Source organism: Dermochelys coriacea, chromosome 12, assembly GCF_009764565.3.
Source record: "Dermochelys coriacea isolate rDerCor1 chromosome 12, rDerCor1.pri.v4, whole genome shotgun sequence".
Classification (NCBI taxonomy): Eukaryota; Metazoa; Chordata; order Testudines; family Dermochelyidae; genus Dermochelys; species Dermochelys coriacea.
In genome coordinates, this window is record NC_050079.1 from 26479298 (window position 1) to 26623476 (window position 144179).

General features: G+C 40.3%; 1 protein-coding gene across 6 annotated transcripts; it reads right to left on the reverse strand.

The window, feature by feature from the left end:
• Positions 1-391: 391 nt before the first annotated feature.
• CDH5 (cadherin 5) lies at positions 392-68828 on the reverse strand. 6 transcript variants are annotated; one of them, XM_043495314.1, is made up of 14 exons: positions 68587-68812; positions 53093-53173; positions 51787-51915; positions 34962-35163; positions 29401-29689; positions 29194-29310; positions 25177-25344; positions 24489-24676; positions 21319-21572; positions 20435-20577; positions 18432-18556; positions 17037-17145; positions 16504-16749; positions 12647-15376 (listed from the first exon to the last, which is right to left on the reverse strand). In XM_043495314.1, exons 4-14 carry the CDS (start codon positions 35148-35150, stop codon positions 14883-14885), a joined length of 2322 nt encoding a protein of 773 aa, XP_043351249.1. In that variant the 5' UTR covers positions 35151-35163; positions 51787-51915; positions 53093-53173; positions 68587-68812; the 3' UTR covers positions 12647-14882. The 6 variants fall into 6 exon arrangements, with proteins under 6 accessions (XP_043351247.1, XP_043351249.1, XP_038224350.1 ...); XM_043495312.1 differs by lacking the exons at positions 51787-51915; positions 53093-53173 and adding an exon at positions 392-403 and having other exon boundaries at positions 14863-15376; positions 68587-68813; XM_038368422.2 differs by lacking the exons at positions 51787-51915; positions 53093-53173 and adding an exon at positions 37143-37277.
• Positions 68829-144179: the final 75351 nt, after the last annotated feature.

Genomic DNA, 144179 nt, shown 5'->3' on the forward strand with positions numbered 1-144179 from the left:
ATTCTATGCAATGTCTTGGGACAAATTTACAAAGAGAAAGTAATTAAGGACATAGAGGTACATAGTAATTGGGATAAAATACAACATGGTTTTACAAGAGGTAGTTCTGGTCCCTGGTCTTTTAAGAAAGATGAATTCAAACGAACAGGTGCAGAGAAGGGCTACTAGGATAATCAGAGGAACAGAAACCTACCTTATGAGAAAAGGAGGACTTGTAACATTTATTTGAGCATAAGCTTTTATGAGCTACAGCTCACTTCATTGGATGCATGCAGTGGAAAATACAGTGGGGAGATTTTATATACACGGAGAACATGAAACAATGGGTGTTGCTCTACACACTGTAACAAGAGTGATCAAGTAAGGTGAGCTATTACCAGCAGGAGAGCAAGGGGGAAAAAACCTTTTGTAGTGATGATCAAGATGGGCCATTTCCAGCAGTTGATAAGAACATGTGAGGAACGGTAGGGGGGGAAATAAACAAGGGGAAATAGTTTTACTTTGTGTAATGACACATCCACTCCCAGTCTTATTCAAGCCTAAGTTAATTGCATCCAGTCTGCAAATTAATTCCAATTCAGCAGTCTCTTGTTGGAGTCTATTTCTCTCCCCCCCCCCCCCCGACTTTTCCTCACTTGTTCTTGTCAACTGCTGGAAATAGCCCACCTTGATTATCACTATAAAAGGTTCCCCCCGCTCTCCTGCTGGTAATAGCTCATCTTACCTGATCACTCTTGTTACAGTGTGTATGGAAACACCCATTGTTTCATGTTCTCTGTGTATATAAAATCTCCCCACTGTATTTTCCACTGCATGCATCTGATGAAATGAGCTGTAGTCCGTAGGACTTTCTGGGAGGGAAAGGAGCGGAGATGTGGTGTGTTCAGGGGGAGGAAGCGGAGAAGAGACAGAGCAGGGGTGGGGACTTGGAGGAAGGGAGTAGAATGGGGCTGGGGCTGGGGTGGGAAAAGGCAGGGTGAGGCAGGGACTTTGGGGAAGGGGTGGAATGGGGGTGGGGCAAGGGCAGTGCAGGGGTGGGGGTCAAGCACCCACCTGGCAGAGGGGAAGTCGGTGCCTATGCTGCCTACAATGGCATATAGCTGATCTGTGACTGCTAGTAGCAAATATCCCCAATGGCCAGTGATGGGATGCTAGATGGGGAGGGCTCTGAGTTACTACACAGAATTCTTTCCCAGGTGTCTGGCTGGTGGATCTTGCCCACATACTCCATGTCTAACTGACCATATTTGAGTTCAGGCAGGAATTTTCCCCTGGGTTAGATTGGCAGAAATCCTGTATCTTTAAATCTTCCTATGGGGCATGGGTTACTTGCAAACTAGTGTACATGGTGGATTCTCTGTAACTTGAATATTTTAAATCAGTGGTTCCCAAACTAGGGGCACTGCTTGTTCTGGGAAAGCCCCTGGTGGGCCAGGCAGGTTTGTTTACCTGCTGTGTCCGCAGGTTTGGCCGATTGTGGCTCCCACTGGCTGCAGTTTGCCGCTCCAGGCCAATGGGGGCTGCGGAAAGGGCAGCCAGTATGTCCCTCGGCGCGCGCTGCTTCCCACAGCCCCCTTTGGCTGAGTATGGTAAACCCCGACCAGTGGGAGCTGTGATCAGCTGAACCTGTGGAAGCAGCAGGTAAACAAACCGGGCTTTACCTGAACAAGTGACGCCCCTAGTTTGGGAACCATTGTTTTAAATCCATGATTTGTGGAATTCAGTAATGTAGCTAAAGGTTGAGTCTATTACAGGAGTGTGTGGGTGAGGTTCTGTGGCCTAAAATGTGCAGGAGGTCAGACTAGATGATCACGATGGTCCCTTTTGGCCTTAAAGCCTGAGATGGGCACAGGTAAAACTCCTGCGTAAGAGCTCTTGGGTACCTCATGGCTCTTTCAGTAGAGGAGGAAATGGAGGCTAGTTATGCTGTTACACTGGTGTATTGTGCTTCAATTAGCGTTTAATTCTCCTCACTGGTGCAAAGCCTATATAAATAGTAGGTGAGCACTCACTCAGGCTCTCAGCAGCTGCTGCCACTGCCCTCAGTACAGGTTGGGCCTGCTGCCCTTCATTATAATTTACAGTCCTATTGGCTGGAACTTGCATATTGTGCTTCTGCAGAATGAGTGGCCAGGGAGCCCTGCTCTGTGACACATGGAAGGGGCAGAGACCCCCTGTGAGCTATTGATGTCTTCTAGGCCCACCCTCTTCTCTCCCCCCCCCCCGGTCCCCCTCAGCTATCAGCACAGTTATAATGTTCTAGCTGCAGGGGAGCCTGTTGGAGGCAGTGCCATAATTTAAAGCGATTTTTTTGCAAGTGGTGAATTTAGCCTTCTGCTCTGTTTGCGGATTATGCACAGAGGCTTTGATTTTTTGTTTGTTTTGTTTTTTTTGTTAAGTAATCTGTTGTTTGTAATTGGGTGGGGAAAAAACAGATTAGGCAAACAAACTCAGCCTGTGGGTTGTGAGGGAAGGGTTCACTGGGAGTAGTTGCTCTTCATTTTTCATAGTGTTTATGTACATCACATGCGGTTGTTTCTGATCTATGTTTGGATGACTTGGCGCTTTGAAAATGAGTTACAAATGATGGCCAGTGTGTAGTGCATGCTATTCATGTACAAATACCCTTGTTCCTGTTCAAAGGACAGCCATTCCACAGAATGCACTGGAGCAAAAACTGATTGGTGGTTGAGGAAAATAACTAGAAGGCGCATTTCGGATGCACTGGAGAAGAGCACTGTAGGTAGCTGGGAGGCCAGAGACAAGAATTGTGCAGGACTCTTGGAAGGGGATAAGCAGGACATGGACAATTACAGTGGATGAAAAAGGAAAGGGTCAGGTTTGCAAGATTTTGTGGCGTCAAACTGGCAAGACTTAGTATTATAATGACTGTGTGTGGTGGGGAGTGAAAGATGACTTAAAAAATTGTGATCCTGAATGACAGGGAAGAATGATTGGTTTTTTTTTTGGGGGGGGGGGAGGGAGAGGGAAAAATAAGCAGTTCATTTTTTACCATGTAAATCTGCAATGACTTTTGGGGGGTGGTGGCTTTTTTTTTTTTTTGGTTAAGGTTTCAATTTTAAAAGGGCTCCTGTGGCATATTCAAACTTTCCCTCAGACAGTTTTCAATGAATGCAGATGAGAAATAAGAATCAAAATACCTTGATCACAGGAGTTTCCCCACTGCCAGTATCTGGGAAGCTATCGCTAAGAAAAATCCCCATTGGGATCAAATACTGGTTCAGTTTAAAAAGAATAAAAATGTAATGTATTGATTTTTCAGTGGGATAAAAATTTGATTCTTAATGGTGGGTAGTATTTGATTCATATTCCCCTTTTCTCCTCCCACTAACCTTGTCTGGAGTTCACCTCTCTCCACAGGTATTTTAAAATCTGTTTGGTCTGAGATCATGATTCAGGGTTCCCTTTCTGAATGTAACACTTCATTTCATCATTTCAGCTGGCTCCACAGCCTCAGGTAATACACTTGAGCATGACATAAAAAGTGAGCCTAGCAGGCTATAACAGCATGATGCTTGCTAGCTTGGAAGAGTGTGTTCTTCTGAGTTCACTGTCAGGGTATGAAACAGACTGCAGTGTTAACCATTATCTAAATAAAATACCATATGAGCTATAATAACAAAACTGCAAAGAGCAGGTGCCTTACGCTGGTGTAGCATGGTCTAATAGCTAGGAGAGAGAGCAGATTTCTGATTGTATTGTTCTGCACAACGTATTTTACAACGTCATTTATGTTTTTCTCCCATGGTATTGCTGGAATTGAGTGCCACCAGGTGTTCATTGATGAGTATGACACAAAAATGCTGATTACATTTAGAATCTTTCTTAATTTAATAAAGAGACAGTGGCCTGTACTGTAACTCCACCAGCTTCACTGGCATTAGATCAAGATGAATTTGGCTCAGTGCCTCACCTTGCTTAACAGCTGTAGCATGGAACATATTGCTAATATTGTGGAGGAGCAGTGGTAGCCACACCATAGTTAAAAATAATTATATACCAATTAGCTTACCAATATAGCCCCGTTTACAATCCCACAGCCCACCCAACTTCCTTTAAAAAGAAATCAGTCCTGAAATTTGGCATGCTATATCTCATCTTAGAGGTGACTCCCTTGCTGGGAAGTTTTCAGGGAAAAAACAGAATAGGAGATTTAAAGTGTTGGGGTCAGACTCATGGCATGGTCCCACTCTGGCTTCTTTGTGCCACTCCAGTCGTATAAAGGGAACACAAACTAGTCAGATTTCACTCCAGTTATACCCTCAGTGTAAGGAGGGTATCATAAGAGCAGCTGGAATGGTTACATGCTGCCCCCACTTGAAACCTTTAGTGCAGAGGGCGTCAGTGATGTAGGGGACATTGTAGGTGATGGCCAAACCCTTCTGGCAGCCAAGAATAGCCAAAAGGGTGAGCCAATTAGTTTAATTTTATCATTTAATTGTGTTGTAGTAGTTTAACTCACGTTATTTCATATGTAATCAATGTGTGATGAATAGCTAAATTGGATAGGATTATAGCAGTAGAAGACTGACAAGTATTTAGGAGTGACAGGTGTGTATTAAGGACATAAGTAAACTAAAGCTGTAATGCAAGGCCTACAGGCAGAGGACTGTAAGATATATATATATTTTTTTTTGCTTAGCTACACTAGGCCACAGGCTTAAGGAGACTTGATATGGGTGGGTAACCTAAGACTGACCCTATGCCAATAAGATCACAAGATTACTGTAAAAGATGTGCCAAAAGGTGACACTTCAGAAAAATAGACTGCAGGATACCTGATTTGTAACATCATGGGAAGGTCTATTCTGACCCCGAGTTTCTCTGAAAACAGGTTGATGTAGATATTAATAAGATGCTAATAAGGAAAAAGGGGAATGAAGAGAACAACCTATGGCAAGTGGGGCACCCCAACATTTATGGGGTGTGGATAAGGAAAAAGAGATTGGAACCCTCATGCATATGAATGTTTAGGCATGGTCAGAACAACAATATAATAGAGGTTCCCTGGTTGGGTAAAAATGGGAAGACCCCAGCAGGAACCACCTGACTATTGATGACCATATTTTGAGAGATCCACCAGACTAGCTAATATCTTCGGGGATGTGATTATGAATACAGCATTGGCTGTGGCTTGGGCTCTGTCCAGTTGGGTAGATATGTATGTGAGTGTAACATATAACTTATAATACAAAGACTGTTTACTTGTAACTGTGTTTTGTGGTCACTGTATTCATTCTTCATGTGCTCCTAAGAGTCTCCAAGTCTAAGAGTAAAGGGTAACTTTTTTGATTTGGAAACTGTAGCAACAGGAGCTGAGCCCACTATAGGTTAACACGGAATCATTAATTCAGTTCAAATAAAGAGAAGGCTACAAGGGTCCCCTGGGGAGCTGCTGTAGCCCATCTCTCGTTGCTTTTTGAAACCTGTCCCACTTATCTGGCTTATTTGCTTCCCCCCTCCCTCTTTCGGACAGAAACCAAAGCTATTCCTTTGTTTGCTCATTATTTGGACCAGATTGAAGAAAGTCCCAGTCTTTGCTCTCTGTATGTTGGACATAAACTGGTCATTGAATAAAGAAAACGTAATGGAGCTGAGGATGAAGCCCTATTTATAACGTCACCAAATTCTGTTCACATTTACTCTGGTGTAAATCCAGAGTAATTCCCTTGACGTTAGCATAGTTGCTCTGGATTTATGCATGCGTAACTGAGAACAGTATTTAAAATGTAATCTGTAAAGCACCTTGAGGTACTTCCAGATAAAAGGTACTGTATAAATTGTTATCATAGCAGGTGCTTTCCTTGAGAAGGGAGGTTTTCTTAGGCTTTTCTTCTTGGCAAGGCAGGATCATAACAAAAGCTTTAGATCTCTGAAATTTGACAGTGAATTCGCCTGTCCATGCGCCTATGATTCAACACAAGATCAAGTGATACAGTGAGCTGTATCTACTTTCTGACTTGAAGCTGTAACTCTATACATCATGAACACACAAGAAGAGACATTAACGCAAGGTATTGTTAGCACCTGTTCCTGACAAAGTGACCCATAATTTTTTTTGTTTTGCTTTGTGCATGGCAGATATTAGATGGAGCAGTTTTATCTGTCCCTCTAAAAGGTGTGGGTTTTTTTTTTTTTAAGTTCAATGAAGGCATTAAAAAGTCAGAAGGAACCAGTTAGCCCTTCTCACTCAGACTTCAGATCTCCTATACGCTGGGTTTAGATTGCTGTTTGGGCTATTTTTAGAGCTAAATTTAAATAGGATGATGCAAGTTGGTCATACATTCTACTTGTTGAACTACAACATGCATTGTTTGAGGCTTGGTTTATAAATAGTACATAGTTGCAAAGGTAACCCACATCCAGTCTTCCCCTCTCACGATGGCTGGGCCATGTACAGAGATCAAGAGGCCTGCTACAGCGTTGGATGACAGAGTTGGGTCTTCTAGCCTCAGGCAGTAGAGGATTGTGCTTTAAGACCCTGAAGTCCTGGTTTGATCCCTGTTGCCAATGATCTACCCAGAGACTTGTACTACAGCGTTAAAATGATGAAAGCTGGAGTTTATTTTTGTCAACATCCTGTTTCATTTACAGAGCACTCTTGTTGAGCATGATGCTTTGCAGGGGAAGGAGAAGGCAAAGTCCTTGGTCCAAGGAGCTTACAGTCTAAATAGGACAGGCATGAACAGCACAAAAGATGACAACAGGCAGGTGAAATGCAGGGTAGGCATCAGGAAACGGGTTGGAGGAACCTGTTCTTAGAAAAGTCTTATTTATACAGAATAAATAGAATGACCCCATGGTCTAAAGAATAAGATGCAGATCTAGTGGGCAGGATAGATGGATTAGGAATAATATTAGGAATAATAAATTCCTTTTTTGACCTGTCTAATCTGAAGTGGTGCAACATTCAGGAAGAGGTTCCTGATTGGCAGGTGGAAATGTGGAATTTTGGGGAAGGGAAAAGATTCAGAACAGATGCAGATTTGATTGTTATAATTTCATCAGTATCCGGTATTAAGTGCCTGACCCTGAAAAGAAAAGGAGTACTTGTGGCACCTTAGAGACTAACAAATTTATTAGAGCATAAGCTTTCGTGAGCTACAGCTCACTTCATCGGATGCATTTGGTGGAAAAAACAGAGGAGAGATTTATACACACACACACACACACACACACACACACACACAGAGAACATGAAACAATGGGTTTATCATACACACTGTAAGGAGAGTGATCACTTAAGATAAGCCATCACCAGCAGCGGGGGGGGGGGGGAACGAGGAAAACCTTTCATGGTGACAAGCAAGGTAGGCTAATTCCAGCAGTTAACAAGAATATCAGAGGAACAGTGGGGGGTGGGGGGGGAGGGAGAAATACCATGGGGAAATAGTTTTACTTTGTGTAATGACTCATCCATTCCCAGTCTCTATTCAAGCCTAAGTTAACTGTATCCAGTTTGCAAATTAATTCCAATTCAGCAGTCTCTCGTTGGAGTCTGTTTTTGAAGCTTTTTTGTTGAAGGATAGCCACTCTTAGGTCTGTGATCGAGTGACCAGAGAGATTGAAGTGTTCTCCAACTGGTTTTTGAATGTTATAATTCTTGACGTCTGATTTGTGTCCATTCATTCTTTTACGTAGAGACTGTCCAGTTTGGCCAATGTACATGGCAGAGGGGCATTGCTGGCACATGATGGCATATATCACATTGGTAGATGCGCAGGTGAACGAGCCTCTGATAGTGTGGCTGATGTGATTAGGCCCTATGATGGTATCCCCTGAATAGATATGTGGACAGAGTTGGCAACGGGCTTTGTTGTAAGGATAGGTTCCTGGGTTAGTGGTTCTGTTGTGTGGTGTGTGGTTGCTGGTGAGTATTTGCTTCAAACACCTACAAGATCTCTATCATGCATTCCTACAACTACAATACCCACCTGCTGAAGTGAAGAAACAGATTGACAGAGCCAGAAGAGTACCCAGAAGTCACCTACTACAGGACAGGCCCAACAAAGAAAACAACAGAACGCCACTAGCCATCACCTTCAGCCCCCAACTAAAACCTCTCCAACGCATCATCAAGGATCTACAACCTATCCTGAAGGACGACCCATCACTCTCACAAATCTTGGGAGACAGGCCAGTCCTTGCTTACAGACAGCCCCCCAATCTGAAGCAAATACTCACCAGCAACCACACACCACACAACAGAACCACTAACCCAGGAACCTATCCTTGCAACAAAGCCCGTTGCCAACTCTGTCCACATATCTATTCAGGGGATACCATCATAGGGCCTAATCACATCAGCCACACTATCAGAGGCTCGTTCACCTGCGCATCTACCAATGTGATATATGCCATCATGTGCCAGCAATGCCCCTCTGCCATGTACATTGGCCAAACTGGACAGTCTCTACGTAAAAGAACGAATGGACACAAATCAGACGTCAAGAATTATAACATTCAAAAACCAGTTGGAGAACACTTCAATCTCTCTGGTCACTCGATCACAGACCTAAGAGTGGCTATCGTTCAACAAAAAAGCTTCAAAAACAGACTCCAACGAGAGACTGCTGAATCGGAATTAATTTGCAAACTGGATACAATTAATTTAGGCTTGAATAGAGACTGGGAATGGATGAGTCATTACACAAAGTAAAACTATTTCCCCATGGTATTTCTCCCTCCCACCCCACCTCCCACTGTTCCTCTGATATTCTTGTTAACTGCTGGAATTAGCCTACCTGCTTGTCACCATGGAAGGTTTTCCTCCTTCCCCCCCCTGCTGTTGGTGATGGCTTATCTTAAGTGATCACTCTCCTTACAGTGTGTATGATAAACCCATTGTTTCATGTTCTCTGTGTGTGTGTGTATATAAATCTCTCCTCTGTTTTTTCCACCAAATGCATCCGATGAAGTGAGCTGTAGCTCACGAAAGCTTATGCTCTAATAAATTTGTTAGTCTCTAAGGTGCCACAAGTACTCCTTTTCTTTTTGCGAATACAGACTAACACGGCTGCTACTCTGGACCCTGAAAGAGATCTGATCGCTTCAGAATGCAGTGACTTGCCTGCTCCGCAGCACAAGCTGCAAGTGTCCATTTCCCTAGTCCTTTGCTTGCTGCACTGGCTCCCCACGCAGAGATCAAAGCTTCCACTTTTTACATTCAAAGCATTCTGTGGGATTGGCCTGAGCCATTTCAGAGGCTATCTTGATCTCCCACAACAGCTATAATCCACTGGAACAACACCACACCTTGTGAGCATGGCAGACAAGCTTCCTTGGCACCTGGCCCATCACTGTTGAATTCTGAGATTAGAATGAGCCTTGGTGCATTCGGAACAAACTTTAAAACTCGTATCTTTGGCCTAAACCAAAGAGGACAATTCTATTTAGGCTGACCAGATGGCAAGTGTGGAAAATCGGACACAGGGTGGGGGTAATAGGAGCCTATATAAGAGAGAGAGCCCCAAATATTGGGACTGTCCTTATAAAATTGGAACATTTGGTCACCCCAATTCTATTCAATAGGGATGAGGTGGAAAGGAACATAAGGGACCTGACTTCCCAATGCCTTGCACAGTTATCTACTTCTGCACACTGGGTGTAAAATGTTACAAATCAAAATAGCAGCTTTTTATACTCTTTGCACAGATGTAAATAACTGCACTAAGGGAGGCAGATTTGGGTCTAAAATCTTTTAGGAATGGAATCTTGTAAGTCACTCAAATACCTTGATGAGCATAACATACATGTGTCGATAGACTTGTGAGCCATGATGCATCTGTATGAGTACTGCTAGTCATTCACCAACAGACAGCATTACATAGCATGTGCAAAATGTAAGTATCAGAAGGGGAAAAATATGAGTTGGATTTAGGGAGGATTCTTGGACCAAAGCACTAAACTCCAAAGGAGACCCTATTGCTCTTCATGACTTGGGCATCACAACTAGGCCTGACCAGAAAACAACAATCCGTTTAATATAAAATTTCAAGGTGATTTTGTTTTGGTTGCAATGTGTGGGTGCTCTCCCTCTCTCTAGGTATGCCGCTATGAATCCACAAAACCTTCCAAATGCATTTTTCATTGAAATTGATAAATTTCCATGGAAATTTTTTGGTTTTGATGAAATGACATTTCAGCTCTAATAATGTTGACTGGACCCCTTCTAGAATTAATTTGTATTGCTGCCGGGGAGGTAAGAAGAGAATCCATTAACAAGAAAAAAAACAAACTCCAAGAACAGTTAAATGCTTTTTTTTTTCTTCTCATTTCTTGTTTTATGTCCTCTTTCCTGGCTTTTATGTGTTTTTATATTTCTCCCTCAGGTTACAATAGCTGTGCTGAATGCTAATAATATAATACTTGATGCAACTACAGGGTTCATTTTTGAATTATTCTTTTCCTTGAATATTGAAAACTTATCTGAACTATTTGGAGTAGTTCAATTTGGTAGTAGTTCTATTTGGAGTAGTTTGGAGTAGCTGGGTCAATTCACCAGATTATTTTGGCATAGAGAGGAGTTCAATAAATATTATTTTAACAGGTATTCCTTGCTAATTTGTTTAGCAAGGATTTCAAGCATAAATGACTCTTTCATAAAGGATCCCTAATGGGGGGGCCATATAAAAATCTTTATTAAATGCATTAGTCCCCTGGCATGACCTTGTATTACATAAAAATACAATAAAAATTCATGATAGACTAAGAATAAAAGTCAAATGTATATTTTAATTAAATGAATAACACTTAAAATATTTGGTGAAAGCAAAATTATCGCAGATGTTTAACTGATCTTTCTTTGGAAAAATGCATTTCATTGTAACTTAATTGATGTATGTATTACACTTTTAATGCAATCTGTGCTAAATTTGTGTAATCTGAAACTTTTAAATTATTCTGCTTCTGACAATTAGCTCTAAAGAACTGACAGTTTTCATTTGATTTATATTTGTGTAAATGCCGACAGTCCGGGCAAGTCTCTTTAAAAAAGTTTTGGCATGATCTTTCTTTGAGAGTGAACATGAAAAAAGATGATAAAGGACTGTCTAAAACACTGAATTTAAAGGTCTTAGAGTGAGAGACTTAAGTATTCACAGATGGTTGGTTGCAATTTATAGTGCAATTTAAAAGTTACTACTAACTTCTGCAAACACAGCTTTCTCTGCTGAGTCAGTCCTTCCCTTTCTGCCATGACTGTCTACTCATCTGTTGTGTGCTAGCCCTTAAATCCAGGGTTATGGGCAATATGGGGAAATGACTATCTGTGTTTTGTACAGTACGAGGCACCCCTGCTCAGTCCCTTGTTTCTGGTGTGGCAAGACTAGAAATATTAGGGAGACACCGGGCCATGCCATTGCTGAGGGGTGATGGGGCACAGTGCTTTGCATTGCTTAAAGGGATGAAATATTACTAGGGAGTACCATTGTTGAGTGCGGAGGAAGTTGGGATATGTACATTCTAACTGGCAGCTAAGTCTCACACACACCCCCCCCCCCCCATGAGGGACAGGAGTTGGGATTTTCATCTCCAAAACCAAAGCCCCTGTCAACTGAAATAAGAATTTCTCCTCTAACTGTTGGTAATGCCTCAAACAATTATGCAAAATTCCCTGTAATCTCAATCAAATTCGTATCCCCAGCAGTCTGTTAATTACGCTGAAAATGTCCTCCATTTGGTCATCTAAAATTGTTCAGTGCGTCCCGTGATACATTTGATAACTGAGGATGGAACTGTTCTAGTGGTAGCTAATGAGGTAGTTCAAACAATAGATTGTATTTTTGGGTGGGAAGGTCCTGATCCCTGTGCTCCATCCTGCAGGTGTGGGATTTAGCTGATACTATAAGTGTTCTCTGTATATTTGTATTGCCTTCTAGAACCACATAGATTCTGTAGCCAAACTTTCAAAAGATCTCCACACCCTCAATTGGCCCAGATTTTCAAAACAACTCAACACCTTGAGCTCTCTTGAAAATCTGGCCCCACATGACAAGAAAACTGGTATGTTGCACAGCTCTGATTTGCCTGGAAAAGGGTCTCCATGAAATAAGATGTCTGAGAAGGGAAGATTCTGTGGGAGAAGGTCTTAGGGCAGGGGTTCCCAAGTTTCGTTGCACTGCGACCCCCTTCTGACAACAAAAGTTACTACATGACCCCAGGACGGGGGACTGAAGCCTGAGCCCACCCCATCCCTGCCTCCCTGCATGGAGGGGCCACAGCTCCACTGCCCTGGGGTGGGGGCAAAGCTGAAGCCCAAGGGCTTCAGCCCCAGGCACGGGACCTGTAATCTCAGCCCCACTGCCCAAGGCAGAAGCCTGCAGGATTTGGCCCAAGCCAGTAAGGCTTAGGCTTAGGCTTTGGCTTCGGCCTCTGGCCCCAGCAAGTCTAGCCAGCCCTGGCGACCCCATTAAAACGGAGTCATGATCCACAGTTTGAGAACCACTGTCTTAGAGTATAGCTTCCCAAGTGCATGAAAAAAATAATTTTTACAGAGCTCCTCCATGAACCCATGTCTGTCGTTCTCTGGGTTTGATGACTTCCTTTCCCCTTCGCTAACAGATTCCAGCATTTTGTTGACTGAATTCACTGCAGCAAGTTCACCCAAAAGCCTATTATTGTCTAATGCTTGCAGCTTATTAATTCACAGAGAAATAACACTACATTTGAATTTGGCTTTTATGTAAGTTAAAAACAACAAGTACAGCAATATTAAAAGAAAATATCCAGTGCAAACACCTTTGATGTATAGTAGAGATCAGTACAGTGTTCCTTAGAATAATGTTATAATGCAGACTGCAAAAAACCCCACAGTGATTATAGGAAATGTTATCTGGATGTTGTTTACAGAAGACTCTTTAGCTATGGCACTGAATAATTTTATAGCTAACATTTCCTGTTGAATAGCAACACCTTATTATACATGAAAATCTTAAAACATAAGTATTAGTAAGAACTCTTTATAACACAATCGTGCATCAAGGACTGGATTTGCAAACTAATGATTAAGTGAACAAACACAAATTTAAAAAAAAGTACATTATTTATAAAAGGCCTGATCCAACCACCAATGGGAAGATTCTCAATGGGTTTGGTCAGGCCCGTATATGGAAAGTGTACTACAATTTGAATAATTGATGATAGTGTCCTACTAAATGTTGTATAGTGTATTTTGAAAAAGTAGTGAAGTACTAATAATGAGACCACGCTGCAGATTTAATACCTTGCTATTAAATCTTTTTGCTGAAAAAGGATGCTGGGTTTTGTGTATCAGCTATGGGTGGCTTAGCGAAATGCAAATCTGTGAAATTCCGCTACACTGGTTTAAAAGAGAAGACTTTTTAGTATTTGGATTAGCGACTATAATATAAAATCCAATCTTAAATCAAGAGATCAGATAAACTAATTCCTATTGATCCTGCAAAACTGGGTATCTTATTGGCAGGACCCTGCTCCCATTAAAATCAATGGGAGTCTTACATCAGTGGGAGCAGGAGCCAGCCCATTGTCATCACTTGCCTAGATCCTGAAAAACATACATGTTTGTTTGACTTGATGCACTGTGTGCACTGGCTTTCAGCTGAACAGGATGACTCCCTGCTGTGTATGAAGTTAAGTATGTGCATGTGTCTTTGCATGATCAGGGATGCAGTGGTGGTGGCACCCAAAACCTTGCTTATGTTCATGCCTTGGTATTTCAGACACAATAGAATACACAGATACAATAGTCTGGTCTGGATGTCCCCAGTACTTTCCTAGGTGGAAAATACCCATTTTACAGTACCTGTTTAAAAACAAAATTCACAGTAATGAGACCCTTGAATTTTTTCCCCTGAAATAGTTAAATTCCTTCAACTATATTAAAAAGAAAACTCCTAGAAAAACCAACACCTGCTTAGCCTGTAATATGTGTGATTTGATTGTTGCAATCCAGTGAGACCTACAGTTCTGGAGCCTTAACGTTCCACCTGATCTGCAGGTTTCCTGCTCAGCAGGGTATAGTCATTGAATAGCACCGAGATCCTAGTTAAGAAAGGAAAAGCTTTTTTTCCTGAGGATAAAGAGAGATTTTAATACTCCAGGACTGTGCCAGAAATCCCCACAGGCAAGCTTTTCAAAAATGACCAATTAAAACCACTCTGGTGGTCTTTTAAAAATCCCAAAGAGTTCTACTATCTTCATGCAGTAGCCATTTTTAGAGTGGAAAGGTAACTAGTGAATTGGGAAGAAGGGAGATATCATGAATCTCTTGGAACATAATGGAATTATCTTTAATATTAAATGATGATCCTCCCCTTTATTGTATAAGCAAAGGCATAGATTATCCATGCAAGATGGTACAGGAGGCAAGGCAGACTTGAGGGGGAAGTGGCTACAGGTGCCTCCATTATATGTTCCTTCCCAGAGCTGCTAGACTCCTCCGTTCTTAATTTTGCATTGATAAAAGGGGGTGTGACCACATGGAATGGGGAAGAAATCGGGGTCATGCTGCTGTAGGCATCAGCATATATATGGAAAACTTTCACAGGTGCTGGGCAGTAATGAGGCAAAAGACATGCTTTGTGGAGCCTACCTGTGGGTCATAGAGAACTAGTGTCAGTGGAGGAGCCGCTGCGCTAGCTGAGCTGTCCATGCTGCGGGAATGGGACAAGAACAATGTCACTAATTTTTAAAAAAAAATGGATTTCGTTGTAATTTTTTAACCCAAAATGCGTTGAGGTTTTTGGTGTCTAGAATCATAGTTACATCCTGCACTGCTTGTGTAAAGATCTGTTGATCCTCCTTTTGCATACTAGTTGCATCTTGGCTTTCCTATCTGTCTCGGGGGGGGAGGGGGGAAACTAAATACAGTTGATTTGAACTTAATACACAAAGTATTCATTTGGCTCCAATCCATAAAGCTCAGCTAACATTTTAAATCTTGGACCCCAGTCATTTAGAAAGTCATAGTCAATATCTGAATCTGAGGATCCTGACTCCAAAGAGCTAAGAGATTCTGCAATGGACTCGGCACCTTCATAGCCATAAATGTGAAGAGTGTCATATGGCAGCAAATCCCCATCATTGTCAGCTTCATCCTTCTTCACCTCAATCATAATTGCCATTTCCCCAGTGCCAGAATTTCCATTTCCTGTTGGCTTCTGGACCTGTGCATACAGGCAGGGCCCAGTATCCAGGTTCATGCCATTCTTGCGGACAGAGTTGAGCACAGACACATCGTAGCTGGTAGTGTCCATTTCACCACCACCTTCTTCATCATAGGTGACAAGCTGCTCGTGAATCTCTGCCACATTCTTCCTTAGTACAGTCAGCTCTTTCTTGTGCCTCTTTCTCAGAATGATTAACAATGTGATTACTGTAGAGAAAACATATCCCAGCAGTTGTAAATAAAGGCAAATATAGAGAATTAGAGTAAACCAAACTCAGTGTAGTTAAAATTGAACATAATCTGAAGTTCTTTTTCAGGAAAAATGCCATTACATTCTTTTTTGAATGTTATCTAAAACGTTCCTAATGTAAGTCTGATGTGCTCACAAAAGAGGCCCGTTTTTGCATTTGGTCAATCTGCTTTAGTGTTGATCTCTTCATCTATTTAGAACTTTTATTTTTACAGCACCAGACTGTTAGTCCTGGAGCCTGAAGTCCTGTATTCATGAACACAGAACAGACAACAGCAGTGCAAGCTTTCCCTATGCTGCCCTGCCAATATGCCTGAGCCCTGCCCTGGAGGGTATATCTCTAGCAGAGAGACCATAGTTGATCCTCCATAATCAGTTGGCATTTGACCTCTTTTGCTGAGGCTGACTTATGGGTGTGGCATTGTGATGTGGACACTTGTTCACTAGGAATTGAGTTTGGACCATCCAATCATTTAACATCTAGGCTATCAAACAATACCCACTTTCAAACTTACCAGTCCATGTTAAACTCAAACTGATGATCTAAAGGTGAACAGCTCCATCACCCAACCTATCCCCACATGTCAGCCAGTTCATGTTAAGTGCTATATTATTTTTTTAACATTATGCGTTCTTATGCCACCCAAGTTACAATCCTGGATACCAGCTTTCCATTTACAGAAGCTGCAATATCCATACATCAAGTACAGCAGCCTATTGTTGCACCATTAATGTGTTATGCAATATCATTTCTATTGGTGTCTTATTGCATTGTTACATGTTGTGCCCATATGAATTCAGCCTTTTGAGACAGAGGCCCTGTTATTTCTCTGGCTCAGATCTCATGTACAGTTACATTATGCCTAATAGTGCTAAATAATATTAATGGTGAAATTACAACTGCTCCTTAGTTACAATGAGACAACTATTCTAATAGGCCAAAAAGAAAGTAAATGCAAGAATTTTCTGAATGTGACTGACTCTCTTTAAAATGTTGTTCTTGATTCTGGAAAAGCACAAAACTTCAGATACTTCAATTAGAACATGTCAAGAGCAGAGTATGCTTGAAATATCAGATATTTACCAAGGATTGTGAGGATGCAGATAAAAATTGCCACCAGCGCCTGAATGCTAACTCCAACTTGCTTAGCTGCTTCTTCGCAAAAAGTGAATTCTCCTTTCTCATCACACTTGCAGACACTGATGGAAAGTGTGTTTGTGCTGCTTAGTTCAGGTGTGCCATTGTCTGAGATGATGACAGGTAGGTAGTGGATTTTTGCCAGCTCACGGTTAAACTGTCCATATTTGACAGTGACATTAGCTGTGTTATCTGGAAAAGGTAATGACATCTAATTAAGTGATGATCTCAACCTCCTGACTTTCTTTATAGATTACCAATCATCTGGCACAATCCCCTGAGGCTAACTGAGCCTTTAAGGAGCCCCACAAATAGTTGGGTGGGCATGATCAACACTTTATCTGCTGAAAAAACCTTAACTTGTTTATAAATAACAGTAGCCCACTTGGACCCATCACAGATTATCTCTGTAGTTTTCACCTCATGTTTCCTGGTGCCTCTTTTGCTATATGCTGAAATCTACTGAAGGGATACACTACCGTGATTGTCAACCAATGTGAAGTTGCTATCTTCTGTGGTCAGGGAATATTTGAAGATAATGCCAGGCAACATTTCATCCTTATCAGTAGCTGAAATCCTGATTATTACCTATAAAGATTCCAAAGTTCATAAATTACAGGCATGCAGTGAACACAGTGGTAAAAACACTCATTATGTAATGCAATAGTTTGTGCTTTCATAGACCATCTGCAGTAAGAGATCATGTGAAGCTGCATTGCTCCAGAGGGGGCCCCCAGAGAGGCTCAGTGCCTCCTGGGGCCTCCTATCCTTTGAAGTTCAATAGGAGTAATTTGATTATAGCCCTCTTCAAAGGGCTGCTTCCTTCCCCCATTGCATGACTAGTCAGATCCACTGGCTGGTGTGGAGGGAGAGTCAGAAGGATGGGTTTGCCTATTCCCTGATTACGTACTTTCTATGGAGAGAAACTGATGCAGAGCCTCTATACTCCCCCACAGTAGCAGGTGCTAAAAGCCAAGTAGTGTCAATCCTGCCACAACTAAAGGAAAGGGCTTCTCTCTCCTACTCGGCTGTGTTATGGCTTGTAATTAACCATAAACAGAATAAACTAATGCTCATTTAAATATCTTAGGTGGATTTTTTCTAAAGTGCCTAATGGATTTATGAGCACTAACAGTGAATGTCTAAGACATCTGCTCCTAAATTCCTTGCTTGCTTTTGAAAATCTTCCCCCAATACCGAAAATACACAATATAGCTACTGCATGTATGGCAGATGAATAATCTATATGACATCAATAAATGATATACCAAAAGTATTTCAAAATCAAGTTAAAGATCAAATACTACCCCTGGGTCAGTATGCACAGCTCCCATCAAATGGTAGAATCTGGCTCAAAGACTGTAAATTAGTTATTATAAATAAAAAAAACTTGCATGTAAAGGCTGCAGCTGAGGAACCCATGACACCTAAAAATACCAACTCTATTTGTTGGGACACAAATTGGGCGCTGATGAAATTTGCAATCTTAATATTTACTCATGTTTTCACCTGCCTATGTTACATAACTCAGGTTTTGTATGTATGAATATTAGGTAGATGAAAATGAATTGCTGGTAATAACTGCCACCTTGTAGGGTTAACTGAACTGTAATGGAATGGCTAATGTGCATGCATACTGCCGACCTTCTGCTCGATGGGAGTATGTGTGTAGCGATAGGTCTGTATTACAGCAGCAAAAAGACCGAAGTAGAAAAGTCCCGACAGCTCGGAATAGTAGCCACTGGAAGCACATGCAGATCAGTATTTAGGATTAGCAAACAGGATAACTCTTATCAAAAGAGTTGAGGTTTAACTTGTGGTTGAAGGTATATGGTTAAGTATAAATGGAAACAACCCTCTCGTGTATTACCTACCTTTCCCGGTGCAGCATTTTCACACACTTTGGGCTCATAAGGATAAGCAAATTCTGGAGCATTGTCATTTTGATCAAGAACCTGGATATAAACTTGTGTATGTGATTCTATGTCAGACAGTCTATCTGAAATGTTAAACATAAAATAATAGATGATTTGTTGTTCAGTTGTCTACAGACTGAGCCCCATACAGAACTCTTGTCCTGTGCTTTGCATCATTCATGGAACTTCTTCATAATGAGCAAGAATAGTACAGTATATCACACTTTGATGAATTTATGCTCATCCTACTAATTAGATGTGAATTTAGGCCCAGATTTGTTCCTACACAGAGATCTGCTAGACAGGGGGTGTAATGGGATAAGGGGGAGGTTATGGCTGGTTATGGCTCCCTGATTTACTGTGCTGGACTCTGTGTAGGTTATAACAACCTAGGGGCTGCTCTAAACGATGCCAGCTGTCTATAACCCAAAAGGAATGTGTGCGAATTGAAGATTGCCAAAGTGTAACAAGGAGGCTATCCCTCCTTCCACTTGCTCCTTGGCTCTTATGGCAGGACTTAAACGTTGAAGGGTCTGGCCTGGGAAGTGGTTACAATGGCCCTACATATAGATGTGAGGGGAATTTTGCTCTCTTTGTACTGTGGGAGTATAATCAGACCAGATGCTTTTTCTATCTCTTGTTAGAGATCCAGGCATAAAAGTTAGTGATTTCAAGGGATTCGTTGCATTTGTACTGAAGGCTAAATATTAAATCTGGATTCTAGCTGGAGAAGACTTGCTGAGCAACCTTGAATCTAAAACATACATTGTATTTTACAGAATCTATACTTCACCTTTTAATGCTGACCAACCAGTGTTCTTGAGTATCATTAAAGTGCCATATTGAAAGTTACATTCATTAAATCTAGTAGAATGTAGGTAATGTGGATTTTTTTCTTCCCCGTACCCTTCAATTTTACTAGTACTTTGAACTAAGAGGAAATTATTAGAGGTGAAATTGCCTCTGATGGAGGAGTGGGACAAGGCAACTTTAGAGTGATGCTATGCAGGATTGCTGCTGTCCCAGCAGCTGTGTAGTGGGATTCTGCCATCTTGCATGCTTTGGAGGTGGAGCTCTGTGCCCTTCCTGCAATAAGTAGGTATGAATGACAATGTGGATGACTCTGGACAAATCCATTTACCTGAACATCCTGGGGAATAGTTGCTATTCCAGACTGCTTGTTGAGTGTCAGCCGTGCACTAGCTCAAAAGTATATCTAGCTCAGCAGTTCTCAAACTGGGGTTGGGACCCCAAAATGGTCGTAAACCTGTTTTAATGGGGTCACCAGTACTGGTGTTGCACTTGCTGGGGCCCGGGACTGAAGCCAAAGCCTAAGTCCCACTGCCCAGGGCTGAAGCTGAAGCTCCAGGGCTTCAACACTGGACAGCGGGGCTCAAACTTCAGCCATGGATGGCAGGGCTCAGGTCACAGGACCCCTGCCTGGGCTGAAGCTCTTGGGCTTTGACTTTGCACCCCGCACCCGGGGCAGCGGGGCTGGGGCTTTAGCATTGGTCCCTCCAGCTGGGGTGGAGGGGCTTGGGTAGACTTGGGCTTTGGTCCTCTCTCCTGGGGTCATGTAGTAATTCTTATTGTCAGAAGGGGGTCGCAGTGCAATGACGTTTGAGAACCCTTGACTAGCTTAAAGAAACAAGGTATATTCTGGTTAATGCGATGAGTGAATTTGCATACTAATAATAGGCCAAATTCTGGAAAAAGCATACTCTGCTTACTTGCTGAAGTAGACATTTGTCGGATTTGAACATTTGCAATGCAAAAGCATTCTAAAGCAAACATAGGCACTTTGATCAAAGGGGTGCATTAGCTTGTGTCAAATGTTGACAGGTTTTTTAAATTTTTGTTTGGCTTTTTTTTCCTCTCTCTCTCAAACTATGATCATTCAGAAGAAATGTATTGACTTCCCCCCCCTCCTCCAATGAAACAGGTTTCTAGTTGACACTTACTGTCTGCCATGATTTCTTGAGCTGCCACGGTTAGATTATGCCAGGCACTGGCTTCTCTGTCCAGAGGCTTTGAGATGAAGATATTTCCACTATTGGATACTTTGACATAGTCCCCACTAGGGCTGGATCTTCGGAGGGTATATCTGTGTTTTATTTAAAAAGGATAATCCTCAACAAAACAAGAATAGTAACACCATGTGTAGAATTTCAGTGATTCATAGCAGAAGGTCTGGAAGTTGTTCAAAATTGTTTGATAAACTGCAGATCTGATGATTTGCATTTACCAAGTGCTTTGCTAACCATTCTCCTCTAGGACTAACATTTTAAACAGCTTCAAACACGTGGCAGAGAAATATTTTCTTCTCTTCCAGCCCTCCTCACCAGATAGAAATTCCCCCCAAAATTACCTAGGCCCAAATAGAGTAATTAGCCCAATATATCTTGTCAGCTAGAAAATTTTACCAAATTTGTTGTTGTTTAGATTTATTTATTACTCCTTTGCTGATTTTAAATTAGTTCACTTTGTTTTAATTTTGGAGACTATACATGCCAAGGCAGTAGTTGCAATATAAAAAATTGCAACAATAATTGTACAAAAACATAAAGTAAAACCTACAGAATTGTGCATTTTCACTTGTCTGCTAATCTGCATAGGCATAATGCACATGTGCTATCATAGTGACCATATGTGGTAATTGCATGTGCAAGTGCCCAGATGCTTAACTTTTGTGCAGTTATTGTGTGCGTGCGTGTGTGTATGCGTGCAGATTATGCATTTTTGCATACACAGTTCTGAAAATTTGGCCAACTTCCTTATCTTTAAAACGTTGAGAATTTAACAATGTCGTTTGCTGGGAACTGATGTAGTATTCAGCATCATTTACCTAATTTTCCGTTTTGCTGCATCAGGATCTACTGCCAAAACTGTACCAAGTGGGTTTTTTGGGAGGTAGTTTTCTTTTACTTTATAAACATAGGATGGTTGAGAGAAGATGGGAGGCTCGTCAACATCAAGAACTTCAATGGTAACGGCTGCAATGCTCTTTGGCCCACCAGGCTTGAAGAAACGCATATTAACCGTTGGATCAGTTGCTTCAATGTCAAACTTGTACTCTTTTATTTTTTCATAGTCCAATGGCTAAATGAAAAGAGAAACATTCTCAGTCAGTAATAAAAATGCTATATATGCAAACTAAAGCACTGTACTGGAATGTGTGATTTGGAAATGCTAGTATGTTGTAACGGAACTAGATTATCAGGGAATCATTTATTCAGTGAATTTCTCCCATTTTATGTGCATTTATTACTTGAGCAGCTTATGACTTTTTCACAAATCTAGTCTTTATTCAAAATTCAGCACATAATTGAGTCTGTTTTATGTTTACAGTTCTGTGGCTACAAGCTTCAGTCAGAGCCAGCTATCTCTGACCGTAGGCAGGATAGCTAGTCTAGGGTGATCTGAGCTATCTCCTTTCTTGAAAGGTGAGGCTGAAATCCACATCTCTGCCCTTCCCAATTACATTTCTCCACGTTCATTGAAGGCAGGAGATGGGGCTTTCTTGCCTGAGAGCCGAGACCCTGAACTGTAAACTACAGCCAGCAATCCAGCTAATAGTAGGATGCCCAAGGTCTGTTGGTGCTCTACCTACCAAAGAGAGGCCGGCCATGATAGGCCTCTCAGCCAAACTTGCTCACTGTGTGCAGTGTAGATTGCAGCGTTTGTGCTACATGTGTGAGAGCAATTAAACTCAGGAGAGATTTGGACATTTTGCCATAAGTTTGGAGTGGTGCAATATTATCAGTGCTTTAATGTAGCCAGAAATTCTGTATCCTATTAGCACCATTTTCTGTATCCTATTAGCACCATGCCTTCAAGTGTGGTCTTGTTGTTGTTTGGTGTTTTTTTTTTTTTTTTTTTTAAAAGCTGCAAATTTAGGAATGCTGCAAATTTCATCTCATCTTGCTGTAACTTGAACTCACTAACACTATAAAGTGTGTATATTCAGGATTCCTACTGAAAAGCTGCTTCAGTCTGGAAGGAACGGTTGAGAACCATACTGATAGTTGGAGTGATTACACATGGGCCTGAATCAAAAAAGCTTGGATCTGACCTGAACGTTGGAGAGAGACTTCACAGCCTGCACAGGATTCAAGAAAATAAAACATCTCCAAACAGCTGTGAATGTTGAGATGCTCATAATCTCTGAGTTGGTATTCTGTCTGATCATTCAAAAACCATGTAACAAGTCGTCAGAATCATGAGATTTTGATAAGTAAAAAAAATGTGGGTATATTTCTTTGTCTTCTCATTTTGTTTTTAGGGTTCACATTTTTCTTCCTTCTTCAACCATAAATGCTAGAAACCTATTTTTTAATGAAATCTGAGATTCTCCTGCAATCACATTACTGTAAGAGCTGGGGCTTTAAGAAAAACACCAACCATCTCTAATTTTGAAGGTTGAGTCCATCTCCACCTTGTAGATAGTGTAGGTGTAGACAGCAGTGTTTGAGATACCCAGTATTCCTCATATAATACACTAATCTGAAACATGCTAATTAAATATTGATAAAGGTGTTAAACTTATGACTGGACATAGTGGCAGGGACAATGGCCTTGAAACTGTTACATAAGCATTGACGTTTTGCCTTGGAGGACAGGGCAAACTTATCTCTGAGACATAAACATGGGGACAAGTTCATTCTTCTGGAAACTCCACCAATTCCAGTGAAATCACACCATGGATGATTCTTGTCCGTTATGTACTTCAAACAATGAACTGAGCCTTTAAGTAGTTCAAGTCCCGACTCCCCTTTTCCCCCCACCTCCACCTTCTTCCAGATCATGTGCTAGAGCAGGTGAGGAAGAGTCATACCTGCTTTGTAATCTAAGCAGCAGCATTTTCCCCACACTGGGAGAGGTCTGCAGGGAGTAGGAGATGCTTAGAGACCTGGGAAGAGCAGCAGTTTGGTGGAGGTGTGCTGGGAATTGCAGTACTAGCAGCTGTGCCTTTAAGGGCTGAGCTTCCCAGATAGCATTTGGGTGGGGCATCATGAAGCTCTTGTTATGCTCAGCCAATTAGAAACCAACTCGGAATAAATCACAATAAATCTTGCAAGCACTCGCCACTTTCAGCACTGTGGGATCCCCGAACACCACAGGAAGAGGCCATGGAGGAGGCCTAGTGACAAGGCCAATTTTACCAGCTCTTATGATTTTTACAAAGTCTTTGTTTAAGACCCTGATGCTGGAATAGAGGGATCTGAGAATCTCAGCTTCATTTAAAAAACAAAAACAAACTTGAAAACATGGTGTGTGTGTATCTATCTATAAAAAAAACAGCTCAGGAACTAGGAAGCAAATAAAAACAGAACTGAATTTATAATGTAAAGTAGTATCATGATTTTTGGGGGGGGGCTGAGTCATGATTTTTGAATTCTTGGGGTTGGTAGTGCTGAAGCTAATGATGAAATGTCCCTAATACTAGTGATGCAGGTTTGGGAGCTTGAAGGCAGGGTTTTGGGGAAGGCCCTGCCTTGTGGAGCCCGTACCACAGTGCCGGGAGGTAGTGCGGAAACCCTCCTGTTTGCAGGGGAAAGGGTGGGAAAGGCAGTGAAGACTCAGGGAGGACAAAGTGCTGAAAAACCTTAGAGAAGGAAGAAGTAAAGAGATTAACTGGAAGAGTTTGAATTTTTCACTTCATTTGGACTTTGACTCCAGAAGGGGGTCCGGAAAGTCAAAGCATTAAAATCACTGGCCCACCAAGCTATCCAAATACCTAAGGACAGGGGAAACTAAGACACCAAGCTGAGGGGAATCTGAGGTGTGCAATCTGGCATCTGATCAGGTAAGTCTCAGTTATACACTGTGTGGGGGAAAATGAGTGTTTTATCCTACTAATAATACCGAATCAATGCACTTAATATGTATGTTACCTTGAAACTAAAAAAAAAAAATTTGGATTTTTCTGTTCATATTGGCTTTTAGAGTATAGCTAGCCTAGATATCAATTGTCAACACAACAAACACATTTTTCTTTGTCACTAGGAATTGTACCTTCTTTGGCTTAATTATTCCTTCGTTGGTGAATGCATTTGGTATAATTTCAAAGGTATCTCTATAGTGTCCTCTGACAAAATTATACTTCGTGTTTCTGTTTTGTGGCTCATCAATGTCTTCTACTTTTAATCTGCCAACTTCACTTCCTACTCGAACGTTTTCAGGGACTTTAAAGTGGAACGATTCTGTTTTAAAACAATAAATAAATAAATAAATTAAATTAAAAACCACAGCCCCCTAAACATCACACCTTCAAGTGAGAATTCTGTTAATCAATTGTTCATCTCAATTTATGTTTAGTAACAAGAAAATAATTTCACAGAGAATACTGAGATTTGTCCCTGCAGACAAAGTAAGTTTTTAATTTTAAAAACTGCATTGATGCTCAAAAATGTCAAGTGCAGTACAGAATGAACAAGATACCACTGAATGGATTTATTCTGCCCAGGATGTGCATCATAGCTTAATTGCAAAATTCAGGGACTTTAATCAAACTTAAGCATACAGTGCTGGGTGGGGGGAATGAGGAATCAGGAATGGAGGAAGTTCTGATCAATTCAAGAGAGATTTTAGCAATTTTTATAAAGCAATAAATCTTGATTGGATAAACTCTGATGAAACCATTTGTTTTAATCATGCCTGTTCATGCCTTTCAAACAAACAAAAAATTACTCTCACAACTTACGCTGTTTAAATGTTGGGAAGTTGTCATTGATGTCAGACAAAGTAATGATTACTGTAGCAGTGCTTGAATCCCCACCGTGAAGCCCTGGAGAATCTTTTGCTTTAACAACAATTTCGTATGTAGACTGAGTCTCTCTGTCTAAATCAGCTGTGGCTGTAGAAATCACTCCTTTAAGAAACACATTAAAAAGGATCAGTTTGTGATGTTATGCCCCATATTCCTCATAGAAATATTGTTATGAGATGAATATGACCAGGGCCATCCCTAGCAATTCTGGGGCCCTACGCAGCCCAGCCCCTGGGGAGAGGTGTGTGTGGGCCCCAGGCCTCTGTGGGAGGAGCAGGGGGCAGGCCCCAGGCCTCTGCGGAGGGTGGGGCTGTCTTGGGAGGTAGGGGGGAACCACCCCCCAGCACTCACCAGCGGTGTGGCTGGGGCTTGGTCGTTGCACTTCCTGCTGCTGGTGAGTGCAGGCCCAGCCCTGCTGCAGTCCTTGGGGGAGTGGGGCCGGGGCTGGGACAGAACAGGGGCAGGAAGAGGCAGGGCTGGGGCGGGGAAGGAGCGGGGCAGGAAAAGCTGGAGCAGCACGCAGCTGCGCAGGGCACCAGGCAATTGCCCAATTTCCTGGTGCCCTACACAGCTGCATACTTTGCATATGGGTAAGGACAGCCCTGAATGTGGCACAACTAAGATATGTTTTATGCAAGATGGGTCATGTGAGGTTTATTGGAAAGGTTATGATTTACTGAATGTGATTATCCAGTTTGTATCAATGTATCATTTCTGTATCTGAAGTTAGTCAATATCTCTATGTAATAAATACAGCTGTGTTTTCACCTGGGGAATGCCCACCAGACAGTATACAAACAGCCTGGATGGGCCTTTAGGAAGGACACTAAAACTTTGAAGATGCTAATCTAGCCTCCTTTCTGAGAAGTTTCCTTGGATGCTGCTTTAATGCTGCAGGGTCAGGTGATCATGTCACCTGGTACTGGACATCATTTTGGACTTCTGGTATTTTTCCACTAGAAGAGGTGGGGGTCAAACTAGGAAACAAATGATTCCTGCAATGTATAAGGCTATTTAAGGCTGGGGAATGAGTTAATCTTAGCTCTTCTCCACTGCCTGCCTCTCCCAAGAAGGAAAACTGCTGAAAACATCTGAAGAAACAAAGGAACTAAGCTGGAAGGGTGGGTTGGACAGCAGCTGAGCCCAGGTGAGAGAGGTCAGCCTGTGAAGGGTATACAAGGAGATTTATGCTGAAAGCAGTGCAGTTTACCTTCAAGAAACTCTACAACCTGCATAAAACAACACTTAGGGTGAGAAATTACTATTTGTAGTTTAATTTCTTTAATGCATTAAGCCTAGTTGGCATGTTTGTTTTGTTTGCTCAGTAATCTGCTTTAATGTTTTCTATCCCTGATAATCACTTAAAATCTAGCTTTTTTTTTTTTTGAAGTTGTTAAACTTACCTTTTGTTGATTCTAAAACCTGGCTTGTGCGATTCATAACTGGGGGATAGGGGAGAACGAATTTCATGAGTTTACGCTGTATAGATCTCCATACAGTGCAAGACAATATAATTTTGGGTTTACACTCCAGAAGGGGTGTGCACCAGAATGTTGGGCAATTCCCCGAGCTGAGTCTTTCCACAAACTGCTGATTGCAGACTCTGTGTGATTCTACAGCTGGGTGTGTCCCTACCGGGGTGGGTGGGGGTGTGTGTGTGCGCACGTGCGCACGCGCAGTGGGACAGGGTGAGGGAGCCTCGGCTGGTGGGCTCACTGGGATCCTAATATATCAGGTGGCACCCCAAAGTGGGGGGTCCAACCTGTCACATTTATTCTAGCATATTTCACTTCTTGGCAATCTTCAGTTAGATTCCCCCTGTGTACTTCTGGTATTGGCTTTAAGTAGCATTTTGGCTATTGCTTCTAATGCTGTGGTTAGAAATCTGATTTCTAGATGATGGAATTTTTTGGATGTTTTGTATATCTCCATCCACTATTTTGAATTTTTGAATATTTTGATTACAAAGCCACAAACACTGGCTAAATGGTATTCTCCTATTATAGATATCCTTTGTAGAGGTACTGCAGCTGGAAAAAGTAATGGATCCTTGCATAGTGTACTGCTGGGAATAATGTTACTGGTTTAAACACATACATCTAATAGCCATGTTTATTGTATGATGAATGAATTAGGAAACAAATGTAGAGGCCAAATGGTCAGGTATTTGGGAATAAGGGTAAAGCCCCTTAAAGTGTGTACATGTACTCTGTAGAAGCAGTATTTTATGTGCATCTGGATATAATCAGGCTCATGCGCTGCCTCCTATTTCTATTTAGCATGGGAATAATCTGAGGTGTGGCTGGACACGGAGAACATTGGCAGATCAAGCACATTAACGTGTAGCAATAGCTCCACAAAGGTCCTAGAGGGCTTGCAGAGCAAGGTCTCCATGAACTTATTGGAGAAGTCAAGTTCAGCGTTATGTTGCATGCGTGTACATCCAGCCAAACTGCCACGGCTTTGTACGTGAATGTATCTACTGTAACAATGGAAGTCATATGGCATTCAACAAATGATGTATCCTTTTTTCTTTAGTGGAAATCAGTTGATTGTGGGTGGTGAAAAAATTGCGTGCTGTACACTATCTCAAAGGGTGTCTGGAAAAGCTGTCAGACTTCCTTTTAGTTAATCTATAGACACAACCTCAGCTTGAAGCTATTATTTATATGCATAAACATTCTGGGAAATGGTAAAGTTCATTTACATAATTCAAATAATGTATTTCAATAGTTTTGAATATTTATAGGAACCCTCCTGCTGTACTATATCATCAAAAAGGTGACAATTGCACTTATTGGGAAAAATTAGTGAATCCATGCCTTGTTGTTAGTATGAAGATGGTGGGAGAACTCTTTGCCCCATATAGCAGACAACATGATGGTAGACATAAAATAGAGGTAAACACAATATTTTTATATATAACTACAATCCTGAGTGGTTTTACAAATCTCCAGTAAGGCAGACAAGACTAACTCAATTGTCAGTGCTTAAGGGCCAAATCAACTGCTGGAAGTCTACCTCTTATCCCCCCAGTGAGATCCATAAACTGGATTAGTTAGGTTCAGGGGTCCCAGGACAAAGACACTTTGACACAGATAAAAGGATTGCCTCTCTATGAGCTCTGTAGAGGGAAGACAATGAAAGTCCGACTGAGATGGGGGCAGAGGCTGGAGAGGTGCAGACTGTCTTGTCCTGGGACAAACTTGCACATTTAGGCAAGTAAAGATTTACGGGAGATAACAAAAGCCTATATGCATACTGTGTTAACCTTTTCGCTCTCTCTTATGTTCCTATGGATTCATTATTAATACTTTTTGTTTTGAAGAGGCTGTTCCCTTTGGCAGCTGTGACCAGCTGGCAAATGCAGTGACAGAGAAGTCTGTAGCAGAGGACTCCTGGGTGGCGAATAGGGATACTGTGACATGAGGACCCGGTCTAAAAGTGGGCTTATTTGTGGGATTCCACTCTGAGAGAAATACAGGCATGGGCCTGTCGCTTAGTGGTGCCCATGGAGAGATTGAGTGAAGGGTCTAGGATACAGCCACCCCTTGCCCTATAACAGGTTTAAGAATTTCAGTGATGTGCAGTGTTTCTGTACTATCTTGTTCTTACTGCTGGTCAGTGGCATGAATTATATCCCGCTCGAAACGGAAGTTGTTGGCTAAATTCAGCTCAATTCAGCCTTGAGCTATTGTGCCTTTACCTTCCCCCTCCAGCAGTTGGAACACAAATGTCCTTTTGGTTTTTCAGTTTGCTTTTACATTCCTAAATAATACAGACAGTGGCACTTTGTCACTGTACCAGAACAAAACCTCTCTAGGAATACATACATTCTTGCTGATGACTAAACTTCCAACTCCTTTTCCAGCTTGGCTAGAATGATGAAGGCTTAAACGTGTGACATTTTGTAATGTACATGGTAAAAGTCGAAAAGTGTGTCATGCCTACCAGATTCATCAACCGTGAAATAGCGCTCTCCTTGAATAACTTGGTATATGACTGTGGCATGACCTGCAACTGTTGGGTCATCAGCATCCACTGCTGTCACTTTGGTGACTGAAGTTCCTAGAGAAGGAATTATCAAAGGACACATTTACTAAAAATCCCCTCTGTTAAACAGAAACATAAGGAGAAATGAGTAGTCAAAGAACTTACCTACTGGTGACATTTCTGGGACAGAACCATTGAATGCTTTTTGTACAAACACAGGAACATTATCATTAACATCATAGACTTTGATGATAAATCTGGATGGTGGCTCCAGTGATTTGTTGGTGGTTCTGTCAATAAAGAGAGCTGTCAGCTCATACTCTGATTTCTTTTCTCGGTCCAGCCTCTCAAATGCATACACATCTCCAGTGTCTTCACGGACTTTAAAGATGCTGTTGGCATATTCCCCCTCAAGAACATACATAGCATTCTTATTTCTTGCACTTGATGTGATCTAGAAAGCATAATTGAAGTTAAGTGAGTTTTAAAATCTGAAAACGGAACACTTTCAGCCTGGAGGTGTACATAATATTCACACAGATAAATTCAGCAACTAGCTAAAGCCATTACTTTAGTTCATCTATAAATAATTTGCAATTGCTGGTTTGCACAAATCAAGTATAAATTAGGGAATTCCTGCCTCATTTCCCCTTTGAAGCATGGGCAGTTATCCAAATTGCAATCAGAAAGGTGTGATTTATATACACCCAGAAGTGCACCACCAAACTTTACAGTTAGGTTTTTGAGGCCATTTGATGCCTATATCGCTTTTCCACTATCACCTCTTCCTAGCAACTCTTTTTTCATAAGTTCGATCCAGCTATTAGCAAGATACATTGTCCCACTAAAAATGGCCTGAATTTTCAGACCTAAATGCGGAGACTGGAAACGCTCATCAGTTTTGTTTTTCCAATAATGTTGTCTTATCCCAAGTCTTTCAAAAGTGACTAATGACTTTCTCATTTCCAGAAAGTGCCCAGCTCTCACCCTCTGATCGTTTGGCCCCCTTAACTTAGGAAACCTTATTAATCATCCGAAATCACTAGTTAGTTTTTTGAAGATCTGGGCTTAAGTTTCTTGGTTTTAATGCCACTTTTGTAAACCTTACTCAAATGTTGAACCAGAGCAAGTATGTGACATTTCAACTGAATAAATGGACTTGATGAACAGTTGAGGATTTTTATAATTTCTGTAATGGAAATATTATGCAGTCAACTTCAGATTGCTATGATCATTAGGCAAGCGTTCCACTTATCACAGGTTTTGGATCATGGGGTGAAGTCAATAGCAAAATGCCCAATAGGGTCAGGATTTCACCCATGGAATCCAGGGCCTCTTGGAGTGGTGGATCATCTGTCACACCCTGGTATTAATATATTTTTATTATTTCTTACTACTACAACCCAAATAGCAGTAGAACCTCAATATGCTAACAAATTTATTACAGCATAAGCTTTCGTGAGCTACAGCTCACTTCATCGGATGCATTTGGTGGAAAAAACAGAGGGGAGATTGGTGTGTGTGCGCGCACACACACGAGAGAGAGAGACGCACACAATGGGTTTATCATACACACTGTAAGGAGAGTGATCACTTAAGATAAGCCATCACCAACAGCAGGGGGGGGAAGGAGGAAAACCTTTCATGGTGACAAGCAAGGTAGGCTAATTCCAGCAGTTAACAAGAATATCAGAGGAACAGTGGGGGGTGGGGTGGGGGGGAGAAATACCATGGGGAAATAGTTTTACTTTGTGTAATGACTCATCCATTCCCAGTCTCTATTCAAGCCTAAGTTAATTGTATCCAGTTTGCAAATTAATTCCAATTCAGCAGTCTCTCGTTGGAGTCTGTTTTTGAAGCTTTTTTGTTGAAGGATAGCCACTCTTAGGTCTGTAATCAAGTGACCAGAGAGATTGAAGTGTTCTCCAACTGGTTTTTGAATGTTATAATTCTTGATGTCTGATTTGTGTCCATTCATTCTTTTACGTAGAGACTGTCCAGTTTGGCCAATGTACATGGCAGAGGGGCATTGCTGGCACATGATGGCATATATCACATTGGTAGATGCGCAGGTGAACGAGCCTCTGGTTGTGTGGCTGATGTGATTAGGCCCTATGATGGTGTCCCCTGAATAGATATGTGGACAGAGTTGGCAACGGGCTTTGTTGCAAGGATAGGTTCCTGGGTTGGTAGTTCTGTTGTGTGGTGTGTGGTTGCTGGTGAGTATTTGCTTCAGATTGGGGGGCTGTCTGTAGGCACATCCCTGCATCCGATGAAGTGAGCTGTAGCTCACAAAAGCTTATGCTCAAATAAACTTTAGTCTCTAAGGTGCCACAAGTACTCCTTTTCTTTTTGCGAATACAGACTAACATGGCTGCTACTCTGAAACCTTTCTTCTTATACTTGGTGATGTAAATTTCCCATTCCACTGTTGTCCTATTAGCACATGGAAGAATACTCCCACCACATATTAAAGGTAGGGGCATACTCTTTGCCTTCTCTCTCAATTTCTATTTTACTGATTCAATGTAAAGCACAGGGACTTCCAAAATTGCCTTTGCTAAAATCGTGGGGATGAACCTACAGGGAAAGCATTCCATGTGATAAAAAATAAAATCAAACTGTATGAGCATATTCCTACTGCTGTCACTCAATTTTACATGCCTGCTGCTGTGGCCTTTATTTAAAGACTTAAGTGTTCAGTTCAATGCACTGAATGCAGACTTGGCAAAAGTAATCAAAAGTATTCCACTGCTGGAAGACCACAGAGCACCATACAAAGTGAATTATTCTCTTATTTAGGACAGCACCAGGAATAGAGGGGTTCTCCTCAATCTCCTAATGAATTGGTCTGAAATGAAACAGAAATGCCTGTGTTAGCTGAGAATACCCTATGGCCTCTTTCTCTCTCTCTCTCTCCGCCAGTAAACAGCGCTGATCCAGAAAAGTCTGTTTCATTTTGCCAAGGCAAGCTGACAGTTGCTGATTGTCGTACATGGGAAGAAAACGTACAGCTGCATTTATCAGAAAAGTGTCAAACTTGTTCAAATTGAAGGACTACATTTGAAGAACTTTGCCAGGGTGATGTGCAGTTAATCATAGGATTTTATGAGCAATGCCCTATAGAAAGAAAATGAATTTGCAAGTAGGTCAAGGCTCTTTTTTAAAACCAATTAATTTTTTTACTAAATTGTGATGAAACCTGAGGACTACAACATTTCCAAACACAGCCCCCTCCACCCCCCCGTTTTGGTCTAATCTGAGAACTGTAGGCTTTCTTTTAAAAGAAGCAGAATCAAACAAATCAATATCATAACTGCATCTAAGGCGGTATAATCAAACCACTGAGTGCTGGTATAACTCTTCTGCCTTTTAAAGTCCATTGTCAACTTTTACATTAAGTCTAACAAGAGTAAATTTCAAGAGTGGTTGGCAATGGCCTAAAATTCCACCCTTTGCGTGGAACCTTTCAAATGATGTTCACTCTTGAAATATATAGCATGCATGTCAGGTTTAGCTGCCAAATTTTCATGATTCTAGTTTGATAGCTTGATGAATAAAACAAAACACAAAAATTGACAACCTGTTTGAGATTAGCCATGAATGCAGCATGCCTGGAGAATGGCTGACAGGTTAGAATTGTATCCTTTTAGTATATTTAATTCATCTAGTGTTCATGAGACATTTTATATGTCATGGTGACTGATTTTTCTTATTACAGAGACTTGCAGTCAACACAGTTGTTTAATTAGAATATGCAAATTTGCCATGCACAGAGAAATAAGTTGATTGAGTGATAATGACACTAGTCTAAATACAGTATAATTTAGGGAGCCTGCAGATATAAGTGGTAGGACTTAAACTCTTCTGAGACTGTTAGAAGCTGAAGATCTGGTAATATATTTTTGGAAAGGTAGTTTCCCCTGGATTTGCAGTAAAGTTGTAGATCTGACCTATGACTCTTGAAATTAAGACGTGTTAAAGAAATCCATAAAGTAATAAGCAGAAAGAACTTTCTTGAGATTTGCTACATTTGTATTTTGGGCCCAATACAACACAGACTGAAATCAATGGAAAGACTCCTATTGATTTCACTGAGCTTTGAATCAGGTGCTTGGTGAGGGTAAAATCTATTAATAAACGCATTAACTTCTGAATTCTGATTTATTTACACTGACTACATCCATTCCTTAGCTATGTTGCTCTATTAGCTGTTTATAATTCATGTGTGCAGAAATAACAAATCATCAAATTAAATGAGCACCCAACACAAGTTTTTGTTTTTTGCATCAAATATACTCTGCACATCTTGACTTCTGGCATAATTAAAAAAAAGATGTGCACAAATAAAGCATCTCATTCAAATTACTCTTCATTTTTTTAATCTTCACAGATTGGTATCTACAGTTGTTAATGAAATGCAGACGCATGAATCTACAATTATACATTAAGCATATCGGAGCTTTATTGTCATTTTAAAAATGATGCACAAGTTCAGTAATGTCATATGTGGTTTTTAGGGGGCAACCCTGGAGTAATTAGAATATGCAATTTCTGCTGCACAATGAACAGATTAAATCTATTTTCAGTAAAACTGGATTCTCAAAATAGACCATGTTGCTTGTTGGTGGATCAACTGTTGTCTCAAAATGCTCTGTAGGATAATTTGTTTCATGACTGCCACATAAATCTATCAAAGTTGCAGATTATAGGTTGTTTTAGCAGAATTGACTTTGGAGAGTCAGAGTAGAGGGTAAATAAGATACTTAAATTTAAATGAGTGATCGTGTGTGTGTGTGTGTGTGTGTGTGTGTGTGTGTGTGAGAGAGAGAGAGAGAGAGAGAGAATTTATTAAATAATCTTGTAAAACTATCCCCGCTTACTGCAGGCATTTATCACTAACTCCACAATTCCCAAAGCAGGCTGTAAATTGGGTTCCTAACTCTCCTTAAATAACCAGATATTAATGTACAGTCACTGGGGGATGAGAAGTAGTAATGTGTATTTAGGGAGAGAGACTGGCATGCTAAACTACCTAATCATTTCTCTATTGTCTATAGAATTATACAGTTTCTCTGGTAATCAAGTTTTGTCTCTGATACTGAACCACCCACAACCACTTCACTTCATCATACTCACTTTCCCTGTAAAAGGAGAATAGCGGTCAGAATTTATGAATATTGTAACAAAAGCACAAGTTCACTTAATACATTTATTTAGAACTTAGAAGCATGAGCCAGATCCTTAGGTGGAGTAAACTGGTGTAGCTGCACTGAAGTTAACAGAGCTGGGCCAATTTACACCAGCAGAAAATATGGCCCTTAAAAGACGGAATTCTGGCCTGTGCCTCAGGAAGAAGATGCACTACCATTTTACTGCATCTCAGTTTAATATTTAGTGCAACTAATTTACAATTCATCCCATTACATCTGTATGCCACCAACATACTCCCCAGTTGCACAGATGCCCAACCAATCTATAAAACTGATTTTGTATTTTACAAATAAAGTAATTTTATTTTTGTAACATTCTTCTGGGTTTATTATAAATCTTCAATTTACCATTACCCCTATCCTGTTAGTTTGGGATTAAAACTACATTACAATTCTTCTTTCTTCTATCACATCTACAGTGTCAAAAAGTAACACTGTTCATCATGCTTTTGGATGGTATTAATTCACCCTAGTTAGTAACTGCTGACTGATTGCTAATACATTGTTGTTTACCTTTCCAACGTGATGTGGTAATGGTGAATTAATCTCTTCCATGATGTGCATTTGATTCCAGATCCATTCTCTCTTAAATCGTTTATGACTGTTATTGTTTGGTGAAAGATTTAGTTTTGTCTTGAAATCTTCTGTGTAAGTGGAGGCTGGAGCCAAGATCAGGGAGAAAAGGAGAATAAGCGTTTTCATCTTCTTTTGCAACCTAGAAAACATTGTAAAATATGAACAGTAGGGAATATAGAACAGAGATTTCTTAAGCAATGGTAAATTGTTGCTAGAGATGGCCAAATTCATGAAGGTTCAGCATTGGTTCTGGCTGAGCTCAACATCCAAACCTATAACCCTGCAGAGCCTACCTTTGTTCACACACTAATATAGGTCACAATTAACTCCACTGAAGTTACTGGATTTACCCTAGAGTATCAGGCCAATTCATTACAGTACAACTAAAGCTGATCAAAAAACGGAATTTCCATCAGTAGTATATAGCATTCATCACCATGTATATTTTTGAAAGGTTTCTGCGCCCCATGTAGGGTTTATATCCTGCCCTCCGTCCCTGTTTCTGTTGGCACCATCAGCCATTTTGAAAAAAAGATTAGTTTTTGTTTTGAATAGGGGGTATGTTGCGTGCTTGTGCTTGGATACACTTGATTGTTTAGAGAAAAAGGTTGAAAGAATAGTGTGAGAGCATGAAGACTTTTTAAAAAAAAAAAAAAAAAAAAAAGCTTTGGTAAGGTTTAGAGCAGTGGTTCCCAAACTTGTTCCGCTGCGTGTGCAGGGAAAGCTCCTGACGAGCCAGGCAGGTTTGTTTACCTGCCACATCCGCAGGTTCTGCCAATCATGGCTCCTAGTGGTCGCGGTTCGCTGCTCCAAGCCAATGGGAGCCGCTGGAAGCAGCGGCCAGTACGTCCCTTGGCCCGCGCCGCTTCCAGCAGCTCCCATTGGCCTGGAGCAGCGAATTGCGGCCACTGGGAATCGCGATTCCTGAACCAATGCTATAGTCCCAAGGTTTTTAAACAAAGATGGGTGGAGGAGGGAGATGGCTCTTAACTGCCTTATTCTTATCTTAAAAAAAAACTAGACCCCAAGCATTTTTCCCACCATGTAGCCCTTTTACATAGGGGCTTTAATAAAAGTTAAAACCATAAGCCCTGAATAGCAAACTATTTTTAAAAGTTTCCCCCTATGTTTTAGACTAACATTGGTCATTTTTAGTAAGAACAATTTGAAGCTGCAGCAGAACCCCTGTTAGCAAAAGATTTAATGACTGCCACATAAAAACAGCATCTTTGAGTCAGTGGATCAGAGATAAGAAGGCTGCTTTTTCCCCAAACTTTTTAACAAGTGCAAGTAAAGGTTATATTCTTGTCTTGTAAAGGAATGACCACTTGGAAAGACAAGCCTATATGAAGACACATCCCTTCATTTAGCACTTTTGCATATGTTTCAATAAAAAGTGAGCATGCAGAAACATCCCAGGGTTAAAAACACAGAGACCCTGTTTATAAAACTAAATTATAGTGAGAAAATAGTTTGCCCCTATGTTTTAGGGAGGGAAAGCAATGGCAGCCCTAAACTATTGGTAAGAGTATCGGGCGGCCTCCCTCCCTAAGTAAGGAGAAGCTTCTATTTAAATAGGTCTGATGATTAAAGATGGCTGCACCTAGAAGTCCCTGGCCAACATCAGCAGTCAGGCCTCTCATGAAGAGACATTAAAAAGTTGCTGCTATGGGACCTGAAGAAACAAACACACCATTGTGGCAAACAGTATTTGAGACTGGTGATGGGAGCGGGGAAACAGGGATAGCTAACAATGCATGGACCTGCAAGAACGACGCGGTGGAGAAACACGAGGCCAGACTGCTGGGCCAAGATTTGTTTGAGACTCCGAACCCTGGCCAGGAGAACCCAAACGAATCAAAGGGCTGTATGGAGACGAGGCACAGGTACCTTGTATGTAAGAAAGTTCAAGGGATAGTTTGGCAGGGACCCATTCACCAATGCTTGGTTGGCTAGAGCCTTTTTGATCAAGCCTGCACAGAGACATATTTCATTTGTTGTTTTGTTGTTTTTAAAAGCTGCATGCGGCATGCGGAAGGGGTCTCTTGACACACGGTGTAAAAGGTTTTTAAATCAGGTTATGAAAAAGTACAAAGATGCCTGCACTTTATTTCTTACTGTGAATTTTTCAGCAGCTGACTGATGGTCCTTCAGAGGATTTGGAGGTTCTGGACGCTGACTACTCCAAAGGGCTGAGTAGATTGGGCCCGAGCTGTTTTTGCCCAGAACCAAAACCAGATGCTCAACGGAATGCTGAAACAGAAAGGGATGCTTATTTTATAGGCCTGTACTATCTAAAGTTGAGGAAGAAATTTGGTATTAAGCATGTGTGAGTTCGTAACCATAAAATTGATGTGTGCAATTGTGCAAGTGGTTTTGCATGGAATCATCAAGCATTGCCTGAGAAACAAAATGAGGATTGTCCTGGGTGCACCATAGATGCCCCCGGTCAGAGACATCACGACTGCATGTACTGGTCTTTAGATGATGTGAACTGTAAAATTTAAAGAAATTAGTGATAGTTTGTGTATGGAGAGTGTGTTTAAATATCACCACGCTGGGATAGGCACTGCAATGCCTCTGTTTAACCGGGGAACATTTAGCTCTAGGGGCAAATTTGGTGGACAAAGTGACAGAGGCCGAGGACCCAAATAGCATTTTAGATTAAATTATCAAACCGGCAGAAAAATGTTTAATGCGAAATGTTGAACGTCGTCTTTGTTCAGCAAATTACAAAATCTTACTAAGGAAAAACACTAACAGTTAGAGTGTCTTTTGGGAACAGCACAGCATGTATTGTAAAATAAAATGTCAGTTGAAAATAACTGTGTGAAGCATGTTTTTATGGAGTTTAAGGGGTGTGGGGTTTGTCAAAAGAGAAGCATGTTGTCCCCGTAGTATACATGCAGTTAGGTTACAGTTTAACAACAAGAGGTATACGAGCATCCTGTTGCTCTAACAAAGGCCCACCCAACACACACAGCCCTGGTGCATGTGGATTAGTGATGTAGGCTGTTGGGACATCTGGACCATTGCAAATCCGCCTCAGAACTCCTCTTAAATCATACCATCTTCTGCTTCGGCTGTACCTTTCCATTTCCCCTCCAGGCCTTCTGCATCAAGACTTAATCATGACCCTTCAGACTTCAACCATGTCTTGGGTCTCTTGTCTACTGTTTCATATTATTTAATGCTGTACATCATCAAGGATTACAGTTTGCATAAAAGGATTTTATAAAAACAAAAATATATTCTCTAGGAGTTTAGACAAGATAATGAACAACAAAATTATAATTGTTGCTTTGCAGGCATTGCTACAAAGTGTCTTTTAAGTTTGTTTTTGTTAATATTTCTGATAGGATGTAGGAGGTAATACCTCATAAAGTGGGAAAGCGTTTCCAACTGACAAACGCTTGCCCGTGCTAAAGCATAACAACTAACACAGAATGGCTGCCTATGAAATGGTTTCACTAAGAGTTATCAACATTCCCCCCCCTAAAACTATGGTCAGCTTCCTTACTCCAATGGGCTGATCTCAGTGGCTGTGGCTTTTTTAAAAATTTGTTTGTCCTCAGTTTAGATTTTTAAAAAACATTAGAAAAGAGGAGAGAGGTGGTGGTGGTGGTTGGGGGTGGGGTTAGAAAAGTGTGTGTGGCAGGGTGGGGAGGAAGACTCCTTATCTCTGTGTTTTTTTTTTTTTTTTTTTAAAGCTAACTTTTTTTACATAAGCTAATTTTTTCTTGTTTTTGTATAAATCCAAACTTTAAAAAGCAATCTTGTTTATTTTGTTTTTGTTTTTCTCCCCTCAGTTGTCAGTTCTCATATTCTTACCCAGTTGCTGTTTTGGTACTTTAAAAAAACCTATTTTTAAAAGGATAGGCTAGTATCTTAAGCCTTTTTAATTCACTAAACTTCTACAAAATATCCCTAATAAGGGCCTTGTTTTGTTACAGCTCAGTCAATACTGCTTTTTCATGTTAAACTTTTAAAAAAACAAACATAATGCTTCAAATAGGCCTCACTGCATACAGAATATCCTTAACAAAGGTCATGTTATGTTACATCTCAGTCAATGCTGTATTTTCATGTTAAATGTTAAAAAAAAAAAAAAAAAAAAAACAAAAAACAAAAACTTAATATAAGAAAATGCTGCATGTTTAGCAAGTGTTTAAAAGTATGGGGGGAAAGTCAAGGATGGGGGTGTTCTTCAGATAGGCTATCTCTGAGCTTCATGCAGTCACAAAGTGATGGTTTTTGTCTTTTTACAATCCATAAATGGAATAAAATATTTGTTATAATTTTCACAAAGTATCTTTCAATGCAATCTCACCATTTGTTAAAACTTTAACTGTGTTTTAAAAAGTTAGGAAAGAAGTTTGTGTTTAAAAAAAAAAAAAAAAAAAAAAACCAAGCAAACTGAAGGGGTAACCCTTGGAGCCTTGCTAAGGCAGACTATAGTGCAAGGATCAGCAACCTTTGGCATGCGGCCTGCTAGGGTAAACCTCCTGGTGGGCTGGGCCAGTTTGCTTACCTGCTGCGTCCGCAGGTTCGGGTGATCGCGGCTCCCACTTGCCGCAGTTCGCTGCTCCAGGCCAGTCAGTGCTATGGGAAGCGGCGTGGGCTTGGCCGCCACTTAGATTCAGAGATTCATAGATACTAAGGTCAGAAGGGACCATTCTGATCATCTAGTCTGACCTCCTGCACAACGCAGGCCACAGAATCTCACCCTCACTCCTACAATAAACCTCACCTATGTCTGAGCTATTGAAGTCCTCAAATCATGGTTTAAAGACTTCAAGGAGCAGAGAAGCCTCCCTCAAGCGACCCGTGCACTATGCTACAGAGGAAGGTGAAAAACCTCCAGCGCCTCTCCAATCTGCCCTGGAGGAAAATTCCTTCCTGACCGCAATTATGGTGATCAGCTAAACCTTGAGCATATGGGCAAGATTCACCAGCCAGATACTACAGAAAATTCTTTCCTGGGTAACTCAGATCCCATCCATCTAATATCCCATCTCAGGGGATTAGGCCTATTTATCCTGAATATTTAAAGATCAATTAATTACCAAAATCACATTATCCCATCATACCATCTCCATAAATTTATCGAGTAGAATCTTAAAGGCAGATAGATCTTTTGCCCCCACTGCTTCCCTTGGAAGGCTATTCCAAAACTTCACTCCTCTGATGGTTAAAAACCTTCGTCTGATTTCAAGTCTAGACTTCCTGGTGGCCAGTTTATACCCATTTGTTCTTGTGTCCACAGTGGTGCTGAGCTTAAATAATTCCTCTCCCTTTCCTGTATTTATCCCCTGATATATTTATAGAGAGCAATCATATCTCCCCTCAACCTTCTTTTAGTTAGGCTAAACAAGCCAAGCTCCTTGAGTCTCCTTTCATAAGACAAGTTTTCCATTCCTCGGATCATCCTTCTCTGTACCTGCTCCAGTTTGAATTCATCCTTTTTAAACATGGGAGACCAGAACTGCACACAGTATTCTAGGTGAGGTCTCACCAGTGCCTTGTATAATGGTACTAAAACCTCCTTATCCCTACTGGAAATGCCTCTCCTAATGCATCCCAAAACCGCATTAGCTTTTTTCACAGCCATATCACATTGGCAGCTCATAGTCATCCTATGATCAACCAATAGTCCAAGGTCCTTCTCTTCCGTTACTTCTAATTGATGCGTTCCCAACTTATAACTAAAATTCTTGTTATTAATCCCTAAATGCATAACCTTACACTTCTCACTATTAAATTTCATCCTATTACTATTACTCCAGTTTACAAGGTCATCCAGATCCTCCTGTATAATATCCTGATCCTTCTCCGAATTGGCAATACCTCCCAGCTTTGTATCATCTGCAAACTTTATTAGCACACTCCCACTTTTTGTGCCAAGGTCAGTAATAAAAGGATTAAATAAGATTGGTCCCAAAACCGATCCCTGAGGAACTCCACTGGTAATCTCCCTCCAGCCTGACAGTTCGCCTTTCGATAGGACCCGTTGCAGTCTCCCCTTCAACCAATTCCTTATCCACCTTTCCATTTTCATATTGATCCCCATCTTCTCCAGTTTAACTAATAATTCCCCATGTGGCACGCTATCAAATGCCTTACTGAAATCTAGGTAAATTAGATCCACTGTGTTTCCTTTGTCTAAAAAATCTGTTACTTTTTCAAAAAAGGAGATCGGGTAGGTTTGGCACGATCTACCTTTTGTAAAATCATGTTGTATTTTGTCCCATTTATCATTGACTTCAATGTCCTTAACTAATTTCTCCTTCAAAATTTTTTCCAGGACCTTGCATAGTACAGATGTCAAACTCACTGGCCTGTAGTTACCCGGATCACTTTTTTTTCCTTTCTTAAAAATTGGAACTATATTAGCAATTCTCCAATCATTTGGTACAACTCCTGAGTTTACAGATTCATTAAAAATTCTTGCTAATGGGCTTGCAATTACAGGTGCCAATTCATTTAATATTCTTGGATGAATTTTATCTGGGCCCCCCAATTTAGTCCCATTAAGCTGTTTCAGTTTCGCTTCTACCTCAGATATGGTAATATCTACCTCCATATCCTCATTCCCATTTGTCATGTTACCATTATCCCTAAGATCCTCTTTAGCCTTATTAAAGACTGAGGCAAAGTATTTGTTTAGATATTGGGCCATGCCTAGATTATCTTTAACCTCCACTCCATCCTCAGTGTTTAGCGGCCCCACTTCTTCTTTGTTAGTTTTCTTCTTATTTATATGTCTATAGAACCTTTTGCTATTGGTCTTAATTCCCTTTGCAAGGTCCAACTCTACTCGACTTTTAGCCTGTCTCACTTTATCCCTACATGTTCTGACCTCAATTAGGTAGCTTTCCTTGCTGATCCCTCCCATCTTCCACTCCCTGTATGCTTTCTGCTTCTTCTTAATCACCTCTCTAAGATGCTTGCTCATCCAGCTTGGTCTACAACTCCTGCCTATGAATTTTTTCCCCTTTCTTGGGATACAGGCTTCCGATAGCTTCTGCAGCTTTGATTTAAAGTAATCCCAGGCCTCCTCTACCTTTAGATGCATAAATTCTTCAGTCCAATCCACTTCCCTAACTAATTTCCTTAATTTTTGAAAGTTAGCCCTTTTGAAATCAAAAACTCTAGTTGCAGATTTATTTTTGTTAATCCTTCTTCTGTTCAGTTTGAACTGAATTAGCTCATGATCACTTGAGCCAAGATTATCCCCTACAACCATTTCTTCTATGAGGTCCTCGCTACTCACCAAAATTAAATCTAAAATGGCCACTCGCCCTCGCTCCTTATATACATTCTCCTACCGACGGCTGTATCCTTTTTTACTTCATCTTCTTCCCTCTCAATGCTAAAATCTGGCTTGGAGTTTACCTGGACATCTCCCAACCATCTCCCCCAAATTCCTAGTTTAAAGCTCTCTTTATCAGTTGTGCCAGCCTCCATCCTAGAAGTCTCTTTCCTTCCCTACTCAGATGAAGTCCATCCTGAGAGAACTGCCCTCTGTCTGTGAATGCCTCCCAGTGGCCAGACATCCCAAAGCCCTCCTTATAGCACCACTGCCTAAGCCATCTGTTGACAGTCATAATCTTGTCACACCTTTGTTGCCCTTCTCTAGGAACAGGCAGGATCCCACTAAAGATCACCTGAGCCTCAATTTCCTTAAGCGTCTTCCCCAGCCTAGCATAGTCTCCCTTAATACTTTCCAGCGAGAATCTAGCCGTATCATTTGTTCCTACATGAAGAATAATTAGGGGATTCTTTCCTGCTCCCTTTAGGATCCTTTTCAACCTCAGGTCTACATCCCGTATCTTAGCATGCAGAAGACAGCACACCCTTCTATTCTCTGGATCTGCTCTGGTTACAGGCCTGTCTATTCTTCTATGTGATAGGGGACTCTTTATTGAGACCTGCCTTTTTCTGGTGACAGTGCTATTCTCTAGTCTCTCCCCTGTTCCCTCTGAATGCAAGTTCTTTCCATTCCTGTTTTCCCTTTATAATCCTCTTCAACCCATCCTGTATCCCCCAGGGGCTCATATTTGGTGTAGTCTCCCTTGACTCTTCCCCTTTTCCTATAGGACTAGCCTCTCTTCTCTTCTTCCTTACCCTTCCACCTTCAGCAACTACCTGCTGAGCCCCTTCTTCATTTTCCAACTCTGCAAACCTGGTCCTAAGCTCTATTTCTCCTTCACTAGCCCGTCTTTTCTTCTGCCTGGTTCTTTTAGTCACATGCTTCCACTGACCACTTTCCTCACCCAGTCTCCCCTCAAAATTCCCCAGCCCTGCTTCCCACTTCCCGCAGCCCCCATTGGCCTGTAGTGGCAAACTGCAGCCAAAGGGAGCCGTGATCGTCTGAACCTGTGGATGCAACAGGTAAACAAACTGGCCCAGACCGCTAGGGGGCTTACCCTGGCGGGCCGTGTGCCAAAGGTTACCGATCCCTGCTATAGTGCATGGATCACTGGCTAGCCTAATTTAGTCTTATCTGTTTTTAAAATGTAGAGAAAGCCACAGCTCCCACCTGTGCTGTATTATTTTAATAAAATGTATGGACCCAAAACAAACACAGGAGTTTGTACTTGTGTCTCAGCACACGGGTTGCACACATATAAAAACAAAGACATTCTGATAATGCAACAGAAAAATTCATACTAAAATCCAAAAGTCCTAAGAAAATGAAAGCTTAATATAGCTTTTGCATGGATTTGTTAAAAAGTGAGGAGGAAAATAAACTTCTCTTTGATTCACTGGATTACAGAATAAGGGGAATATAAACTAGCTAAAAGAAAAGGAGTACTTGTGGCACCTTAGAGACTATCAAATTTATTAGAGCATAAGCTTTCGTGAGCTACAGCTCACTTCATCGGATGCATTTGGTGGCTTACCTTTTCTTTTTGCGAATACAGACTAACACGGCTGCTACTCTGAAACCTATAAACTAGCTGTTACTAAGGTTCTGTGGTTTCACTCTGGGGTGTTTTCTGCTCTCTCTCTCTCTCTCTCTCTCTCTCTCTCTCTCTCTTTCTTTTTTTTTTTTTTTTTAAATTGAAACGTAAAAATGTTAAAGGGCTCTGTCTTCATATAGGCTTGTCTTTTAAAGTATTTATGCCTTTACAAAACTTAATATAACTTTCACTTGTGTGTGTTTCTTTCCCCACTTTTTAACAAACTTCTTCTTTCTGATCCACTGGTTTACAGAATAAGGGGAATATAAACTGGCTGTTACTAAGGACCTGTGGTTTTAAACCTGGGGTGTTTTTGCATGTTCTATTTTATTGAAACACACCTGTAAAAATGTTAAATGAAGGGATGTGTCTTCATATAGGCTTGTCTTTTCAAATGTTCATTCCTTTACAAGACATAATATATCTTTTACTTGCACTTGTTAAAAAGTTTGGGGAAGAAGCAGCCTTCTTATCTCTGATCCACTGACTCACAGATGCTGTTTTTGGTAACAGGGATTTTGCTGCAGCTTCAAATTGTTATTACTAAAAATGACCATGTTAGTCTAAAACAGGGGGAAACTTTTAAAAATTGTTTGTTACTAAGGACTTATGGTTTTAACTTTTATTAAAGCCCCTATGTAAAAGGGCTACATGGTGGGGAAAAATGCTTGGGGTCTTTTTTTTTTTTTTTTAAAGATGAGAATAAGGCAGTTAAGGTGTGGGGTGGGAAAGAGATGGCTCTTGTTTAAAAACCTTGGGACTATAGGATTGGTGCAGGAAAATGAATTCCATGACACTGCTGTAGAACAACATCTGATTGGGCCAATCCAAAGGCAGTGATTAGAAGCCTGAGGGGCTGTGAACCTGGGAAGTTGTCTCTTTCCCTAGAAACACTTGGAAGATCTCTCTGACTCAAAGATATGCTGTCTGCCTTTGCAAAAGGGCTTTCTTTTCCCTTTTCTTGTACTGTTCTCTCTCTGCCTATGTTTGTGTTTTCTCTTTTATGTAACTCCTTTCAAATGCTCTTTTCTTATCCTTGTATCTATCCTTGTATTTAATAGTTTAAATGTTTCTTTTTTAACCAACCTTTATATTTTTACCATGTGGTTACTAAATAGTTTCTGCTTTAGTAAATGCCCTTTTTGCCATATTTGTTTATCTATTTTTCAATATTATTTAATATTTTTAAATGCTCTTTTCTTAACCTACCCTTATTTTAAATGTTTCCTAACCAACCTTTATATTTTTATCATGAACTTACTAAACAGTTTTCTTTATTTCTTTTTAAATGCTCTTTTCTTAATCTACTCTTATATTTACATTTTACACCTTTTACATTTATCTCAAAAATTGTTGTTCTTTAATAATCCAAACTAGTCCTTTAAAAACACCTCTCCTTACTAAACCTCACCAAAAAATCTCTCTTCTCTTCAATAACTTGCCTTTATTCTTTCAGACTATCCCTTTAAAAAAATATTTTTTTCTTTAAACTCTTTCTATTTCTTTAATAACATGCCAAAGTAGGTCTTTAAAATAACCTCTCCTTACCCAACCTCACCAAATAACCTTTTTCCTTTTTTCCTCTAAAACTTACCAAAGCTTTCTTTTTTAAATCTTTGTACTCTCTCCCTATTCTTTCAACCTTTTTCTCGAAACAATCAAATGTATCAAAGCACAAGCATGCAACATACCCGCTATTCAAACACAAAATATAATCAATTTTTTTTTCAAAATGGCTGATCTTGCCAAACTTTGATGCCTATGGAAACAGGGACAGAGGGCGGGATATAAGCCCTAAATGGGGCATGGAAACCGGTCAAAAATACATGGTGATGAATGGTATCAAGGTATATACTACTTCAGTCCCATAGGAAAATTCTGATATTTTAACATTAATTTTCATCCAAATCAGAAAAACATGAAATATCAAAACTTTTCATGGAAGGAAAAAAATTACATTAGTACATTGTTTTGATACTGTTCATAAGAACGTTTCAACATTCATGAATCAAAACTTCCTATTTTGTTTTGTTCAGCTGATATTACTCTGCGTCCACCTGAGCTGCCTCAGTTCATCATGGGAGCAACTACTTAGACACAAGGGGAAGCTCTGTGCATCACAGGAGATGTAGTCGGGCAAGGAAGCACAGCCCACAGGGATGAATGGGGGTAGAAGGCAATATGACAGTTCAGGCAGATGGAAAGATTAATGTCAACCCAACCTGAAACAAAATGTTCTGGCTCAATTAAATGAAATGTTTTGATTTTCGTGACAGTAACTTCTGCTGAAATCAGTATTTTCACATGGAAAACATTGACGTAGACAAAGCCCCATCTTTTGAATGAAAAAATGTTTCACTTGAAATGTTTCAATCAGCTCTGAGTACAACACAGGGACAAATGAGCCAGCTCAGAGAAATCTTTAGGTACTACTTCAGTTCCCTGTATTTGGAAAAGTTTCAAACCAAACATGCAGTCCCCTCTGCCTTTGTATTCTTAAATTGTACAAGGTGTAGAGTTAATGTTTCTGAGGCTGTTCTCTAGAACAATTTTAAAATCACGTTATTACTAGCTAACTTTGGAACTGACTTTCATATCAGATGGAGAAGTTTATATCATGTAGCAAAGCTGCCAAATTTTCCTTCTGAATCTTCCTTTCTACAGTACAAAGGACTGTCAGGGAAAGTTAACATTCAAATTGTTGGAGAACTTGAAATTACATATAAATTGTTTCCCATTACTTCTTACCAACTGTCAGTAGGTACATCAAAAGAGAAGCAATTGTTAGTGATAGAAAAGTAGACACCACATGATTAGCTGAATGTTCTATTAAGCCAATATTTTGGGAGGTAATGTAGTCGGATGTATTCCAAAGTTACTTTTCAGTATTAAGCAGTTACTTTTGTTCTGTAGTGCTGTAACATGGTTGGAAAGTGGTGTGTTAGGACCTTCATGTCATAGTGATATGTGTTTTGTTTTTTTTCCTGTCCCTTTATTCTGCATCGTTGTATGAGCTACACACACTGCATTCCTCATTCTACGCGAATGTGTAGGAAACTGCTGAGCAAAATGATTGTAGCTTTTTTAACATCAAATGCTCATTGTTAAACTATATTTAGGATGTACATCTAGGAAGTAATTGATTTTGTTTGCAATTGAGAAACCTTACGCTGCAAAATGTAAAGGATCCTGGGGGTATTTTCATTCTGAAAGTCATGGTGACCACTTAAACATATCTGTCAACCCTTAATCTGAACTATGGATGATCAATTTGAAAACACCTTGTTAATGTGGGTTAGGATTGACTGTAGCTTTGGGAAATACTTGTGAAAAAGACCCCTCCACTCCCATCCTCAGGAAAGAGAACAACAGTTGGAAATCTGTCCTTGTACCAGCCTAGGACTGAAGGGAATGGTGCTTTTCATCATTCTGTTCTAGCCCTAGTACAGTAATTATCTTGTTGTGCATTGCTGTATTGTAATGGCTAGTTGAGAAGACTGAAACACTACACTGCAAGCTTAAATTGTTACTAACTTCACTAGCACTGACATATTTACAAAGATGCTCTCAGAAAGTGTTATCAACTTAAGTGGCCAGCATTTTCATTAGAGCATGAGGACGGGAGTTTAGCTTGTCTTTCACATTATTCCTATCTTACCTAAAGGAGAATAATTCATGTCTGTTAGTTTGTTTTGCTTTTTACAGGAGACTATCCATAGGCAAGAGAGACGCCTTTGAACCAAAACCACTTGTCCAATGCCAGCCACTAGGAAATTCAGATATGGATCCAAACTTTGAGGCTCTGACTGTATCTACCAAAGAACACCTTGCTAAGGATACCTTTCCTTTCAATTAACCTTAGAAATATGCTGTCCAGAAAGGCATAGGTGCTGGAACTAAGGGTGCTGGGGGTGCTACCGCACCCCCTGGCTTGAAGTGGTTTCCATTATATACATGGTTTTATAACTCGTTTCCATGGATTTCAGAACCCTCACTATACCAATTGTCCCAGCACCCCTGTAAAATGGTGTTCTCTTTTCTGAACATCCTAGTCTTTAAAGAGCAGTTGCTAGAGAGCAAAGAACTTAATCTGAACAGATAATCCGTACCTTGGCTATCTCAATGTTGTGGTGATCTGTGGGCATGGAAATTGAAGACCTGCATCCAGAGAAGTCTGAGTGGATGGGTTTATCTATTGTATGAGCTCTGGGCTGCTGCACTGTCCTGATCCTTCTAAAGATTTATCAAGCTGGAACAGAGCTCCCTGCAAGGGAATATGGGGCCTTCACCATTTGGGCCTCATACAAATATGTCAGTCATTAACACAGAACACAAAACAAGAAGAATAAGCCAGGGACATCCCTGGGGCAGAGGCAGAGGGGAATATTGCTGTAGTTTATGGTAATAACCTCAAACATAGTGCAGAGCACAGTAATAAGTGGTGAATATCCCAAAGCATTGCATTTTATTTAGGGGCCTTTGTCACCTATGTATCAGACTGAACCTCTTAAACAGATGTACAGTTTGGTTACAATACAAAATGTTTCACTTCACTCAGCAGATCCCTCTTTCCATATTCTCCCAAGTTTGAAATGATTTCACTTTTGCTGGCTAACACTGTATGTCCCCAAATGAAATAGTTTTGCTGTCTCTTGACTTGCTTCAGAACTGCAGATTTGGCTCCTTCCTCTGTAAAAACAATTTCTTCAGTTAAGCTAGTACCCATCCTTTGTATCTTTCAAGTCAAACATATAGTGAAAACAAAACTCCAGGATTCCTTGCAAAAATACTTCCTCTTTTCTCCTTGGCAGCTTTCATCATTTCAATCAGAAGTGTCATTGTCTATTCTGCAGTTCCTTTGTATGGTATCGTTATGAGTGATGCTTGGCTCCATAGCACAGCTGGAGTCTGCAAGGAGATACTCACTCCTTTCTGGCTAGTCTGTGAACATCTCCTTCAGCAAAAAATCCTCCCCTTCTGGTGAGCCAGTCCCGGGGAGCTCCTTTCCCTGAAGTTGGGGATGTAACCACTCATGTTCAAGTATAACATATCCCTTGCCACCATTCCAGCTTTAGAGGTCCTTCAGAAGTAACTGGGTAAGGGCACCCCCAACACCCTTAGTTCAAGCACCTATGCCTTTCTGGACAGCATATTTCTAAGGTTAATTGAAAGGAAAGGTATTCTTAGCAAGGTGTTCTTTGGTAGATACAGGCCAGAGCCTCAAAGTTTGGATCCATATCTGAATTTCCTAGTGGCTGGCATTGGACAAGTGGATTTGGTTCAAAGGTGTCTCTCTTGCCTATGGATAGGATCAAGTTCTGCAGATGTTAGACTCCTGAAGAAAGGCTAGGTAGTGCACTATTTCAGTCAACAAACTCCAGAGATAGTAGCAGGAGTTGTTGAAGCTGAGCAAGGGAAAGTATGCCCTATGCAACATGGTGCAGCATGTTGGAGTGACCAGAAGCAAGCAGCTAAAAATGCAGGGCTAGGTTATACCATGTAAGTAGGGAAGTAAACCTCCAACCAGATGTTCCCTTGCTAAACCTACCTGTATCTTGGGTGTGGCTCAGGGGTGGAGCACCCTCTGCTCTCCAGATACTCGCTGTGTCAGCAAGCATTTGGCAGTGCATAGGGCAGAGTAGTCCATCCTATCCATCCCCATCCACTGCCCAGGAGTAGTTGGCCTGGCTTGGGGCCAGGAGAGGCAAGAGTAAGCTGCATCCATTGAAATGCTGCAGTAACTTACTCCCTCCTCCTATCATCCTTCCAAAACAAGAGGATAATAAAGGATGAGCTATGACTGAGAGAGTTCCTTCCCAAGCTGTTCCTTTCATCAGATCTGAGACTATAGGCTCAGTCTAGCTTTTGTCTGACTACTTGTACCAATAGCTTAAACCCCATTTATTTTAAGCAAGGACCTTAAATATGTCCTGAAGAGAGCAGGGGGAAAAATTCACAATTGGATTATTCAATTAACTGAGCTCTCTATGCTCATAAATCTTCTTTTGAGCAGATCATGATTTTCTCAGATGTATTCATTATTTGAAATTGTGCTGGATAACTTCAGCAAATAATTCTCAGCCTGCAAAGTATAAGTGGAGCGTTCACTGAAAGATTTTGGTATTCAAGCTGCTTTGCGATACACACGTGACGTGGTATGGTTTCTTTTCCTAATTGGAAGAGTATAATTCTTTAGAATCAAGTTTTGGTGCAAATGCATGTAAATAGTGTACTAATTAGAAATGTGCTTTGGACAAGTAGTTCTGCAATATTGGCTTTAAAATGTCCTGTTTCATTGATGGTTGCTCCAGATAATTTTTGCAGTTCCTGTCCAGCTCTGATCTGTGTTCCTCCCATTCTTTAAAGTTAATGTAATGCTTAAGTGAAACTAGTTTTAATCAAAAATAAAAGATGCATATCTAGGCTCTCAAGTGCACTGTCCTATAGCTCTATCCTGTGTAAACTAGTAATCCAAATCTAATGTATAGTTGATTTAAATAAATGACTAAACAGTCGCAGTTGATACAATTTTTATTGCCCTGGCTGGGGAGGCTGAAATATCTCACAATAATCTCATGTAAAGAATCATTTGATTTTTTTGCAATGAAGAGTTCTTTAAAAGAATATCTCTAGCCCAACTGGAAAATTAATGATAAATATCCCATAAAAGAAATTTGACTAAAAACAGCCATGAATCAGACTTGCAACAGAAATTTTCTGACCAGCTCTAGCAGCTCTTCAAATAGATCTTTTTACAAAATTTAAGTTGAAGACAACTCCCCCCGCCCCCATGGTTTTTGTGGAATTTTCTGAGTTATAGCTGACAAACCAGAAATCAATTTTTTTGGTTGTTGACAACCTAAAATGGTAGGTTCCCCCTTCCCCACCAGTTTTTTTTAATGAGAACCTGAAAGATATTTATGAAAATGGCTGTTCTTTTAAAAAAAATTTGAATTTTAGGTATAAAAAACAAAATAAAATGTATACCGAAGAATATTTCAACCAGTTTGAGCTCTTGTATGATGAACTGCAGAAAAATTAAACCTTCCCATCACACAAAATATTACTATAAGTTATTGAAGGTAATATAAACGTTTTCAAGTGTTGTAATAAGAATGCTTAAACTGCATTGGAACTACCAGATGGGTATAGTGCAGGCATTTCATTGATGTAGTGCCCAAGCCTCCACTCACTGATATCAATGGAAGGACTCCCATTGACCTGGCATTGGACCTGTAATTATATAGTGGAAATGTTGTTCAAAAACACTGGGGCCCAATTTTGCTCTGTCCTACCAACGTAAATCCTGAGTACCGAACTCAGTTAAATTACGCTGGATTTATACCCATGTAACAGAGAGACGATTCTGACCCGATATCTATCTGTATAGTAATAGTATGTATTTCCATGTAGAATCTGCACTGAAAAGTTCTCACTTTGTCATCTATCTATGAACTTTGAAGGGTAAAGGCTCATGCATAGAATAACTGGCAATAAAAAATACAGCAAGGTAACCACTAAACGACATAAGATAAATAAATTATTTTTCTTTCTAAGGTGAGTGCACACCCTATTTATGTAATGGAGAGACCTTCACTGCAGCACTCAAAGGAATAAAACCTTAGTAAATGAAAACAATCCTAGTAATACTTTGTGCTTTGAAAACACCTTTCATTCAGGGACCCTAAAGCACTTTGCAGAAATGAACTAAGAAAGCCTCCTCAAGCTCCTGAGCAGTATAGTAGATACAGCATGCATTATGTACATCTTACAGATTGGTGAATTAAAGCACTTACAGGTTCAATGACTTGGCAGCGTTCCCACAATGGATCAGTATCAGAACTAGCCATAGAACCACAGGTTCTGGTCTCCTAGTCCCTTGATCTAATCATTAGACAACATTTCCTGGTGAAAGTCTAACAAACCTAACTACAAAGAGAGGCAGCACAGAACAATAATAAAATAGAGAATTGTTACCTTTACTGTAGCTTCTGTTGGAGAACTATATCTAAAACCGTCAAAATGAGCTACTTCATTTCCTTGGGCTTAAAATGTAGCAATAGCTGAGGCAGTACATTTAGTTCAGTGCAAAATGCTAACTGGGTAGATTTTTAAACTCAAATAACACTTTTTTTGGTAGGATCCATGATATCTTATGTGACATGAGTCTTGGGACATTCGTAACTTTACAAAACTGTCATTTTCTGAGATTCCAAATGGGATAAACATTGGTTTTTTGTTATCAAAAATTATTATTAAAACATTCAACAAATGTTCCAAGCAATATATAGAAGTTAGAGCACTTTTTGGAAGTGACCTATTTTGACCTTTCTTTTATGACAATGGTCTGTCACTTTGTGCGTATTAGATTAAGGAGCTGATCTCAACGGTGACATGGTGCTTTTCTTCATTGTATCATTTTATTTTAGAATGTCATTTTCATCTCCTGGTTTACAGATCACAGAAGTAATCTCTTTAGGTAACCAAGCATTCTGGAGTGTTTGTGACTATCTAAAAACTATTGTAGCATCATGGATTCTGAGACATCCTAAACAAGGATGTCTCTTTACTTGGATATTTATAAGAAAGATAGCACTACATGGAATACATAGGTACCTCAATATCCTAACCATAATTCCTCTGAAAATGTGGTCACACAACGTTGCTGCCTTTGCATCATATTCACTCAATTCTGGGTCCCAGCAAGCAAGGGCCATGTATAATTACGGTTGAGGAGGCAATACGCTGTTTTGTTGTAGGCTCCTGTTTGCAGGTACTTATATAATTTTTCAGAAGAAGTTCATGGGCTGAAATTTCCCAGGCCTGTTTCATCCCTTAGATGATTCCTGGGAACTTCAGAAAAATTCTTATTTCTAAATTAACTGAATATAACACTGTTTTTGTACATTCAAATATTATTTAGAGATGTCTTTCTATTTAGAACTCAAACAATTGCATTTTAATCTTCAGGCTTTCCATGGACTGAGTCTTCAGTCAGGACTGGTGCTTTTTACATCTGAAGAAATTTGGTTAGGAAGCTGTAAGCGTTTGCAATCATGCACTGTGCATGGTGAAGATTTATTGCTTATCAGACGTAGTCACAGGCTTTATGGTCACAAAGTCTGACAGCAAGAAGGATATTTGCTTTCTTATCCCAGGACAGGCAAAACACACACAGACCTGCTGGAAAGTAACAAACAGAACAGAAATAGGACATCTGGTCTTTCTACAACTATTGTCTAAAATATAGAGCTGATAGGGGAATAGGGGAGGGGAAGTGTTGACTATTGGGTTTTTCATCAAAGTTTCAATTTTTGTCACTTTTCCAGCTGGCTCTAATGAAATGTCAAAAAAAAAAAAAAAAGCACCAAGCAAATGGACAGATAACAAATACTAAAGATAGCTTGGTAGCAGCAGCCAGAACTACAGCAAAATCCCAGTGACGGTACAGAACGGGAGTCCTCTGTGTGCATTTTGGATCTATTTGCTGAGTCTTGGACTAAAGAACTGGAGAAAACTCTGAGGGGGTAAAACAAAACAAGGTAGAATGAGCCATCCACACCAATGTGGAATGAATTTAGCAAAGCCCACTGAAAGTGTTCTCAAGATCTGTATGTAAATGAGTAATTTCAGGGTAAGGGAGATAAGCCAGGAAGAAAAATAAAAGCTCTTACCAGGGGCTCATAAAGGTCCCTTTTTCTTCCTCTCTCCTGGGAATTTTTTAAATGAAATTAGATTGCTATTTTGTGTGATCCTTTTCACAGAGGAAAAAAATATTCTTCAGAAGTAGCCCCGATACTGTAGGTATAAACCGTTATGTTGTCTTCCCCCCCCCCCGCCCAATAGATCTAAAATGGGAAGACAAATCCTGAGGCCATATTTAGTCTAAGGGTCTAATCCTCCTGCATTCCTGATCCAAAGAACTCTCATTGAATTGATTAGGAGTTTAACCTACCTCAAGAGTGGGCCCAAAGTATTTTAGCCAAAGATAGGCAAAGAATAGGATAAAATAACAGTGAATGGAGAGGAATAGTAATCACGGCCCTTTGCCTTTTGGTTTGATTTTGAATGAGACTCTCAAAGTCAAATGAGAGCAGTTGCTCTGAGTAGCACAGCACCAAGCAGCGTAACCATCTCACCAGGCCCAAATGAGGACATTTTGTGTCATTCTGTCATAGTCCACCTCAGACTGACTGACTTTTGCTCATCTCTGTCTTCCCAGAGAGTCCAGTCCCCTTTCTTTCCCAGCCAGTCACTGCGTAGCTGCCATGCTGAGGAGCACGGACATACCATAAACTGATCTTAAGCAAACATCCCATTTTGCTGACAGTCCCTAACTCGGATGAAAAGATTTGGCAATGGGAATGAATGCTCAGCAAAAGCACCACCAAGATTGTCCTCCCTCCCCCTGTTCTTACCCCCATGCCCCCTCCCCAACTGCAACCTACAAAAGTTATCTCAATTCTTAGAGTAAGTTAATGTATGGCAGCCAAATAAGCACATGTCTATGTTTAAATTGCAACCTCTCTTGTTTGGATTGCTGGGGAATGTTTGAGACTATGGAAGGGGAAGAGAGGAATTGAAGTTCCTGAACCAGGAATGAGGACACATGGGGCATAAACCTTTGAAACCAATGGGAGTTTTTTCATTGGTTTCAATGGGTTTTGGATCAGGGCCTTAGATACCATGGTGACAGGCACTTCTGTTCTATTTTAGATGGATGAGAAGTCTGTAAGGGGTAGTTTTGCAGTATCATATGAGCATGAACTCCATGAGAGACAAGGTTATTTTATTCCTTCAACTCAAATGCTGCTCTTTCCTGAGCAAACTATTAAAAGAAGACCAAGAGCCACATTGGAGACAACTGGTGCTAAAGAACAGCAGGGATTTTGTATGGTATACAGGAGTTTAATTCTGAACTGATTTATACCCTGTGCAATCCACCTTGATCTCAGTTCTCATTTGGCCTGCAAAAACTTCTCAGGGCTAGGTATTTACTTCGTTGTTGAGAGAGTTCAGACTAGAGTTTCGTCTATGGGGACTGCTATATGCTAACTGCTTCTTCATTAAAAGAAAAGGAGTACTTGTGGCACCTTAGAGACTAACAAATTTATTAGAGCATAAGCTTTCGTGAGCTACAGCTCACTTCATCGGATGCATTTTCTTTTTGCGAATACAGACTAACACGGCTGCTACTCTGAAACCTGCTTCTTCATTGTCTCTGAACTTATAATGAATAGTACATGTGGTCTTGCCTCTTTTTACCTCTAATATCTGAAGGCATGTTTGGAGTTGAGTACTATTTGTAGAACTGTGGTGTTTTGGATGTAATGGAGAAGACCTATTGTTAGAAAACCATGTTAGAAAATATGTTTTTGCTGGCATACACTCTTAGGTTAAGCTTCATGCTCACAAAAATGTGTTTGGTTGGCTTATGTTTTGATTAATTTATCCACCTCACACTTGCATGCATGCCTATGGCTATGGGACAAGCTTTTTCCAAACTGTGAACCCTAGGAGGAATATGATAGTTCAAGTCTAACACATCCATGAAATTCTTTGTGGAAGCAAAAACCAAAGCATGTGAGTTCAGTGAACTCTTCAGACTAGCAGACTGCATCGATTTCCTCCTCTCTAGATATAGAGGGCCAAATTCACCTCTGCCTTAACTCCATTAATTTCAGTGCAGTTGCACCGGCTCTGAGTGTGGCCTCTGTTAGAATAAAATGCAGTCACCACTTGCTAGTTTATTTTAAAGTTATTCTTGGAAAGCTTGAAAGAGACAAAGAGACACATAGTCTCTTGGGAGTGTGTCAGAACTTTTCAGGGGAGATTTGTGTTTAATCATGGGATTTGTTTTGTGCATACTGGGTCTGCCAGAAGCAGAATTTCTTTTAAATGCTTCTATTTGCCTGTACTTATGAACATGGGCAGTTACCAAATGGGATTAGGATGTTTGTATAGGGCTATCAAATGGCCTTGCAAACAAACAAAGCTGTGTAGATTTATTCAGAAATCTACATGCACAAACAACATCTAATTAAACAATTATTCCACTTACAGAGAATCAGGTTATTATTATTTTTTTTTTAAAACAGTACCTCCTTATCTGAAAAAGTTGCTATAGAGTAATAGAGTTTAAGGCCAGAAGGCACCTTAAAAACTAATCTGATCTGCTATATATCACTGTCCACCAGAACCCACACGCTATGCCCATGCCCATGAACATGAAGGAAATGGAATGGTGTGTGTTTTATTCATCGAACTAGACTCTTTTTCTAGACTTTGCAGGGGCACGCATCCCAGAGACTAGGTAAACTAACATTTTTGGGAATCATTTGAGTGGTCCAAAGGGGATTAATGCTGTCACAGAGAAGTGAGGCATTGTTTACTATGGTAAGAGTGACACATGTATCATGCAGGGAATGAAAGCATTTCAAATCACAAAAATGGACAGTAGTGGCATTAACCAGTCTCACCCACTTCTCCCCACATCATTTATGCAATGTAGCTGTCATTAAAATGGATGACTATTTTCATTTTATATGAGAATCTCAGCATGACTAGCAAGCAATTCACCAGATTTTATGAGACTGCTGGCTTTCCATCTGTCCCAAGAGATGAACGCATACAAAAGGCTATTAGTGCACTGCTGCATAATGAGGTGAGTCTAAGGAATCTCGCATCATTTCACTCTTTCAGTATGCAGATCATGTATCATGCCAGGTGCAGAATCAATGATGTCCTTGCCCAGTTTCCAGGATAATGTTGTTTGTCATCATAAAGACTAGGGAGACACTTGGGAACTGGTGAAAACCCATTGGGGGCTGAACAGGTATAGAGCCTGCAGTATTCTATATGTACATTTGTTTTGGCACTGACTAAGAGTTCTTGTTCCCTATAAGCTCTTTAATGATATATCATAAGGCCTTATTCCGGAAGTTTTCCCTGAAGTGATCTACAAACTGGATTAGAACACTCTCTAAAGGGTGGAGCAAGCTTTATTATTCAAAATGGTGCAGGGTTTCCCTGTGTATACAGCCCTTAACTTCACATGCAAATCTATTAGCACAAAGAATGCTGCATGAGTATGCTGAAGAAAGATACTGAAGGCTTCCCTCCTAGGAAGAGGGAATAAAGACGAGAGAAAAATCTGTCTGTTTTGGAAGGAGAGTAGAGAAGAGTGTGTGAGGGATTGGTCGCAGGGAGTGAGAAGAACCCAATTGCTGGACTTTTGAAGTTTACTACTTGGCATAGCACCAGCCCACAATGATCGTTATTTTATATTTGTCACATCATCCTTCATTTTGTAGTAATGAATGTAATGTCACAAACAGAGGATTATGACCACTTGCATGGAGTTAGTAGCATGACCAAGGGATCGCTAATAGAATAGAAAATTCTATTCTCTGATCTGCATCCATAGCTCCCAGGAATGGGCCGCAAACACCTGAGAGTAGAAAGGACTCTGGAGAGAGTAACAGAATACTTTGCTAATGCACATATAATTAAATAGATCAGCAGAACTTTTGTTTCTGATACAGAATACTTTCACTTAGTGCTCTATATTATTCATACTGTCATATAGCAATTTGTATTTTGTTGATTCAGAGGATTCCATTTTTAAAATCAGCAAGTGCAAGCGACCTGTGACTAAAGTGATTTCTTAGCTTGGAAAAAAGTAACAAGCAACACAAGATTTACATTTTGGCCACAAGTGTTTTGATGACAGTGGCCAAATGCCATCAAACTCCAGGTTCTGTGTTCACGGTCAGATCACCTCCACCCGTCTTATTAGATCACTCTGGAACAAAAGAGCTGTATTCAATGCACTCTAAAAACAGGTTTCAGAGTAGCAGCCGAGTTAGTCTGTATTCGCAAAAAGAAAAGGAGTACTTGTGGCACCTTAGAGACTAACAAATTTATTAGAGCATAAGCTTTCGTGAGCTACAGCTCACTTCATCGGATGCATTTGGTGGAAAAAACAGAGAAAAAACTCTGTTTTTTCCACCAAATGCATCCGATGAAGTGAGCTGTAGCTCACGAAAGCTTATGCTCTAATAAATTTGTTAGTCTCTAAGGTGCCACAAGTACTCCTTTTCTTTTTTTTAAAAAAACAGAAAGTAAGCAATGTTCTCCTGATGAATCCTTCATGAGAAGTGATAGGGTAAGGAAAAGGTATTGTTAGGCAAAATGCTAGTAACTTATTGGACAAGGACAGATGTAGAAAAGTATGACAGTGACCTAGTGAGAGGGAGAAAAATTGCAAGGGATATGTTATCTGCTATATGTTCCAAACAGAAAAGGTAATTAGGGATGATGATCTGGCAATTTAGGTTCACTGATCTGTGAAGAAGGCCTCATCTCATTTGGAGAGTCGCTTTGGTTTGGATGTATTTCCTGAAGGCTGGTACTTAGTAGAAATTCTGAAACAATTAGAGCCTTTTCCTTTCCTTCTTCCTAATGCTAGCCCTTGCTCCTAAGTACATCCCTCTTAATCATGGCATTGGGTTACTAGCTGACTTCCTGCAAGTCCCCTCTATCAGGATCTCCAGCTGCTTATGACCAAGGCCTCTTGCATCTCAAAATGCAGTGACTTGGGAATCCTTTAAAAATCCTTCTGTTTGGGGGAAAGCATTTATATGGGACAAAGTGGGTCTCTGTTCTATCTGCTGGGTACACGTTTTTCCCCGATAATCTTACTGATTCTGGTGTTTCCCTATCAGAAATGCACAGCAGTCCCTGGGGCTTGTTGATTAATTAGAAAAGTGTATGCTGATTTTATCTAAACCTTTACAAAGGTACCAGTTCATTAAGACTGGGAGTTGGATTGAGATTCTGTCCAGTAGAATCTCTAAACACTGACCGTCTTTATTTTCCTTTACACAACCTTCCTGCCAAAGGCCTCATTGTCAATACAACAGCCATGAAATTTAACTCTGAGACCACTGTAATCGTGAGGGATGACTTTTTCTATGATGATGCAGAATAATTTTAGTAAAGCTTTCGTTATAAATAATAAAGATCTATATCTGTATGCCTTGCCTGGCTAGGCTGCTATATATAAGGACCCCAGCCAAAATATTGCAAACTATGTTCTGTTCTTGCTGCAGTGAATTTAGTGTGTGTTTTGGAAATGATCTAAGTTTTGTGCCTTCCCCTGGTTAATTCTGCTGTGTACTGAGGTGTTAAATATTAGCTAGAGTTGTTCTTGAATGTTAAGAGCTTGTATAAGCCAAAGCAGAATAAAGTCCACTCTGCACAATTATAATAATGTATAAGAACCTATATATAGTACAACAGAATGAAATGTATTGCAAAGCTTTTATTGCTCCTCCTGTTTCCAAATGGAGACAGCCCTGAGTGGTGCAGAGGCTTCCTAGCACAGTTTAGTATGAAATGCCAACTATGTTCTTGAGCAAGGAAAAAATCTCAACACCTCAAGACCTGTGTACAGAAATGATCACATGTATTTAAAAATAAAAACTTTAAGGAAGCTGTCTTTACAGCAGATAGAATTTTAACTCATTCATTCAAAGGCTTAGTGAACAGAAACATAATATCCCCCGCCCCAGTGCAAATACGGTGTATGGTCCACAATAACCAATGTTTATTACACAAAAGTGCTGAAGTTTTGTTTTCTCAGACTGCAGTTAAAACTGCATCAGCTTGTGATGGGATGCATACATGCTACACTGGCAGCCTGAAGGCTCAGTTAGCCCACCTAAGGGTACCTGTAGGGAATGTTAGGTACAATTCCTTAGAAGACCTAGCTAGTCCTTCTTTGTACAGGGAGCAACTCAGCACAGTGGTGGAAAATATAGTGCCAATCTATAAAAAGGGAAATAAGGTCAACCTAGGGAATTACAGACAAGCCATCTTAACTTCGGTACCTAGCGAGATTATGGAGCAAATAATTAAGTAATCAATTTTCAAATGACTAGAAGATAATTAAGGTGATAAAGTAACAGTCAGCATGGATTTGTTAAGAATAAATCCTGTCAAATCAACTTAATAGCTTTCTTGACAGGATAACGAGCCTTGAGGATAGGGAGGAAGCAGTAGATATGATATAGCTTGACTTTAGTAAGGCTTTTGATATTGTCTTGCATGACAGTCTCATAAACAAACTAGAGAAATACAGTCTAGATGGAGCTACTATAAGGTGGGTGCATAACTGGTTGGAAAACCATTCCCAGAGAGTAGTTGTCAGGGATTCACAGGCAAGCTGGAACAGCATATCGAGTGGGGTCCCGCAGCAATCAGTTCTGGGTCCGGTTCTGTTCAATATCTTCAACAATTTAGATATGGCATAGAGAGTACACTGAGAAGTTTGTGGACAGTACTAAGCTGGGAGGGGCTGCAAGTGCTTTGGAGATAGAATTAATATTAAAAATGATCTGGACAAACTGGAGATAAAGGTCTGAAGTAAATAGCATGAAATTCAATATGGATAAATGCAAAGTACTCCACTTAGGAAGGAACAATCAGTTGCATACATATGAAATGGGAAATGACTGCCTAGGAAGGAATAGTGCAGAAAGGGATCTGGGCGTCTTAATGGATCACAAGCTAAATGAGAGTCAATAGTATAACATTGTTGCAAAAAAAGCAAATATCCTTCTGGGATGTATTAGCAGAAGTGTTTGTAAGCAAGACATGAGAAGTAATTCTTCTGCTCTACTCCATGCTGATTAGGCCTCAGCTGGAGTATTGTGTTCAGTTCTTGGTGCCACATTTCAGGAAAGATGTGGATAAATTGGAGAAAGTGCAGAGAAGAGCAACAAAAATGATTAAAGGTCTAGAAAACATGACCTATGAGAGAAGATTAAAAAAAATTGGGTTTGTTTAGTCTGGAAAAGAGAAGACTGAGAGGGGACATGATACTAGTTTTCAAGTTCATAGAAGGCTGTTACAAGGAGGAGGGAGAAACATTGTTCTCCTTAACCTCTGAGGATGGGACAAGAAGCAATGGGCTTAAATTGCATCAAGAGAGGCTTAGGTTGGATATTAGGAAAAGCTTCCTGTCAGGGTAGTTAAGTGGCTAGGGAGGTTGTAAGAGCTCCATCACTGGAGAATTTTAAGAGCAGGTTAGACAAACACCTGTCAGGGATTATCTAGAACAGTCCTGCCTTGAGTGCAGGGAACTGTACTAGATGACTTCTTGAGATCCCTTCCAGTCCTATGATTCTAAGACACCTAGGAGACAGGAGGCCCAGGGAGAGAATAGACCTTGGGATTCTCTCCCAACAAGGGAGCTCTGGCAAACGGCCAAAGCTGGGAGAGGGACTGAGAAGCTTCTGGAGTGGATGGAATTCCTGTGATTGGTACTGATAAAGGGAAAAGGCTATAGGCAGGCAGTCCTGTGGGGTGGTGCTCCAGAAGAGGTGCGGGGAGCTGGGGAGAACCCAGAACTGCAAGCTGAGGCCTGGGATGGGCAGAGTGGCTGAAGTTGTGTCTGGTTCCATTTCAGGTTTGAGTTTTGCTGGGAAGGAGTCTGGGAGCCCCCTACTCTGAAAGAAGAGTGGGCTTGAAGAGGAGCCCTGGAGGGGCAAAACATCATATTGATAACTAGTGTCATGGGACACTGATGCGGGACATTGATACCCTGGAAAGGATCTATGGTGTGACTTGGCTGGAGGACCAAGTCACCACACCAGATCACAGAAGCCTTGAGGATGAGAGGAGGCAGAAGTATGGCAATGCTGGGCCTCAAGACAAGGGACATTTTGGGATGGTGAGTCTGTCATGCAGCTATTAGAGCCTTTGTTTATATGTTGATACTCATGGATAACTACATGTTATAATTAGAAAAGGAAATATTAAAGACTTCTGATTGCACATACATAAATCTTTTGAGGAAGGGGGCTACAATGTATGGAGAATGTGGATCTACAGTGTATTTTGTAGAGTGCATAACCACTCTGTAATCTTTTCCCTTTTAAACATTCAACTCAAATGCCCATCTCTTCTCTACTTCCTGGAGATAGTCAACTAATTCCCCATACAATGCCTACTTAACCCTTCAGACCTTCCTGGTCCCCCACCTATATTTACCACCTCTTCCAGTACCCTTTCTATTGTTGTGACCACTGTGCATTGTGAAATAATGTTATGAATGACATGTCTGTTTTGTATTACCAGTTTTGCAACTCTTGTGCTTTTATTGTGAGTCTTGTCATTTTTTCTTTCTTAAAGCCCCAGCTCCTGGAGTCCATGTTGTTTTGTAAGAAGCTCTCTCTCTTTTGGGAAAAATGAGTTTTTCACTCTCATGGTGGTAGAGAAAAGCTTGAAATGAGAAGCCTAAAGGCTCAAGAGTCAGGAGGCAAAAAGTAATTTAAAAAAAATGTTTTGTGACTTTGTTTTCAAGTTAGTTTCATTCTTTTTTTGTTGCCTGACTAATTTTTGAATGGTTGGATATGGCGATACCAACTTGCATTGTACTGCAGTTCAAGTGGCCATATATTGGTTGCTAAGGAATGGGGTGGACTTCAGAGCCTGAGCTCCAGCCCAAGCATCTACACAGCTATTTTTAGTGTCATAGGGCAAGACCCATGAGCCTAAGTCTGTAGACCTGGACTATGAGACTCTCTGCTGCATATTCTGCTCGTGGGGTAGACATCCCCAAAGAGGCCTGTGCCCATGCTGGGAAACAGGACGGAGGTCTCCCATCTTTTCCACAGCTGGAACACCAGCCCCTGCTGCTGTGCCACTTCTACAGCTTGAGACCTCAAACAACCCCAGCATTTGTAAAGTTCTTATTCAGATCTAGACCCAAATCCAAGCTTCATGGTTTGATTTTGTTCAGAAGGTGGGTTTGCCCTCCGACTCTGAAAGATTGGTAGCTGTATTTCTTATGATTAGGAGGTAATTGTTACTACCTTTGATTAATGTGAGAATATGTGGTAAGTGTTTATGCCCTAGCCCGGTCTTTTAGTTATAAATTTCTTATGTAACTGAAGCATTTGTCTTGATTTAGAAAAATCAAAGATGAGACCATATAGGGAAAGGGGAACAACTCACAACCTCTCTAAGTTAGGTCAGCACAAGGGAAATGAGGCAGCATTTTATGATGGAAAACTTACTCAATTCCTCCTCCTAAAGATTTTAGTTCTCTTTAGTACTGTTACTGGAAGATGGACCCTGTACTAATCCAAAGATACTAGCAAACTCTTGTGGCAGTTCTGGCTACAAGGGTACAGAGCTACTGTATCTGTTAAACAGAATACTTTGTTCCGTGCAACATTGTAATGGTTTAGTTGCCTTCCCAAAGGGAAACTACATAAGATTTCCTCCCCTTCTACTCATTTCCATATTGGACGAGTCTTTGTTTTGTGGTGTTTAGAGGTATATTAACCCTATGCTGGCTGCCTGTATAAGCAGTGGCATTTGTTGACCTTTTATAAGGAAGATAAAATACCAGTAGAATGAGTGAATAATAGAATATCTATTCATTGCAAGTTTGGGCCCCTAGATACCACAGTAGTATAAAGCAGAGAATGCATCAGTTGGTCATAGTTATAATTTTGACATTACTGTCATATAAAAACTGTTTTCCCTAAAAACAGATAGAAATAAAGCGAACCTCATATCTTATTAGTAATAAATATTGAGTACTTCAGACTAACCCCAAAATTTTTAAGTAAATTGGCATTTTCAGATAAAATTTCATTTATGAGTGGACTTTAAAATAAATCTTATGAATCTGGGAGATGACCATGACACCCTTCTATAAGATGCTAATGTGGCATAGGGGATGTCCTCCTCTGAATGCAGGCTGAGTTCTAAGGAGGAGTGGCAGTTTTCCACAAATAGAATGGAATGACTAATTCTGAATCTTTGCCCCAGAGGAGATTAATTGTTGTATGAAGGTATGTTCATTCATACAGGGCCCGCTCCTGCTCCCATGGCAATTTAATGGCAAATTCTCCCTGGTCTTCACTGAGAGCATGATCCGGCCAACAAACTATCTGAGCAGAAATCACAGGCCCACACATAGATTAGATGGTGTCCTTTGTGCTCCTAGAATATTTTCAAAGCACAAGCTGAAAGTAGGTAGCATGATGCGAGGCAGAAGAGAGTCATGGCAGCTGAAAGGTGAAATCAAGCGCCTCCTCCAAATACCATGTGGAGCAGGAATGCCCTTCCCCAGCCTCACTGAAGCAGAGATAAAGAACCAATGGTTGCTGTGCAGACACCACGTTTTCATAGCATGGTGAGCTTCCTGTGATATCAGGAGCTGCTATTCTAAACTCTGCATGTGCAAAGGGGATGGAGATTTGCTCACAGGGCGGGTCTGATCTCAGGAGGGGTGTGCGGGAAGGATGCAAGGAGCATGTATGGGGCTCACTGTGTTGAGGGAAGGCCAAAAGTTATTTTGTGGGGGAGAGACTGGAGAGTGATGGGTCGAAGAATAGTTTGTTTTGATTTTTAGCAGGCTTTTCTTAATAATAAAATAAATAAAAAGCTGCTCATGGGTTTAAAAGTTTAGGTTTTGGATCTGATCTAGAACCAAAACTGTACGAGAGGGTTTAGATACCAACTCCTACCTGAAATTCAAATGGGGTCAGATTCTGTTTTTGGCCCATCTCTAATTGGAGTCTGGCTTTGCAACCATCCTTCCCACTTGAGACCCTGGTGCTAGTACAGCATGATACTCCTGGTCTCTACCGGCCTGGGAAAGAGCTGACTTTATATGGTGTCTGAAGCGCATCTCAGGTGACCATGCTTTTCCCTCCCTCTGAAATAGCCGGCTTTTCACTGCAAGCTCAGTGTTTCCATACTTCCAAATATTTAGTAATACTTTTACCTGATAGTCCTAACCTTCAAGAGCATTTGCTTACTTGGCCACACAAATATATCTATGCTGAGAAAAAGACTGCTCAAATGTTTGGGCTGGCAGTATTGCTTTGCTAGAAAGGTTAATTGCCAGATGACTGAATGACTGTAGTTTTACACTATCACAGACAGACAGGTAGAAAAAATAGAAAGCCAGAAATAAACTATACCAAAGGGAAATTATACCCTTGATCTTTATGTGCCTTTGTTCTTTAGTGCAGCTACTTTTTTCAAGACTTATGAAACTTGGATGTGAATTGAAGTGACTCAACAGCCTGATTGCTGAAAGTTGACTTTTTTTCCAAATTATTTTTCATATAAATTATAGTAAGTCCCATATATACCAGGGCATACTACGTTCAGGAGGTGCCTGAAATAGGCATAGAACAAAAGCTACTGCCTTTCAGCAGAATCAACCACAGGACAAAACGTGTGTGTGTGTGTGTGTGTGTGTGTGTATGTATATCTATATCTAAAATATCTTTCTAGCTCACTGACTTTCATGAGTTTCATGGAATTTGCACTTACACAGGGTCCAGTTCTGCAAGGTGTTAGAGTATTTCCCGAGCTCAACACTTCAGAGGGTCAGGCCCAAAATACCATCTCTGCCTGCCATACTGATATTTCATGCAGTACAATGAGCTCCCGGAGGCAGTAATATATTCTTGAGAAGTATGTCGTAGTTAGAACTGTGCAAAATGTGTGCAACAAAACCACACATCTCTCAAAATTTGCCTGGATTTATGCTTTGTTACGACCTTGAAATTCAGAACAAGTTCACTAAAAGGTATATTTAAAGCTCACATTCTTTTTGAGTAAACATAAGGTCAGTGGATGGGCCAATTTATGTTTTTGCAATGAAGTTGTGGCCTTTAATGGAAAACTTGGCATTTTTGATGGAGTTTGTTTGGGGGTTTGAACAAATCCCAAACTCAAAGCAGAACTTGGGTTGTGAACTTGAGAGAGGCTGAAACCAAAGAAAATGTTAATGGAAACCCCTGATAAGTGAATTATGTTGAGTTTTATGCAGCCCAAAACATGAAAAGGAATGATGCCATGGTTACCAATTTCACAGCAGTATTTTTGAGAATGGATCCCAGAGCTGTGGAGCTGCCCGCAGCAGGTGACATGGTGACTTCAGATCACCATGTTTGCTTGTGACTGGCAGTATGTTGGTTCCCTGTGTTTTGGTGTTTGCAGTAGTCGTGACACTAAATCAATTCCCCCCCAGACTTGATCGCTCCAAAATGTTGTAGGTGTTTGAAATCTAAATCCAGAGTTGAGTTTAGCAAACGGGTGCTATTTTTGTAGTGGGCCATACCCATATCCCTGGATCTGAGTGTAGTCACGGTCTGCTGGGAATCCAGATATAAATTAAAATTCTCGGGAGGATTTTCAAAGGCACAAGTAGAAGATAAGCATCCAGCTCCCAGTGAAAATCAGTGTGGCTTGAGTGTCTGTCTGCCTTTTGTGTCTTGCAAATTCCCCTTCTACCCTACCACTCCCCCGGGTCTTGGGCACATCGCCAGTTTGCACAAATAATCATTCTGACACACAACAGTGCAAGAAGGAAACTAATTCTTCCAACATGTGTGCTGAGCAGTTGGGGCTCATCTAATTTTAAACATACTGGAATGAAGATTTGAAAGTACTTTGTAAACCTTTAAAATGTTTTTCTCCACCACAAAATATTCCCATTTCACACATCTCATGAAATAAGTGGGAAAGACTTTTTCCCCATTTGCCGTTAGAGTTTGGACCTATCTAAATTAAACTCCAAAAAGTGATCTGGAATGTGGATACTCTTACCTCAGAAACCAAAATGAAGTACAAATGGATTAAAAAAAATTATACATTAAACCTTTTTAAAAACCCAACCACCAGCAATAACCATCCTCTTCCCCAGACAGAAAGCACTAATTGTTTTAAAGCCAGACAAGAAATAGAAAAAAAAATTCCTATTTTTCACTGGAAAAAGGAAGAATTTTTCTTTGAAATATTATTTTATATTTTTATAGCCTAGCTCAGCAAAAATTATCATCATATGAATGTCTAAGGCAGGAACTACATAAGTCCCTTTACCTATATCCTGTTTTCAATTACTCTATTCTATTTCAACAAAAGCAGGATATGAAGCAAACATATATTCTTTTGGCAAATATCTTCAAAACCATTAACTGTTTAAGAGAATCTATTTCTGCTTAAGCATCTTGAGCACTGAGCCCTGCACCTGGTCCTATAACAAATACCACAATTTTAATACTCTTAATGACTGAAAATTGTTCAGATGTCTTCACAAAAGTAGCCTATTCCATAATTTTTCTAGCATTTCACATTCTTTCCTTTTCTGTATTACAGTGTGGCACACTGCACAGTAAGATATTGTCTGCCCGACAATCCCACCACTACAAAATATAATTCCAACAGAAACAAAGATGCATCAACTCCTCTCTTATTCATAAACATTTGTGTCTTTGAAAGTTGTGTGAAAAACCAGTTAGCTGAGGGACCTGCTATGTGAAACATTATAATTATAACAACATAAAAGCCCTGTTAGCAGTTTTCTTGTTTCAAGGCTTTCTCCGTGAAGTAACTTACTGGAAAAATAGGGAAGTTTGGACAGCTGAGAGCCAGAGATTTCTACTTCCAGACCAAGAGACAGTTGTAAGGTCTAGGCACTGTTAACTGGAACCTGGAAGATCAAGGGTAAAATTTTCAAAAGCACCTGAGTCCGATTTTCAAAAGTGGCCCAGGCACTTAGGCCCCAAAATCTCATTGACTTTCAATGAGAACTTAGGTTCCTAAGTGCCTGAGTCACTTTTGAAAATGGGACTGAGGCTTTAAATCAATTACATGCTTTTGAAAATGTTATCCCTAGTCTTTACACAAATGTAGCTCCAGCTATGTGAGATCTGCATAGTGGCTGCCTTGGAAGATGAGAACTCTAACCCTTTGGTCCTTAGTCCAGTAGTGCTAAAATTCCTTTAATAATTTAAAGAAAGGAAAAAAATACCAAGGGCCTCTGCAACCTTGATCCAATGTATTTATGTATAAAGGAAGTAAGATATAACATAACATACATTTTTCCGATGACAAAATAGTAAGCCTGTTACTGTCTGCACTGCAACTGAAAGGTCCCCAGGTACATTTTATAGTATTGATCTTGTTGTTATGTCTCATTGTAAAAGTCCAGTGGCCCCATACCCTGGTATTTCAGTTTTGCATTGTGAACCAGAGGTACAAAAAGATCCATTTCTTAATGTCTAAGTACTCCTTATAGTGTGGGAGCATTTTGCTGTAGCCACAGAGAGCCTGAGTTTCTTCTCACACCAGTGTAAATTATCATGTCAATAGAATTATGCACAAGTGACAGCAGTATCAGATCAGAGAATGCAGCAAAGATGTCTAATGCACAGAATAGATTGGATATTAGGAAAAACTTTTTCACTAAGAGGGTGGTGAAACACTGGAATGCGTTACCTAGGGAGGTGGTAGAATCTCCTTCCTTAGAGGTTTTTAAGGTCAGGCTTGACAAAGCCCTGGCTAGGATGATTTAACTGGGACTTGGTCCTGCTTTGAGCAGGGGGTTGGACTAGATGACCTTCTGGGGTCCCTTCCAACCCTGATATTCTATGATTCTATGAATATTAAGTGAATAGCCCATCTCGGAATTTTAAACAAAAATCAAAGCAATTAAATAGGGAATAAAGACCTTGAAATTAACCTGCAAAGAGCAACACCACCCCATTGTATCTTACCTGATTGACATGAGTCGGTGAAGCTTCAGTTTTATCCCAAGTTAGGCAAAGTAAATCAACAGTATCCAGAAATCTACACAGCACTACCCAGAGTGAAGAACAATAACAAAAAATCAGTTTTCATTTCATTAAGCAATACTGGGAGTGTTCAGCTTTCCAGTCTCCAAGGTTCCCCAGCTGGGAGTCAGCCTTTTCCCATCCTGCATCCCTGCATCCTGTTATTGTTCCAAGCCTTACTAATGCCAGTGAGAGAAAGGAGTGGAGGAAACCAGATAAACTTAGACTTGTTATTACTATGCTTACCTTTTCAGAGGGAGCAACAAATAAGTAGCTGAATAAAGGGAAATGGACTCTAACAGATAAACAAAGCCAGCGCTGGTGCTTAATATGTCAAGTACTAAACAGTGTAAAAAATAAATAAATCCGGAATGAATATTTAGATTATTATTTGAATGTTTGATCATTATGGTCAGTATGGTGTATTTTCAAATGTTTTGTGTTCAGGCGGAACAAGAGTTTTCAGCATTTTGGCGAATCCTAGCCATCGGGATTTTTACACCAGAAACAACAAAGACTGAAGTTCACATCCATCATATGGGAGTTCCCATAAAGTTCCACTACTTCCCAAAAATCCATGAGTCAACCTTTGCTAGTGGTATGAAAAAATATGGAGTAGATTGAAGTATAATGAAATTGTGGGAAAGAAACATGGGACAAATTCTGTTCTTGGTAACAGTGGTGAAGATTTAAAGTAACTGGATTCACAACTGAGAGCAGAATTTGGTTGCATGACTCCAATTTAGGGCCTGATTCTCCTTTGCACTTTGTATATTCATTTCCACTTGTACAAGAAGGGCGCAAAAATGCTGCCATTCTGATTTAGTTGCAAGGCAGTAAAGAGTCAGGCCAGAAAAAAACTCTAAAGGGAAAACTGTTGAATTAAATTGTTGCCCAAATTGCCTTTGAATTTTTAAAGCAGAGGAATATTTAGAGGAGAGAGAAGGGGAAAAGTTAAACATTCCAAGTAAGTGGTTTGAATTATGCTAGTGGACCTGATTTGTTCCTCTGTTGCAGCCCAATGGGAGTTTCCCAGATTCAGGCCACAGTGACTCTAATGGGCGTTGCACCCATGAAACTTAAGGTAGTTCAATGTGATGAGTAGATGGGCCCTCCTAGAACTCACATAGAATATTGGTACTCTGTTCTGGAACAGCAACATATACTTAAATTTCTCCTCCTACCCTAAACCCAAAGAAAAAAATGTAGACCCACTATTTCTTTTACTCTACAAGCCAGAGAGGAATTACTTTATTAAATAATTCAGGAGACATTCTGAGAAGCATGAGATGAAAAAAGAGACCAATTGTTGAGGTCTTGCACATTTGGCTACATTTATTATAACATACCTGTAACATATTTTATAGAAGACTTTAAATAATAACATCCTGCAGTGAAATACGCTCTCACCCCTATTCTTCATCACAATTTAGCAAAGGTAATGGGATTGATTTTTCCAGTTTTCTAGAAGACTAGGCTTTGGTTACATTATTTCACATTTTTATGACATCCAGCAGCAAAGACGAATAGCTCTTTTAAAATTTTGATACATTAATTATTCAGGAAGGTTAAGCAGCTAATGAGGGGACATTTTTCAAAGCCTTCTTTAAGGAGACTGATGACAATTAGGTTTCCTCATAAGAAAATAAGCAGTTTCTATTTCACTGCTGAGAGAAGAGGAGAAGGGGGCGGGGGAGGATGTTAACTGCGGTTCACTGGAAAACAGTCATCTTCTGAGGATGCAGCTTAAGTGATAGGCTCTGGTACCCAGAGCAGATGACAATGCTAGATATTATTTATTTTTGTAAATAACTCTAAATTTGTTTGACTGACAGAATCATCTTTGGTGCCATCAATCTAACAAAGGATGGGGAATAAGATAGTCCTTCATGCCCCTTGCTTTCAAAAATGCTCATGTCTTCCTTACAGATCATTTCTAATCCAGGTCTCACCAAATCCACACAAAAATCATCTACTTCTATCCCTTTAAGGATCAGTCATATAGGGCCTGATTCACAGCCTCTAGAAGTCAATGTGAATCTTTCCATGGCCTTCATTGCAGTGGTTTTCATACTTTTTGTATTGGTGACCTCTTTCACACAGCAAGCCTCTGAGTGTGATCTCCCCCCCCCCCCTTATAAATTTAAAAATGGGGGGATTATAATTTAATGGGGCTTGGGGATGTCAGCCCCATGGAGTTGACAGCTGGTGACCCCCCCATGTAACCACTTGAGACCCCCGAGGGGTCACAACCCCCAGTTTGAGAACCCCTGCTTTAGTAGGCATTGGAGGAGTCCCATAGTGACAATTTGGCTAGGTCTTGTAGAACTTGTTTCCTTTGCCTTTTCTTCCCATGTGTGTCCTGGGACAGCAGACCAATGTTTTCCTTTGGATCCTGTAGAACTTAATGGAGAATTGTCTGCTTCAGAGTTCTGAAAGATGGTGGGGGGAAAAACAAAACCAAGAAATACTATTTTTCTATTGGTTTTTAAGTATATTATTACATTTTTACATTATTACATTTCCATAGACCCTTTTCTCACTCTATAGGTTTCACTTCTGCTGAATCCCATAGGATTTAAGAGATTATTATGAGGTAATGTAAGATTGGATATTTTAGGATAAACAACCCATCTTTGGATACTTATCCAAATAGAAACAAATCTCCTAACCTTTCAGGCATACTCTTCACCAATTTGAACCCAGCCTTTCTCACTCTTGTGCTTTCTGGACAAAATAGATTTTAAATAGAGGCACCTAGATAAAAGTGGTCTGGTTTTCAAAGGTGCTGAACACTTGCAGCTCATGCTGAAAGTCATGTAAGCTCAAAATCAGATCCCTGTTCCAAGAACTGCTGGCATGACGATTTTCCCTTAGACTGTTTTTTTCCAACTCTTCTATAGGCCTGCAGGGTAAATCTATTAGTCTATGGGGAAGTGTCCTGCTGACTGGCTGCTTACAAATTTAATGTAATTGTATGCAAATCTAAAAGGTACTGTACAAAGATGTTGGTAGAATCATAGAACAATAGGGTTAGAAGGGACCACAAGGGTCATCTAGTCTAATTCCCTGCCAAGATCAGGATTTGTTGTGTCTAAACCATCAAGGCAGATGGCTATCCAGCTTCCTTTTGAAAACCTTCAGTGATGGAGCTGTTCTATTGTCCTACTGTTCTTACAGTTAGGAAGTTTTCCCTGTGATTTAATCTAAATCTGCTGAGCTGTGGTTTGAACCCATTGCCTCTTGTCCTGCCCTCTGTGGCAAGAGCGAACAATTTTTCTCCATCTTTTTTTATGGCAGCCTTTCAAATATTTGAAGACCGCTATCGTGTTCCTCCCCCCTCTTTTCCAAACTAAACATACCCAGTTCCTTCAGCTTTTGCTCATATGGCTTGCATTCCATCTCTTTGATCATCTTTGTCGCTCACCTCTGGATTCTTTCCAGTTTCTCTACATCCTTTTTATACAGCTGTGACCAAAACTGGACACACTATTCCAGCTGACGCCTAACCAACCAAGTAGAGCTGTCCTATGGCCTCTTGTGATTTGCATGATATGCCTCTATTAATACAATCCAAAATTGCATTTGGTAGGTATGTTTTTATTTAGGTGCCTAATTTTACGCACACAAGTTTAAAAATTTAGACATCTGTGTTTAAATAGAAAAATTTCTAAAGTGGATGGGAATGTGCAGACAACACATGGAATCCTCAGCGAGAAATGAGCTCCATGCAGAATGGAGGAGAATTAATGTTCCTTAGGAAATGGAAGGACTCAGAGGATGCAGACTTCATGCCCGCAAAAGATGCTGAACTATTCACGTAGGACCCATGGTAGTTGTGTGTCTGCATCTGTAAATCTCTCCTACCTCAAGGAGCATTCAGCCTTTTCCACTAATGACACATCTCTTCAGCATTTATTCCACAACACATTTTTCAGTTAACTGTTGCCAGCTTATTTCACCCTGACAGCTTTGCTCCCTTCCGAGTCTTTGCCCCTTGGATGTTCAGCAGCTGCTCTGCATGCTGCTTTTGTGTAGCACAGTCAGTTTAGTGCCATCTGGTTCAGAGCAGCACCTCTTTCTATCACAAGCTAAGGTTTCAGAATCATCCTTATGTTAGAGATGTTGAAGTAGATGCAGATGAGCTGAACTATTTACTTTTGTAAAGTTCAGTTTTTAAAGAGTCTTTTTACTGGACTGGATAAAATTCTAGCTTTATTGTAGAGAGCTGTCTGTCTCATCCAGCACTGTTTAACCTTGACATTTGCATGAATTCTAATAAGTATATAGGGATTTTCTTTTATTAATGAGAATAATGCATTATAGTGGCCTGTAATTTACCTACAATTTCATATGGTAAATACAGTCAATCTGCTTCTGCACTCACTTCCATAGATATAAATCAGGTGTAACTTCATCAAAATCAATGGCATTACACCAGTGTAAAACCAATATGAAATCTGAATCAGTATATTGTCTTTTTTTTTTTTAAATTTGCAAGATTATATTTTATGTTTAAAGTACTGGGCAGGTTGTTTAGTTTATTATTAATCATGTTTTATTGTGATAGTGCCTAAAGGCCAACTCGTAGTGGGGTCTCACTAGACACTGTACAAACACAAAAAGAAAAGCAGTACTTGTGGCACCTTAGAGACTAACAAATTTATTTGAGCATAAGCTTTCGTGAGCTACAGCTCACTTCATCGGATGCATTCAGTGAAAAACACAGTGTGGAGATTTATATACATAGAGAACATGAAACAATGGGTGTTACCATACACACTGTAATCTTAAGTGATCACTTAAGGTTACAGTGTGTATGATAACACCCATTGTTTCATGTTCTCTATGTATATAAATCTCCACACTGTATTTTCCACTGAATGCATACGATGAAGTGAGCTGTAGCTCACGGAAACTTATGCTCAAATAAATTTGTTAGCCTCTAAGGTGCCACAAGTACTCCTTTTGTTTTTGCGAATACAGACTAACACGGCTGCTTCTCTGAAACCTGTACAAACACAGGCTCTGTTTACGGTTGGAGCTGGGGCTGTGATTCATAGCTGGGGCAGGTATACTCTCACCTCATTCTCATCACGCTGGCACGCTAAAAATAGTAGTGTAGTTATGGTAGCATGGACAGCAGCAAGCAGTGGAACAACCTAGTGACTCCAAGTACAAACCTGCCTGGACCTTATGGGTATGTATTAGGGGTGGCTATTCCCTGCTGACACTTGGTGCTGCCTGTGCTACTGTGACTATACCACTATTTTTAGCAGGCTACCTTAATAAGAGCTAGTACGAGTATGTCTACCTGAGCTGGGAATCGTACCCCTAGTACCAGTGAAGACATAGCCACAGCGAAGTACAGAGTCCCTGCCCTGAAGAGCTGGTAATTTGAAACTTTAAGTCCTCATTTTTGTAGCCAGCACAGTGGTGTGAAATTCACTGTGCAGTGCAATATATTATGCCAGGTTTTAACTCCTGATAGGACTGTTGCCTCAGTCTTTGCTATTACAGTCTCCATCAACACTGATAGCCATATTACTTCATGTGCTTCTATACGGAGAGCCCCATTCTCTCTGTTACACTAATGTAAATTCAGAGTAACTCCATAACTGAACACAATTTGGCCCATAATGTTCATACTTTTAAATTTGCTTCTTATTATTGTTCCCCCTGACAAATCTGGAGTTTACATCTCAGAAAATGACTTTTTGTGCAGTATCTTGTTTTGTTTTTAATTTTTCATTTTATTTCTTGATTTGAGTTGCTTTCTCTCTCATCTGACTTGTCTCTTAAACATTGCTGGTAACATTCCTGAGAACTGTAGTTTTAGGGCCAAATTCACGGCAAGGTGAAGCAGGAGAAATTCTGCGGACATCAATGGAATTAAGTCTGCTTTTTGATAAGAGGGAGTTTAGTTCTTCAAGTTAGATGCCCCCACATATTCTGAGTGTCTTATTTAATTTATGAAATTTTTTTTGTAATGAAACCATTTACCATTACAGCTATTGGAATGATAGAAACCAATATTATAGCAATTGCGGATTCATTAATCATAAACACTTGCTGTAATAATTTGACTCCCTTTGGCTAGAGCTTTACATTTGAGCAGTATATCCATAATTTGTTCCCACTGTATGTCTTGTAACATAACATGAAGACCAGGGCTAGTACACTTAGGGTGACCAGATAGCAAGTGTAAAAAATCAGGACAGGGAGGGGGGGTAATAGGTGCCTATACAAGAAAAAGCCCCCGCAAATCAGGACTGTCTCTATAAAATCGGGACATCTGGTCACCCTCAGTACACTGTCCTCATAAAACTTACCCACAAGGTACTGTGCAAGTGAAGCTGTTTCAGAAGTTGACATTTAATCACAGCTGTGATATTTGTGTCAGTATTTTTAAGATTAGCTAAGAATTATGGAGAGACCGCTTTGCGCCAGTTATAAAAATAATCCCTAAACTACTAATTTGAAAAGCTTACATAATCATTGTAAAATTCCTCACATTTTAAATGGGGCACAATGGCATGTGACAGCTGTCTGAGTCCTCTCTGACAGCAACATAATTTATGGTTAAAAATAACAATTAATGTGCAATGTGGCAGGTTTAATGTTGGTAAAAAATTTTGTTATTTCTGGGACTTTTAATCAGGGCTCTGTAGTGCTATCAGTCATTTCCATTTACTGTTTCCCTCTGTCACCGATTTGATGTTTATATCCTGGAGCAAGTCTGACTTCAGCATCCTATAGTGAGATTTGTTAAACAGAGGAATGTAACGCTGGACATATTTGTGATGTAAGGTTTGTAGAAAATGTGAAGAAACATCAGCTCAGCAGGCTAATGGAAGCCAACATCGGTATGTGTAAAATAATCGTCTCAGTAATGTCTTCAGTTTGGGCTAATGCAGTGGTGACATCTGCATTTGATTACCTAGATCCCAAATAAAGGGCCAAATCCTACACACACTTATCAGGCAAGCTTGCCACTGATTTATTGATATCTGAGAATTCTGGCTGCATACAGACTAAGGCCTGCAGAATTTGACACTAAAAAATTCACTGGGGCAGAGTCCTACCAGGTAAATTGTCCTATTTCCTTGTTTATAAATGACAGGAAGAAATAGGTTTTTTTGTTAGAAAAGTGGATTTATATTCTACTTTGATTCCTAGTAGCATTGTCAGAATAAGCTATCAAATGAAACTCTACCTTAATGCTGGGTGACAATAAGAATCTAAAAAAAAGAACAGGAGTACTTGTAGAACCTGAGAGACTAACACATTTATTTATTTGTCTCTAAGGTGCCACAAGTACTCCTTTTCTTTTTGTGGATACAGACTAACATGGCTGCTACTCTGAAATAAGAATCTAGCAAGCATGCAAGATGAATCTGTTTGATTTGGTTATTAAAATTACAAACAAAGATTGTAACTGGCAAGCTAAGACAGGCCTATCAATCCCCAATATGTAATATACATTTGTGAGAGGCAGCTGTACTTTAATGAAGTAGGACTGGTCAGAAATTTTCCATCAAAACTTCTTCTAATGGAAATTTGTATTTTTTTTTCTTTTTCTTTTTTCCAGAAAGTGACTGGTTTTTTTCTTGGCATTTTTTGGTTTTCTGGTGGAAAACAGAGTTATTTGAAAACTGTGTTCTCCCCCCCCCCATGCCGAATCAAAAATTTGCATGGAAAACTTGAACAAAAATTAAAAATGTTTAGCTTTTGTTCTATGGACTCTCTGATACCATTCTCTGACTAGAGGAGAAAATATGCAGTCAGGAGAGCTGCACTTTTTTCCCAGCAACTGATACTGATTTGGTGTGTGACATAACTTCTCTGCCTCAGTTTTCCCATCTGTGAAATGAGGAGAATAATGCTCAGCCACCTTTTTAAAGTCCCTTAAGATCATTGATTTAGAAATCGCTATGCAAATACAAAGTATTATGAATATTATTCATAAAAACACTCTCATATCAGTGGATAATTGACAGACTGTACTCCTATATTCACCACTTTTATAAGACTATGACAAATTTTGTACAAAGTATGCCTTGTGAGGTATCATTTGAAAAAACATAATTTGCTGATTATTGTTGTCCTAGTAAAACGTGTGGCAACATTGTATGTAAAATTGTAAGATTCTACTGTGTGATGTTACTAAGGCATATTCCAAATCCGGGGAAGCAGCCCAAACCAGTTCCTGAGAGACAAAAGGCAAACTGATGCCTCAGCCAGGTGTTAACTAAATCAAATGGACTATCACCTGGTTAAGCAGCCGTTCTTTGTCAGGAAAAAGGGTGTGAATGAGAAATTTACATCTTGGCAATGGGAACAGCTGTTCCCATGTAAACAAACTGGCTGTCACCTGAACCCCAGCTGGAGATGATTCTCAAAGAAGTGGAAAAGATATTAAAAATGAGGAACAGAGGCCTGGAATCACCTCTCTCGCCTCATCTCTACTCACAACATCAACCATGCCTGAAAGACTCTTCCTCCCCCTGCCCACCCCACCCCCCCCAAAAGCATTCAACTGTGGGAGGGGTTCTGGCAGAAGGATTCCAGCCACATAGCTGTAAGCATATGGTGAGAAACCTTTTTTGCTTTGAATTCACTTAGCTTGATAAATCTGGTATTAATTTGTGTTTTACCTTTTATTTCTTTGTAACCAATTTTGACTTTTATGCCTGATTATTTGTAGTCACTTAGTCTTCCTTTCTCTCTTTTGTTAATGTACCTGTTTTATTGTTTTATCTAAACCAGTGTGTGTTTGGATTGAAATATGTGGGATAACAAAATTTGGGCATATTTTCTATAAATGAAATGATGGACTTTCTATGAGCTTGTATTGTCTAGAAAGAAAGAGTTGGCCAGTGCAAAATGCACATTTCTGGGGACAAGTCTGGGACTGGGAATTTGCTGGTGTCACTCTAAGAGTGGCTGGCCAGGAGCACTCCTATAACTCAGGCATTTACATGCTAGAGGCTGTGTGTGTGAGCAGGCCAGAGTGATGGTTTTCACACCAAAGCAGTGTAAAAGGCACCCCATGCTAGAGAATTGAGGGGGGACAGCTGTTCAGCAGTCCAGATTGTATCCTGGGAATGTCACAATAATGGAGAAGAAAAGGGAAGCAGTGCTTGTTAAGATATGTAGTTCTCCACATTAATGGGCCAAACTCTGCCCTCTGAGATGTATATGCTCCTCTAAAGGGGGGGTTTAGTTGGACATTTTGGAGTGATCTGGTTCCCTGTAGTCTAGTGGTTGAATCCAGCAATTCAAACTGCACTCAAAGCTAAATATACTCCAGAGTACTCCAAAATGAAAAGAAACTTAAGCAAAGGTTTAAAAGAACTTTCTCAGAAGGCGCTTACTTTGTTTCCCTCATTTTATTTAAGAGGTTGCAGGGTAAACCAAAATCTGACATTTCAGCATCTCATTGTTTTCTGAAAGAGGCCAAGAGGGATAAATGTCAGATTTCTGTTTTTATCCACAACCCACTAAACACAAAATAAATAAATTAAATTAAAAAACAACCCAAGGATCTGGGTTCTATTTCCAGATCTGTCCCTGACCTGCTGGATGACCTTGGGCTAGAGCTGGTAGGAGACTTTCTAATAGAACAGGGTTTAGTCAGAAAAGGCCAGTTTGTTGAATGCTGCCTACTGGGCAGGGGTTTGTTTGAAACCTACCTGGTTTCCTGCCAGTCTTTGGTTTGCCTGACAGGCCAGGTTTGCCTGACAGGCTGCTGGAAAGCCTGGGCGTTCCGAGACCATCAGGCAGACTGCCCACGGCTGGGGACCCCCAGCTTCCCAGCTCCCTGTTGAAGAGCTGGGAGCTCCAGCTCCAACTCCATGCTTGGCTCCTGGCTCCTCAGCTTGAGGCTGGGATTCTCAGGGCTTCCATGCATCCTACCACTCAGCAGCGAGCCTAGGAACTCCAAGGCTCAGCCAGGGCTTCAGGCTACCTGTGAGTCTAATGGGAGTGGAAATTCCAGCTTTTGATGAGCTCTACATTGGACAAGTCACTTTGTCCCTGTTTTGCCCCAAGCTTTGTCCGTCTTGTCTATTTAGATTGTAAGCTCTCAAAAGCAGGGACTGCCTCTCACCAGGGGTTTGTCCAGTGCTTGCCGTGTCTTGCACCAAAATATGCACCTGCAAATTTTGCAGAAAACATGGGCCAACGTTTTAAAAATACAAATTTCTCACAGAAGGGAGGAGGGACTTTTGAAAATGGAGTGTAGGCCTTTGTACTACACACAGACCTGGGCAGCAAAATTGAGTTGAGCCATATTTTGAAAGATCTCTTTTCCCGCCCCCCGCCCCCCACTCAAATTTCCAGGATTTATGTTGTCCCATTAGTGCGATAAGGACCAGATGGATTCAGATCTTAAAGCACAACCACCACCACCCTCATCCCAAGCCTCAGGATTTCAGATCTGGTTTTCTTGTGCCCATATCTAACACAGTACACATAAAAGAGAGGCAGATACATGTGCTCTGTATAAAAGCTCTTCATGAATGAGTCCACTTGGCTGTTTGTGTCAGTGTGTTTGGGTATATCAAAAGGGAGTGGAGAGAGTTATTCTGAAAGAGATTTTGCTTCTGAAAGTTTTGGGGGCAAGGCAGTAATGGTTTAAATATTGCATCAATGACTTTTCCCTCATTTATATGTGTTCTTTTTAATATACCTCAAGATCTATGCTGCTTTGTTTTTGGTACTGCTGCAAACATAGTGCAAATGCAGATGATTTAAGTGTACGACTGACATTCCCCCATGTACTGTTCCTGTTCTGTATTCTGCTTTGTGCTTCCTTTGAGCCAGTGAGCGTATGCATCAGAATTTTTAATGGCTTGGAAATCTGTTAGTATAGATATATTTTTCCTAATAGATACTGATCCGTATAATTGGAGGTGGTTATTTTAGTTGCACATCTGAGGTCCGTTTCAGCTCTGGTGTCAGCAGGCATAACTCCACTGATGTCACTGAAGCTACACCCATTTTCACCTAGACTAAATTTGGCCTTTGGCCTTGAATATAGAATGAATAGAGAATTTGCTATAAATAGGGTTTAACTTTGCCCCTGGGACTAATAGAAATACCATCATTTATGTAATGTTTGATGGAAGACTAAATCTATTTGACAAAATAATTCTTGACTAGTGTCCAACAGCATAGGTGGAGCTCAAATCTTCTGGAAACTCTAGGAGTGAATTTGCATTTATTTTTCCTTTTAAACTAATAGAAAGAGATGCCAGGAGGGAGGGAGAGATATAGAAGGACACCGCCTATAAGACTTAATTCCAGGGTTATATTGTTCTTTGTCACTGTTGGGAAACGTCAAAAGCTGGCAAAATGAGTCAAGTTCTAGAGCACACGAGTGAGTTGGCTGAGTCTCAAGTTTTGCCCCCAAAGACTCCAGTGCCAACCCTTCTGCCATCTCTAGAGCTATTTGAATTGTTTGCTTCTTCCTCCTTCCACCTCTACTGGTTTCATCGAGCTGTTGTTTTGTCGTATCTCAGATTGTTAAACTTCAGGGTAGGGACTGTGGTTTCTATTGCTTGTCTGTACAGTGCCTAGAATAATGGTGCTTGATTGGTGCCCTTAGATGTAGTTTGGCTGTGAAGTGCTCATTTTGACTCTTTGTGCTCTAGTGTTTAGTTGGTCTCCTCAATCACATGGTATTGTTTCTGCTTTCTAACTGTATTATTGCAACTCTTTTTTAACCTAGAGAATAATGAAGGATGAATAATGCATAGTGGATAACAAACAAGACTGGTTTCCGGTTTCAATTTTTAGAAAATAATCATTCATACTGAATTATGTCCCTGGATTGCTTTCTTTTGCTGATACGTTTTGTATATCTAAAATGTTATCTATTGCCCCCCACTCTTCCCCAGTCCACTTTAACCTGGCTTTTCAAAAACAGAAGCCTAATATTAGACTCTTAAATCCGTATTTTGCTAGTACCATCTAAATAAGTGGGCAGCTTAAAAGTACTGGATAACCAGCAATAGTACTTCTGGATGCTTAGAACTTCTGAAAATCTGTTCATTTAGTAAAGTGCCCAAGCATGAATTTAGGAGTAGTGCTGAATGAATAATTGGTGAGGGTTTTTTTTTTTTTTTAATTCAGTGGCTGAAATGAAAATATTACATTTCAGGTTGTGTGAAACATTCATTCAACACAAACTGACTTTTTATTTTTTTCATTTCATTTTCAGGCGTTTCTACCTTTTTTAGTTATTTAAATAAATTGAACTAAATTTTGGAAAAAAGATGTCTTTCAGAAATGAAAAGTCAAAATATTTCATTTAAAAATGACAAAATGAATGATTTCAACTTTCAAAAAAACCAAACAAACCAAAAAAAACCCTTAATTTTTTCCAGCAGAAACTACTTGCCAATTTTGGCCTGAATTTGTAATTTAGTCAAATAGTTTCTTCGTTTTTGGTGAATAAACTATTCATTTGAAAAACTTTCCTAGCTTTTTAATGAGTTTAATTTTAGGATCCTATTTTAACAAAATATTGGCTGTTTATTGGTACAGATTTATCTTTTATGCTTTTATGAAATCCAGCTAAATGACATGGACTATATCCTCCTATCCTACCCATTGAATACTGTACTCAAAAATTCAAACACATTGTTCATGCATGTTTGAATCCATTATGATTTTTTCTTACTAAATATTTTCTGTAAACAAAAAGGCCTCAGCAACAACTGGGTGGGTGACTTCCCTTTGCTTCTCCCTAAATAAAATAGTAAAAATCTTTCCCAAGCATATCAGTTGGGATAGAAATTATGTACAAAGAAGCCATTTTTCTCTGTCTCCCCTTCACTTTCTCATATTGGGACAAATTTTCAGATGCAGAATTCAATATCCAATTTTGTGTATTTTGCATAGGCACCCTACGTTATTTACACATGCAAGTGTTGGTGCACTGTCATGCAGGTTTGTGCAAGCTAACAGTAATACATTTTTGTGGGTGTTAGAATCTGAAAATTTTTCTTTTTAGGCCATACTTTTATGAGGGAGGCAACAACTTTCCATCTTACATATTTGGGCTATGGTTAAGACCTTCTGCCTAAGTTTACTCTGCCATTAACTCTTATTTCTTTTGAGGGATTATTGCTGCTATGAATCTAACTGTTCATTCACACTAAGTATTTGTCAGTGCTGGACATGTGGAGTTAGGCACATTGTGCCAATTATTGTTATGGGAGGTTTTGCACATAATCAAATATATGTGCACTTCAAATGTACCTGATGATGATATATTAATATTTTACCTCTATATAGCTCTCTGCCTTCCGATAAGATCTGAAAGTGCTTTACAAATGGTATAAAAGTACTGTATGTTGAGTTGACATAAAATGCTGCACTAAGACAGCCATATGCAATGAACAACAACAAGCTTATGGGTCCTACAAAACCCTGGAACTATGCTACACGTTCTTAAGTGACACCTACTGGCACCTTATCTAACAATTATTTACATATATACCCATCACTCTTGTAACACAGTTTTTACCTACCACTGAAATGCAGCCACTTATTGGGTGTAGTATGCTGTGTTTAACAACTCACAGCAACATCACAACAGTTTAGGACAGAAAATGGATCAAATTCTCTTCTCAAATTAAAATAGCAAAATAAATGTAGACAGGCATGCTGTCGTTATACTAGCTGGGATTTCCCTAACCTGAAAGAATTCCATGCCAGTCTTGAATTGATTTTGTGCCAGTGGACCATAGCAAAGCAGCTGCAATCTCTATGGGGGACCAGGATCTGGCACATGGAATCCACATTTAATTGAGATGTCCAGATGTTAAGATACTTGCCCAGTGCTTATCTGAGCTATCGTAAAGCTCTCAGTTTTGAAAGCTGGGCTGAAAACCTTATGAGAATTGACTTCTGACATTCCCAGTATTTCCTGCTTCCAGTCTGGATGGCAAAACAGCAAGAACAGCCTTTCTTGAAGAAGTTTGTTGTTCCCACTTCTTGCACTGGCTGGGGCCTACAGGTGCAGGAGTAGCACAACAATAGAAAGGGTTTCCTTTAAACCTTCAGAGAGCTTTGGTTTGGGCTTGGATCAAATATGGGGCATATGGGGATGGCTCCACCTATTCCTAATTGTTTCTGTGTAGCATTATCATGTACTATAATTAGGGCACTGTATAGGAAATCAGTGTAAAGTGCTATGGGAAAGTTTGCATTAAAATATAAGCTTTTACATTCTGAATGATTCTTTAAAATCTGGTTCCTAAGAAAGCAAAAATGCCTCTGTGCAGACTCCTGCAATATTGAATCAATGAACTGGAATATTCCCTTTAAGTCTGAGCAGCTGCTGCTGGTGCCTGGTGGTTGATTGCTCTGATGGTGGCCTCCATCTGCAGTGGGGAGGAGGGATATCTTAAGATTAATCAGGAAGAAAAGATTAGCTATCCAGAGTGTTTGCATTTTGACTTAAGTCAAAGAGATAACGTAACTAAATATAACACCCTCCTACTCACAGTGAGATTGATTGATCTGCACCTGCCAAGGCCGAATTGTGAGTTACTATGCAGTGCCGTGCCACTGGTGTTTGGGGACTCCTTCCCCCACTGCAAAATACTACACAATCAGTACTAAATACTTTTACTAAGGGAGCTTCCTAGCCTTCTCTGAAGTAGTCTCGTTAATTAGCTGATCCCAGTCTATCTGCATTGCTTCCAAGTTCTCTAGAGAAATAAGTCAAATTGCTTAACCTTTCCTGTCCCTTGGACATTCTTAGATAGGTCTTGATTAATTTTAGCTTGCTGAAACTCCTTTCATTATCAACTATGGTATAGAAAGCCAGCAAAAAACACAGTGCTATTTCTGAATTTGGGAAACTCTCCTCTATATACCTTTTGTGAATGTAGCTAGCGAGATCAACAGGCACCTTCATTTCCAAGTCGTCCTTAAAAATTCTGCAAAAACTGGTGAAGAGCTTCATCTGATTCTCAAAACCGAGTTTAAGTCCTCAAGATGGCTGCTTGCTAAGTTTCAAGCATGCCTTTTTAGGACTTCACCGCAGAGACTTTTCAGTATCTCACCTGTCAAAAAAGCTAACCTTTCTCTGACTCCATTGTAGTTGCACATCCTATTGGCCAATTGTGTTAATATTATGCATAAAACAGGGCTGAAAACCTCACATTCAGAAACCTTTTCAGGATCTGATGTAATTTTCCTTGGCGTTGCTTTCCTCCTTTTTGAGATCATTTCTTCTTGAACTGCTTGGGTGGGTATTCTAATGTTTCGGCTTGTGAAGCAGCAGCTTCTGTACATGCAACAAACCCAGAAGATCATAATTCTGATAAAGGATCTGATAAACTAGGACCCCTTTGAACATCAAGATCTGGACTGAGCAATTTTTTGCTTGCAATGTTAATTTTTGATAAGAGAGTACACCATATCTTGGCCAAAATAAGAAGCTAAAACTCAGAAATGTTTGTTTTGTGAGGTATCCTCTTCTGACTAATAGAAGCAGGAAACAGGGTATACAATCTTGAACAATTCCAAAAAACAGAACAATTCACTGAATCTTGGGGAACAACCATTGCAGCTGTTCTATTTTTTGGAATTGTTCAAGATTGTATACCCTGTTTCCTGCTTCTATTAGTCATTTGGATGTGCTGAAAAACATGTATTAGGATTACATGCAAATGGTAAAGCATGACAAAATGATCGGCAAAGGCAGAGACAATCCATCTACTATGAAATCAGGTTGAGGGTGTCCTTCATGCTTACGATGAGATCAAGGTTTCACACAGTTTTATGCCAGAACTTAAGTCAGAAGAGGATACCTCACAAAACAAATTCTGATCTTTGTTAGATAGGCTGGTGTAAACCCAGAGTAACTCCACTGAAGTCATACCATAATTTAAGGTTTCCAGAAGGCTGTGATCATATCTAAATCACAGGTAGGAGTAGAATCTGCAGTGGATTTCCTTATCTTGAAGTGATTTTAGCTAGTTTGGATGCCCTAGGGTTTTAAACCCCCCCCCACTTTATTTTTGTATAATGATCTGGTAAGAAAGGAGAAACTACAGAGAGCAACTCATCACTGATTTAAGAAAGTTTTCAGCATCACAAATAAGGAGAATAACAATTCCAGGGTCTGGCTTTGCTTTCCAGAGTGAGACATAAAGTATAATATGGTAACAGGTACCAACACTGTAGTATGGTATATAAATAAGAAATATGTACCATAGAGTGATATAAACTTCAGAAGGCCTCTGTAGCCAATATAATTTAGTGCCAGAATATTCTTTGCCAGGTTCTCTCTATTATAACAAGAAGATTTCCCACTTTGTTCCTTCTGTATGCTGAGCTGTACACCCAATGAGTGAGAGGAGCATATGAAGCTGTGGTCTGTGACAAGCGTAAGCAGCAGCCTGGGGGTCCAGAGATATTTCTCTACCTTGAGCAAATTTGGTGCGGGAGCTTGTGAGGTCAACGCCCCTTCCTGCAGTTGCATGCCTTCTCCGCCTCTCTCTCCTGGGTGTTCAGCCCCTTTCTCATTCCGTGAGCTGCTACTATCTCTTTGTGACTTGGCCCTCCAGCCAGGTCACTATATGCATGTTCCCCTTCTGGGGTATCAAGGTGTTTCCTCACCAGCAGTCCTAGACAGTCTTCCCATTCACTGCCTCATTGTGCCACTGCCTCAGTGGCTGGCAGGGGAACCTGGGCCTGCCCTTTACTCTGCGTTCCGGCTCAGGAAGCCTCTAAACAGGAATTCCCAAACTGTGGGTCGCAGCTCAAAGATGGGCCGCAACACAGTTCTGTGTGGTCTGCCAGCGCAACTGCATTCTCTAATCGAGCTCTTAGTAAATCTTTAACTCCAAGTGACCCGTGTCATCTACTTAAAAGCTATATAAATGTAATGTTTTGAACTTTATACGTTGGACACAGTATAGAAAAATCTTTATTTTAAAAAACCCAAGCTGCAATATGTCAAGTTTAATTCTTACAAGTACAATGGTGTGTTTCATTGCAAAATAACCTAGCAACGTACACACAGCCCGCCATTTACAACTGTAAAAAACGGCAAGCACTATTTCAATCTGACATGGATAGATTTATTTTTCGACAACGAGAAGGGCGTACTGGTGGAGAAGATAATGAAAGTCTTGGACCATCTATGGATACATGAAATGAGCCAGCAAAAAAAAAATAAATAAAGTGATAAGAAAATATGACACATACTTGAAGTTTGGATTCTACTTTACCAGATGAGTACCCATTGCCTCAGTGTGTTATAAAGGAAACATGTACATTTCTTATTTACAGTGTTATAATTTATATGTTTATAATAGATAAAATTAGTAATATTCCTAAAGAGTGTCAATAGTAGGCTGCAGTGCCCATTGTAGCTGCATAGGTGGGCTTCAGGGAAAAAAGTTTGGGAACCTGCTCTAAGCCAGCAGTCATGATCTGTTCCCTTCCAGACCTGGCTGTATTTCCCTGAGCCCTTTTTAAATCTTCCTTGCTTCTCTGGGTCTGCCAGTTTCACTGCTCCCTCCTCCCAGGGAGCAACTGCTGTCTACACATTTCTGCTGCCTTCAAACAGACCTCCCTCTTCCAAAGGAGTGACTGCAGACATTCCCAGCAGCCCCTTCTGCTTCCAATTTCCTGTCTCTATTGTCCCAGCCCCCTGCCTTCCTTCTCAGCTGGGCTCCCTCACACAGTCAGGAGATTACTTGGCCACCTGATTCCTCTCAGCTGTGGCTTGCTGAGTTAACCCTTTCCAGGCAAGTGTAGGGTAAACACCCCATCGCCTAGGGAATGTGTAGAGTGTAGGGGCAGGGTAATGGGGACTGCGGGAGGAGGAAGATACAGGTGCATGGGGAGTTAGACACCCACCAGACAGTCCCTGCAATCACAGCTACTTTTGTTTCTTACCTTCTAGTTATTTGTTAACCTGCCCCCTCCCCCCAATTTCCTTCCCACCTGATCCCAGAAGTTCACACCCCTCCTAAGCTCTAGTTGGAATTGCTTCCCCCACATCCCCTTTTGCAGAGGTTTAAGTAAGAAACCAGGATTCCTTATAAACAGTTCCTGCTCCTCTCCCCTGTTTTCCTTTCTTCTTTCCCCCTTCTTCCCACCCCTTCTGGGGAGCCGGGGAATAGAACAAGAGTCCTGATTCCCAATTATTAGAACTCATTCCTCACTTAAAGCTTGATTGTTTAAAGTGCTGAGGGATCCCAACTCCCACAGGCTTCAATGGGAGTTGAGGATGCTCAGCACATTGCAAGAGTGAGCCCTGATCCAAAGCACATTAAATCAATGGGAATCTTTCCACTGATTTCAGGGTTTTGAATCAGACCAGTGGTTCTCAAACTTTTTGCAGCACTGGTGACCCCTTTCAGACAGGAAGCCTCTGAGTACAGCCCCCCTTTATAAATTAAAAACACATTTTTTATAATTAACACTATTTTATATGCTAAATTTATAACCCTATTGTTTAAAATGAATTTACCTTTTCTCACTGCTTTTCAATTAAGATTAACAAACATTTTTTATCGCAACATTGTTAAGCAGAAACATTAAAAAAAGTTATTGTTTAATACTGGGAGGGCACCAAGAAACTTTGTCAATATCACTTTTCACAGCAGACTCACTGCCCCATTGCCACCCTTACTTCTGCGCTGCCTTCAGAGCTGGATGGTCGGAGAGTGGTGACTGCTGGCCAGGTGCCCAGCTCTGAAGGGCAGAACTGCTGCCAGCAGCAGTGCAGAACTGTAGAAGTAAGGGTGGCAATGCCATACCATGTTACCCTTCTTTCTGCTGTTTGACCTTTGCACTGGGAGGGATGGCTATGTGGGTGGGGCTAAGGCAAGTTTTAGGGTGGCTATAACCCCTGCAACTCCACCCCACCAGCACTGCCCTTGCCTGTGTCTAACTGTTAAAATATAAATTACTTTTTTTTGATGATCTCAGTGTTCTGATTGGTCTGCTGTTTAATGCAGCTGAACAACCAAGCCCTCTAATGTTGCCTCAGTCCTACCCTTTTCCTCTCTCAAAACAACAAATCTATGCACAAGATACTACAAGCCCCAGAGTCCAGTTTCCTTAAAGTAGAGGTAATACAAATATATATTTCATTTAGGAACAATGATCACTGCATTATATGTTTACAATGCTTTTCGAAGTAAATACACTTCAGCGGAGGGGTGTGTGTAATTTTCTAAAATGCTAGATTTAAATTTGTATATATTGCGCTCTGTTTCATGCATGTACTCATGATCCCCCTAGGTAATACCTTTGTGACCCTCAGTTTGAGAATCCTCAAGTCAGACCAATGAAGCTGAGGTTTAGCTAGGGTAACACATTTATTGACTTACCCCCACTCTAGCTTAATTAACATTAAAAGTGGGCTGGCTTTGCTTTTATGACTCAATATGCACTTAACTTCTGAAATAGAAATTTGTTTGCTGCAAATGTATTACTCAAATGTCCTAGTGATTGTTTATTCTCCTTGCAGAACATATTGCTTTAAGAAAGCCATAGATTGTTCACTGTCTATTCTGATCTGTACACTGTAATTTGATAATACATTGCTAATGCTACTCGCTTCACTCATTAGAGTTAGCCCCATTGTCTTTAGTAGAACTGCTTGTATGAGTAAAGTAAACTGAATTTTGTCCCTGTAGGCTGACACTTTGCAATGTATCTTTTTTTCTTTAATCACTCTGTTTATGGCCATTATGTGATTTGCTTTGGTACATTGCAGAAGGAAAAGAAATTAAAACACTGTTGTAAGACACAAAGCATTGTTTAATGACTCATTACCCTGTAATATCAAATATTGTGTGTATTTTCTTGAGAGCAGAAGTTGTTTTTTCATTTTTATTCAGATATGGGTGATATTTCCATTCGCTTTGTTACATGCAGCCTGTAATGCAGCAGAGCTGCTTCTCTGATTATATCAACCATCAAATGTTCACAAAGCTCTCCATCTCATTTGCAAAAAAAGTAGAACTGGTGATGCTGTAAAAGTGTCGAGCAGGGAAAGGGAGGGTTCATATTCTGCTGTGTTATGCTGTGGTAACTAGGTGTCAAAGAGTACCTCTTGATTTACACCAGTGTCACCAAGATCAGACTCTGGCCATTAGCACTGGTGAACTGGAGAGGGCCCTGGAAGTTTCCTGTTAAAATTCCACTAATAAGTGAAGGGGTGATTGAGGTGGTCTCAGCCCCCTACCCTTCGCTGCATCCAGCTAACTTATTCCTTGCCAGAGGATCCCTGCGGCTAATAAAAACACATCTGAAAGAGCAAATTGGGATGCACCAGATGGTGCCAAGTGTCAGATATGTTGAGAAACATTTCCTGGCTGAAGATAACCCTCCCAGATCCTCTTACAGAGGCTTTACCCTCCCCCCCCCCCGCCCCTGCCACTCCCCAAGGTGAAGATTGTGCTGATACTATCAATGTACTCTATAGTTCGCAGGAACAAAGGATGATTTCCAGCTAAGTGCACTTCATGTGCATATTTACTAAGTGCTGTTGCTTCTCTCCTTGGTTGTATGAGATGCTGGGAAAACAACTGACTTACTCTCCAGCCTCTCACCCCATTCTCAGTGGGCAAAGCCTCTTCTTGTATCCAGGGAGTTGATCCACAGGATAAGGGGGAATGTTATTGGGTGAGCCCCTTGTTAAAACACCTCAGTGTGGTACAGTAAACAAAGGAAAGTCCAGTCCTCCCCTCCACCTCTTGTAAAAGATCCCCTGGCAGGGGAATGGGTCTGATTGTGCTGTGTAAGGGCAGGGGGCCACTCAAGGGGTAATAAATAATTGAAATATTTTGTGTTTAATAGAGTTGCAGAACTGTGGAGTTGGAGTACATGGGCCCTGTCATGGCTTTGAAAGTACTGAATTTCTAACCTTATAAGTTTTGCTGTCTTCTCTCAGTGGGAAGGAGTATTTGGAACCTTCCAATCTAGAATTGGGCTGTTTTTTAAAAGTTTGCAAGTTGTTTGTTTTATTTTAAAGAGGTTTTCAGAAACATGACCTGTGCAATCTCTGGGTAGGACATCAAAGCTCTCCATTAATTTATTCACCTCTGGTGGACTGCCATAGACTCAATGTTACTCAGATGATGGGGTAAAATAACGTAAAGAATACACTCCCAAAATACTTGACTATTTATTTTTCCTTTCATTTGTCTGGTAAACTAAATGACACATACAGTTATGGGAAGAATCTCCCTTTCCAAAATTCCTTTCCCCCTGATTTCCTAGCAGATGAATCTTTTAAGGTATTGCTTTCCTTTTCCTTCCAATCCTGAATTTTAAAGAGTTATATTTCAGTTGGGTGCTACAGTTGATTTGCTAGCACTTTCCTGAAATACTTTGAAAAAAGGAACTTCTTGTTTCCTTTGCTGAGCATGTAGTTTTGCTTGTGTTGACCCATCTGGGTTTCTAGCTAAAGGATTTCCTTTGTATAACAAAGCTCGGGATGGGGTCTAAATGACAGGAAGCACATTGTATTTGCACTCTAGCTGAAAATGCTGTAGGCTGCTGTAAGCTTAATGCATATTAAATCCTTGATACTGAAAAGTAGGTTTCCTTTTTTGAATTGTTTCTTTCCACTTTAGAAAGAGGCTGGTGGGAGAACAAAGGCAAAAGAAGCAATACAGGAGGCTAACGTCTTGCTCTCAATGTCTGAGTAATGTTTATACACTAACAGAGATGGAAGAGCTTGGGAAAGGGAAAAGTGTTCTCGCTTCAAACGTTAAAAAAATAAAATCTCTATCTTGGTTATGTTATTGCATTTACTAGGCTAGGAGGAACCCATGGGATTTTTAGCAAATCACTATCCAGTACATTTTTCTTTTTAAAATTCATCCCAGAGCAGACATTGATTGTTACAATTTTGTTTGTGGCTCAGAATTGTTTGAGAAAGTTTTATATGCTTACACTTCAACTATGGATTGTCTGTGACCTGGTCACTTTGGCTTTGTCCTTCAAGTATTTGCTACTTGTTCATGGAAAGATGGTAGCTAGGCCTTGTTAATCTACAGGCAAGCCTGCGCACCTTGACCCTTCTCCCTTGCATGAACGCTGGGCTGTAGTGATGCTGCCTTTGGTAGGACACTTCTGAGAGTATCAGTTCAGGACAAATTGCTTAGAGCACGGCAGTTGCAGCCCAAGGCTGGGGTTTCTCCACTTCTAAGGCACACCAAATCAGCCAGACAGAGAGGACTTTGGTTTTACTCCACTGGCTAACCACAAGTCCTACAAGCAATTTGCTTAGACACTCAAGTTTCCCAGTATCACCACCAGTGTCACTCGTTATGGGGGCTAATAGTTATGAAAACTAATACCCCAGTAAAAGACAAAAGGTTCTCCCGATTCCAAAGGACCAAGCTCCAGACCCAGGTCAATATACAAATCAGATCTTATCCACAAATCACGCTGTTGCCAATCCTTTAGGATCTAAAATCTAAAGGCTTATTCATAAAATGAAAAAGACAGAGATAAGAGCTATAAAATTGGTTAAATGGAATCAATTACATACAGTAATCGCAAAGTTCTTGGTTCAGGTTTGTAGCAGTAATGCATTATATATTCAATTTGTGAACTACTATAACCCTCAGATCCTTTTCTGTAGTACTACCACCTAGACAGTTACTCCCCCTTTTGTAAAAAGAAAAGGAGTACTTGTGGCACCTTAGAGACTAACAAATTTATTAGAGCATAAGCTTTCGTGAGCTACAGCTCACTAGCTCACGAAAGCTTATGCTCTAATAAATTTGTTAGTCTCTAAGGTGCCACAAGTACTCCTTTTCTTTTTGCGAATACAGACTAACACGGCTGCTACTCTGAAATCCCCCTTTTGTATTTGTGCTTTTGACTTTTCCTTCTTAAGGATAGTGCATATGAGAAGGGGGTGAATGGAGAGATTTTTGAGGTAGAAAATGATGTAAAAGTCTTGTCAGATGCAAAAGGTTTGCAGAAAGCATCTGTCTCTAAAGTCAGGAATAAATTTGTACTGGGGCCAACATAGCATCAATCTAGACAGTTTATAGGACAATTCACTTTCCTGATGTTTTTCCCTGAATAGGGTCTCAAAGCAAGGAGAAAATTTGGAGTTTGTATATGAAATTCTGTGTTAATTTCGTTGTTTTAATGAGATACTAACTAGAGAGCTTGTTGAGATTACAGAATTTTCTACTGGACATATAGAAAGAATGGCTTGAACCACTGTGATTGTGTATGAATGGAAAGATTTTCTGCACTCTTCATGACCCTTCCTAAACCCTGCCCCAGAGCTGCTTTCACCACAGGTTTATCTTCTTCATGCTGTTTTGTCCACAATGTGCAGGCCAGCCCTCATTCCAACACTGAAAAAATGTACCCCACCTTTTGTGAGTGAATCAACTTTCAAGTTCAGAAGGAAAAACATATTGTATCAATCACTGTGCAGGATCCCTTGGCAAGCTGAAAGTTCAGGGAAGCCTTAAGAAAATAAACTGAAAACCAGACTGTGTTAAACATAGTTTTTAACCTTCAATGGATAACATTTTAGGTAATTTAGTGGATAGTTATCTGTGGCCAGAGTCTATCACGTACCTCAGCCGACTGCAGTGGACATGCAATTCATTATTGGGAGAAGTCATTACTAAAGATAGAACAATGGTCTCCAGTTTCCAGAGCAAAAGCTCTTTTACTGAACATAGAGCAACTAGTTTTAAGCCAGCATGTTTCTGATGCATAATCAAGAAGTCTTCAGATGTCATCCTGTGGAAGGACTGAAAGGAGATGTATAATATGCTACAGAGCCTTTCACTAGTTCTAGTATGTGACTGGTGAATAGTAAATGGCTGTTCAATGCCTTAGGAAAAACAACTTCATGGCTTCAAATTTGTTCTGAGGGAGAGGGCAACATCTCGGCAGCAAAGCTAAGGAATGAATGGGCATTATGGAATGTAACCTACCATCTCCTTAAAACTGGAGTAATGCATGGGATATTTGAAATGCTGTCCTCTAACAAAAATAAGGGCTAGGGCTGATAATTCCAAACCATTCAGGAGTTCCAGTTAAATGGAGTTAGTTTTTAAACATCAAAGTGGTTCACATAACTAAAATGCCAAATCTTCCCCATCTATATCAAGCACTGAGTTTCTCTTCTGGAAGTTGGGGGATCTGCAGGTGTTAGTTACTGATAGCAGATTCAGTGCCATTCTGTAGAGAAATAAATTTGCACCTTTTACCAGTGTTAAATTCACTTAATGAGAGAAGAGGAAACTGCTAAAGTTTTCTCAGAAAAGACGCTAACTGGTTTTCAGATTTTAAAACAACTGATTTCATTAGTCTCCTCCTGTCCTGTGAATGTCTGAGGTCTGAAGCTCCTCCCAGAATTACTGAACTGCTGATGAAACGTAGTGTTTTTTTTTCCCCTTGCCTTATAGTTTCTGATTACATCAGTGACATGTTACACAAAACCACAAATTCTGGACTTCAGAAAAGCAGACTTTGACTCCCTCAGGGAATTGATGGGCAGGATCCCCTGGGAAGCTAATATGAGGGGGAAAGGAGTCCAGGAAAGCTGGCTGTATTTTAAAGCAGCCTTATTGACGGTGCAGGAACAAACCATCCTGATGTGCAGAAAGAATATCAAATATGGCAGGTGACCAGCTTGGCTTAACAGAGAAATCTTCAGAGAGCTTAAATGCAAAAAGGAAGCTTACAAGAAGTGGAAAGTTGGACAGATTAGGGAGGAGTATAAAAATATTGCTCGAGGATGCAAGGGTGTAATCAGGAAGGCCACTGCACAATTGGAGTTGCAGCTTGCAAGGGATGTGAAGGGTAACAAGAAGGATTTCTACAGGTATGATAGCAACAAGACGGTGATCAGGGAAAGTGTGGGACCCTTACTGAATGGGGGAGGCAACCTAGTGACAGATGATGTAGAAAAGGCTGAAGCACTCAATGCTTTTTTTGCCTCAGTCTTCACAGGCAAAGTCAGCTCCCAGACTGCTGCACTGGGCAGCACAGTATGGGGAGGAGGTGAGCAGCCCTCAGTGGTGAAAGAACAGGTTAAGGACTATTTAGAAAATCTGGACATGCATAAGTCAATGGGGCCGGATGCAATGCATCCAAGAATGCTGAGGGAGTTGGCTGATATGATTGCAGAGCCATTATCTTTGAAAACTTGTGGTGATTGGGGGAGATCCTGAACGACTGGAAAAAGGCAAATATAGTGCCTGTCTTTAAAAAAGGGAAGGAGGAGAATCTGGAGAACTACAGACTGGTCAGCCTCACCTCAGTCCCTGGAAAAATCATGGAGCAGGTCCTCCAGGAATCCATTGTGAAGCACTTTAAGGAGAGGAAGGTGATCAGGAATAGTCAACATGGATTCACCAAGGGCAAGTTATGTCTGACCAAACTGATGAGATGAGCCTTCTATGATGAGATAACTGGCTCTGTGGTTATGGGGAAGGGGTGTATGTGATATACCTTGACTTTAGCAAAGCTTTTGATACGGTCTCCCACAGTATGCTTGCCAGCAAGTTAAAGAAGTATGGATTGGATGAATGGACTACAAGGTAGATACAAGCTGGCTAGATCATCAGGCTCAAAAGGTAGTGATCAATGGCTTGTTGTCTAGTTGGCAGCCATACTGGCAGAGTGCCCCAGGGGTTGGTCCTGGGGCCGGTTTTGGTCAACATCTTCATTAATGAATGATGGAATGGTTTGCACCCTAAGCAAGTTCGCAGATGCAACTAAGCTGGGGGAAGAGGTAGATATGTTGGAGGGTAGGGATAGGGTCCAGTGTGACCTGACCAATTGGAGGATTGGGCCAAAAGAAATCTGAGGTTCAATGAGGACAAGTGCAGAGTCCTTCACTTAGGATGGAAGAATCCCATGCACTGTTACAGGCTGGGAACCAACTGGCTAAGCAGCAGTTCTGCAGAAAAGGACCTGGGAATTACAGTGGATGAAAACTGAATGGGTCAACAGTGTGCCCCTGTTCCCAAGAAGGCTAACGGCATATTGCCCTGCATTAGTAGGAGCATTGCCAGCAAATTGAGGGAAGTGATTATTCCCCTCTATTCAGCACTGTTGAGGCCACATCTGGAGTATTGCATCCAGTTTTGGGATCCCACTACAGAAAGGATGTGAATAAAATTGGAGAGAGTCCAGCGGAGGGGAATGAAAATGATTAGGGGGCCAGGGCACATGACTTATGAGGAGAGGCTGCGGGAAAGGGGCTTACTTAGTCTCCAGAAGAGAAGAGTGACAACCTTCAAGAACTTGAAGGGGGGTTCCAAAGAGGATGGAGCTAGGCTATTCTCAGTGATGGCAGATGACAGAACAAGGAGCAATGGTCTCTAGTTGCAGTTGGAGAGGTCTAGGTTGGATATTAGAAAAACTATTTCACTAGGAGGGTGGTGAAGCACTGGAATGGGTTACCAAGTGAGGTGGTGGAATCTCCATGCTTAGAGTTTTTTAAGGCCTGGCTTGACGAAGCCCTGGCTGTGCTTATTTAGTTGGGGTTGGTCCTGCTTTGAGCAGGGGGTTGGACTAGATAACCTCCTGAGGTCTCTTCCAACCCTAATCTTCTATGATTTTATGTGCTAGGCCAAATAGCTGAGTGGCTTTGTTTGCTATTCCTCTTTCTGTCCCTTTTTGAGGCTTCGTAGAAATGGCTACAGCACCATTTTTTTGCTTTTAGACTCCATGTTCCTTTGTGAAAGTTGTCTCATTGGCATGCTCTTGAAATTTGTGCCACAGTTTTAAAATTATTTCATAGATTCAGCTGTCTAGAAATGAAAGTGTAATGCACCCCAGCAAGGTCTGTTGATAAACAGCTTCAAAGCAGCTCCGTTGTGAGAAAAATAAATCAAGGCAAGATAATGATTTCTTTGTGTGGAAGAACATGCATCACTAAGCATGATTCATTACAAGACGTATTGTGCTGGCAAATGAAGTACGTTTTCGTTACCCCTTTTCACAGAGATGAACTTATTTGTTAACCTTTATGTTAGCTTGCTAAAGAGATGAGCGTTTACTTATTTTGTCTTTTCTTTTGCTGCTTGTTGGCTTATCTCCTATTTAACATTTCCAGACTTTGCTTCCTTTTAAAATATACAGTGAGTAAATACATAGGCCAAGTTGAAGTAGCATTGATAAAACCCAGTAAAAGGTAGATGATCTTAAACTGATGGTATATGTTAGAGGTAATTAGTTTCTACTTAAGTACCCATGAAGGAAATGTGCAGACAAGATAATCAGTTTACGAGTCATGGCTCAGCTATAAAGTTGATTGCAGCAGGACAAACATCCACATACCTTTCCATACCCCGCTTTCTCTGAGGGTCTGATAACATTCTTCCTCTGCTTCAGTTTACACATTCATATTTCTTAGCTAAAATGTTCTTGTGATGGGTTAGGTCACAGAAACCTCTTTGGGACTGCCACCTGATGTGCTGAGATTACTTCCGAGCCCATTTTCCCTGGCAGCTTTGGACTTCAGAACCCTGCCTTGTTGAGCCAGACATGCCAGTCTGCTCCAACACAGACCCAGGGTCTGAACCACATCCCCCCCCAAAACTTCAGATTTAACTGAAAACAGCCTAGAAAGTGCTCCTGTCTCTAGCACTCAGATACCCAGTTCCCAATGGGATCAAAACCCCAAATAAATCCATTTTTCTCTGTATAAAGCTTATACAGGGTAAACTCATAAATGGTTTGCCATCTATAACACGGATAGAGAGATATGCACAGCTGTTTGCTCCCCCCAAGTATTAATTAATTGCTCTGGATTAATAAGTAAAAAGTGATTTTATTAAATACAGAAAGTAGAATTTAAGTTGTTCCAAGTAATAACAAACAGAACAAAGTAAATTACCAAGCAAAATAAAACAAAAAATACTCGGGTCTAAACCTAATACAGTAGGAGACTGAACACAGATGAAACCTCACCCTCAGAGATTTTCCAATAAGCTTCTTTCACAGACTAGATTCCTTTCTAGTCTGGGCCCAATCCTTTCCCCTGGTGCTGTCCTTGTTCCAGCTCAGGTGGTAGCTTGGAGATTTCTCATGACTCAGCCCCCTTTGTTCTGTTCCACCCCCTTGTATACCTTTGGCACAAGACAGGAATCTTTTGTCTCTTTGGGTCTCCACCCCTCCTTTTAAATGGTAAAGCACCAGATTACTTGGTCACATGTCCTGTGAGACCCCAAGCCTTCATTCTTCCCCGCCTAACTCTCAGGAAGGCTTGCAAGTAAATGGAGCCATGTACAGTCATTCTAAATTCTAAACCACCATCAATGGTCCACACTTTGCATAATTACAATAGGATCTCAGAGTTATATTTCATATTTCTAGTTTCAGATTCAAGAATGATACATTCATACAAATAGGATGAGCACACTCAGTAGATTATAAGCTTTGTAATGATACCTTACAAGAGACCTTTTGCATAAGGCATATTCCAGTTCCATTATATTCACACTTACTAGCTTATTTTCATAAAATCATATGGAGTTCAACATCACAGTTCTATCCCATACTTAACTCTTGCTGTTGGGAGGTGGAGTTCAGGGATTTCCTGTTGACAGTAAACATTCCTGTTGACAGCAAAACTTTGGTGGTGTTGGCATGAAGGTGTTAATTATGTGCAGCCCATACTGTTCCCTTTCTTTGGTTATGTTTTCTTTTGTGATCTCTGACACAGTATTCCCATCCTCCCCGGGTTGGGGTGGGAGATGATCGGGTTCATATAACGATGTTTGGAAGGGTAGGTAAAACAAATAATTTAAGCATGAATGTACAAGTGAGCTGGCAGAGCACCGCTGAAAACAGTATGCACCTCTGGAGACGATGTAAAGATTTTTGGGTTATCTGAAAAAATGTCACCTTTAGCCATTGCTGCTATTTCTCTAGCACAATCAGCAGATCACTTCAGCGGTTGAGTAAGCATTCCATCAGCGACTTCTCCCTAAAAGTGATTTGAATGACGTGCACAGGGCAGTATTGCTACCTAACTAGATTTGTAATGGTTTGTACTGTTGCATCTGTGCCTGGAAGATATAATCATCATAATGCTGTTTTGTGCTTAACTAGGGACATAATCTGATACCCTTATGTTGGGTGGCATCTTACTCTGTGATTAGTTCCACTGATGTCATTGGGGATATTTGTGCAGTTAAGTAATATTCATTGTGAGCAAGGGGATCTTTTCATTTGAGTTACTCAAAGTGCTCCCAAAGTACCCAAAAATACTGGGCTGGATCCTTGGGTGGTAGGTCAGTGTAGCTCCATTGACTTTGCTGATGGATTTACCATCAATGTGCCAATTAAGTGGTCCATTAAATATTATATCCATCATTCTATCCTTTTAGAAAGATAGTCTAGCTCAGTGATTCCCAAACTTTAATGGTTCGTGTACCACCTTCTTAAAAAATTGATATTCGAAGTACCACATGCACATTTCTCCTTTTTGTGCACATTTATTTAAGTCCAAAATAGGTATTTCTGGACTCATAGTAAAATAAACACTTAAGGAACCCTATAGTGTTGTTTAAAAAAGTGTTCTAAACTATCTCAGCTTTTTAGACAGTGCATTCTTTTTTTGCATTACTCGGATTACAGGAAACAACTAAACGTCAAATGATGTCTTGGTGTCTTTTTTGGTATGCTGCTGGACTAAATCAAGAGTTTGACTTGTCTAATTTAAAATTAAAGTTCCTCCTAATTCTTATCTGGATTTTGTTGAACATGAGCAAAAGTTCACTTTACTTATCTTTGTACAAAAGTTAAATCGAGAAAAATACAAAACTTTCTCAGTAGCTTTCAGAGAAAATTAAAAAGTGCTAGAGTGTATTTGCTTCACAGAACATAGTTGCTTTATCAGGTGAAGAGCTGGTTCTGCATCGAAGTTTGTCCTGTAGTTGTTTTCAGTGGTACACCAGGGCAGAAAAATTAGTCTCACAGAAGTACATAATGCTGAAGGGTATCAAAATTTCAAAGCTCTGTCAAATACCAGCCTAACTTCTCTCTCCCCTTCTCAACCAAAAGTCAATGAGCTGCATTTTACTGAACTCAAGCTTGAGCCCACCATTATATGTAAAGCAACTCTTTCTATTCCTTTGTCGAGAACCCCTCTGGCAGGATGTCTTCTACAGAAAATGGGTCTCTGATCCTAACCTGGCCCCTGGGCAACTTTTGCTTCAGTTCTCCCTTGTTCCAGTGCTTTAGATTCCTGATTGCCCTCCAGCTCACTCTGAGCTGGGGAGCCTCTGCAAGTTCCACTTCAACCCTTGGCCTCTCTGGATAACCTTTTTCACAGATTTCTTCCTGCCCTGATCTTGGATTTGCAACTTCTTACCCCTCAATTTAAGAAATTCTAAATACCTCCTTCATGGGGCTGTGCTGCAATTCAAGAAGGCTTCTCCAGCCCACCAGTTCCCAGGTTCTTGGACTCTCTCCCCTTGGTTTTAGACCCAAAACCCTCCTTCTTGGGGCCGTGCTGTGACTCAGGCAGGCTTCCCCAGCCCACCAGTCTCCCTTATGGTTTGGTTCCCATCCTAGGGAAATTCACTCATGACTCAATGCTTCCCTGAAGTTCTCCCCTCCCGACTGTCTGTCCTCTATCATCTTGGGAGTTCCCTAGCACCTGGGCTTCATCATGTTAAGGTGGTATTAACACCTGGCCCCATTCTTCAAAGAGTCTGCTGCTCCATCAAATATGTGATTCCTTAAAGAGGCTAGGCTATGAAACAGGAGTTGGCTGGCCCCAGGCCTCGCTACCTCTTAAAAAGAAAAGTAGTACTTGTGGCACCTTAGAGACTAACAAATTTATTTGAGCATTAGCTTTCGTGAGCTACAGCTCACTTCATTAGATGCATTCAATGGAAAATACAGTGGGGAGATTTATATACACAGAGAACATGAAACAATGGGTGTTACTCTACACACTGTAACAAGAGTGATCAGGTAAGGTGAGCTATTACCAGCAGGACAGTGGGGAGTGGGGGGCAAAGGGGGAACCCTTTTGTAGTGATAATCAAGGTGGGTAATTTCCAGCAGTTGACAAGAACGTCTGAGGAATGGGGGGGGGGAATAAACATGGGGAAATAATTATAATTTGTGTAATGACCCATCCACTCCAGTCTTTATTCAAACCTAAGTTAATTGTATCCAGTTTTCAAATTAATTCCAATTTAGCAGTCTCTTGTTGGAGTTTGTTTCTGAAGTTTTTTTTGTTGAAGAATTGCCACTTTTAGGTCTGTAATCGAGTGACCAAAGAGACTGAAGTGTTCTCCGACTGGTTTTTGAATGTTCTAATTCTTGACATCTGATTTGTGTCCATTTATTTTTATGTAGACACTGTCCAGTTTGACCAATGTACATGGCAGAGGAGCATTGCTGGCACATGATGGCATATATCACATTGGTAGATGTGCAGGTGAATGAGCCTCTGATAGTGTGGCTGATGTGATTAGGTCCTATGATGGTGTCCCCTGAATAGATATATGGACACAGTTGGCAATGAGCTTTGTTGCAAGGATAGGTTCCTGGGTTAGTGGTTCTGTTGTGTGGTTGCTGGTGAGTATTTGCTTCAGGTTGGGGGGCTGCCTATAAGCAAGGACTGGCCTGTCTCCCAAGATCTGTGAGAGTGATGGGTCGTCCTTCTGGATAGGTTGTAGATCCTTGATGATACGTTGGAGAAGTTTTAGTTGGAGGCTGAAGGTGATGGCTAGTGGCTTTCTTTTATTTTCTTTGTTGGGCCTGTCCTGTAGTAGGTAACTTCTGGGTACTCTTCTGTGGGACAGACCACCCTCTTACAGCATACCACTTCCAACAGGCTCACAATGACAGTGATATATGTACTGCAGTTTGGGAACCCCTGATCAAATATGCCTGTAATTATACTTATGAAACCCCATTAAATCTGTACAACCAACCCTATTGCAAATATTCAGCTGGAACTAAATTGTAAGTGGTGTCACAGGAATCATAGAATCATAGAATCATAGAATATCAGGGTTGGAAGGGACCCCAGAAGGTCATCTAGTCCAACCCCCTGCTCAAAGCAGGACCAAGTCCCAGTTAAATCATCCCAGCCAGGGCTTTGTCAAGCCTGACCTTAAAAACCTCTAAGGAAGGAGATTCTACCACCTCCCTAGGTAACGCATTCCAGTGTTTCACCACCCTCTTAGTGAAAAAGTTTTTCCTAATATCCAATCTAAACCTCCCCCATTGCAACTTGAGACCATTACTCCTCGTTCTGTCATCTGCTACCATTGAGAATTTAACCTGAGAATACTGATACTGATACTAATACTGAGAATGTAACCCAAAACAGATGTTTAATTAGTTGTCAACTTTATCTCTTTTTTTTTGTTCTGAAATATTTATACCTGCAGAAGATTCTTTAGAAAATCTGCAAACAAGGTATGACACTTAACATGGAACTTCTTAAAAGTGTGAGAGGTACAGAAAGCCGTGAACAGATTGTTTTGTTTTTCAGAAACCAAATGAGGTTAGCAGCACCATCATGTGCAGAAATTATGCAACAATGGAATGTGCATTTTGTGCATCATGTTTTGCTGTTATAAAATGTGCATTTTGTGCATATGTAATGTTGAGAACACCTTGAACTGACAGCATTTATGCATGTTGCTTGAATTTTATTGAAAAAGGTATATAAGGCTTTGAGGGAAACTGGTATAGTTACTATGATAAATATTTTAATTAAGAACATGTAACAGCTAGTAAATATGACTGTGAAAGAGATATGAAATGAGTCCTATATGGGTATAGTCTACTAATACCTTGCACTTCTGTAGTGCCTATCATCAGGGGAGCTCAAATTACACACGCTAATTAATTAATTATGCCTCATAACTGGTAAGTAGTAGTAATCTTCAAATCTTTAATTGGCACAGAACAGGTCAGTATTAATGTACTCTCAAAGTACAGTGCCCTGGAAAGTGACCTGATTCAAAAATTTCTGAATAGCTGCTGTCCTCTTTAAAAATATGTAGAAAACTTAGAGCAGACAATTCCAAATCTTTCACAAGTTCCAGTTAAATGGTTTTAATTTTTTTAACATTACATTATTCAGATAACTAAAATGCCAAATCTTCCCAGCATATATCAAGCACTGAGACTCTTTTCTGGAGTTTAGGATATCTGTAAGGGTTGCCTTTAAACTTTCCCCAAAAGTTCTCTTTTTTTGGCTGTGACAAAATGGACACAATTTTCCCAAGAGCAAAAATATTTAGAAAGTGAAATGAGTAAATGAAAATAGATTGTTATAATGGAAATTATTTCCCATACTTCTTAAAATTATGTGTACTACTTTTTTGTGTTAATAAGGGTCTGTATATATTTTTGGTGAAACTATATATTTGGCAAATCATTTACTTCATTTTAAGGTCAGGCTGCTTTTAAATCACCTATTGCTATAACTCAATGTGGAAAGTAGTCATAAATTGCATTGTGTAACATTAAGCATAAAAATGTTAATGGATTCCCATTGGATTATAAATAGTGGTGGTTGGAAGACCTTCAAAAGTTTGTGGCTTTGCCATGCTTGAATTATGGGCATGATCTTTCACTGGAGGGATGCATATAAATATCTATAATCATTCTGTATACAGTTATGTATCCTCCATTATGCCTGTAATGTACTTAGCAGTGAAAACATGGAAATATAAATGAGAGCACAGTTCAGCAAAAAATACATTTGACATTTTTGCTGCAGTGGTTTGTGAAAGAACAGGAAACCTGGCAACAGCTCCTTCCTCCATTCTGGGCTCACTGATATGAGAAGTGCTATGGGCAAAGTCAAATCTGTTGCATATCAGTAAATTAAAAACGGATGGTGCTGCTGATGGCTGATTAATATTGATGGTTACAGCATCATCCTTTTTTAATTTACTGGTTTCATCATTTCAGCTCTTGTCACACTAGGTATATTGTCTGTGGTACCAAAGCCTGTCCACCCTCTTGGCTTCAGCACTTAAGATTTCATTCCTTTGATGTGGTGAAGAGCGGAACAGTTACAAACTGTAACAAAAGATAAACAGAGGAGACTTCTTTGGCAATACATTGATTATGTTCCTAGTCTGAAGAGTGGAAAATTGTCTGTGTAGTCATAAAATCTATAATGTTCAGCTGCATATCATAGTTACAAGACGTTCTTTGAGTTGAATGAGTTCATACTCAAGCTCAATCTCTTTGCTTCAATATGCACTAAACCAGAGTTGGTTAAACCTTCAGGCTGGCTTTGTGGTGAAACTAAGGACTGACATAACATTTCACTGAAAACAGAGGAAACAAAACTATGCAACTCGTTGTGCTGCTTGTCAGCATGACATGAAAAGTCGCTCAATATAATTCAAAAAAAGCACTGTCGCTGTAGCTAGCAACACTAAGACCGCTGAAGAGTGCAATTCAGGGACTTCAATAACAAATACTTTTAAGATGCATCTCATTGATCCTCTTATAAGATCTTACTGAAGAGTGGGGAGTATACTTTCCCTGAAAGTGCGTGCAGCATATGTTTGTGCATTGTATATTGTATGGAAATATATCTGCATGCTAGATATATAGCTAGCTGTGATTAATCTGACATTTTTTATATTTTTTTATTTTGTACGTGAGTCTTAAAGACATCAGCCCTGCACCTAAATTATTTCCTTTGGAAAGAGACTTTGAATTGGAGTGGGGTGGGGGCAATTAGGGCAAATTAAACTTTACTTATGCCTAAATAGCGTCTTCAAAGAACTGCATCACAGCTAACACCACAATATTTCTGCCAGGGCTACTTAAGCACTGCAAGCATGACTATCTGTAACAGCACCATCTGTGACTTTTGCGAATATTACAAGCATGATTGCCATCCCAAACTCCTAATGGTAAAAATATTTATACCACACCACATAATGATGTACTCATTTTCTCTGTTTCACTCAGTGATGTTGCACCATGCACATCAGGTAGCTCCCAATGCAGCGCTGTGCCTAAATTACTCTTTTGCCCTTTCTCTCCAGATTCTGTCTCACAGGGAAGCCCTTTTTACCACAGAAGAGGAAGGGGAGGAGGAGATAGGTGAGGGTAATCCAGAACAGTTCTTCTAGCAATCGTTTCAATAACAGGAAGAGATGCAGGAAACTGTTTGCTGCCATAGACTGTGCTTAATTTGTTGCTGTGGTTTTTTGCTCATTGCTGTTGAGGGAGCTGGTTTTCCTTTTAATGACTCCTCTAGTTATGACTACCCAAAAAACTCCTCTCCTTCACATGAAAAAGTTTGATTTCTAGGGGCCCCCAAGCTGACAGGCACCCCTCTGAATACTTAAAAAAGCTTGCAGTTCATTTCTTCTGCTCTTGTTAACGAGCTTCCCTTTTTACAGTTATACATGACTGCAACTTTTTTGTTACGCCAGGGAGACCTGGATGAAATGATGCAGGAGACTGAAATTATTCTTGAGGTTGTATTCCCAGTCCTGTTGTGATTCCCTCCCAATTTGAAACTTTGGAATGAATTTACTTGCAAGTAGAAGAAAAACAATTTTCACTTACAAGCACCATCTAATAAAATACTGGAAAATAGACCCCATTGATGGGCAAATTTATAAAAGCATGAACAGAAAAATACTGCCCTGTCACAAGAGGCATTAACATGTTGTTTTCAAATTTCTGTTAAATTTCCAGTGTCTGAGGATTTGTTTTAATATAGTTACCTGAGGAGTTATTTAAATGCACTTCTTCCTGTAATAACATCAAAAGAGGTCTGTAATACTCTACTTAATTATTTCAAAGAACGTAAATGAACTTTAATGCCTCCTTCTGCACTAAATATGTCCCCTATAGTAGAAAGGATGGTGCACATTATAATTGTCATGCACTGAATGATGGTTTCATGCCAGACCTAATGCAATCTTGATTTACGGTATATCAGCATATTAAGGCAGATCAGTTGCTGCAGTAATTTGGACTATGTTTCTTTCTTAGTTCCTGTTGTGAATACTCTCAGCTGTTTTCATCATATAGCCATATGACTTCTGCAGCTAAAAAGGCTGAAGTATGAACTACCACTGTCTACAATGTGCTTATTGTCTAGATATGAGGGAAGAGACAGTTTTTTGTGTCATGATTCAGCCCTCACTTTGTAAAAGTCTAAAGAAATGCATTACTGCAATTTTTATTTTAATGAGAAATCTTTTTTTACACTAGAGAAGACAGTGTTTTAGAAGAAAATGTAGAGAAGTTCACTTTATAAACTACTCCTAAAGTTTGTCACCAAGCTCAGCACATATTCCATGAAAGAGCTGTGTTGCTGTTATAGTTGTGGTTTTCAACTAATAAGTATGCTTGTATTTCCTAACTGCTGCTCCCACAGATTTTGCTATGCCATGGCTTCACCTATAGATGAATACAGTGTCTGAATAAATACCAACAAGCTCCGTTAAGATCAAACGTGATTCTCTAAGATGGTGAATAAGCACTTGGTAAGCGATAACAGCAGTGCAAATCCTGAGGCCAACCGTCAGTGACTATAAAGCAATGTATTTTCCTGAATTGACATGGTTTACTGTAAGCCTCGTCTAACTTAGGAGCTTTTATTCATTAATTGTTTTGGCTCCTTGAATACTGCAGAAAGGTTCAATGTTTTCAAAACATTGTATGATTGCATGTTTGCGCTATTTTTTATAACTACTAAACACCAATTTTTAACAGTTGCCCTTTAAAATGGTGCCTGGAGTTTTGCATGGATAAAAGGCAATATGCAGCCAATCTGTATTTTCATTTGCTAAGCATGTAGCTGGGTACTTTAACTGGCCTATTTCTGCACTGGATCTTAAGCTGGTGTGCAGCACTGTTGTAATCAATGGATTTATGCCTATTGACATTAGCTTGGGATCTACCCCCCTTTGTGTAAATGTGAGGTTAACATGGTAAGCAATTGGAGGTGCAATTTTAGACACAGAAATTTAGAGGCTCTGGCTGAGAAGTTGGTCAAAGTAAGATAAATAGTACTCATGGGCGACATGTGAACCCCACCTTTGGGGAAACTAGTTTCCCTGGCCCCGCCCCGGCTTGGCCCCTACCCTGCCCCTTCTGTCCCCTTCACCCACTGGAGCCCCTAGCCTCCCCACCCTGTGGCCAGAGGAACCCTGGCTGAATTGCCCTGAGCACCGGCCTGTCTGCCTAACCCGCCCTGAGCACTGGGCTGCCTGCCTCAGCCGCTCTGAGCCCCCGGCTGACAGCTGGCCCTGAGCACTGGCTTGGGCTGCTGGTTGGCTGAGCCCAGAGCTCCAGGCTGCCAACCTGAGCTGAGACCCTGGCAGCTTTGTGGGAGAGGGGAGCTAGGGCGGAGCCTTGGGGCAAAGTGTGGGCAGGGTTGCCTGGGTTAGCCTCCCCGGCCTTATTATTATACCCACCGCCCATGCTAATACTCCATGCAGTTGTTAACAGTGAAAAGGGTGGGTAGATGCCAGCATGTTATCAGAACATACAATCTGTCAATAGCTGTTTGTTTTTATATTGCACTCATCAACAATATTGTCACAAAACCTGTTTTTGCTAAGTAAATTGGGAGGAATATAAAGAAATCCTCACAGGCTCCTTGTTCTAGTCTACTTCCCCCATCCCTAACTTTTGTCCCTCCTGCATTCGAATCAGACAGCGTCTTCCTCCATATTGTCAGGGCCTAGCAGTGTGTGTGACTGAGAGACTGAGAACATCGGAGTGCCTATCTCCAGCAAGACTGCAGCAAATCTGAGGTGCATGGCAGCAGAGGAAGTCCTGCTCTGAGCATGCCTGGTGTGGACAGAATCTTTGAGAAATTTTGTTTCATGCCCGGTAGAGACTTGCAAATTGATTTTTTTCTCCAAAGACTTAAACTGGGTCAAATTTGGGTGGATTTTCACAGGTATTGCAAAAGGCGCATGGCTTACGAAAAGCCCATCCTTATCAAAATTCAAGAACGTGCTCTAAAGCATGGGGTTGCTAGAGCATTTCAAGGGAAAGGTCACCAGAATCTTTTAAGATGTGTAAAACAATAGATGTTTGCCTAGCCTCATTCTCAGAAACAGCTGAACCATTTGGGTTGAATTTTTCACAAACATTCAGCCTGAGGTTGACCAGGCATGGAGAATTTCAGACTGAATAGATGAAAGTTTGGCCAAGTTATAAGGGTCTCATAATAGGCTACCAGTCCCTCCTATAAATCTCCAAAGGGTTATGACTTTCCTATATCTCCATATATATCCTGGCTTTCCTGGGCTGCTTGTTTGTGTTGCAAGCCTTCAAGTCATATTATTTATAGTAGCCAAGCTACTACACGTTTTTGTGCTGTATATTTAAATTCAATGGGATCAAGAATGGTAAAACATCTATTTAATAGATCTGTAATTTTTGTATATTATGATGTCTCTAGCAGAACAGCTATAATGCTTTCTTAGGGAGTCCGGACAAAATCTCTCTGTAATAATTGGTGTATTACACATGCAATGTACATAACAACAAAATCCAGCAGGCAGAAGCTCTCTGCAAGTTCTGAAGGGCAAACGAAGGAGAAATAGTTTTAATTAGTGAACCTAGTTTGTATTACAGAGGGATTAAAAGGGACAAAACTGTCTATAGCACTGTTTGTAAAATAAAGATGCCAATTACAGAAGTTGGTGCAGCAGCTGGGCCTCTCTGACCGTTTAAAAGGAGAATCAGAACAGTGACTCTTGTTGTATTGTTGTTAATTCTTGCTTGAAGTAGGCAAGTTCAGGCATTATGTACTTGATTTTTCAAAAGGCTAGTCTGGGACTAGGGATGAAAGGCTCAAAGGTGACTAGGCCCAGATTTTGAAAGATATGTAGGCATTGCTGTGCTCAGTGTTGCAATGTCTACCTGATTTAGGAGCCTAAACATAATTTTCAAAAGTGATTTTGACACTTGAGTCTAAATCCTGTTGATGGGATTTAGGCTCCTAAATGCCTAAATCAGTTTTGAAAATATTTAGGCTCCTAAATCAGGTAGACATTGCAACACTGAGCACAGCAATGCCTAAATACCTTTCAAAAAATCTGGTCCTTACAAACTTAAGTTTCTTTGAAAGTCGATGGGATTTAGGTTCCTAATGGCCAGATTTTTTAAGATGTGTAGGCACCTTGTGATTTAAGCTGCTATTTTACTTAGGTTCTTTAAAATTTCTGCCCTATTGAATAGCTCGTCATACCTAAATTTTGTCTGCTTTATTGGCTAATTTTAAAGTACTTAAAATATGTTGAATTAGTTTTATTTATTCTACATTTTAGGATCCTTTGATGTAATGTGTACTTTCAGAGCCCTACATGGTTATTGTTGAAATACAAAGCAGTCATACTCTTTCTGTGCGGCTAGGATATTTATACACCAGACCCCACTACTGGCCACTTGTTAACATTACTGCAACTAGCACTGAATAATAAGTTGGCACTTCTGTAGCATCTTTCATCCAAAGATTTCATAGCACTTTACGAACACAAGTTAACTATATTTCACAATAAACTGAAGTTAGATACCTATTACTGTATGTACCCATTTAACAAGTAGGGAAACTGAAGGCAAAACAAGTTCATAGCTAGATTGATACTTGGACTACATACCTGTGCAGGGAGTAAGGGGGAATAAAAATCTCCTATTCCTGCATGAGCTACCCAGACCTTGACTCTGAGTGCTGAGGAATGAGCCAAAGTGCCTAGAGAGAGGGTAGGGAACGGTCAGAGCACCTCAGTGTACCAGCCATTGCCCCGCAGGGGGAATGTAGTGTGGATGGAGAACCAGTAATTTCCTGCTGCTGTAGACTAGCTGCAAATTACTCTCAGTCCCTGAGCAAGGGGGAAATAGTGTCTCAATGGGTTATGTCTGAGGCACAATGCCTCCTGGGGTTGTTCCTAGGGAGGTGCAGCTTATATTATCGCTGTGCCTAAAGACAAATATTGCCCATGTTCCCACAGGCATTTTGAACCAAACCCCATTGAAGTCAATAGAGAGACTGGCTGACAGGTTGTTCCTCCCTGCGCCAACAGGATTGAGTCTGTTAAGAATGTGTAAATTGTGCCACTCAATGATGTGAAGACTGTAGGCAATTCATGTGCAAACTAAACTTGCAGCATAAGTTATGGTGTATTGTGTACGCCACTGTGCATGCAGGGTGTTGAATTGCAGTTGGCTGTCCAAGCGTCCTACTAATTGCTAATGTGAGACTGTGTTCTGCTGACAAACCTCAAGTTGTTAATTTCTGTGTATAACAACGTATTCTAACAACGTGTCACATGCACCGTTAATACTATGACAAACCTTGCGAGGATGCTATATACTACACAGAAAACAGCTTTCCAAAACTTTACTGCATGGTACTATGCCAGCCTGGAAGAACTTGCTTGCATGTTTGAGAACATTCAAGCAAATTAGTTGGTTATTATATGGTAGCAATTGGGCCATGCTGAAATTGCTTTTGGCCTGACTCTGTGAAAGTGCTTTGCAGCTCTACACTCACCTTAAAAGACCCTGTATGTTACACTATTGTGCTTGCAGAGTCTACTTGCACCAGCATTTATTGTACCTCTGCTGGCGTTTTTCCAGTCACATCCCCATTCTGTGAAGCCTTTACAGCTGCTAGACTTACTCCAGCCCTAGTATAAATCATCTCTCACTTTTCTAGTTCTTATGCCACTTTTGAGACCGAGCTTCAGCTGGTGTGAATCGGTGGCTCCATTATACCAGCAGACGATTTGGCCCGATGTTTATTAGTTACATAATACACGGTGCTGTTTAACTATAACATTTTGTGAACAGTTACAAGCTCTACAATATTAAGACAAAAACAGTGTCTGGAATATATATTTTGATGCACTAGATTTCAGTCATATAGAATTAATCAGTTTATGCTTGGCAAGAGTAATAGGATATGAAGTTACATTTGGGGGACAAGTTAAAAATAATAAATTGGATCAGTATATTGAAAAACAGGAGCTCCTAGACTACAAGTATTATTCACAACAGCAACACAATCTGTTAGTATTTGAGTTGTGTGTCTCATGAAGGTTGATGACATAAATGATTAACCCTTTCTTCTGCTCTGCCATGCACTTAACTGGGCAAATCTGCAAACACATCTAGGGTCTGGATTCTGTTGCTATTGAGTTAATTAGCAGTGAGATTAGGTTCCCCGGGCCTGATCTGCTCAGTGAAATAGCCCAATTGCACATTTGCCAGAGATTTAGTGAGAATGTATTGAGAGCATCTTCCCCCCACTCCCACCCAGCTGTACTAGAAGATGATGTGCACTTAGGTACATGCTGGCTATCAGCAATGTTCATGTGTGCTTCCAAATTCCATAAAACACTTGTTTTCATTTGTTTTCCTGTGAAAAATCTGGAGAAGTTACCAGATGCTTTTTTGTTCTGCAAAACCGGTTTCATTTGGGATTGAATGCTACCCATATATTTTCCCCTATGGTTTAGTTTAAATCCTGAGAAATACTGGTGCTTGCTTGAAATATGTATTAAACAGCATAAATATATTAGAGGAGTTTGAAAATGGAGAGGAAAATTGACCCCTTTCATAAGCAGATGCAACACCGTTCAGTATGGAACTTGGGAATGCTCCATGATACTATATTGGTGATTATTTATTAAAAATTAATAAAATTAAAATATAAAAATATCACGAGCCCTTTTCCACCAAATTTGTCTAGAAAAATATATAGCATTATTAGTGTATATATGGTATTGCAGACTTAGTTCTGAGCCCCTTGAAATCAACAGGAGAATTCAGCCCTGTAACTCTATTACTATAATTATTAATATTTATGACAATAGCGCCTAAGGGGCAGTCAACCCCATAGTGCTAGGCACTGTACAAATACAGAGCAGTGGATGGTCCTTGCCCTAAAGAGCTTTCATTCTAAATAAAGAAGACAGACACAGGATGGGGGAAGAGGTACAACATGCCTGCAGAGTGAACAGTATGATGGTGGCAAATGTCATATTAGTTCTAGGATTTAATTTTTTTAGGGGGCTGGGGATAAATGGAGTGTGGAAGAGAAGTGAGGAGATAGTACAGGGGAAGAAGGGCAAGTGTGGAATGAAGCTGAAGTGAAGAGACTAAGGGAGGTGGAAAGTTGGAGCAAACAGTCAATCAGCACAAGGCCAGATACACCATCCACAGCTGTAGAAAGTTCTCTGAATTTCCAAAGGGCTCTGCTTTGGCTGCTTCTGCTGGAGTGTCTGGCTGTCTCCTCTCTGAAAGTTTTTATCCCAAAGCTCCATGTGGAGAAGGAGGAGAGGAACCAGGTGGTTCCTAGTGCCCCCAAAGCCGGTGTCTGTGTGTGCCCCTTGCACAGTTTGGTGTCCAGCCAGGTGCTGTGGGAAGTGAGGGATAGCCCCAGGCATGCCCCATTTCACCCTACTCCCCAGTACAGCTGTTTGCGCTTTGGCTGCTTCTGCCCCTACCAGCTGGAGTCTCTGGCTGGCTTTTCTCTGCAGTTTTCTCTCAAGGTCACAGTAACTGCAATGTTGCAGTTCTGATCTCAGGGAAACCACTTTGCTGTAAAAGTGGCTTCCATCTCAAATTTTAATTACAAATCTTTGTTTTATGCTCTGGCTCTTTATAGATGCTCCATTAAAGGCATAAAACTGCATCTATATAAACATCTTGTAAAAGTGTGATTCCCGAAACAAATGCTCCCAGGTAGATAGTATATATTTATGTAATGGGTATTCAGGTGGGGTTTAGGTTTGCACTGAAAATCAAAGATACAAATGAAGCCTCATTTTATATATATATTATAAAAGTATATGCACTGCAGTAAGCATTTGTCAGACACTAAAGGACAGATTCTGATACTTTACTCATATAGAATAGTATCTTGCTTCATCAGTAACCCCACTGAAACTAATGGGATAGCTTGCAGAATAAAGTACTACTACTCAATGTCAATAAAGATGGCAGACTCTAGCCAAAAGCTGGCAAATTTTTACCTTTTTATTTGTTAATTTTTCAGCAGTTCTCTTGCCTCTTCTTCATGAAACTTTTCCTACCTTTACATTCTACCTTAATGCACAGATCTAAAGGTTTGCCTAGCAACCAATAGATGCAATAGCTAGCATGGAAAAGCTAATTAACATCAGTTATTGGCACTCAACATCACACATTATTCAGTCAGAGTTCACATATCTCTGAGTGACAAATATAGTTGGTTTGGATATTTGCTGCATAATTTCCTCTGTGTCACATCAGTGTGGAATTATTCCTGTTTGTTTATTTACAGGCTAAATTGTGGAATTTGCCACAAGCCCTGAGTAAGGAACCAAGAGGATACCAGGGGCCATATTACAACAACCTCTCCCTATTGCCTGTTGCTCTTTGGGAGAATGGTCAAGGAAGCCTGGAGGTGTGTTGTTTTTTTTTTTTTAAAAGCTGATGATGTCAGAGCTCTGTGGGCACTATCCCACTGCTACAGCTCCATGTGATGGGGGAGATGAAGGGCTTTTCACCTTGGGCTTGGTTTCTTGGAGTAGCTACTGCTGCTCCAACTGAGGTGGTGGGAAAGGTGAGAGGGCTAGTTGCTCCATTGGGGCTGGGAGGCTCTGCATTCACCACCCCAGACCCTGTGCTGGTCTGACTCATGCAGCTGTCTTTAGGAATGACAATGCCATGTTCTGCTGCGTATCAGAGTACTTTCTGAATGATGTTCTGTGACTTTGGCTGCAGGCCATCTCTCTTATTTCAGTGCAAATAAACATTGCAGCATCTTTATATCATCTTCCACAAACAAATAATGGTGATTAATGTATAAAGTCAACCCTTAGCAGATTGTGACCATGAATTCCTTTAACATTTCTCTAGTTTAAGGATATGTGGTGATATCTTAGATATCAATGTATGGTAACTGTCCATTTTATAGTGGTGACAGGTGTAGTTACCAGAACAAATCTCTTACCTATGACAGTGCCTAACACAATGGAACCCCAATCCCAGTTTGGGACTTGAAGTGCTACTGTGATACAAACAATGATAATATGCAAATTAGGAGTAACGTTTTGGTTTTGAGTTGCCTAGAAATTGCAGCCAGGAGGTGAACAACAAGGCACAACTGTTGAGTCTCCTACCTGAGCACTCTGCATGACACATGCTGAACGTTATCTGCGCTTTGGTGCAATAAAGTTGATACAATCCTTACTGTTGACTAAAAGTGGGCCCTCTGTGCTTCAGGAGATGGTTGCAATTTTGGACCAGGTTACACTCTCTGTGTTTTACTGTGGAATCTACTCACTCACCAGAGGCTACTCTGTACTCTCCCCTACTTGGATTTGGATGACTTGGACTCCTGGCATGAGTAACCTATGTGAACAGCTCTGAGCTGGCCAGCCAGAACAGAGGTGGGAAAATGACTATCTTTGCCCATTCTGGAGAGGTGAAGGTAAAGAAAATCAGAATTTGGTTTTTGCATTCTTCAGCTGACCTGGCATGTGCTGGGCAAGTCACTTCACTGCTCCATGCCTTTTTCCCTATCTGTAGAATGGGAATATGGTACCTTTCTTTGTAAAGCACTGTGAGATCTCTAGATGAAAACTGCAATATACATGTTGATATTTAAAACAAATGTATGTAGCACTAGTGCTGTGCCCATCAGTGGAGGAAATGGCAGATATACCAAGACAATGCACATACAGCAAATCAATACTTGGTGCTGCATATAAAATAAGCTATTTAATTAGATATTAATATAATATATAAGCAAATGTTGTTTCAGATACACTGTAATTTCCATGGAAATGATATCTATGCCTTAAGATATGATGCATATAAACAAAAATTTATTTACTTTATTTCGTTCCTAATTTGTGTTTTAAGGAAATAAATGACATAGACAAGCTATTGTGTTTTGTTAAGAAATCAACATGTTGGAAATGCAAGCTAATCTGCTATGCAGAGGAATCATGCCTGGGTATAAATGCAATATATAATATACACAATTCTTAGTGGCTTTTTTACTTTACTGTTTAGAACCTCAAATAAAATAGCCTCCGTTAGCTGCTTAGGTAGTAAGTAGAGAAGACCACCATTTCAAACTGCTGTATGGTTGTCTTTTGAGCTGAACTGTTGAAACTGAAAAAATGGGGGCAACATGGAACATAGGGGATTATTAAAATATAATCACAAATGCATACCTAATATGCAAATCAGCAAATTTAACTGAAGCAGGAAAATACTGTAGAGTGCTAATAATCAAATGAATATACAGGAAAATAGATTGTTTATATATTCTATCATCCAACTGATTAGTGTGTATGCAAATAAAAGTGACAATGAAATACCATTTCCTCTTACTTATTATACAATAGCTTGTTAAGAATTTTGAAGCTTTACAATAAATACACAAACTCCCCATCACATTAATAACTACATGTGCAATATTGTTTGCAGTGTTGTAGCTGTGTTGCTCCCAGGATATTAGAGAGACAAGGTGGGTGAGGTAATATCTTTTATTGGACCAACTTCTGTTGGTGAGGAACAAGCTTCTGAGCTTACACAGCGCTCTCCTCCAGATCTGAACTTTGTGTAAACTCAAAAGCTCGTCTCTTTCACCAATGAAGTTTGCCCAATAAAAGATATTATCTCACCCACTTTGTCTCTCTAAATATGCAATAGTCGATTAAGCCTATAGTCTAGGTCTCAAATTCCATTACGGCTCAACTGTATGATACTGTGATATAGTACTTCAGGCCCTGTCTTACACATGGGTTAGTATTAAAAAATACTTGTAGCCTTAGAAAATGGAACAGAACACAGGCTAGATTGAAGTGAAATAAATTATGCTCACAAGTGCAATGGTAAACAAGAAACATGAAGATTTAGAGTTGTAATATATTCAGCTGTTTTCCTTTATTTAAAATGACTGGCAAACAGCCAAAGTAATTCAGACTATGGGGTGCTGTATGCTTTCAAAGCAGTGAGCAGGATTTTGGTTGCATGACTTCCATTGACTTGTAGTGCTAACTGAAAATGGATCCACAACTCCAACCATGAATGAATTAATACCTACATTTCTACTTATTTAGTATTGCAAGAGCTCTTTGGAAGTACAAAGTGTTGGCTTGCTCTGAGCTGCAAAATTTTGCAAGATAGACACTGGGGTGATAAAAAGAAAAGTCAGCAGGCTGATATTTTACTCAAAGGGTATGATAAACTGGGCTGGATAAACACCAGCAGAAGCCATCTAAAAGGAGAGACTATTGTCAAGCATAATGAGGGGCTGGAATGTCTATGGTTCAGATCCTGTTAGATCAGTCTTTCTTAACTTTGCTTGGTGGAGCACAGAGTGCAATACACACAGTAGTATTCTGAAAGTAATCTAAGAATCAAATCATCTGTATAGATCACCAGTATCTTTTGCATAGATTATCTCACCCCTCCTGTTTTTTAGGGTGAGAATCTGTGTGGATGGTCCCATTTCTCTGATGCTCCACACAGTCACTATTTGTGTTCCAAGGTAAAAATCCACATGCCTTCTCCAGCTATACATCTCGGCACATATATTTGTGCTTTTCCTTCTCATCTCATTTGGTGAGATTGATGGTTCATATTTGCATTTGAGAGCAGGAAAGTCTCAAAAACTGTATCATGCAGGAGTCGGGGTGCCATCCTGTTCCATTTTTGCCATGTCTCCTTTTGGCAGGTAGCAAACCTTTGTGCTGTGCCTTATTGGTGGGGGGGCATCAGTGAAAGTTGATTTGGGTCACTATACACCCCCCCACACTGAGAGCTCAATTATTGCAGCCCTGGCTTAGCCATGCAGGCTCCCATTGTACCTATGGAGGATAGCAGGGGCTACTGCTCACTGTGACCGCATGCAGGCTCCATCTGCTCAGCCCCCGCTCACTGGCCAGAGTAGCTGGCTCGGCATGGGAGGGAGGAAGTAAACTGCTCCATAAAAAGAGGGGAACTAACTTACTCCTCACCACGTTCAAAGCAAGAGGGGAACATGGAAGGAATTGTGACGGAGTCACAACCCATTCTGTGGTCTGTTCTGGGGTTGGTGCAGCTATTCACGGCCCTTTAGTCAGGGCAGAATGTAAGGCTAGTCCCAAACAATCAGAAGTCAGGATCCCCCTAAAAGTTCTGCCTCATTCTTGTTTTTCTGGGGAACTAAGGGAGTGGTTATTGCCATTCTCAGAATATAGGGGAGTCCTGATAGGCTTGTGAAGAGACTGATTACTCCCTTCCCTGATATGCTGTTTGTTAGGGAAATAATTAATCTCAATTCCCTGTATATACTCTGCAATTAATATATCAGGGTGAGGAAAGAAACTTCACGTATAGAGCACCTTAAAATTGTATATACCTTTTAAAGCTTAAAAATAGCCCCGTAAGAATGGCAATTTAAACTAATTTAGCTATTTAGAAAGTTGTAATCTTATTATAACAGATAATGACTTCAGCTTTTTTTTTGTAGTTAAGGAAACAGCACATATTTAAGAGGAACATTGCCTTGTTTATAGATAGAAAGATTTCCCATTTTACATTTGCTAGATAATTTCAATCATTTCTACAATACACGGTAAATCTGAATTTCCTCTATAATCTGAAGTAAATTGAATAGAGATTTGAAGGGGAAATGATCTTTTAAACTGTATTTACCAGACTTAAGAAGTGGGAAGAGCTTATGCTGGCCAATGTGTGTTGTCCAAATTATTGCAAGGTATTGAAATTTACAAGGGTATGTTGCAGCCGTCCATATGATTCAGAAGAACAAGAAGCATTCTGAAGAGACTCTATGGTTCATTTACAGTTGATCACATTTGGTAAGTCAGCCTTTACTGTGCCTACTCAACTGCCCTCATATCACCCCAGACATCATCTCTGCTCTCTGGGGATGACCTAAAATGCACTGAAGTCAAGCCATCCTTTTTAACATCCATATGATGCGACTAGGGAAAATGTGAGACACCCATGGTCTAAAGTACCAGCAGTATGCAATTGGTTCCCAGGGTTGCATCTGTTTCCTCCAATACAAATATCATTATTGCCCATCAGTCCTTCTGGCTGTCTGATTTGAGCAGTTTGCTGAAACTGAACAGGGCTATTAATGCTCCTGATTCTGTCACTTGCACTATCTGAAAGGTGCTGTATCCAAGTCTTCAGCAGTAATCAGCTCAATTTGGGTCCACAGATTTAGGAAGAAGACTCTCAAGATAGAAATGTGAAAATAGGAGAAGTTGTTACTCCACAATATAAGCCTTGGTATTGCCTTTAAAAAGTTAGGTGTAATAATATTCTGTGCTTTATTCTTATGTAAGATGCAAAGAATTCCAAACATGAATGGAAAATGGATTTTTCATGGCATGGTCACAACCAGTAAGTAAGCCTGAAGAAAAAATGCTGTCACTGGAAAGCAAAGATATGCAAGCTGTTTAAAGTAATCATGATCTTACCCAGTGCATTAGAGAAATTGTTCAAGAGAAGTTCATCCAGCTGAAAATACGATCCTAATAATGTTGCCAAAACCAATGAGGCACTGTAACCTTCTGGGAAAATGCTAGCTATGTGAGTTAAAGCTGCCTGAGGGAGCATTAACATCTACACTCAATTTTCAAAGATTCAAACAATGAGAGACTAGAATGAGTAAGTTGCTTATGTGGGTCAGTTCCTCTTCCTTCCCCACCCTTCCATTGTTGATTACTATACATGCTTTCCAGTCACAAATGGGAAGTTTCTCAAAAAGCCAGGAGTGGAAAAATACTGACTGAATGCTATGAACTAAAGAGAGAAGTTCAGTGTCCACCATTTGGTTAAGGTTGGATGAAAACCCAAGATACAGAAAGTAGTGGATCAGAGTGAGTTAGAACCAATATTTGAGTCAATTCAGTATGGTACATGCTAATCCTCTGCTTGACTCGGTTAATAATAAGAAAATATTTTAATGTTCTTAAAATATTTAAGGTCAGAAAAAAATCAAATAGCATGATCTCCCATCCTCCAATTTGTTCATATGCACACATTTAGGAAAGCTTGGGCGCACTATCCTCTACGTGCGCATGTAATCGAATCTAATTCTTATTGAAGAGACTCCTTCACCTATGTGTATCAATGCTTGTTCACCAGACATGTACACATAAATGCATGTGCCAAATTACACATGCATAGATAGATGCTGTGTTAAAGCCCCATTGAAAATCAATCCCCTAAACTCTGAAACAGAAATATCTGAACCAGCAAATGCTGTATTTCTACACAGACAACCCATTCTTAGGCCTGAACAGAGGACATGATTGACAAAGAACTCTAAGTTTCAAGGTCTTCCTTTGTATACATACATGGTTCCCTTAACTTCAATGGCAGCCATCCACATGCAGCTGAGGACAGAATTTGGATCTAAGTAAACACACAGGGTCTGATTCACTACTGCATTAATCCAGTTGGCTTCAAGGGACTTACAATGGTATAAAACCAAACTTGCGCAGTTGCAAATCAGGCCCATACAATGGCGGAGCCCATAAACTGTAAGAATCATTTGAGGCTATACAATGTGCAGTATTGAGAGCCTTTCCTTTGAAGTGGTACTGAGCATGCCCCAAAGAGTTTACAACAAGATTACAGTTCTCAAGTTGAGAAAGTCAGGCTTTTTTCATTGCTAATGGAAGAAGGAATTCATGCTGACCAAATGGATTTTTTTTATATGAACCAATTGATGCAGGGAGAGAAAGCATTTGAGCAAAATCTTAGGTTTGAAAAGAAAATAGAACAAGAGAATACAATCTAAACAAAGTAGGATCAGAACATGGGAAAATCTGTTTTATGGAAAAGGAAAACAAATGTACTGAATACATATTGCTATTTAGGGGCTATGGTAGCAATAAATATATCAGCATATTTGATAGAAGGCCAGATCAATTTTCAAAATAAAGTGAGGATGGAGGAAAACAATATGTTAAGGAAACAAGAACAGAAAAAGGGGGAGCCAAAGTAAATAGAAATGAGTCTTTTCTGTTCCTTCATCAAATATATCCATATCTTTGACCACTGCACAGTGATGTCGTTCCTAAAATTAAAGGGCCAAATTCTGCATCGACTTATGTCCTGGGTATAAGTCAACCATGAGTTTCCTTCACCATCTTTTGAAGGCAGACAGCTAGGAATAGCTCCGAGAAACATTTCTTCAGTTAAGAGTTTTCTGCAGTGAAGTTGAGATACAAGTTTCACATATGGTCTCTCTACTCACAGGTCTGTGGGCACTTTTCTTTGGAAGGATGCCTAGTAAAGCTATGCTAAATGTGCTGGTTTGCGCAATTAATTTTTTCCTGTTTTCAGCTCATCTTGTTTCATAGACTCAGAGGTTCCACTTTAAGATTTGAGATCATTCAAAGAGAGAGATTAAACTTCCATTCAATATCTCACAGTCAGCACTAAAAATGAAACCAAAGAGTTTTGTTAAACTCTCTGCCGTGTGTGAGGGCATCATCTTTGGAGTTATTTCTAAGCAGACCTACCATTGGGCCAATAGTTAAAAGTTTCATAATACAATCAAAATGAAGTCCTGAAACTCAGTCTTGAAAGGTTCATTTTTAGGTTCCATAGACAGCAAAAAGTTTGACTTTGGGTTTCAGTGACAGTTCTACAGGCCCGTTGAAATGGTGCCCAACAGTTGGTTAGTTAAATTCCACCTTCAAGCATAAAATCATCTGGAAGCTACATAATTTCAGGGTTTCACAGGTCTAGGAAATAGGCATCTATAAGAGTTGTAAATGGGTTTTCCATGATCTTTAATGAGATTATGTTCTTGTAGGACTTGATTTTTGAAAACTGACCTATTTTACATCTAGCGTTAATAGTGGTTGAAAATGTGGCACAAAATAACGTTGGGGCAAGCTGATATCAGCAAGTGATGCTGTTACGTGTAGTCTTCCAAGTATTTTTTTTCAGTGAGTGGGCAAATGTTCAGTCTTGGGAAGACATGTTGTGTCTTTTTTTAGTTCTGTAATGGATGGTTCTGTGAAGAGAATTGTACGATCAGAGGAATTTGCTCTCTGCCTTGCTCTCTGTTTGGAGCACATTCCTAAGGGGAGCTGGGGGCTGATGTTGGGCTGAGATTCCAGAGAAAAGGAATCACCTACATGCTGTTTGTGACCACCTTAGTTCCAAGACTGTCTCTGTGTGTAAAATAAAACCAGTTACACTAGAATATACCTGGACTCTCTGGCTTCCTGGTGAAGGAAGTATCAGTGACAATCTTCAAGGCACCAAACATCTGCTACTACATGGCAGAGGGACCACAGTAAGATTACTTCACTGTTCTATGAAGCGGTTTTCATTCAGACATCTCAATGTGCTTTTCAAAGTAAGCTAAGTTGTAGTATCCCTGCTTTACCGATGGTGAAACTAGAATAGAGAGGTGAATTCAAGTTGTTGCATTTAGCACTGCAGCTGTTACTGAGATACAAAGCAAGATAATTTGTATTGGAAATATGCAGTATAATGGATTTTAATCTCTTTTAGACCAGGACTAGGAATGGCCTACTATGGACTTTGCTTTCCTGGGTGCCATGGAGATGATTAAAGATGACACTTGCTAAATGTTTAAATGTGTGCTTTATCATAAGCATTCAGGTATATGGCTTTGTAGCTAAGCATACCCAGTCTGATGGCTTAACTAGAACAGAATTGCTGAAGAAAGGCTTTGTGGCATGAACAGCTCTGGAAAAGGCAGTGCATTAGTTGTAAATGGATAATTGACTAGGTCACAATGTGTCTTGTTCTTTCTGAACCATGTGATCAGTTCCATGCAATTATAATTGTCAGGGCTGTTTTCGTTGTCCTTAGAGATTAACATTCACTTGAGGTTATGCTAAGATAAGGGCCATATGAGGACAATACGTCTGACAAAGATAAATTATGTCATTCCTCCTTTCCATTCTGCATTTCATAGAACTAATGCAGCTCACATATTTCTACAATGTGGCTTATGGCCACCTTCATTTTTAATACTGAGGTGCAGCTTGCAGAAGCTGTGGGCTCCAGCATGCTATCCTGCCCATCTTGACAGTGATGTTCTGCCAATAATGTAAGGAGATGCTCTTGCAGAAATTGACCCCACCAAGCCTGTGAAAAACGCAGTCTGTTTAGGGGTTGTGCCCATAGAATGTATTTACTTGTTCCTTATATAATCTAAATGCTCTCTCCTATAAATCAGGAGGGAGGCAACACAACTTGGCAAACATATTGAGCACACTTAGAAGGAAATATTTTTATCATACGTTATTCTAGAAACATATTTTCGGTATAGCACAGAGTACAGCTCAAGTCATTTAAAGTGTGTGTGACAGAGAGAGAGAGAGAGAGAGAGAGAAGACTTGGGGGTGTGGTTCATGGGGATGGCGGGGGGCATGCTCCGATTGGGACTGTTTAATAGCTGAGACCTGGCACCAGCTGATATGTAGCAAAGAAATTATTTGCTCTTCAGAAGCATTTTTGTGTGTTGAGGGAGGATTTGTTTAGTAGCGGGGAGAGGGGTGATGAACTCCTCTGTGGGGGCAGAGGAGAAATCACTCTAGCCTTCTCTGCAATATGGGAATATATACAATATGGGGATAGAATATTAGCATATGGCTCCTGCAAGAGCTGCCTCCTAGAACATCACTGTAACATTAACTTGAAGTCTTCTTTTGGATCAATAGGGAGCATCGCATGCTGGTCCTTGGAGTCTCCTATGTAAAGAGGGGAGTGGCAATCTGTTACATGATTCTCAAAACTTCTGGAAATGGCCTAGTATGGCCCTTGCTTGATCAGTTTGAGAACCTTCCAGAGTAGTCATGAGAAAGTACAGTGAAGATGTAAAAGAGAGGAAACTTTTTTTTTTTTTTTTTTTAAACTATGGCTACGTGCCTAAATGCGGAATAAACCTGAGAAAGTTTTAAGGTAATGGCTAGAATCAATCACTACAGCAACTGAGAATTCAGGTGCAGCAAAATGACTGCACGTGACAGGACATGGGGAGCAGGTTACTACCAGGGATAAGTTTGTAGTCCTGAAAATATTTCAAAATATTTACTTACTGTGCAGCCCTCAAATAGAACAATAGTAAATGAAAATGTGACATGCCATTGTCAGGGTTTCAGGCCTCAAATTTCAGCTACATTAAAGTTGTTATAAGTTATGTACTAACATAATCTGGTTTTGAGAATCCAGACCGTGTATTCTGCTAAGGTCTCTGGAGCAGCATTAAGAGATCTGTGTAACTAACAGAGCTAGTCCGCCAGGATCATCCCTGGTGGAGCACTCCCTAAGAGGTGCACAGCTGCCAGAAAAGCTCTGTGTCCCCTCCCGCAGCACTCAGTATATGGGGCATGCCAAAAGTGTGGAAAGTGGGCATGTCTGGAGCCCCTTGCTTTCCATTTATTTTTTGGCCAGTGTAGCAGCTCCTAGGGGTCAGTTAAAAGCAGACAACACATAGGGCAGCCCTGATGATGCTCTAAATTGTTCCAGGGCTGACTTGGCCTCTGAAGACTCCAGAATATGGAGAGGCACAAAGACATCTTTGAAGCCTCTCCCCTACTCCATTCCTGTACTGAGTAGAGCTCTGGAGGGACAGAGAACTTGGTCCTAAATATCTAGTTGAAAGTATGGCTATTTTATTACGTAATAGAAATAATAAGTGAAAATAAATCTGCTAGCCAATTGATAGGTTTTTTTTAAAAGAAAACAATAAGTATTAGTTTTATACACCCCTTAGAAATGCCAAGTTTTGTACTCTGCCTGCTAGCTCTACAGCAGCAGTTAATTAACAAACAATTCCCAGAGCTGTGTTGACATTAATTGTTGATGCTGGTGCACAAACAAAGATGTTTTGGCATGAAAAGGTGCTTTGGTAGTTGAAATTGTTGCTACTGTTAAACAAAACAACCTCATTAATTTGAGATCCATTCAAAACATAGGAAAATAAATCAATGTTTCTAAATGGAAGAGAACTAAAGTGTTGGGGAAATGGATGTGTCGCTCAAAGTTCTTGCTGTGAAATGTGAACAATGGTGAGCAAAATAATGAATAAGAGTATTTGCAATAGATACTCAAGTATTACTTTTAATTGAACATGTCAAAGAGAAGAGTAGGGTCCTGATCTTGCCAACATTTATACACGAACTTCATGCATGTGAGGTAGCTCACATGCTTTCATGTTTACTCTGAGCATAGAATTCCCATTGAAGTTAATGGGTGGTTGGCATGGCTGTGTATCTCGTGCTCTGATCAGATTTGCTCAATTTGTACCTAAAAAGATCCCCCCCCCCCCCGAGATGTTAGGGCTGCTGTTAGACTGGACTCCAGAAGCTAAAGCTGGGCTCTTTGCCTTTCCTATCCATTATTACCCATAATAATGATTCTGCAGGCCAGATTCCGCCCTGACTGAGTTGCACAGATATGACTGAGAGGATAATTGGAAGTTACTGTGTAGAATGTACCATGTGGGAAAGCTGTTTCTGACTGTATTCATTCCCATCCCTTAAATGCTTTTTCTGAACTTCAACTGCATGTTATGCCTGTGGACAGGATGAGAGAGGGGAGCATGCCATGGACTCACCCCTCTATCTCTATTTGAGCTTGGGGGGTGATCAAGGAAAGCAGGCTCTATACTATAGAAACCCTTTGGTGGAGTAAGAAAAATGTGGATGGGGGAGGGGAGAAATATTTTAAGAGAATCTCTTAGGATGGAAAAAATAACAAGACCAATATTAAATCACTAATCAAACTTTATCTACTAAGAAGCTGAAGATGGTTCTCGTGTTACCTCTATATAAATCCATGGTATGCCCACATCTTGAATACTGTGTGCAAAAAAGATATATTGGAATTGGAAAAGGAAAACAAATTTACTGAATACATATTGCTATTTAGGGGCTATGGTAGAAATAAATATATGGAATTGGAAAAGGTTCACAAAAGAGCAACAAAAATGATTAGGGGTATGGAACGACTTCTGTAAGAGGAGAGGTTGATAAGACTGGGACTTTTCAGCTTGGAAAAGAGATGGCTGAAGGGAGATATGATTGAGGGCTATAAAATCATGACTGGTGTAGAGAAAGTAGATAAGGAAGTGTTGTTTACTACTTCTCATAACACAAGAACTAGGGGTCACCAAATGAAATTAATAGGCAGCAGGTTTAAAACAAATAAAAGGAAGTATTTCTTCACACAACACAAAGTCAACCTGTGGAACTCCTTGCCAGAGGATGTTGTGAAGGTTGAGACCATAACAGGATTAAAAAAAGAACTAGATACATTCATGGAGCTATTAGCCAGGATGGGCAGGAATGGTGTCCCTAGCCTCTGTTTGCCCAGAAGCTGGGAATGAGCAACAGGGAATGGATCACTTGATTATCTGTTCTGTTCATTCCCTCTGGGGCACCTGGCACTGGCCACTCTCAGAAAACAGGATACTGGACTTGATGGACCTTTGGTCTGACCCAGTAGGGCCATTCTTATGTTTGCGCGCGTGTGTGCACGCGCTCTCTCTCTTTTTTTTAAAAGGAATACACATTTACAGTATGAAATTCACAAACCAGATTTTCATGGCTGTAGTTCATTTGCATGCTGGATTTGTGTGTGCAGTCACAATAACTGTAACCACAAATGTTCACCTAACTGGTAATTTGTGCATGTATTTATAATGAATATCTGACAAATCATGGTAATTGCACATGCAGATGTATTTGCGCATTTACATTTTTTAAATTAGGGCCAGTACATAATAGTTTTGTCTAAAGTTTCTTCTCTTATTTTGATAAAAATTCTGAAGCAGCCAACCTTTCCATTGAAAGGCAGATCTTCGGCGTTGACATTATTCTCATTGTTTGGCTGGAACCTTGCTATGTTTGTTAGGTAGTGGTGGATAGTTAGGGAAAGGATGCTGCTTTTCAAGTCCTGTCTCCATTAAATTTATAACCAAACATAAAGCTGCCAGATACCATCCTCCTCATTTGAAGATCCTCTGTCGGACTTATTGGTACTTTTCCACTGACTAGCGCCTGTATTCCTAGTGTCTGAGATAGAGGAATGTTTCTCAGGTTTCTAATTTCTCAGGTTGCGCTGCATGCATTTACAGAAGCTAATCTGAAACATGGTTTGTCCACATATTCTACGTCTTTGCTGTAGTCCTGAATTCTGGAATGTTAATAAGTCATGCTTTAAACACAAGGGAAGGAAAGATGCAACATGCAGGGTTGCAGTAGTCAGAAGTACATAATGACAGTCGTGTTAGATCTCTGCTTGCAATTTTTCAGTATTGCCACGAAAGAGCAAAGTTCATCTTACTTTCCTGGACTGCAGTCTGTTACAAGATATGGTCTAAAGAGAAGTCTTGTGTTTTACTGTGTCAATGTAGAGGGAGCAGAAAGGTCCAGTAGAGGGCAGTAGAATTCTAGGGTTCATGTGTTGCTCCACATGAGCTGAAAGTGCCATAGTGAAGTCTTTGACTCCTTTCCTCCATCTATCAGCACCAGAATTTTCAAATGTATGACAATGTCAAACTGTAGCATTTTATAAATGTGAACAAAATACATTTTAACAGTCTGATTTCACCCCATCTCCAAACTGCTTGCAGACATTTTTTCCTTGACAAAATGCCTGTTGAATCAGAATTCACTTTGCAGTTGGATTTAACAACATATGTATTTTTTTTCCAATTTGAAAAGAATGTATCTTTCTAACTGGTCATGTAGAATGACAGATAAATTGTTTCAAGATATTGTAATATGCCATTCTAGTGTGAGTTATTGTACTGGAATACTCAATGGTTGACATTGGTATTATGTTCTGTGTCTTTGCTACTGTATAAAGTAAAAGGGCTAGGCACATGCCTAACATTTGGAACAATGCACCTTCGGTGAAGGTATTATAAAAGCTCTGTCTCCTTGCATATTGAGCAGGAGGACAAGCTATTATTAAAAGACTGTAGTGAATAGGAACATTTCTTTTCAACCTTAGGCTAATATTGCGTATTCTCAAGGTCAATTGTGGGAGAATATAGAAGAAGACAAAAGCATGGGCACGGCCAGTTGTATGTTCTATTTTTCATTTACCTACAGCCTTCAAATCAGAATAATTTATAACTCAGGTGTACCTCACTCTGACTCTAAAGTAAATTCCCACGGAGTTCAGGAGAGCCCTTTCCTTCGTGCTGAAAATGCAGCTGCAAGTTCTTCAGATTCACTCCGCTAGGAAATGCCTGAAGTTTTCTTAGTCTGATTATGCTCCTATTTTTAATTACAGTTTTTCTGCTTGTGTGCTTATTTGATCTTATTTGACACCTGGAGAGTTTTGTGTACCAAGATTGCATTCAAGTTAGTTCAAATGTGGCTGTTGGTCATTGGAATCTAGACTATTGATCACGGCAATGATTTATAGTAACATTTTAAAAAAAAATTTGCTTAAGAAATGCTTAGCCTGTGATCCAGAGGAACAGAAGCCAAGAAACTGAGGTTTAAAGATGGAATTACACTTTTGGCTCACTTGGTTTTTACATAGACTACATCTCTATGTATGTTTTAACTTCTCTTGGAGCCATGTGATCCTCCTGTACTCAGTAGGGTTGCACATGCATAAATGAGTGCAGACTCTGTCTCATAATGCACTGATTTGTAAACTCCCTTCAGTATGTATGTGCAGTGGGACAAATTAAAGATAGATGACCATTTTCTCTTTGAATTTACTTGCTTTAATGGATTTGGTTCAACATCAGTGGTATTAGGATAAACCTTTAAAATAGTATGTTAATACCCTGTTACTACTGGAGGGTACTAGAGAAGAAAAATAAAATGTCAAACAACCCAAACAAAACATCTAAAAACTAGAGAGTCTCCTATTAAACCATTTCAGCCTACATGGTTACAGGCTACTAAGTAGAAGGGTTATTCATCAATTCATCCAGGGCAGCTTCATTTATTGCTAAATTGACAGCTTCCCAGGTGTCTTTGAGCAAGTCACGTAAACCTTTTGCCTCACTTTCCCTTTTGCAAAATGAATGGCTGTAATACCATTTGCCTAATTCACATGCGCTATATGACACAAAGTATTTTAATTATTAATAAAGGCCCAAATCCTGGTGGTCTTGAAGCAGTGGCACTCACTTCAGTGAGATCAGGATTTGGCTCAAAATGGATTTTATGTCCAAATTAGCTTGGCAGTGCAATACAATTAACAAATTGCATATTATTACCACAAATAAACTTAAAAGAACAAACTCTTAACAATAGTCCCTAAAAGATGGTGCAGGAATTAAGACCTATTATACAAGCAGATATTCGTAATAATCTTAAATGTTTTTATACCAGTTGGTTGTTGGTAAATGTTACTGATTATTAATTAAAGAGCACATATTGCAATATAAATAAATGCATAAAGACAGTCCCTGCTCTTGGGGATGTTGCAGTTCATTACAAAGGTCTCCCTTTGTAATATTCTGCCTGGATTAAGTTTCATGGGGAGCATGCCTCATTTTAGGATTTGCTACAAACTAGAAATTGAGCCATAGTTCCTTGAAAGGTTTGTGAACCTTCTGAGTGAACAAGCCCAGTTTCAAGCAGATCCAGGTCAATTTTGGTTTTGATGCACAATCTGTCTGTTGGCTTGGTCCTTGTGAAATTACACTAGAACCCAGTCTTGTCACCAGTCTCACTAGGATATGGCTCTTGGTGAAAGTCTGCAACATTTTTTTTTACCAGGATGCCACTGCTATTGTATAGAACTGCACATTATGGACAGTGTCTTCAAACTTAAATTTGACTGCCAATAAATGGCCTGATAATCAAAGGTGATGTGAGCAGAAGCTGTGGTACTTAGTCTCACTCTGTCCAGAGTGGTTCACGACCGTGATTGCCAACCTCTGGGGAGATTGTCATGAGCATTGCAAGCACAGGGCGCATGATCCTGCAGCATTTGCAGAGCCACAAGAAGAGCCGCGGGGAACATGATGCTTCCTTGGAGGCTACATTGCTGTGAGACATAGAAAGAAACAATTCAAGGTTGTTGGTAGCATTCATGGAGAAGCTGGAGATACTGGTTCTGGGCCTAAAACAAGCACTCACTGGTGGGATCACGTTATCATGTTGTTTTGGGATGGCGAGCAGTGGCTGAAGAACTTTCGGATGCGCAAGGTGATGTTTCTGGATCTGTGTGCAGAGCTCGCCCCCAGTCCTCCAGCACAGAGATACAAAAATGAGAGCTGCCCTAACAGTAGAGAAGCGAGAGGTGATTATACTATGGAAACTTGCAATGCCAGATAGCTGGATTGATTCAGCTGGAAATCAATTTGGAGTTGGGAAATCCATGACAAGGGCCATTGTCCTGGAAGTGTGCAGGGCCATTAATCCCCTCATGCTACCTAGGATTCTGGATCTGGGCAATGTGTAGGACATAGTGGATGGTTTTGCAGCAATACAGTTCCCAAACTGTAGTGGGGTAATAGATGGCACACATATCCCTACTTTGGCACCAGACCACTTTGCCACAGTGTACGTCAACAGAAAAGGCTACTTTTCTATGGTAATTCAAGCACTGGTGGATCACCTGGGATACTTTAGTGACATCAGTGTGGGCTGGTCAGGGAAGTTGCATGATGCATGCATCTTTAAGAACACAGGCCTGTTTAGAAAGCTGCAAGCAGGGAGTCTCTTTCTTAACTGGTGGATTACCTTTGGGAATGTTGAAATGCCAGTAGTGATCCTGGGAGACGCAGCATACCCCTTGCTCCCATGGCTCATGAAGCTGTACACCAACCACTTCAACAGCACCAAAGAGTGCTTCAACTATGCAGAATGACAGCTGAATCTGCCTTTGGTCATTTGAAGGTGTTTACTTACAAGATTGGACCTCAGTGAGAAAAATGTCCCAATGATTTTAGTTGCCTGCTATGTTCTGCATAACTGTGACTCAAAGGGGGAAAAGTTTCCCCTGGTGTAGGCAGAGTGGCTCTCTGCTGAATTTGAATAGCCAGATACAAGAGCCATTAGAAGAGCTCAACATGCAGCTACATGTCTCAGGGAGGTTTTGAAAAACTATTTCAATAGGGAGCCAGAGTAGTGTTTGTTGCTGTAGTGTCCTCTAGCTGGCCTTGCTCTTTTGTAGCCTGGTATGAATCTTGTAGTGATTGCTGTGTCTGCAGGAATATAACCGAGTCAATGCATCTGTTAAAATTGTCTGTGAATGATGTTATGGGTTCTGTGACAAAGTGAAGTAACAGCAAATTGGTGAGTGTCAGATCTGGTGAGCACCAGACAGAATATGTTGTGAACTAATAAAGACAGTTTTTCCCCAAAAGTATAATTTTATTCTGTAAAATGAACTGGAACATTAAAAAACATTTAAAACTTAATAAATTAAGGGACCAGAACTTGCGAAGTGGAAAGAACGCTCATTTCCGTTTCAGGTATGCGTACATCCCCGGGTAGAATGATAGGTAGTGTACCGACTCCTGATGCCACATGGAATGAGGGGGGTATAGAGAGGTCTCAATATTGCATTTTCTATGAGCTGCGGAGGGAGGTGAGCATGCAGTTGTTGAGCCTGTGGGTCTACCAGAGTCTGCAGCATGTCTGATTGCTGTCTGAGAAGCACAAGAATCTCCTTCTGGACATCCCTCTCCTTTTACTTTACCCTTCTCAACTCCACTCCTTCTCTATGTTGTGTGCAAGGTTGATCATCTAGGCCCTGTGCTCATTCTCTGATGCAGCACAGGCTTGTAGGATCTCCTGGAACAAGTCATCCCGAGTCCTCCTCTTTCTCCTCCATCTTTGGCTCAGGTGTTCCACAGATGTGTAGGTGGAGACCCAGATACAACACACACAGATACCATTGTCAGTATATTCACAATGAAAATCAAAACTTAAGATACTTAAGATTCCCTCTTGCTCTCCAAAAGATGTAAGCACTACGTCCTCACTTCTGCATGCGATTGATAGAGAATGGCACCAGTCACAGCACCAGCCATGGTGAGTATAGCCCTTGGGGTGTGTGTGGTGGGGAAATGAGGAAAGAATGATTATAGTAGCATAAGGCAATGGAACTGAACAGTGTTTTCCACAGGTGGTGGTTATTTTAGCTGATATCTCGCTCATGAGGGTAACAGAGGCGGAAAGATCAAAGCTACAGCTAGATCCCGATGCTGCTTGGGCCCATATATTGCTAGCCTGTGTACTACCATGGGGCCTGCTGAAGTGGCATGGAAAGTGTCCTACCGCACTGGAAGAAATAAGGGAGCCCTCCCCAGAAACCTCCAGCAGAGGATTGCAGAGTTCATCCATGAAAGCTTCATTGAGATCTCTACTGAGGATTCATGGGATATGCCGGTGCACATAAAAAAAACCTGCTCTGTATAGCCCCATCTGCCAAACTTTAGAGGGGAGTGGAAGGCAGATGGCACTCTACCTCTCTTGGTGGTTCCACTACCTTTTCTGGCACAAATAAAAAAGAGAAAACCAACAAATGTGTCCTGCTACTTTGGGGGTTCCATCCCTGTAATTTCAAAGGAAACTGCATACTTACCTGAAGTTCCTTCCCCTGCATCAGGCTTACCTATGCTCAATTATCTGGACTGCGGTGGAGCCAAAAACATGTCCTGGCTCACTGCACGGCTGGATCCCCCAGTCACCTGTCTCCCATGCCTCTCTTTCTTTTCCTTCTCCTCCTCCTCACTGTGACTTGGGCTCCTTGGAAGTATTCATGGTTCTTTTGGGAGTAGTGGTGGGTCTCCATTGAGGATGGCTTCTAGCTCTTTGTAAAAGCAGCAGGTCTGCAGCTCAGACTGGATTGATTATTGGCCTCCCTGGACTTCTGGTATGCAGCTCCTTGGCTTTCACACAGCACTGCTGCTGGTCCCTCTTGTAGCCCTTCTCCTGCATTGGCAATAAGCTCAAAGATGCCATGTCCATGGTAGGATCGAAGCTGTGCCTGTACAGCCTTTTCTCCCCCCAGATCCAGGAGATTCAATACCTACTGGGCGTTCCAGGCAGGAGCATGTCTGCACCATGTCACTAGCTTGGTAAACTAGACAGTTACACTCAAAAATGGAGAGCTGCTATGTGTGCTCACCAAGTTGGGCAACCGGGAAAAGGAATTTCAAAAATTTGTGGAGCTTTAATAGGGTGGGCGGGGGACTTCCTGTCTACCTGACCACTGGGCAGCAAAGATCACAGCAGTGACCAGAGTGGTCAGTGTGGGACATTGTGGAAGAGCTTCTAGATGCCGATAACAGTCAATGTAATGAACTCCCGTGTCTATGCTATCGCTGCGTTGATCTAACTACATCGACTGTGTCTCTGCGCGGCTCGGGGAAGTGGTGTTATTAAGTTGGCATAGCACAGCACTTACATCAGTGGGAGCCAAATTTTAGTGAAGACACATCCACAGCTGAGTCAATGTAAGCTGCCTTGCATTGACCTAACTGTGTAGTGTAGACCAGTCCATAGGTAGTGCATATTATTAGTTTAGTTGGCAGGTGTATTTGATAATTGAATCCTTTTTACCATTCTGAACACATGGCAGAACTTTGATACCCTAATCTTTCATGTTTTGCTCTTACCTATTCCAGTAATGCTGGTGTGTGACATTTTAATGATGTCTTAAGTTGATCCTGGGGTTCCTTGGAGCTTTTTGGGGATCCAACTTTTACTCTCTGGTTGTGAAATGTTTTGTCACTTGAATTATGAAATACTTCACAACTAATTGCTGGATGTAAAATTTCAAACAAAATATTACTGATTCTATTAACCAGTGTTAGGGGGCTTATTCCTTCACCCGCTTACTTCCCTGGTCCTTCTCGCATGAACAGAGAGCAACAATACCCAAAGTCCAAAGGTGCAAACAATTCAATGTTGATTGGGGTGAACTTCCAGCAAGCATGATTCCAGTTTCCTTCCTTAGTGTCCCCCTTCCCAGCTCTGACACCACAGAGCCTTACACCTGTATCCCTGTTCCCATTCTTTCTCCCTTAGCAAAACATGATTCCGATTTCCCCACCCCCATTTCCTGTTCCCATTCCCCCCCTTTACTTCCTGATTGACTGCAGACTATATAGTAAAACTTTAGTTCCGCTTAGCTATACTTTAACCAATCATTTTCCTGAAATTTAACTAACCAATCCTAACATATTGTAACATGATTATGTAACCAATTATATCCCACCACCTTAATTAGTTTACACCCAGCAAAATTAATTATACAGCAGATGGAAATAATCACAGAACCAGACAGAGATTATACAGACAGACAATAGGGAAATGGGGACTACAGTGCTGGAAACACAGAAATGAGGATTTCACATCCCAGCTATTCATAAGTGAGTTCTTGCCAGACAGGATGCTATCAAATTAAGTTTCCTTTTACATTTTCTAGGCACTTCCCTTTCTCTGGAGGCGATAGGCACTGTCAGGACAGGATTATATTCCTAACAGCCCAATAGCACTTTATTTCAATGTGACTAGTTTGGAATGTGAGGAGGTGACCGGTCGCTTCCCAGCTTATGGCTGCCTCTGCTGCTTAGCCAAAGGCCGTAGCCTAAGAACAGGGCCTCGGACTGTCACAGTGAGAAAAGGCCTTATACAGTCAGACAGTGAGTTTGATTCTCTTTTATACCTCTAGAACCAGCTAAGTGATAAGAATACACCTAAATTCTTAGAGTGTAGGCCTTTACAGACAGGCCTGAATATCTATATCCTAACAACCAGGTTTTATAAAAGGACTTTTTTTAGAAGGTGAGGTGCCATCTTCTTCTTTCAGCACTAAGGTCCTAATTCAGCGACCCATCTCCATTTAGCGAAGCACTTCAGGATGCTCAATTCCCAATGGGATGTAAGCATACACTTATAGTTAAGCATGTGCTTAAATACTTTGCTAACATTTAGTCCCTAATTTAATTTCCTATAGCTTTGCATGTAAAGTACCATCAGAATGCATACTTGCACTGAATTTTCCTATCTTGGTCATGTATTTCACTAAAAAGGAGGTGCTTTGTCTGTAGCCCTGCTTGCTATTTTATATTTAGTTCCTTTTCTACGCACGTACATTTCAACACCGAATAGTTCAGTAAGAACCAGTCAGGGACTTTGACAAATGTTTTAAACGTCCATATCTTTCTTCACTGCCAGTAGAACACTTATTCTCATTTCTGTATGCCAACTGATGTGTGCAAGCAATTTTCTTCTTTCTTTCGTATGGCGTTTTGAAAAACAGCCTGGGATTACAATTGAATGTTAACATTTGAAATGTTAACATTCAAATGCTTCTGGGGTAGGTAGGTGGGTCCCCCTTGTACCACCACTATAAGCCTGAATGGGGCAGTTGTCCATGATGTCATATGATTTGTACCTCACAACAGTCACAATTTGGTGAGTCTTTGATTTTTTTTCCATTTGTGGAGGAAATATCCATACCTTCTGTGCATTGTCTGAACATAAGAAAGGCCATACTGGGTCAGATCAAAAGTCCATCTAGCCCAGTATACTGTCCTCCATCAGTGGCCAATGCCAGGTACCCCAGAAAGAATGAACAGAACAGGTAATCATCAAGTGATGCATCCCCTGTTGCCCATTTCCAACTTCTGGCAAACAGAGGCTAGGGGACAAACAGGGAATATGGTTGAGTGCAATACACTGCCTACAGGGAAAACAGGATCTCAGGACTTCTTTCATTAAAGTTTCAATCAGGTCTTTGTCTGGGACATCACAAATGGCCCACAATCCAAGCCAGTGAGTGCTGGCATCTTTTCTGTTGGCCTGGACTGTTGATGTGTGGATCCAGAAAGGATTCCTGGATTTGAGTCAGGAGAGTGGCAGTGAATTGAGATCTTGGTGTATCAGCAGGTCCAGAGTGGCCAGGGTCTTACTGTACTCCTGGACCATATTCGTGTCTCGCCTGAGGTTGACTGGTGCGATAACTGCCAAAACTGGGAGCTAGGGTATTGACGTTGATTTGAGAGAACTGCTCACAATACTGAGTGTGGCATTGATTTTAGTGCCAACAAGATTGGCGTGGGAGCTGTTGCACCAAATTGGTGAGCAATACTCTGCTGTTGACAAAATCAGGGTTTGTACTGACGTTTGAAGTGTGCATGCATTACATCCTCAAGATGTGCCAGCAAGCTTCTGAATGATGTTAACCCTTGTTTTTATCTTCTTTTTGGTGCTGTCAAGATGTTGGCAGTAGGTCAGCGTCTGATCAAGGGTAACTCCAAAGCACTGTTAATTGTGGTCCTGAGATAAAGGCAGACCACAAAAATCACTTTCAGTGGCACTTTAGCCTTGTGGTTGTTCAAGCGGAAGGCAGAGACAAGTGTTTTCGAAGCGGTGGGTTTCAGTTGCCAAGCTTTGAAATATGTCTCAAGTGTCCAGAGATCGGAGATATTTGTTCATGACGTTTTCTGTGGCCTTAAGAGGGGACGTTTGTGTTACTAGTGCAATATCATCTGCATAGATGAATTTATGGGATGATGTGACTAGAATGTCACTGGTGTAGAGATTGAACAGTCCAGGCACTAAAATGGATCGCAGACCATTGTTCAGTCTCTATGATTTGCTAGCAGATTTACCAAGATGTATTGTGAATCTTCTGTTACTCAGCATCTTGCTGATGAGTCTGTTGGTTGATTGGCATGGGAAAGCTAGTGATAACTTCAGCAGCAGACCTTTGCATCATGCAATAAACAAGCCTTACTAACACTCACTAGGGGAAGTAAACTAACAATGCTTCTTCCTTCTTTACAAATTAAACAAACAAGCAAATATTTTAAACAAATATTGCAGATTTTTCTTTGAGTTTAGCTTTCCAAGGTTTGCATATTTTTTCCTCCCCTTATAAAAGTCTCTCTCTCTCCTGTTAATAGTTTGAATGCATTGGAATGTAAATTAATATTTGTTTTTAAATGTGTCCTATAACTAGATGGGATGGGAGTTAAGCTAACACTTTTTCCTCCAGCCTGTCTCCTCTTGCTCTAAGGACAACTAACACAGTCAGGGTATAATGTAGTCATATTGAGAAATGAATTCTGGCATGAAAATTCTAATTTGCCACTCAGGGCCTGATTCAACTTTCAAACCGATTTTTTTTTACATGGGTGCAATTTCAGACTCTGCTGGAGGTACTCCTATTTTACACTGATGTAACTGAGCAGACTCTGGGCCTTTATCTTCATTTTTCTCTCAGCAGTCACTATCGCTATTTTAAAAAGGCTGTTCTATCTATTCACCTCCCTTACATTTTTTTTATTCAGTAGAGTGAATGGAAACAGGTTTTACCTTTCTACTTGATTCAACATCAAAAATAAAAGCCAGATATTGCTCTTGATCCCCAGTGGAACTCCAATAGATCAAGGGCACATGGACTGAGGGCAGTATATTGCTCTAAGAATACAAATGACCTGATTATCACAGATTGTGTGCTGTGTTCAGATCAAAATACACACTTACAACTCTGTCTGTAGAAAACCTATAGGAAATGAAAACAGTCCTTGGTGTATTTCCCAGGTGTTGTAGGGCTACATTCAACCTTCAGATTTCAGTATAAACAGCATGTGTGGGCCGTAGTTTGTTTAGCCCTTTGGGATGAAGAGTCCTATGTAATGTAAAATAGCATAATTTATTATTGTGTTGACTGTTCAGTAGTAAAGTGCACTTCACCAGATTCACACACAACAAAAGATTTGGCTGTCTTTAAAAGTATAAACTTCTGTATCTGTTATGCCTGTACAGAACATTTTAGCAAGTGTCCTGTATCCTGTTCCCAGACAAAACTCTTTGGGAAAGTTCTCATAAGGGCAAAATTCTCCTCTTGGATTCACTTGGTAGTACTTGGCTCTGATACACTGCTCTCCATATGTATTAGGATTTATCATTCATGTCAAAGGGAGAGGCACACAGTACTACTCACTAGCTCTGAAAGGACAGAATTACTCTAGAAGGCTCTTCCTGATGAGTCTGGCCTGAAAAAGGATACCAAACAATTGCAATTTCAAGAAACCAGAGTGGATGTTATTCAAAATACCAGGTTTGAAGATCAACAGAGTTGGGGAAGCCTGCCGCAGGCAGACGTCAAGTGTTAGGCTATTAGGTAAGTCTGTCTCCTATTTCCTTTGATCTACAATGTTGAGAGAAAGTTGAAAGAGGTGAAACTGGCATTTATAAGTGAGTTGGGAAATGCATGTTTTCCCCACAGGCCGTCTAACTAGTGTGAGCAATGTTCACATCTCCCTGATGCTATTGTACTTTATTTTATGCAAAAACCCCTCTACTTTTCTGTTTTTGGAGCAGCTGTATTCTAAGTAGATAACGTACTGAGCTTCATCTGATGTGCGACCCATTTATTTACAACTTTTCTTTGGTTCCCACGTAGGCAAATAAGGGATAGAGTGGTGGTTTGCTATACTTAGGGCAGAATTACTGATGGTATCTTCAGGTTATGGAGCAGAGCTTACTGAATATCAACTTTCTGCTGTGATAAGTTGCTGCAATTAGCGTGTAGAAGTACCAAAAATATACACAACACTGGCAAAGAAAATGAATGGATGTATACATGTGTAAACATTCATATATGTGTGTTCTCTAAATAATTGCATATGCGAGCACACATTTATATATAGATAACAGGGATGTGAGGAGAGTAAGGTCCCACAACCATTTGCTCCCTTTCTTGGATAAGCTGTGGTTGCAGGGGGAAGAGGAGGAGCTGCTCTTTCATTCTCCTTTCTGAGCAGTGGGGGTGGGGAGTTAGAGGAATCTTGGCTCCATCCCTTCTATTAGCTAGCTGGTGCAGCTTCTCCACATGCATAGGGTGGACTAAATTTCACCACTGAAATGGGGTGCAGTAATTTACTCGCCAGCAGAACAAAGGCGGAGCAAGAGAGAGTCACAGTTCTTCTCTGAGCGCCACCTGAGGTAATTCAGCTACGCGTCCCTCCTACAAGTAAGGTGAGCCCTAGTGGACACCTTCTAGCCCAGGGGTTCTCAAACTGGGGGGTCAGGACCCTTCAGGGGGTCACAAGGTTATTACAGGGGGGTCGTGAGCTGTCAGCCTCCACCCCAAACCCCGCTTTGCCTGCAGCATTTATAATGGTGTTAAATATATTAAAAAGTTTTCTTAATTTATAAGGGAGGGTTGAACTCAAAGGCTTGCTATGTGAAAGGGGTCACCAGTAAAAAAGTTTGAGAGCCACTGTTCTAGCCCTTACAAAATAAATGTGGTGATGGTAAGACCACATGCTTTGCAAGACCCTCTAAATATCTCTGTAAAGCAGGGACAATGCTCTGCAGATTTTTTTTTTTTTTTTTAAATAACTCAAGCTGAGAAGTTTTTCCCCATGCAATTGTGCTTGACTATCTGGAAGAAGCTCCAGTGCACCATCAATACAGTGGATTGATACTGTGTCTTTGTATAAAGTTTTCATATTGCATCTTGGGAAGGAAATGAATAACCTGAAGAGTAAAGGTTGAGTCCCAGTAAAAAAAACTGCACTTTTTAGCCTAACTGCACATATAGGCTGGTAAATATATAACCTTCTGTCAAAGAAAGAAGAACTATAAATGTATATGAGCTGAATCTATGCCAAACAGTATGACTGCAGTTGCATTGTCTCTGTGATAGAGAGTGTACTGCCTGATGTCAACATAAAGTATTATATTATTTTCACGGTGGGAAAAACAGAACTTATTTTAGACCTACAGCGAGGTTATATATCTGAAATACAAAATGCTGATTGTCTAAATTTCAAATCCAGGACTATCTGGAAAGTTGAAATGCTCTAGTCATCTTGTGGTATCTATGGCAATTATGTGCACCTACTTTCTCAGAGAGGTTTATTTGGCTTTGTGTAGTTCTTGAAATGAAAAAAAAGAAGAGGAAAAGCACTATGCAGAGACTCAACCTACAGTAGAGAATCTCAAAGGGACTGTGAGGGTAATTCAACTTCGTTATGTTATACTGAGACACGAACAAAGTAGAGAGTGGACAAAATTAGTTTATCATTTCATTTACACGGAGAAAAATGATTGAATGAATATCAAAGAAATGTGCCTGACAAAAACCCAGCAGAATGTACGTAAGATTTGCATTGTGTTTATGCCTTATTTTCTACAGCACTCCTCAAAGATAAACTAAGAGTTATTCTTCATTCTAGTTTAAAAAAGGGGGAAGGGCTTAGGCAAGAGGTGTAATTGCTCAAACTATTAAGGTGAAAATAGCTGCTGACTGCAGTTATTTTCCTCTACGACAGGCTGTAGGAATTACAGTCTAGGGTGCGATAGCCTTTCATTAACATCAGCACCCAAGCTAATGATACAACTAAAACTGTTGTACTTTATTACATTCTTGCTGTCATTTAATTGCCCGATAATAGGTTTTCGTAACAATAGAGGCCCACGGAAAGCTGATTGGAGTAATCCCAACTGATGTATTAACTGTAGCAAAGTTGCCATTAACAAAGCAGGTTGTTTTGGGAGGTCATTCAGAACAGATGGCCATTATTTAGGGAAAATGGCAGTGGAGCTTGCCTCATGAGAGGAGCTACAGTTCTCATATTTAATAGGAACTATATGAAAAACATGCAAAAGCTATATGAAAAACATGTTCCCAGGGCCATATACACAAAAGCAATAGTTGGATGTAAACACTTCACAGTGGAATCATTGTGAACAATACAAGTGCTGTTAGATGGAAATTGCTTTTAAAAATATGGACATATATTATGTTCACCTTCCCTTCAATAGGTTGTTTTACTATAGAGGAGATTCTCTTATATTTTGTGTGTCTCTGTTTTGTGTGTATGTATACAAAACCTACAGTGTGAATGAAGGAAAGCAACTACCTATGAATAACCGCATTAATCATTACTAATACATAATGTGTGCATGCAAATTTGTGCATACAAACATCGGTGTTGTACATGTACATTTTGAAATGCTGTTTTCCATTTGTGACTTCTAACGCTCACTGATAGCATTTAAATGGATGCTAAAAACAGCGAATGCTCTGAAAAAATATTAAATAACAAACTTTTTTTCAATGTCTTTGTAAGGGAGAAATGATAATGTCTGTTCCACACTTTCTGAAATTGCCAAATGCCACTTTTTCTCTCTAGAGGATACATTTCTTAACATCACAAGTTGTAGGCCACATTGTCTGTTGCATTTCTTGACAATGTAAAGAATTTTTATATCAACATTGTGAATCATCCCAAAAACCCAAGGAAATAGGAGATGTCTAGCCTGTTGAATAAATATTTTCTACCCCATGATATTTGATAGCAATAGGATTAAATCATTACAAATTGTGCAACTTCAAGACTATCAGTGGCAGTGTGGCACATCGGCACTTTGATGTGGCCATTTCTCTGAGGGAGGTGAACTACTTTCATAGAGTTATAGAACCTGCGGTGCAAGTAGATTTTAACTCTTACTGGCATGGTACTGACCCTCCCGACTCCATCCCGTCTCACAAAAAATGTTCTGTGACTAGAGCCTTGCGCGGATTCAAATGTATACCTGTGGATGAGGCTATCCAGAGATAGGAATTGGTACACTGAACTGCAGGGCTCTCCCGGGAACTGCAGCGGTGAAAGGAGCCGAACGTGGGGCCACCGCTTCCAGTGCCCTGTGCTGGAAGCTCCTCCAGTGCAGATGTACCACCCCTTACCCTGCCCCCAGCCCTGTTCTCTGGCGAGACTGTACAGATCCCAGACAGGAGCTGCAGCTGTGTGGAAGGGCTGGGATCAGGACAAGGGCTGGGGCAGTACTGCTGCACCAGAGGAGCTGCCAGCGTCCTGGGAGCAGCGGTCCCACGTTCTGCTGCTTTCACCACTGTGGTTCCTGGGAGAACCCTGTGGTTCAGCAGATATCTATTTCTATCTGCGGATATCCGCATCTGTGGGTATAAATTTGTATCCATGCAGGGCTCTACAATTCATTCTTGAAAATGTGCCTTTCTGGTAAGGCATACTGGCAATAAATGTCTTAAGGGTACAGCGTACCTGATCGTATCAGCTTACTTCCACCACTGTATGGAACGTGGAGTTGGAGTGTACCTACTAGATAATATGGTCCATTTTGCCCTATTGTAGGCATACTTGCATTTTGTATTTTAGAGTCTGTTTGAATTATCTGAGAATATTTCAGACACAATACTCTTGAAGCAATACACTTTTTATACTCTGAAACAAATATTTGTAATCATGCGGTGAACTGGGCTGTGGTCTTGGCAGATCTCACAAGTTCGACAGGCTCCGAACTTGTCAGTACAACTCCAGCAACTTGTGTGCTACTGGAAGTGATGCTGGTGATCCAGTGGGAGCACTCTTGCCTCTGGTTTGCTGCTGAACTGGTGGCCCAATTGGAGAGCAGTGTGCTGTTGGAGATGCTTGACCTGATTCTTAGTTCCTTCAAGGCCCATATATATCTCTCTGGCAGTGTGAATGGGCCTCAAAGGAAATGTAAATTGTGGTTGTACCCACTTGAAGGCCCCTTTAAACTGACAGACTGATGTAAAGTGGCCTTAATGGAATTCAGAATTTAGGCTACTGTCTGTTTGGATGAGATGTAAAACTGGCGCTTGTGAAAACTGCTGGATCGCTTATAATCACGAGAGCAGGGGTGCTAGCTCATTGTTCTGACTTTTGTGTGGCTACTTCTATGCTTAACGATAAAACATGATCTTTGCTGGATCATGGCCATAACCTCTAGGTAATACTGCCCCTCAGTGAGTTTCATCTCCCACCCAACAAATTTAGAAACCACTGGGAACCCTACTATTTTTTAAACCACATGAACTACAGAATCCTTAATTAACAGGCAGCTCTTTAAGTTCTACTGAACTTTCTTTTTAGTGTACACTTGCATTTTACACTCTGAAAACTAAAAGTCCCAGTTCAGCAAGGTGCTTAAGCCCATGCTAAACATTTAAGCAGGAGAATCGTCTCATTGGTTTCAATAGTATTCAGGTCCTTAAAGCTAGGCATGAACTGAGGCCAGAGTGAAGAAGGTGTATGACAATGTTCTGAAAATGTGTTAGGAGAAGCAAGGCCCTATAATACTCTAGTAGAACAGTGGTGCTCTACTGATCTGTAATACACATCCTGATAGCTCTTTGGATCAGTAGGCTAGAGGACTTCAGTAGGAAGTGCACAATTATACATTGTCTACAGAGAAAATGAGATGGCCTATATGTATACTCTGGAGAGAGCAGTGACTCTTGCAACATGATTGTTTTAGTGAATTGACGTAGTTTCGGGTATTCTGAAATGGCCAGAACCAGTGCATTTAATTTGTGTGAAGAACAGTTTGCTCACTTTGGGGAAAAAAGCCATGAATGATGGAAGGTAAATGGACTTGTTTAATGTGTCCTTAAGTTCCTTTTGTAACTTACTTTAAAAAAAATCTTATACAAAATATTCCACCATAAAATGCAATCATAATGCAAAACATTTTTCAGCAAAAAGCTAGTCAGATATTGAAGTGGATCATTGGCCTCCTTGGGCCAGGCCAAAACAATCAAATACAAGTCATAGAAGTTAGAGATGAAAAAGCCTTTTAGATCATTGCAGCTTTGCAAATGCAGAAAAACTTCCCTGGAGATATATTAACTGAATCAGAAAACTAATATCATCCTCAATCTGTACCTGAGCATTTTCCTTTTAGGAAAGAACTATTTGTGTACTTGGAGTAGGGTGGAGATAGAGATTCAGGGTGTGGGAATAGAGGAGAAGAAAAATTTGAAGAACAGCAGAAGTTTGTGATAAATAACCCCTAGGGTGGAATGAAATCTGCATCTTAAATGACACATTTACTTGGCACCATTACTGTAGTATATAGGCCCCTCAAAGCTAAAGGATCACAGTGAGAAGGTCCAAACAACTTTGCTGACTTTAGTGGAGTTACACCATAACAAATTTGTTCTATGCTATTTTTAGTTCTTTTGCCTAAATGATAGTATCTTCCTGGAAAAAAGCAGGTGTCAAGAACAGATTTGCTAAAGCAGTTACTTTTGTTCTGCACTCTTTCTTGGAATAGTTAGAGCAGCTTCTGTCATGTTGGGCCTTGTCCAAACCCCACTGAGGTTAATGGAAAGACTCCCATTGATTGTAAAGGTTTCAGAGTAGCAGCCGTGTTAGTCTGTATTCGCAAAAAGAAAAGGAGTATTTGTGGCACCTTAGAGATTAAATAAATTGATTTTAAAGCTGTTTGGATTAGACCTTTAAATCAGGATGTTTCTTCTAAGAGAAGTTCTGAAATTTCCACTGCCATAATAAGCCATTGTACTCCACAGGTTTGATTATACTTAATGCTCATCTCTTGATTTGCCTGCTGTACCTCTGGAACTGCATTCATGGAAATGCTGCCTTCTAGTGATGTAAACCCATCAAAGATAAAAAATAAGAGTCTCTTGCTTTGAATTGGCAGGTCTTAATTGAATTTTGGGCATAGTTTTGTAACCGTTTCTTCTTAAAGAGTTTTGCTGTGCATGTGCTGTCAAAAAATCAGATCTAACGGAAGGATTCTGTATATTTTATACAAACCTCCTTTAAGTTCATGAATAAATCTGTGTCTCTAATCAAGGTTTGTTATAATGTTGGGGAACCTTATTAATAATTTATAAAAGCTATTTCATGTAATTAAAAGTGGAGAATAAAGTATTATTTTACAATTATGCTGACAGCCTGTCTTTGATCTTGGAACCTGTGCCAAGCTATGTTAGTAATGAAAGAAAATGCCCTCTGCTAACCTCTGAGTAAAGCTATCATTATGTTTACTAAGGCAGAAATGCCCTGTGAAAGCAAAGTAGTGCATTAATTGTACTCCATGATAGGATCTGCTCAGCTTTTTTAACCTTTTTCCCCAGATCCCGTTACTTTTGAATCACAAAGCTTTAATGAATAATGCTTAAAAAAAGAAATAAAATTGCCATTGCTTTGTAATTTTTCAAAAATTTAAATAATATAAAAGGTTCTTAAAATACCAATGCACCATGGATGCTTTTGTCAGTTTACAATATAATTCTGTGAATGGTACATTTCATGTTTTGATTTAAAGCACAGTATAATGCTTTCTCTCCTTGCTTTCATGATAACTTCATTTCACAGCAGCATGATAGGTAGCAGGTGCTGACTCCAATGGAAGTTTAGGGTACTCAGAATATTTAATTGCCTAAATAAGGATTTAGCTATCTAACTTTAGACATCCAGGTTTGAAAATGTTAGTTTTAGCCACTGCATTACTCAAAAACAAGAGGTGTGGTTCAGAGTGCTGGGAGTGGGTGTGTGAAATATTGTTTTGTAAAGAAACAATGGTTAGACTTAAAAAAAACAAAACATAACCAGAAACAACCCCCATTTCAATTCCTTATATTATTTCTTCTTAATGTTAAGAGGCAGCTTTGGAATATGTTTTAAAGAACCCTCCTTCATATCTTATTTGGTGTTTCAAAACCAATTTTAAATCAGAGTAATATTTACTAACAGCTTCTCTTGGAAATGATTTTATTTTATTGATTTTTATTTAAAAGGAAAGCGTGGAAATGTATGTACTGAAACAAATTGGAAAGTATGCACTAACGTATTCTACTGTATAAAACAGAGGAATTGCCATTTGGTATAGTTAGATCTTCAGATGGCTGTGGACTGCTATTTTCTTTGGGAGTCAATGCATCTATATGTAGATCTTGAACCAACACTAATATTTTTGGCCTGCCCCAACTATACTATCTCCTCAACACATTCCCATGGGATGGATCATCATGGAGCTTGAGTTCATGGAGTGCAGGAGGCTATGCAATTGCCTTGATCCACGTTTTGCCACACACAGTCACAGTTCCGCACTTTATGGACCTTCAACGGCTCCCCTCCTTCATCCGTACTAGAATGTCACCTTTGTTGAGCAAAATTCCTTCTGCTTGCTTCCACCGCCAGGTAGCAGCAGAACACCTGTTATCTATAAGTTATTACCTGATTTTTCTCCCTGTGTTTATCTGTTATTAATTCCCCTTCATAATATTAAAAATGTTAATTCACTGTTTGCTGTCTTCTGTTTCCCAGTGAGAATAAGACCAAGCTGTTTAATCTTTCCATACAATCCACTGTAATTTTTGAGAATTGTTATCATTTTGATTACTCTGTAATGCACCTCCCAGAACAATTATAAACGCTGTAAACTAAAGCTGCAGCAAGCTGTTTGTCTGAGATTCAGATTCTGGAGAACAGGCCTTTGTAAGCTTGCCTTAAAAATGTGTCCCTTCCACTATGCTTTTGTATTAGGTGTGCAGTGTTTGTAAGGCACTAGAAGACATGTCTTTTAGGGTCACTTCTGTGCTGTAGGTGTTTTAACATGAGGAGAAAAAATAGACCCGTTTAAAAGCAGTTTGGATTGATACAAAGTCAGGATAATGAGAAGCTGTAAGAGAATTTGGTTCTGATTGTAAAATGCAGCACGACTCAATGAAGAGTCCAGGGCAAGAAATTGACAACTAAAGGTACATATAATGGGTGGGAA

Bases quoted from the DNA above. Each gene is read 5' to 3' on its own strand.
- CDH5 (XM_043495312.1), bottom strand. The intron at 29,690-34,961 runs GTAAACAACAAT...TATGCTTTCTAG, and splicing joins TACCACATCACGTTGGAAAG to ATCACATCAAGTGCAAGAAA. The intron at 16,750-17,036 runs GTAGTGTATCCC...TACCTTTTCCAG, and splicing joins CACATTGGTTGACAATCACG to ATAACACAGCTAATGTCACT.